A 144,179-nucleotide genomic window follows, 5' to 3' on the forward strand; every position below is an offset into this window, starting at 1 on the left:
AGTTTAGTAAATGTGGCACAGGTCCCTAGGATCAGTAAATTAAATCCTGTGATCCATTCTAAGCTATAAAGGGTCTTGTCTTCTCCTTGTTCAAGTCTCACCTCTTTCTGGGGTGTCTCTCCCCTCATGATGTCTTTGATACAAAGGGTCACATCCCCTCTCTCTACTACTGTGGAGGGGGAAGGGTTCCTGTGGCCTGTGGGGCAGAGGCTGGAGAATCTGGATGCCCGATAACAGGAGGAAGGACCCTGACTGGCCCCTCTGCATTCAGACAGGAAAGTCAGGGAATGACTCCAGGGCTCACCAAAGGAATATGGGAAAGAGGGAGAGGGAGGGGAAGGAGAGGGAGGGGGAGAAAGGCAGATGTTTGCAGAGAGAGGAGGCAGAGAGATGTAGAAAGGAAAAATGGAGGGAAGAGATAAAAACGATGGTGGGGGAAGTCACTGACTATAGAAGATGGTCACATTGGGTCAACAAAACATAATGAAGTCAAAGTAAACTCAGCGCTTCCTAAAAGGCTTGGTGAGCAAAGATCTGAAATCATTAAAACTTTAAAGGGATGTCTGAAAATTATTTTTGGCTCACAGAAGAACTTAAAACATTGCCAGAATGTGCTGTAAAAATATTTTAATTCCTATTTTAAGTTGAAGAGCACACACTTCTCAAAATCTTTTTATGCTCCTGTAACAACGTGTAAAAAGAACCCTAGAAAGTGGGATCAGACATCTCCTTATATATAAAAATTTCCTATGTTAATGAAGACAAGTTCCACTTTATGGCCTTTTAGGATATTACCACCAAGGCCAAAGTCATGTCTCCTCTGTTTTGTTGATGGCCCCCCTCCCCCCTAGTCAGGGGCACTTTTCTTTCCATCTCTCACTTTGCTCAGAAGGACCTACCTTCTGACAGCAGATGCTCCCCCAGTTTTGTGGTTCTGATTCCAGAACCTTCTGAGAGGGAGAAGGACGACAGGGCAGTGGTAATGGCAGCAGCCAAGTGAGCCGCAGGCTGCACAATCTGCCCTCTGATGGTGGAGGCTCCTGTGCTCCCCCGCACCCCCCAAAGGAGAAGATGGGAGGGGGAGATGGAGGAGGACCCCCAAGGGAGCCCCTCTGACTTCCCCCAGGATCAGCAGCAGAGTTGAGAAGGCTCAGGTGTTAGGACGTGCCTGCAGCCCCCGGGGCCCCCTTACCTGCCATCCCTCCTCACCTTCAGGAGAATCCCTGGGGTGGGTGCCCCAAGCTTTGCCCAACCTCTGCTATTATTTTCTTCTGGCAACAGACCCATGATGCTTTCCATGAACTGACTTTATCATGTCCTCCCTCCCTCATCAGCTCTCCCCCCACCAAGAAGAAAGCACCAGAGAGAGGCAAATGCAATATATGTGACTGTATTTCAAAGTTGCTGACTGTAAACAACCTCTGTTGAAGAAATAAAAACCACATATCTAAATTAAATCATAATTTTGGCCATTCTTTACATTTTAGAACTCAGAATTTAGCTCATGGTATACAAAATTTGTAAAAATTTATTGCAAACATCTTAGTGTAAAATCAAAATCTCGACAAAAGGCTATGCTTTATCTTCACGCAAGTGGTGGGGACGTAGCTGTGCCAGGTTCCCCAGGGGCACATACGTGCAGCTCCTGATAAGATTAAAAATGTTCTCCTGAAGATACTTAACTAAAAATTGTAAGAAAAAACCATACAATGTAATGGTGGCAAAGACATTTTCAAATGAAACAGCAGTCTTTCCAGATTCTTTGACACAGATCTCCTGGTCACCGATGGCTGCTATCCCTGACCTCGAGTAAGTGGGAACCACCATTTGAGGAAGAGGAAGAAGGTGAGCGGCTGGGAGGCGGGGGCATTCTCTGAAGAGAGGCAGTCGTCTTCATAATTCAGTTCCTTCTCATCTGCCCAGGAGCCCAGGAGTCAGGGCTTTGCTTCGTGGCTATTTTCTGCTCCTCCTTGGTTAAGATCCGAGCTGCCAGCAGGGGTGTCCCTGCCCAAGCCCACAGCCTGGAGTTAGGGCCACCTCCTGCCAGCGTGAACACCCGCTGGGACCTTCCTATGTGGGAAGTCGCCTCTGGTGGAAGACATTTAGAAATAGGCAGAGTGTTCTCTGCTTTCGGAGGCATCCTGTTCCGACGTTGGGCAGCTCTAAGTAGTGGAAACTGCTTTCCCCAGAGCTGGAGGCTGCCTCCTGGCTATGTGCACCACATCAAAAGGGGACTGATCCAGAGATGAATGCCATGCTCCCTTCTGAGTCCACCAAGTTAATCACCCCCAGTTTTCCCACCTGCCCCTCCTATCATTTGGTTTCTACGTGGACCCACTATCCTAGCCTTCTGGATCCACTGGCTGGCCGGTGTCTCTTGCTGTAGCCTGCGGGCCAGGACAGGGCACATGGGCTTGACTGTTACAGGATCTAGCAGAGCCTTTGCCCTATTTTGGACACTGTACTCCTGTTGATAAGTACTGATAAGTATTGATAAGGGGACAAACTTTTAAAAGTCACATTATACCAGGGGATTATGTTGAAACAGATGAAAGTGACCCAAAAATGCCTCAATCAAAAATTCCACAATCCCACAACCCCAGATCTTAAATTTACACCTAAAAAATGTATACAATTGTTCTGGGTCCATCTTTCTAATCTATTCAAGTAATAGAAACTCCATTCCCTCCTTCTTCTCCTGTTCATTCCTTCTGCATTCTACTTGCTGGGAGGGATCTCTCAAGTGTGGAGCTGGATGCATTTTAATAAAGACAGCCAAGTCTACAGGAAGAGCGAAAAAAGCTAAAATCTCATCTGCCCAATTAATCATTTTTTTCTACTAGTACTTTTGCCAAAGTTGTGGCCCTTTCTTCGTGGAGGAAGGTGGGACACTAGCCGTTAACTGGGGACAAGCAAACCCTCACATCAGCTGTCAGGCTGGAGAAAGAAGTCAGTACCATATTTCCTTGGAGAAAATAGAACCAAGTATAAGCCAGCGGGGGAATGAAGGGAATAAAAGTGCTGTGACTGCATATTAGTATTTAGGAGAGAAGAAACCTTCTTCTTGCTTGGCTATGACCTCTTGAGTGGCTGGGACCACTTTTTGCCTTGTTGCTCACATGCAACGCCATGCTTTCCAAAAACGTACATATCACTGGCCACAGGACAAATGGGCCAGCCCTGGTCAGTCCAGTTCCCACCTTCTGAGGAGGCCTAGATTCCATGCTTTTGGGAATACGCTAAGCTGGGTGTGCCTGATGCCTGCCAAGGTGAAGCGCCCCAAATTTCAGAGGGGGTGTGTGCTGCTGGATGGGGCAGCAATGCTGACCACCACCTTGACCACGGGGTGGGTCTCACCCCCTCACTGAAACCTTCTCTTCGAGTGGATTATCTGCCCTGCCCATGTGCCCCACCTACCTGCACTGCAGCCCCCTCAAGGGCACAGACTAGGCTCGTTGGTTGGCCTGCACCCAGCTCCCAGCACAACGCCTGCCAGTAGCAGTTCACCAACAGCCGCGAGGGCTGAGAGCCAGCAGCGGAGGGACTGCGGCTCAGCCCAACTCAACCCTGTAGGGATGCCCCCCTCCCTCAGGCTCTCGAAGCATCACTTTCTCCAGCCACAAAAGGGGGATACTGACAGTTCCCAGCTCAGAGGGCCACCCTGAGGATCAAATGAAATAACCAGGCAGAGAGCCTACAACCGAGCCTGGACCGTGAATACTCCACACACATTAACTAGTGTTTTTTATTCCAGTTAGGCTTTGATGAAGATTTGTCAATGGAATGAATAAGAGAATGAAAAAGATTAATGAGAAATATCAAAAAGGGAGGTACAAAAGCTAGCTGGTGCTCCTCGGCAAAGGCGGAGAGAAGCCGCGATCTCTCGGGAGCGCCCAGCCGGTCCCTTTCATTCCTGCTGCACTTCCTTGGCCACAAGACGCCCCCCTCCTTAGGGAGCATGGGCTCCCTCACCTGAACATAAGCCGCGCACACCCCCCTCTCCTCTCCTGCAGATCTTTTACAGAAGACAGGATCCCTCTCCTCTTCCTCAGTCTTCAGCTCCCAACAGGGACACAAAAGGTCAAGCTTCCAAGTAACTTAGAAAAAAAATGTCTCTGTTTGTGCAGTAGCTAGTAGAAGATGAGAATGTACACCTGGCGCAACTGATACAGCCTCCCTTCCTGCTGATATTTCATAGTGCTACTTCTGTACCTGAAACCCTCTTTTATTTCTTATTAGGAGACAATGACATACTTAGACACAAAGAAGTTTTAGAAATACTTTCAAAGATGAGACACTCAGAGAAGCCGCACAGAATAAAAGATTAAACAATGGAGTCTAAACTGGGAAGTCTCAGCAACATGCCCAATAAGGATAGAGAGCATCTGGGGGAGACAGCCAAGGCTACAGGGATACAGGGGCCACAGAAGTAGAGGATCCTTCACAGACTGATCCCTTCTCCAAAGCAGCGTGCAGAGCCCTGGGGGAGGGGCTGGGCCACTTTCCCAGGTAACCACATCGTGATCTTTTTGGGGGTTCTCTTTCCTTTGGTACCCTATGTAAGGCTATGCTTTCTACACCCAAGACTGTTGACGAGCCCTTGCTTAACCTGGGGGGACAGAACCAGAAACAAGCCGGCAAGTGTGTACAGACCTGAGGAAGAGTCCGGTTCTGGTACTTTGGGGAACAGTCACTCTGGTCCGTTACCCACAGCTGGCAGGTGCCAAGGCACTATGAGGAGATTCTAGGGCCGGCCCTCCCACCTGCCCCTCCTCTAGTGCCGTGTGACTGGCTCAGGGCCTGCAGCAGCCCAGAACTGGTCTCGTCCAAATGCCCTCCCAGACTGCAGCTCACTCTCAGCTCAACTTGGGCTCCATCAGTGATTAAGTCCCAAAACACCCACTTCAGTGGAGGACAAGAAAAGAACACATGTGAATGAGAGTGTACAGTGTCATCTGTGATATTTGGGATTGGAAGAGAGATCTGGGTTCTCATTCTATACAGGCTACAGAAAGGAGAAAATACGCTACAGAAAATAAATCGGGATAAAACTCTTAACTCTCTTGATGACTCTGGGGAGCCAGTGTGCACGACGGTTCAAACTCAGCCTCTGGTGTCACGCCAGCCTGAGCGTGAGACTGTGTCCCCCAAATTACCCAGCTTACCTGGGCAAGCCACTGAACCTCTCCCCTCACCATTTCTCCACCTGTGAACTGGGGACGACGACAGTCTGTGCCTGCCTCATGGGTTCCTGCGAAGAGAAAAGAGCTGGCGCACAGGAAGCACTCTGGGCCACACGATAATGGCCTCTTCTGCAGCCTTTCTCAGCCTGCCTTTCAAACCATTACCTGTGGGTCGGTGCAGTGAGCCCCACAGGTGGAGAGCACCCAGTCCCCTTTCTCCCTCCCATCGGTGTATCGTTGAGTTGTTCTCACCTGTGGGGAAATGTTTCTGCCATTAAACGCAGACTGGAGGAGAACGAACGAAGCTTGTGATTTCTCCTGTTACTCACTGATAATGTGTGTCTGTCCAACTTCCCCCCAGCAGCTGTAGAGCCCCCTCACTGCCTGACGCTGAGGCTGGTTCCTGTGGATGATAGCAGTGCCTGGCCACACATGGTGATCCAGAGCCTTCCAGTCCCTGGAATCTGCAATCTTCTTGCCTCTGGCGCAACTGCAGAGTTCATTTGATTTTGGTGGCCAGGGCTTGCCTAACGTAGTCAATAAAGTGGATATCTTTGCCCAGAATAATCCAGCCACCAAGATTTTCCTATGTCACTTGCCTGAGTGTTGAAACATGGCCCTAGTATAATGTTCCACTGACCACAGTAAGACCTTGTTCAAAACTGAGGCTTTTTGGGAAATGGAGTGTGGGGAGACAACAGATATGAAACATAGACCCTGATAAGGCAGGCAGCAGATACAAACAGAAATCTATTCAACCTAAATTCTCCTAAGAATTACCTTACCTAATTGTGAATACAGCTGCAATCATGGGCCTGCATCGTAAACCATGTGAAGCTCAGAGCAGGTTTCAGTGGCATTTGGTCAAGAGAGATCTTCTTTGGAGAAGCTTAGAAGCTTTGTTGATGTTTTGTTCTTTCTCTGTACGGGCTGGGAAGCTCAATGTTCCGTTTTTCTTTTCTAGACCCTGTAGCACAGACGTCCCCCAGGGGACTCATTTGCCATGGAGGCAGGACCCAGGTGGAAAGGGGTCTCAGTGGCCACGAGATGCAGCAGTGCCCACCTGCTGCACAGCCTTTGCTGGGACCATGCTGGCTCCCCCTCTTATGAGAACCACTCACCAGCCCTTTCTTGGTCACCAGGAATGGCCAGCTACTAAATGAGCCAATCCAGTGTCAGCCTAAGGGCCCTTGAACCCAAGGAGACAGGAGCCAGGTGAACTTTAACGAGAGCAATTCCTACAGTCACATCTGTAAGGGAGGTCAGGTCTCTGCAGGTTCTCCTAGCAGCATTACACATCACTTTGTCCCTCTTCCAGAAGGAGGAGAGAGACTCTTCCCAACCTCCTGAGGGCTGGAGCGGTCACCACAACCTCCACTGGAAACCCAGCTCAATTCCTGTCTTTTTCAATCATTTCTCAGAAAACAGTGGCTACCATTTTAGAAACAGAGCTCTAAAATGGTATAATTACTCTCTAATTACTTGGTAAGGCGATGTTACCCACCACCTGTCACCACAGCGCTTCTCTGTGCTAATGTGGAATGACACACACACACAGACTAGAAGGAAGGAGGAAGAACCACCTATTTGGAGGCAGACACGGTATTTTCTTCAATGGCACAGGCTCGTAACATACAACTATCCTCACAGGACTAGGGTGTCAATGTATATTTCTATTAGTCAATCTTCACTGAATTTCTTTTTTAAACTACTCAGTGGTTCATGATACTAGGAACAGTTAAGGTCATATACACCAGATTACATAACAAGAAATCAAGTCTTAAAAGACCAGCCTGTATTTTTGTCCCTGACTTTTTAAACAAATTCACATATCGACAAAGAATCAACATCTAAATAGACTTTTATTTTTTCTTTTACTTATTTGGACAGAAAAGAAAATTCATCAGCTTTCATTAGAGTCTCCTTAAGTGTTGGAAACACATTAAACTCAGAAATAGTGGAACTTGTAGAAAAGCATCACAAATTAAAAATATATTTCTCCATGTGGTAAAAGTGCTCTCAATCCAGTTAAAGGACACGGCAAAGGTATTTTGAAACACAATTTAGAATTTGGCCTACAATCCGTGGCATCGAATTAAAACCACAGGGGAAGGTGATGGTCATGAACCCTGGGTACAGGAATGACACGGATTCGGGAGCATGCTGCCAGCAACACTTCCAATTAACTGAGTGTGAACAAGGAAAAAAGTCCCCAAGCCTGAGTAGAACAGATCTGCATTTGTAAAAATGAGGGGCTACGCAACTTGGGTTGAAGGGAGATCGTGGAACTCCAGAAATTACTCGTTTCTTGTCTGTGGGCACAGCCAGACCAGTCGACCACTCTGGTGAGGGCGCCCATGGAGACACATGAACCTTGGTTGGGAAAGAGCCCAGATGTTCTGGGAAATAAGTGGAGCCCTCACTGCCAGCTGCTTGTCGAGTGGTCCGCTCAGCCCCACGGTGAGCAAGCCCCAGCCCCACAGGAAACCACACTCAACCAAGCCGGCAGCCTGGGCCCACGGCAGGGTTTGCCAATGCCAGCCACACCGGTGCAAGGATATGGCCTGAGCCTGGCAAATGCTGTGCAGGAGGGAAAGAGAATTAGTGAGTGGTCATCTCTGGAGACACTGTGCTGTCTGTTTCAGCAATGCTACATATTTTTTAAAACAAGTAATTCTGCCAATGGTAATGTCTGTGACAGAGCTGAAGGCCAGCAGGCCCCCTGTGGTCCCCGATGGAGTACAACCACGTTTGTTCTGGAAGCAAGCTGCCCCTTCTGGCCCTGGCACTGGGCACAGAACACAGAATCGTGATCATGCAAGGAGCCATGACTGGGGTGAGGCAAGGGGGTGAGGGGACAACAAAGAAGGGGACCTTTTCCTTTTACAGAAGATCTTAAGCAACAGTAAGAAAATAACCTGAAGATATATTTAAAAATAAAAAATAGCATCACACTTCACTGGGATCCTTTCCCTTTCTCCCGTCCACCAGCCAAACAGATAAACCGAGCAGGAATGCCTCATTTATCAATCAGAATGGGCAACCACGCCCCCACTCCATCACCGTGTTTTAATGGCACCCAGCTTGTGTTTCTTCTTCTCTGAGACCTGCTCTACGCCGCTTGCACCAGGCAAATGCTAGCAAAGCCTCTGGTCTCCTATACACACTTGAACAATCTTAGCAATACAGAGCCCATCCCTGCTTGCTTCCTGTCACCTTTGGACACGGCATGAAATCAAACCATGTCACAAATGTCTTCACCTCTTTACAAAGCAGGCATTTCCAGCAGAACATGCTATGCCTCATCCTATCCCTGGTGATTTCAGTGGCAACAGCCCTCCCAGATCCCCTGTGCTGAGAGTTGAGCTCTCTTCCAGGCTCCACGGGTGTCGTGAGGATGGAGCACCCTGCTGAGCAAAACACGACTGAGAGCAGCACTGGCCGCATGTAGAGTCTAGATTGGGTACCCCACTCCTGCAGAGCGCTGAGGTGGGTGGCTGCTTCCCAGAAGGAGGACGTGCTTTTCTCTGAATAGAAACTGGGACAGCAGCCATCCTCCGACCAGGTCCATCCTGGTCCCTGCAGAGGCCTTGAGCACCCTTCCCAGGCTGGGGCCACGCACCAGGGCGTCTCTGGTTGGGCAGGTCAGAATGGCAGGCTCTCTCCCTCCTCTTGCCCCTCCCTCGACCTGGTCCTTACCTAAGCCTGGGGCCCGCGCCCATGGCATCAGTGGGTCGGAGAGGTGTCCTCCAGGCCCAGCAGCTCTCTCACAAGTCTCTCGCCAAACTGCGCCCGGCTGTACCTCTTCACGTGGTAGGCGTCTGACATTTTGTACAGGATGTAGGCGTTATTGATAGCGATGCTGATGGTAAACCAGAATACCTGTTGCCAGGTCTTGTTTGGTTTATGAGAAATGAAATACCTATGAAGACAGAGAGAATAAGAGAGGCTGACCCAGACGGTTCCCGGGCACCCAGTTCAGGAGAGATATCCCCAAAAGGTCTCAGCGTGGTCAGCAAGATGCTGCAGGGGAGCTGTGGGGGTAGGAATCAGGCTGAGGGGTTGGCTCTAGCTGAGGCTTTGTCACAATGAACTTGACTGAAGACAAGATGATGAAGACAACTCCTACCAAAGGATCAGGTGGAAGAGGTGGGTCACTGGAAGAGACAGATGCTGAACCAGGAGCCAGGCCTTTCTGTGGCGCAGCTCACAAGCTCCAAGTCCTCAGGGCCCCATCAGCCCCTCGGGCTTCCCTGCTCGCTAAGGACCGTTCTCAAATGCTGTGTTCTGTGCATACTGAACTGCTTCCACTTGCCGAAGGTCAGGCTCGCCCTCAGCTCCAGGCCTCTGCAATGCGCTCCCTTCCTCCTGAGCACGTCTCTTTGCCACCCCCACCTTCCCTTCAGCTCAAGGACAGATGTCACCTCAGGGAGGCCTTCTCTGCCCCTGAGACTGAGGACAGTACTCCTCCTGGGCCCACCTAACCTAGGATTCATCCCTGTATTCTGTCTTCCTTGACTGCAAAGTGGTTGAGGGTCAGTATCCTCAGTACCACCAAAATGCCTGGCACAGAGCAGGCACCCCACAGATATCCACTAAATAAACGTAGTTTTCTTTGTAATAACCACATGGAACTCAGCAGGTGCTGAGCATGCAGCAGGCAGTCAATAAAGACTTGTTCAATGACTCCGTAAGGAGTGGGGCTCCCTTTCACACCTAAGCCGAGTTTTCCAGGGAAGACTAGGTCCTTGGTTTTCCCTCACTGCCATGAAAATGCCCAGAAGATGTCAATTACCCTCAAAGACGGCTGAGTAACATCCAATTGGCTTTTAGGTTAGTCTTACCCTATTCAAGGTTGTGAGGCTCAGTCCTAGTAACGTAATAGTCACACTGAGGTTCAATAGCAATCATTTCTTGAGTTCCTGTTATGGACATCATGACACTCAGCCAGAAGATGGCATTGTGGGTGTGTGCATGTACATACACTGTGTTTACTGTCTATACTACGTGTACACTTAAGACGAGACCATACCTGATGCAGGTGTCCATATTTAAAAGAATTAAGTAACCACTGCTGGAAAACACTCAGCGTGACAACGCCTGGGGCTGGTGCTCAGTGGTCTGCGGGTGTGGAGAAGGAGGGCAGACTGAGCTAGAGGGACACAGAGGGTGCAGGGTCTGGGCCAACTATTGAGAGAAGGCAGGAACTGAGTAAGCAGAAGGAAGGACAGCTTTGGGCAAGGGGAAGGGAGATGGAGAGGGTGGTGAAGGAGGCAGGGTGCCCCAGGTGATGAGGGCTGCACGGGCTGAGCCTGGGAGGCCAAGATGAAGACTCAGGATTTATCTCACGGGGTCTTCATTTTTCACTTGTCAAACTGCAGAAACTAGTGATCACCACCAATTTCTCCATTCTGCGACGGTGAGCCTGCAAGAGCCCTCCTGTGGGCGGGAGGCGGCCTGTTCACTTACTTGCTGTACTTGTCATCGTATCTGCAGATATAGCTAAGGTGAGCGGCAAACGCCTCCACGGCCAAGGGGCAGGGGATCTCCCCGCTCTTCCTCTTGATGATCACTCCTGCGGAGAAGAGAGAAGACAAAGTCCCTTCTGAACTGCCTCCTCCAAACTCAGACTCACAAATGTGCCTGTCTCCACCCTCCTGGGGTGTCCTGAGCTCAACAGAGAGCAGAGGAGGAGATGATGAACAACAATTCACACCTGTCACTACCAGCTTCAGAGGAGGTGAGAGAAATATCCAAGTTAGGCGAGTGCGAAGGCATCTGCCAGCCAAGACATGACACTGGAGGCACGGGGGCATCGCTGGGCACGCAGGGTGATGATGGGCCCAAAGCGGCTTTAAGTGGCACTGGGGAGGGTGCTGCACCCAACTGGGCCTTGAAAGAGCAGTAAGGGAGATGCAGACTCACTCTCCCCTCCTTCTCCCTCCCCCCACGGGCTCTAGGTGGGGTGAGAGGAGGAGCAGGGGCTGAGGTTAGGGTGCACCAGGGTCATTCCTGCCTGCTCTGCCTGCCTCCATCATGGTAGAGGGGGGAATGAGAGGCTCAGAACAAGGAGCTGCCCCGGGCCCAGGGCTCTGTCCTGTCACGCCTCCCAGGACTCTGGGGCCCCGTGGACAGAGGGATGGAAAGCACCCTTTGCACCCAACCACTCCTGAAACTCCGCCCACACACTTGTGCCTTCAAATGCCCTTGCCTCTACCAAATACAAACGGGATCACAGCCCAGGGGCACCGGCAATTTGCAGCAAGGTTCATTACGTCCCATGGACAGGGTGTGAGAAGCAAAAAGTGATTGATTAGCCCTCTTCACCCTGCTGCCCGAATTGCTGCAGGATACCCTGCTTTCCAAGACCGGCCCCGCATGGCTGTCCACCGCACTCCAGAGATGACACAGAAGACCTGGAAGGATGCGTTCTTCCAACGCGCCGTGCACCTTCATGTGTGGTTGGGATTTACACACAATTCCTCTGACCAGCCTTCTACCGCAGCATGACGAGATTAGAACAGTGCCATTTTTGGGGTGTTTTTTAAGGGATTAGTTCAAAGAATTGTGAAACTTCAGCACTACTTAAAGGGACAGTTAAGTAAAAAAAACCGGTATGTTCCCTGCAGCACAAGGGGCTTTACCTGGGGCGCCCCCCGACCCCACTCTCCCTGAGGGTATGCAGGAGACAAGTGTCACATAGATCCATTTGTATACACTGAGCCCTGAGCAGGAATCTTTCTTTTTCTTGTTGTCCCTCTTCCCCTCAATACTGGTTTTTCACCCTAAAGAAATACCTGGAGAGCTTGTGAGAAATTGATGGCAGGGCCCTGCCCCTCGAGATGTGGTCTTGGGAGGCCTGGGGCAGGGCTCTGGCAATGCATTTCCCAAAGCTCTCTGAAGGTCAGAGGACCACAGTGCCCAGACTGGGGGCCTTCTCTTGTCCAGGGGGTCCTGGACTCTACTTCTTACGGACCCGCTCTCCACTCAGAAAGATGGTCTATCGTCAGGGGATCTAGCTGCACAGGTGCTCTCAGCCCTGGGCTCTCCAGCCTCCCCGGGGCAGACATGTCCTGCAGCCTCCAAGGAGGGCTGTCTCCCTCCAACCCCCTTCCTGAGGACACCTATTCCCTGATCCTTATCTCAGCCACTCCACCCCTCCCAAGACCCAGTGGGAGAACATCCCAGCTTCATGCTCGAGGCCCAGACCTTGGCAGGGTTCCCTCTTCAGCTCCATTTTAACTTGCCCAACTTGCAACTATGGCCTCCTCTGGTCTAAAGAGACTCTGGCTCCGTTAGTGCCCCACGGAGACCACATGGACATGAGCAGGTCAGCCTATGCCTATAAAAAAGCAAAATCCCCTCCATTCTTTTCCAAGAAGTGGAGGATGACTTGCTCTGAGTCACCAGGGTTCTCAGTGAGTCACGATCACTCACCAAGGATGGACGGTGGAGTTGGTCACGTCCCTGGAGCTCCCAGTCTGCAGATTTCAGCACAACCAGGGCAAGAGCTCTTGGACTGCTACTGTCCCAGTACAGTCACGTGCCTTATAATGAGGTTTCAGTCGACGATGGGCCACACATCCAATGGTGGTCACATAAGATTGGTACCATACAGCCTAGGTGTGTAGGAGGCTATACCATCTAGGTTTGTGTAAGTACACTCTATGATGTTCAAACAATGATGAAATCGCCTAACAACGCATTTCTCAGAATTTATCTCTGTCGTTAAGCGATAGAGGACTATATATCCAGCCACAGGAGACCTGCTTTAACTCTTCATTTCCTTCCCATCCTGTACATACCTTTTAACTTAACATGAGGATTTCAGCATGGAATCTCAGTAGAGTGGCTTCAAAACCCGGGTCTGCGTCAGTCTCCTTGAGCATTTCTTCCAGTTTATAAACCAGATTATCTTCCTCCCTGGTGACATTTCAGATTCTGAGATACCATTCCAGCTGGAAAGGGCAAGGTTGCTGTCCTATAGTAGCCTTTTCTGAGGGCTGAAAAGCTTTGCCAGTGGGAACGTTGACAGGCGCTTATCTGGTATTCACCGTCTCTGCTGACTTCCTAACCAGGAATGACACGTATGTAGCCCACAGGTTCCCTGGCTGGATCCTGTACATTGGCAGCTATTTGAGAATCTCTGTGCAGAGCTATACTCTTACGTGTCTGCCTCTGTGACACTATGTGAATCAAGGGAAACATGTGTCTTCACATTCCAGTGGCAGTTCCGTCTACCATCTTCCACGGGCTTTTCATCGCTTGGCTGACAGTCTTTCTGTAAGTCTGAACGAATGATCAAGACCCGACTCATTGTCCTATGTAGACACCCTGCATTCACATTAGTCTCATGGACTCTGAACCCCAGGTGGGCAAAGACTCTGGTAGGGAGATGACAGACTCAACATGGATTTCAGAATAAAAGCAAAGGATCTGGGCCTCGATGGGGATGTCCCTCGACATGTGACAGCAGTAACTTTTAAAAGCCTGTACATATGCTTATACTCTCTGCAAGAAGGTTCATTTTTCCTTAGAATCCAGAGTAAAGAATAATAAACCAATTCCCAAAATGTTCGTAACTAGTTATGTATTTTCCAAAACGGAAATTCTGCTCAACTTTTAGAAGAGCGTATATATGGTCACAGTAGAAGAGAGAATAAAGCTGAGAAGCAGTCTAGAATGTATGAGACTTTATCATCTGGGTGACATTTAAAATAAGAGGGAAAGGAGGAATTATTTGGTAAATGGCTCAGGTACAGAGGTGGGCTGCTTGGTCAACCAACCCTTGCCACTCAACTAAAGAAAAAATAGTAGAAGCCCAACTAGTGCCGCGCGCCAAAATGAATATGAACTGGATTACGTAAAGAGCACAAATCACGCTGTAGAACCACCACAGGCACTTAACACTTGTCTGGCTTCGGACAGAGCAGGGACTTTTAAAGCACCAGAGCAAAGAACACGGTCAACAGATTTGCCCATGCAGAAATGAAAAACTTTTTTATGTTAAAAAATACTAACCAAAAAAAAGCAAAAGGAAAACAAATGCAGAAGAATATTTGTACAAAATTTGCTGTCAAGTTAATAAGAAAAAGCCAAATACCTAGAAAGAAAAATTGAGATGCACACAAAGAAATCACTCAAAATTAGCCAGTAAACACGTGGAGAGATGCTCAACCTCATTAATAGTCATGGCAATTCCTACTTAAAATTTTGCAGCATTTTCACCCAATAGATTGACAAATTTAGAAAACAAAAAGTGTTGGTAAACCAGGAGGAATCTCAGCCCTCACGGAACCCATCACAATGGTAAATAAGTACAGCCTTTTGGCGACACATCAGCAAAATCCTTAAAAACGTGCCTACCCTTCGGCCCAGCAATTCCACTTTTGGATTTACCTTGAGGAAATGATCAGAGATGTACTCAAAGATTTATATATGAAGATATTCACTATATCACTATTCTATTGTGAAAAAATCGATCATTAATAGGGGGAGAGATAAAGAGATTATGACACATCTAAAAGGATGGAATACTAAGTGCTTTCTAAAAATCATGTTTTTGAAGTACACGGAAAGGAAAACTATCTCCCTTCACTTAAAAAAAAAAAAAAGACTCTAAGATGTGAACCAGGAGAAGGAGTTCCAGTGAGGAGAACAGCTGGCCACCCAGCCTCAGCCACCTTAAACCTCCCTTCCCCCACGTGGGCTCCTCCCTCCCTCTGGCTGCAAGCAGGGCTCTCCTCTCACTGACTGTGGCCTGGTTCACGGGTTCCCACAGACTCCACCTTGGGTGCTGTCGAGGGGCACTGTGGGAGGGACCAGGGGTCCTGGAGGTGAGGGTGAGTCTCCAGTGATGCTGTGGGCATACTCCTTGGGATTTTTAAGGAAGTGCAGGATTTAGGACTTTATGATTTATAATAGAGTGCTTTAGAAATGGAAACTATAACTGAATTAAAACACAAAGTTTCGGCATATTTAAAAATCAACCCTACCAATTTTCTCTTTTCCCCCCATCAATAACCTCCTTACTTGTTCCTGACTGAAGGGTCCCAACCCTTGAGATTGCGAGTTTAAGATTTGTCATCTTCAGAGACGAAGTCAAGATGGCGGCATAGGCAGACTCTGAACTCACCTCCTCCCGCGGACACAGCCAATTTACAACTACTTGTGGAAAAATTACCCCTGAGACAGAACTGAAAACTGGATAAGAGGAACTCCTGCAACAAAGGACAATCCTAACTGAGGTAGAAGAGGCAGAAACTCCCTTCTGGAGAGGAAAAATGCCGCCTTCACAAGCCGCAGCACCTCACGGCCACCCGGGAGCAGCCCACAGGTACGCAGCCTCCCTGGAGGGTGGGGCCCTGAGCCGGGGAGCGCCCCCGCTGTGGGCATTTTGTGGACCCAGCACAATCGAGACGAGTGGCATAATATCTGACTTTGCCTGCTACTAAAACATTGGGGAGTACCCCCAGAAAAGCTGGTTCACAAAGAAAACCGGCTCTTAAAGGGCCCACACGCACACTCACCCGTTTCAGAAAGCAATCTAAAATCACCAGAAAGAAAGGTGCACAGTGCTTTGGTGAAAAGAGACTCACCTAATAGGACCTGAGTGCATCTCGGTGAGAGATGAGACCTCTCCAGGGACTGGGACATTGGCAGCGGTCATTGTTGTGGCCTGGTGTGGGCGTGCTAACACAGACGCCGTTGGAGTTCTCCCTGGGGCCTGCTAGCCCAGGTCTGCCCCACCCACTAGAGCACTGATTTGGTCCAGCTCGGCCAGGGCAGGCAGCCCACCCTAGAGATTGGCCCCACCCAACAACAAGCCCTCAGGCAACTTGTGGGCCTGCATAGATTGGTGACTGGATTCTCTGCAGCCTGGCAACTGAGCCGACTTTGGTGGGGCGAGGCGTGCACGGGGAGCCGGTGGAGAGTGTGGGGCAGTGGTGGAGTGTGTGGGGCTCCCGCTGTGGAGAGACTGGGTCCGCTTCTGGGGGTCGGGGTGCGCACACGGGGCAGGACTGTGTTGACTGTGTGTGTGGACCTGTGGGCAGCAGGGCTTGTCAGCTGCAGAAGACTTGTGCTTCTCAAAGACCCACATAAGGGGTTTGCCCTACCTTCCAAAGCCTGAAACAATTGGGTGCTCCCGTGCCTGAGGCCAGCCCCACACAGCTGCAATCCTCAGAGAGCTGACAAGAGATCTAAAGGCTGGAGGCTTATAGCAATTTTAAGCCCCTGAGCCTAACAACCTGCCACGCTGGGGGCCTACTCACTCAAAAGAAATACTGCAACACAAATGTGGTATTAGAAGTTGCAGCCAACTGTGCTGGGGCTCCCCACACCTGATAAAGAGACTGAAGGGCCCACAACAACTACAAGCAGCTGAGCATTACAACAGCTGGCCAGGAGCATAACTTGGCCTCCCTGGGCGCCTACAGGGAGAGCAAACAGGCCACAACAGAAGGACACACGTAGCCCACATAGGGGTCACCCCTGGAACATTGAGAACTGAGGGAAGCACACTGCAGGCCTCCTAAGCCATCACTTACATAAGGTCACCTATCCAAGAGCAGGAGACGTAGCTGACCTACCTAATACGTAGACACAAGCACAGGGAAAGAGGCAAAATGAGGAGGCAAAGGAATACATTCCAAGTAAGGGAACAGGACAAAACCCCAGAAAAGGAACTAAGTGAAACAGAAATGAGCAACCTACCTGACAGAGAGTTCAAACAAAGAGTGTTAAGGATGCTCACTGATCTGGGAGAAGAATAGATGAACTCAGTGAGAATGTCAACAAAGAAATGGAAGATATAAAAAAGAACCAATCAGAAATGAAGAATACAATACTTGAAATGAGAAATTCACTAGAGGGACTCAAAAGCAGAGTAGAGGATACAGAAGAACGGATCTGCGAGCTGGACGAAGGACTAGAGGAAATGACCCAAGCTGAACAGGTAAAAGAGAAAAGAATTAAAAAGAGTGAGGACAGTCTAAGGGACCTCTGGGACAACATCAAGTGCACTAACATCTGTGTTATAGGTGTCCCGGAAGGAGAAGAGCGAGACAAAGGGGCAGAGAATCTATTTCAAGAAATAATAGATGAAAACTTCCCTAACCTAAGGAAGGAAACAGACATCCAGGTACAGGAAGCATAGAGAGCCCCAAACAAGATAAACCCAAAGAGGCCCACACCAAGACACATCATAATCAAAATGTCCAGAATTAAAGATAAAGAGAGAATCCTAAAAGCTGCAATAGAAAGTCAAGTTACATACAAAGGAAACCCCATAAGGCTATCAGCTGACTTCTCAGCAGAAACCTTACAGGCTAGAAGAGAATGGCATGATATATTTAAAGTGCTAAAAGGAAAAAACTTACAGCCAAGAATACTCTACCCAGCAAGGTTATCATTCAAAATGGAAGGAGAGATCAAAAATTTCCCAGACAAGCAAAAATTAAAGGGGTTTGTCACCAAGAAACCAGTGCTACAAGAAATGTTAAAGGGACTGATTTAAGGGGAAAAGAGAAGACCACAATTAGGAAAAATTATCTATTTCCATGATAAGAGGGTAATGGATACAAATGCACAAAAAAGAGGTTAGATATGATATCAAAAACATAAAAGGAGGGAGGAGGGGAGTTAAAGAGTACAGCTTTCAGACAGAGGTCAAACTAAAGAGACCATCAATTCTGTACAGAAGAAGAAAAGAACAGAGAAGGACTACTAAAACACTGAGAAAAAAAAAAGTTAAAAAATGGTAGTAAGTACATACTTATCAATAGCTACTTTAAACGTCAATGGACTAAATGCTCCAATTAAAAGGCATGGGGTGCCTGACTGGATAAAAAAACAAGACCCATATATATGCTGCATACAAGAGACACACTTCAGACCTTAAGACACTCACAAACTGAAAGTGAAGGGATGGAAAAAGATACTCCACGAAAATGGCAATGAAAAGAAAGCTGGGGTAGCAGTACTCATATCAGACAAAATAGACTTTAAAACAAAAACTGTAAGAAGAGACAAAGAAGGGCATTACATAATGATCAAGGGAACAATCCAACAAGACAATATAACACTTGTAAATATCTACGCACCCAATGTAGGTGCACCTAAATATATAAAGCAATTATTAACAGACATAAAAAGAGAAATAGACAGTAACACAATAATAGTAGGGGACTTTAACACTCCACTTAAACCAATGGATAGATCATCCAAACAGAAGATCAATAAGGAAACATTGGCCTTAAATGACACACTAGAACACATGGACCTAGTAGATATATACAGAGCATTCCATCCAAAAACCGAAGAATACATGTTCTTTTCAAATGCACATGGAACATTCTCCAGGATTGACCACATATTAGGCCACAAAACAAATCTCCATAAATTTAAGAAGACTGAAATAATACCAAGCATCTTTTCTGACCACAACGGTATAAAACTAGAAATCAACTACAGGAAGAAAATCAGAAAAGCCACAAATATGTGGAGATTAAACAAAATGCTACTGAACAACGACTGGGTCAATGAAGAAATCAAAGAAGAAATCAAAAAATACCTGGAGACAAATGAAAATGAAAATACGACATGCCAGAATTTATGGGATACAGCAAAAGTGGTTCTAAGAGGGAAGTTTATAGCAATACAGGCCTATCTCAACAAACAAGAAAAATATCAAATAATCTAACAATGCACCTAAAGGAACTGGAAAAAGAAGAACAGACAAAGCCCAAAATCAGTAGAAGAAGGGAAATAATAAAAATCAGAGCAGAAATAAATGAAATAGAGACCAAAAAAAAATAGAAAAAATTAATAAAACCAAGAGCTGGTTCTTTGAAAAGATAAACAAAATCGACAAGCCTTTAGCTAGACTCACTAAGAAAAAAAGAGAGAAGGCACAAATAAGTAAAATCAGAAATGAAAGAGGAGAAATTACAACAGACACCTCAGAAATACAAAAGATTATAAGAGAATACTATGAAAAGCTATATGCCAACCAATTCGACAATCTGGAAGAAATGGATAAATTCTTAGAATCATATAACCTTCCAAAACTGGATCAAGAAGAAGTAGAGAATTTGAATAGACTAATCACCAGCAAAGAGATGAAAACAGTAATCAAAAACCTCCCCAAAAATAAAAGTCCAGGACCAGACGGCTTCCCTGGTGAATTCTACCAAACATTCAAAGAAGACTTAATACCTATCCTTCTCAAACTCTTCCAAAAAATTGAGGTGGGGGGAAGCTCCCTAACTCATTCTACGAAGCCAACATTACCCTGATACCAAAACCAGAGAAGGACAACACAAAAAAAGAAAATTACAGGCCAATATCACTGATGAACATCGATGCAAAAATCCTCAACAAAATACTAGCAAATCTCATACAACAATACGTTAAAAAGATTATACACCATGATTGAGTGGGATTTATTCCAGGTACGCGGGGATGGTTCAACATTCGCAAATCAATCAACGTAATACACCACATTAATAAAATGAAGAATAAGTAGTAGATAATAACAACAATAAACAAACACATAGGGACAGAGATTGGATTGGTGGTTACCAGAGGGGAAGGGGGGAGGGAGGAGGGTGAAAGGGATAATTCGGTACATGTGTGTGGTGATGGGTTGTAATTAGTATTTTGGTGGTGAACATGATGTAGTCCATGCAGAAATAGAAGTACAATGTTATAAACCAATGTTACTGCAATAAACAAAAAAAAAAAAAAAAATAAATAAAGAATATACAATCAATAAAAAAAAAAATAAATAAATAAAATGAAGAATAAAAATCACACGATCATCTCAATAGATGCAGAGAAAACATTTGACAAGATACATCATCCATTTATGATAAAAACTCTGAATAAAATGGGTATAGAAGGAAAGTACCTCAACATAATAAAGGCCATATATGAGAAACCCACAGCTAATATCATCCTCAACAGTGAAAAACTGAAACCTATCCCTCAAGAACAGGAACCAGACAAGGATGCCCACTCTCACCACTCCTATTTAACATAGTACTGGAAGTCCTAGCCAGAGGATTCAGGCAAGAGAAAGAAATAAAAGGGATCCAAACTGGAAAGGAAGAAGCGAAACTGTCACTATTTGCAGATGACATGATTTTATATATAGAAAATCCTAAAGAATCCACCAGAAAACTTTTAGAAGTAATAAACGAATATGGTAAAGTTGCAGTATACAAAATCAACATACAAAAATCAGTTGCATTTCTATACACTAACAAAGAAGTAGCAGCAAGAGAAATTAAGAATACCATCCCATTTACAATTGCAACAAAAAGAATAAAATACCTAGGAATGAACTTAACCAAAGAGGTGAAAGAGCTGTACAAGGAAAACTATAAAACATTGCTGAAAGAAATTGAAATGGAAAGATATTCTGTGCTCTTGGATTGGAAGAATTAACATAGTTAAGATGTCCATACTTCCTAAAGCAATCTATAGATTCAACGCAGTCCCTATCAAAGTTCCAACAACATTTTTCAAGAAATAGAACAAAGAATCCTAAAATTTATATGGAACAACAAAAGACCCCGAATAGCTAAGGGAATCCTGAGAAAAAAGAACAAAGCTGGATGTATCACACTCCCTGATTTCAAAATATACTACAAAGCTATAGTAACCAAAACAGCATGGTACTGGCACAAAAACAGACACACAGATCAATGGAATAGAATCGAAAGCCCAGAAATAAACCCACACATCTATGGACAGCTAATCTTTGACAAAGGAGCCAAGAACATACAATGGAGAAAAGAAAGTCTCTTCAACAAACGGTGTTGGGAAAACTGGATAGCCACATGCAAAAAAATGAAAATAGACCCTTACCTTACACCATACACAAAAATTAACTCCAAATGGATTAAAGACTTGAATGTAAGACCTGAAACTATGAAACTTCTAGAAGAAAACATAGGCAGTACGCTCTTCGACATCGGTCTTAGCAACATATTTTCAAGCACCATGTCTGACCGGGCAAGAGAAACAATAGAAAAAATAAACAAATGGGACTACATCAAACTAAAAAGCTTCTGCACAGCAAAGGAAACCATCAACAAAACGAAAAGACAACCTAACAATTGGGAGAAGATATTTGCAAACCATACATCTGATAAGGGCTTAATCTCCAAAATATATAAAGAACTCATGCATCTCAACAACAAAAAAACTAACAACCCAATTAAAAAATGGGCAAAAGACCTGAACAGACATTTCTCCAAAGAAGATATACAGATGGCCAACAGACACGTGAAAAGATGTTCAAAATCATTAACTATCAGGGAAATGCAAATCAAAACTACAATGAGATATCACCTCACGCCCGTCAGAATGGCTATAATTAACAAGACAGGAAACAACATATGTTGGAGAGGATGTGGAGAGAAGGGAACTCTCATACACTGCTGATGGGAGTGCAAACTGGTGCAGCCACTATGGAAAAGAGTACGGAGATTCCTCAAAAAATCAAGGATAGAACTATCATATGATCCAGCTATTCCACTGCTGGGTATTTATCCAAAGAACTTGAAAACACCAATACGTAAAGATACATGCACCCCTGTGTTCACTGCAGCGTTATTCACAATAGCCAAGACTTGGAAGCAACCTAAGTGCCCATCAAGGGACGAATGGACAAAGAAGCTGTGGTATATATACACAATGGAATACTACTCAGCCATAAGAAATGATGAAATCCAGCCATTTGTGACAACATGGATGGACATTGAGGGTATTATGCGAAGTGAAATAAGTCAGAGGGAGAAGGTCAAATACCGTATGATTTCCTTCATTAAGTAGTAAATAATAACAACAATAAACAAACACAAGACAGAGATTGCATTGGTTGTTACCAGAGGGGAAGGGGGGAGGGAGGAGGGTGAAAGGGATAATTCGGCACGTGTGTGGTGATGGGTTGTAATTAGTATTTGGGTGGTGAACATGAACTAATCTATGCAGAAATAGAAGTATAATCATGTACACCTGAAATTTATACAATGTTATAAACCAATGTTACTGCAATAAACAAAAAATTAAAAAAAAAAAAAGATTTGTCATCTTCAATCCTATTACATGCTTCTTCTCTCTAACCTCTGTGGGGGATCAGAATTGGCCACCCCAAAATGTGTCTCTTTGACATGAGGATTATTACTTTTAAAAACTGCAGACATGGGAGAAGCTCTGAAAAGTAAAATTTACCCTTTATAAGAGACATTTACATTTGTAAAGGAAATCTCCATCTGTAAAGGTATCTTCCTCTCCATACCAGGAAGAAGAGGGGATGACTTCACCTCTAGAAACTCTTATCAATGCAGAAGGCAAGGACTTAAATCTGCATAATAACCTTACTCTTGTTTACTGTGCTTTTCTGGTAATCTCCCATAGCTCACTCCCCCCACCCTCAACATCCCCCTTTGTCTTTACCTGAAAATGCTACTTAAGATGAAAACCTCCACCACTCTGGCGAGTTACTCAGTTTTTCCTGGGTCTCTCCCATGTATGCACGTTATAAAGCTTTGTTTGATTTTCTCCTGTTATTCTGTCTCGTGTCAATTTAATTCGTACCTCAGCCAGAAGGATCCAAAGAGGGTAAAGGATAGTCTTCCTCCCCTACACCTCCCCAGATGTATTCTTTCCTCTTTGTTACCTCATTTCACCCAGCTCAGACAAGTACAATGTCCTGCTTTTGGACATCTTTTTTTTCAGAGGCTATCACTTAAAATAATTTGGTGGGAAGCAGCTCTTGCACCCTACTCCCAAACGTGTTCCCCAGAAACATGCTTGCCCTGCACCAAGGCCCCAACCACTGATGCAGAGAAGTCCAATTCAAACACCCGCCTTCAGCTTCAGGGTCGATTCCAAACCCTTACTCTAAGTGCCCCTGACATAGCAGCTTTCTACATCTCTAAACCTAAATGGGGTGATGACACCCCTATTATTGAGTCCCTTAATTGTAATCTCCACTGAAATGTAATACACTTTAGGTGTGTGTAGGGGTGAGGGATGGGAATAAAGAACAGACATTAAACACACACACACACCACCACATGCACACACCACACACCTGATCTCCTCAGCAAAGTACCTTCAAAAGTGAAGAGGAAAGATGTCTTAATATAAAAGAACACAAGGAACTTTTCAAATACACTATACAACTGTAAATATTTTTTGTAATGTACCCCTTTGTCATTTCAATTTCCTTTTCAGCAGTTTAATAATTTTTTAGTTGTAGTTACTTTAAATACAGACTCCTTACTAAATAAATCCCTTTGTTATGAATGGATTTTAAATCCCAAGGAAAATTAATGATGAAATCACCTGAATACCCCAAAACCCAAAGCAAGTGTTAACTTCTAAGGGAGACACTGAAAATGTAAGAATGGTTGATTTTTTTTTCCCCTCCCATTAGGACAGCTTTTTCACAGAATCTTAGACGATGAAGTGACCATGTAAACGCCATTCAAATATAGGCAATTGTCACACCATATACAACCTGGGAAACAAAGGGAGGCCGCTGAAGTCACCTGCAAATCCCACCATCACTGTTTCTCCTGACAGCTGACCAGTCATGGGAACTGAGAACCCGCGGGCCCAGGAAGCTCTTGCCTCCCAGCCAGATGCAGCAGCGGTTTCTATATGGCCCAGGGGTCAGCCTGACACCAGAGCTGCACAGCCCAGCGAGGACGCAAACTCACTCCACCACATGTCCTGCTCAAGCTCATCAGCATCCCCTCTGCCACCCTGCGCGCCCACAGCGGTCTGCCCCACCTTGCTGCACGGGCGAGTAGGCGTTGGTCAAGAAGCGGAAGTGTCCCTTGTTGTACCAGCAGATCAGAGACATGTTCCCCTTCATCCTGATCTGGTGCTGGCCCCGGGCCGGGGGCGTGGTGGGGTTGGTCAGCATGGACGGTGGCAGGCCGGTGCAGTCACTCTTCCTGGCGCTGAGCAGGCCGCAGCAGTAAATCTCTGGTGGGCAGAGGGACACAAGACCACACATTCTCAGAGAGGCCAGCGTTCCCCGCCCTGGGCATGTGCAGGAAAGGACGGGACCGCCCTGTTCTGTGGCCAACGCTTGGGAACGAACCCTCTAGAAGTCCCTCTAGAAGAGACTGCTGAAATCTGGGCACTTTTATCCCAGATCTGCTGCCTCTCCTGGTACTTCCACAAGTATATTTATGATTACACATAAGACCATGATATAAGCAGTGAATCAACAGTAACGATAGGAGCACTCATTCTTAGAGAACTCACTATGTGCCAGGCACGGTGCTAGGCACATGTAACTATCATCACACCTGCTTCCAGAAATTTCTGCACTCAGTAGGTTACTGAACCCACGTTAGAGAAGAGGAACCGTGGCTCAGAGCTGGGAGGGCAAAGATGTCTGTCTGACGTCCAAACCTGACCAGTTATGTCACCCTACCACCTTCACTAAGACTTGACTGGTCGAGGGCTCAGGCCTGTGCCCTTCTGCACAGCACTCAAATGCAGCCGTGCGAGAGGAGCCCCTGTTCCCCAGGGGAGCTCAGTTACATGCAGAAAAAAGAACCATCAAACTACAGGCACTGAACAGCGTCCTGCCTGTGAAGATACTGTGCAGTGTGAGTGGGTGAAAGAGCTTCCTGAGGGAGAAGGAGCTTGAATGCAGCCTCTAAGACCTTGAAGATTCCATGGGGGTGGGAGGAACTGTGAGCAGCGACCAGTATGAACAAGGAGGCCTCTCTCAATCCCACCCGGGCTCAAGGCCTTACCCAGTCCTTCCTCCTCATGGGCTCACCCCTCTCAGCCGGGCCAGGCGGCCACAGGGAGCCCGTCTCCTCAGTCTGAACGCCTAGAGGTGACAAGCAGCAGCACTTTTGACTGAAGATCTTGGGAACGGTCTCATCCTTTGTTGTCTTCTCAGTTCATTAAAGACTGATACAGTATCATCGGTAACTTGAAACATTCTATATTCCACCCAGACACTCTCCTCATCACTGCACCTCCACCCAAGCTGGAAGGATGATCTTATGAATCAGCCTGGCCAGGACCAGGCCTCCCTGAGCCACCTGGTCCCCACTGGAGCAGCAGCAGGTGAGGAATAAGACCCACTGGGTGGCATGTGTGAGTCTCCCTGCCCAAAAGGTGAGGGCTCCCTGCTGCTCACACCTCTACAGATGGAGCCACTCAAACTACTCAAGTCTTGAAATTTAAAATGAAGAACCTGTCGTTAAAACAGAGAGGTGGATTAGATGGAGGACAACGATGTGTCAAATCACCCGTCTGGGGCTCGGTGTACACAGCCAGCCAAAGAGTAGCTGCATTTTTATCAGAGGGGAAGAAGAAAATCCAAACAGCACCCATGTTTTCATGAATCTGCCCCTTGATGAAAGTAGCGATGATTATATGAACATTTTTTCTGGCTGTTAATTCTATAGAGTTGTCTTTGTGCACCCCAGGCAGGGCAGCTAGGCTCTCAGCTCTGACTCCTTTCTTCAACCTTCGCTGCAAATTAGAATCCCAAGGGGGCATCAGAGTCCCTAGGAGAGGAGGGGTGCAGCCATCAGTGTCAGCACGACAGAGAACCACCACCCTAAATGTTAGTTGTCACAGGTGAAGCCCATGAGGCCCTAGGTGAAGAACTCAATAGCTTTAGATGCTTCTAGAAACTAGGCAATGAAATCTCTGCCCACTCTTGGAAAAACTCAAATCCATGTCTAATTATTTTCTTCCTTCTAGAATATTCTCCTCCATCTTCTCCCTAATTCCCTGAGCTGGGGAGTGTCCCCTTCCTCCCAGAATCACAGGCGAGCATGCCCGGCTCTTGGGGAAGCAGCACTGATGGTCTGTGATAGTCCTGTGGCATCCTCCTCAATCTGCACCACACCAGCCCCACCCTGACACACTTGCTACGAGCTCCCCTGACTACACCACCTGACCCTCAGTCCAAGCAATGGCAGCACACATGGTGTGAGGCAGGGAGCAGCCCATAAGGCACACAGACGCTATCAGGGCAGTTCTAGGAACCCCAGAGACTTCATCACCATGCACATGGCACTCACCCTCAGACTTGCACGAGCAGGTGAGTGGGGATGGCTCTCATCACATGCTCTAATATGAGACCCCACCATTCTTCCATTGTGGCTGATTAATGTGCATTAGGGCCAATTTTCTCCAATTAGACTTCCACGGCCCCTCTTCACTTAGTCTGATCCTCCACACTTTAGCCTCTCAACAATTAAACACTGAATCCTGTTGGACACTGGACTTTGTAGATGAGTAAGATGCAGCCCAGGACGGCAGGAGCACAGAGTCCAGGGGCTCATCACAGCTGCTGAGGTCAAAGGTCAGAAGCTATCGGCTCCCCATTGCTTGAGAAGGTTTCATTGTAAGGCGAGACATCTAATCTGTTGCTAAGCAATAGGTCTGCAAATCTACTGGCTGCTGTCGTGAGTGGCGGCTTTTGGTGTTTCTCCTGAGAGGACTAGATATAAATCCAAATGCAGAACAAAGCCAAAACAAATGCAGCTACCACGGGCGCCCTGACTTGGTCCAGGTCTTCTTCTATGGCCCTGATTTCCACCAGAGCCAGAGAGGACTGCCTACTCTTGGCAACAAATGAACCAAGCATCTCAGCACCAAGGGAAACTAAGACCTTTCCCAGGCCCCTTGTACTGCTGCCTCTATTATGCACACAATTCTCTGCAGCATCTACACGATCCTCATCTGCCAGCTGGAAGGGGCCACATTATAGATGGGGTGAGTTCAGGAAACTCCCTATGAGCCTTACTTCATAGGAGCTGTGCCTAGGTGCTACAGACTGAATGTCTATGTCCCCCTCCCAAATTCATATGTTAAAAGCTAATGCCCAAGGTGATGGTTTAGGAGGTGGAGCCTTTAGGAGATGCTTAGGTCATGAGGGTGGAGCCCTCACGCATGGGATTAGTGCCCTTATAAAAGAGACCCCACAGAGCTCCCTTGCCCCTTTCATCATATGAGGACACAGCAGGAAGTCTACCACCCTGCAGAGGCCCCTCACCTAACCATGCTGGCACCCTGACCTCAGACTTCCAGCTTGCAGAACTGTGAGAAATAAATTTCTCTGTGGTATTTCATTCCAGCAGCCTGAACAGACTGAGACATTAAGAGAACTCCTTCCTTAACCATGGCCTTACAACAAAGGACATAAGGAAATGTGCCCTGAAGTCTGGGAAGAGCTTTGTGCCGACATGTCCCCCAGACCATGAGACTGTGACTGGTACCTCTTCAGATCTGTGGCGCCCAGCAGGGTCCAGACACGCAGCAGGCAGAAACCACCTATTCCCTCAGGGAAGGGCCTCCTCACCTAGCATGCTGTGGTCTGTGCTGGCCACTGCACACCTGCACCCCCAGACCTCCCCCACCTCTTCTCCAGGGGAGGGGGGCCGTGCTCAGACTGCTCGCCACTTGACTAACCTTGCTTTTCAAACTCTTCAAACAGGGTCAGGCTGGTGATGCTGGGCCCCGTGAAGATGATATAGTTCTTGCCTGCCGCGTTCCGGCACAGGCTTCTGGCCACCATGCTGTGGAGTTGGGGCTTATTCTTCAGTGCGTCCAGCCCATCTGGGCCCCCGCCTTCCTTCAGGTGGACGTAAATCTTTAACAGAAATACACAGGGGTCAGTGAGCTCACAGCACATCAGGCTGGGAGCACAGCCTCTGTCATTGGGCCGGGAACGTGCAGGAGAGCCACCCCTCCTTGGGACACAGGTTCCATAGTCCCTGCCACCTCGATCATGTCTTCAGCCCCCAGAGGCCCCCAGGCCACTCCCAAGGCCACCCCACAGCCTGGGAAGCTGGTGGCTCAGCCCAGGACTCTTCAGTTGGGAAATGTCAAGCTAGAGAAGCAAAGGACAAACAGTTACAAGTAGTGAATGTGGCCGCTGAGTTCAATGCAAACACAGCCCCCAGTTCTGAAGCACGGGAATGACTAAAGTTTACCATAAATAAAAGTAAAGGCTACCTCACCTGTGAGGAATAACTTATCCTGCACTTTCCATTTGAACACAGCTTTTTAATTCACAAAGCACATCCACAATAATGGTTTCCCTTATTCTTTACAGTACCACCATGCAGACAGAAGAGGTAGAATTCACCTCATATTGCAGAGGAGGAAACAGGATGGAGGCTTAAAGACTCGCCTGAGTCCTAGGACCAGCAGAGAGGATGTGCTGGTCCTAGGACCAGCAGAGAGGATGTGCTGGAACGAGTAAGCAATTTTTAAACTCTTTGTCCCATGAACATCTTCCAGGAACATCATCAAAGGGGCAGGCGCAGGAAACAGGAACAGATTCAAGCAGAGTGTGGTCCTCCCAATGGTTGACTGCGCCATGAAGAATTATCATTTGAGTATTAACTACTGTTCTCCTTTAGGGAGAATGTTCTGGATGCCCTGGCTAGCAGCAGCTCACAAGCTAATGGTGCTCACCTGTGCCTGTCACAATGCTCAGGGACCACAACTGACACTTGGTGGGCAATGAAATTGACCCTGACTGCCCTTCAAGGCACAGAACTGCTGAGCGCAGGACTGTCCACACAGACTGCCAATGACACTTGGCTGAGAAAACTGAGATGGACCACAGGGAGGACCTGGGCATGGCCACAACAGTGGTGCTCGGTCAAATGACTTCAGACAATCACTCGCAAAATACAGCGTCTGATGTTCTTGAGGCAGATGAAGAGCAGGTGAATATAGGTCTAATTCTAAAAGCAGCTCATCTTCTGAGGGCTAATCCTGTCCCAAACACCGCCTGAGCCGTCCTCAGGGAGGACCCTACTTTCCTGCAGCCTGGCAGGCAATGGCTTGATGATGTGGCATGTTTTTGCAGGACTCCAAAGTTTCATTTTGGGGTCTCTCTGCTTTTACCACCTCGATTCCCAGAAGGAATCTCTTTGATACAGATTAAAACACTGAGACAGAGGGGCCAGCCTGGTTGTGTAGTGGTTAAGTTTGCATGCTGCACTTTGGCGGCCCAGGGTTCGCAGGTTTGGATCCCGGGGGTGGACCTACCCACCACTTATCAAGCCATGCTGTGGCAGGCGTCCCACATATAAAGTAGAGGAAGATGGGCATGGAGTTAGCCCAGGGCCAATCTTCCTGAGCAAAAAGAGGAGGATTAGCAACGGATGTTAGCTCAAGGCTAATCTTCCTCATCAAAAACAAAAAAAATACGCACACAAAAAACAGTGAGATAGAGAAGCCAATCATCTCTGCCATGTGTCACATGTATCCTGGCTGAACAATGACATTTTCTCAGAACCTGTCTTCTCTCCTCAGCAAAGCCCAATTCATGTGGCCACTACCCTGGGTTTCTGTATCTGAGGCCAGCTCTGACTCACATCTCTCCCAGATATCCTACCTGAACTCCCATCACAACCACACTCAGCACTGTGCATCCCGAACTCCACCTTAGGGGCAGTTAGTTCTGTCCCATGTGTCACTGGAAAGGAACTCTCCCATATAAACCCAGGATTCTCACTCAGGACAGGAGGTGTGTTATTGGAGCCTCTCAGGCCCAAGACTGATGATCCTCACGTGGTTTCCAAAGGCCTCTCCAAGAGATGGGGGCAGTCACTGGCACGCTCAGCCCCAGGCAGGCAAAATTGAACAGGATTAAATGTAAAATCCTGCAACCAAGTTCAAAAACTTAACTACACCTAATATAGGATGCAAGAAACGTGACTTAGCAAGAATACTTTTAGAAAATAAACAAAAATTAAAACCTTGGAGATGGATGACTGTAAGTCATCAGATGCTGAGACTGGCCAAGAAGGTCCTCAGACCTCAGGCTGCATTAATAACAAGGGTGGTGACCATCTCATTCTGCTCCAGTCAAACCACGATCAGTTCTTCTGGGTGCCACACTTTACGAGGCGTAGAGAGAAGTGTGGTGAGTTGGTGTTTCAGTTTGCTTGAGCTGTCATAACTAAGTACCAGAGACTAGGTGGCTTCAACAACAGACATGTATTTTCTCACAGCTCTGGAGGCTGGAAGTCCAATGTCAAAGTGTTAGCAGGGCTAGTTTCTTCTGAGGTCTCTCTCCTTGGCTTGTAGATGGCATTTTCTCCCTGTCTTCACATGGTCTTCCCTCTCTGTGAGTCTCTGTCCTGATCCCCTCTTCTTACAAGGACACCAGTCAGATTGGATTGGGGCCCACTCTAACAACCTCATTTTACCTTGATTACCTCATTAAAGACCTTATCTCCAAATAGGTCACACTCTGAGGTACTGGGCATTAGGACCTCAACATACAAATTTGGGGGGGGGGCGGGCGGGGGCACAGTTCAGCCATAACCGATGGGGTGGTGCTAAACCTGGAGGAGCACAGATGGATCCATGACGCCTTCTTTCGGCTACAGAGCTGTACTGTAGAACGACAATTAAGATCTTTCAAAGACAGAACCAGGATGAATATATACAAGTGGGTAGAAAACAGATCTGCTCAGCATCAGAGCCCTTACTAACATTCAGAGCTACTCAAACACTGAATGGGTGGCCTCAGAGAGGCTCCGGGACAAGCCAGATGGTCACTCAGAAGGTCTGAACACCGAAAGAGGGCTGGGCTGGCCAGCTGTTGAGGTCTCTCCCAACCCTGAGATTTTGAGATTTCCTTCATACTCTTTAGTGTTTATCTGGGTCTGAGCTTCAGATGTAGGGACTATATGTCCATGTCAGAGGGTAGTACAGAGCCACACACATGCCAACTTCAGATGCATCAACACAGATACACAGGAGACAATGCCCCTCCTAATGATGTGCAGCCCCCGACTCACAAGAGGATGGAAGACTGAGTGAGCAGGTCTAAACGTGGTCATCTTGGGTGGCCGACATTAGCAGAATGACACAGTTCTCCTGAAGTCCTAACAGCAAAGGGTCCCAGTGTCTAAATTCAGAGAACTGAATCTCTCCTGGATCTGACAGTAACCTAGAGTGCTTGAAGCACATCTTTCTAATGGTTTCTTGCCAACAGCTTTCCCAGCTGAGACACTGGACGAGCCAGAGCCTTATAAACTCGCTTCAGCATTAAAGTAAGTTTTTTGGAAGGTGGGTTATCCAGGTTCCCAGATAACTTCGGCTTCAAGTCATGGTGTACCTTCAAAGTGTCACCCCTCTGACTCCCAGACTAGACCCAGCTGCACAGACCAGTGTCCTCTCTGTCCCTCTCTGTTCTCTTTGGAAGTGTGGACATCCTTGGGGTTGGGGTGGGGATGGCAAGTAGGGGCTGCATGGACCTGCTACAGCCCCTGTAGGGTGATGCTCAGAACAGAACCAGAGCACCAGACCAGGGAACAGTGAATCCTTCACACATTCCTGAGGAAATAGCCACTTCTGCTCATCGCAAGACAGGTATCTTTTTTTTGTGTGTGTGAGGAAGATCAGCCCTGAGCTAACATCCATGCCCATCCTCTTCTTTTCTTTGCTGAGGAAGACCGGCCCTGGGCTAACACGTGTGCCCATCTTCCTCCACTTTATATGGGACGCCGCCACAGCATGGCCTGACAAGCGGTGTATCAGTGCACGCCCGGGATTCGAACCCGGGCCGCCAGCAGCGGAGCGCCTGCACTTAACCGCTACACCACGGGGCCAGCCCCGCAAGACAGGTATCAAAGTATGTAAAGAACTTCCTGCTTCCAACTCCCCTGCCTGGGTAGAGGAGAGCCCAAGGCAGCAGCTCCCAAATCACCAGCAATGTGCAGCCCTCCCAGTGACCAGAGCTGGACGACATCCACTGAGACCATGTCAAAGCATCTTCCCCACATCCCGGGCCACAGGTAAGGCAGTGCACGCCACCATCCACAAACGTCCCCTGCTCTAGAAACAAGAGGGTGTCAGGACTGCGGTGTGACTTTTGTGGGCCCGGGGCACTTTTGCTTCCATGGGCCTCTTCCTCCATAAAAAGTATTTAACACTGTATTTTACAACTGCCTTGGCATAAAGACAAATATATTAACATTATATATTAAAGTACTTCCTTCAACTTAGAAGTTTGGTTTTGTCTCCCTCTCATATTAAGAGAAAGGGAAACATTTTCATCGGCCCCTAAAAGTGTTATGGCCCTCGGCACTGCTCCTGCTCAGCTAATGGAGAAGTTGGCCCCGGGCAGTAAGAGCGAGGAACGGATTCTAATCTGGAGAGAGGAACGTAACAACATAGGGAGTGGTGGTAGTGGTGGCCGGTGGTGTGGGCACGACGTCTGAGTCCAGTTGTGATCATGTGGGGTCTGACGTGCCTGAGAGACATCCCAGCAGAAGCCACAGTCTGAGAAAGACACAAACCAAGAAGGTCAGGGATGAAGATACAGGGGTAAGAGTCACTGGCGTGCAGGTGCAGTGAAATCCTGAGAGCGGCTGAGCCAGACTCCTGGGGACAAACAGCATTCGGGGGACGGGCCCTAGAGGAGGAGCACCCAGAAAAACATGGAAAGGATGGGTCAGGGTGGAGGGAGGAGAACCCGAAGAGAGAGGTAAAAGGGTAAAACGTGTGCAGGAGGAAGAAATGATCAAGAAGGTCCAACAACCTGAAGGAAAAATAGGGACTGGATTTGGATGTCTGGAGGACACTGGCAACTTCTTCAAATTGAGGCAGAACTGGAACAGGAATTCTGTTTCTAATTACAACATTATTTAAAATCCAGTATTACAAGTCATTTCTACATTAACACACACAGCTGTCCTCTCCCCACACAACTGGTGGCACTGTTCAGTGCGATGTTTCCGTGCAGATACTCACACTCAAATTTACAAACACTGGGTATTAGCTTTTGGTGTTTTTTTTTTTGCTGCCAAATGAATCACCACAAGCTTGATGGTTTAAACAATACCCATTCATTAGCTCACAGATCTGTAGGTCACAAGCATGGGCATGGCATGTTGGGTTTTCAGCTCAGGGTATCAAAAGGCTGAAATCAAAGTGTCGCTGGTTGTGTTCTCATCTGGCGCTCAGGATCCCCTTCCAGGCTCACTCAGGTTGTTCCCTATTGGCTGAAGGACTAAGGTCCCCTGTTTCGTTGCTGGCTGTGAGCCAGGGACTGCTCTCAGCTCCCAGAGGCCACCTGTGTTCCTTACCATCTGGCCCCTCCATCTTCAAGCCAGCAGTGGAGACTCTCCCTTGGGTTGAATCCCTCCCTTCAACTCTCTTTGCCAGGAAGAGCCCTTTTCCTTTTAAAGGCTCACCTGATTAGGTCAAGCCCATCCAAGATAATTTCTTCTTTAAGATAACTGATTGAAGAGCATAAATATACCCACAAAATCAAAAATCCTTTATAGCAACACCTAGACTAGTGTTTGAGTGAATAACTGGGAGAAGGTGTGCACACACCAGGAATCTTTTGAACATCTTAGAGTTCTGCCTACCACCCACCCATACTGCTTCACTGGCAGTATTTCTGTGGATGTGAAGAACTCAAACACCATAGCAGATAAATGGACTGCTCCCCCATCTTATTAAAATTCACAGAGTGGTGATGATGTCCACTCTATTCCCTGGGAAACAGACTGATTTCAACATACAATGTATGTAGACCAACAACAACATCATCTTTCCTACCCAAACACTCGTGTCGGTGAGGACTCGGGAGCACTCGTCACTGCGGGGAACAGCAATTCAGTACAATATTTCTTAGGGAAATTTTGCATAATGAATGAAAAACCTTAAAAATACTCCTGCTATTTTACTCATGAGCTCCACTGTTAGGAATTGAACTCAAGGTAACAATCAGAAATGCACCAAAGGATTTACCACATATATCTCAGAGTTTTCTATAACGGCAAAAAAAGTAGCAACAACTTAATTATCTCACATGAAGGGGAGATTGGTTAAAATTATATGCAGGTATAATGGAATATGGTATAATTTAAAAAAATCACGATATAGAAAAATTTCTTAAGAACATAGAAAATGTTCACAATATCCTTGTAAGTGAAGTAGACAGATTATAAAATGTTTTGTGTGCATGTATGTTTATATAAATATGTTGACTATATCCTCAAGTGGCTATTTCTTGAGTGACTATTCCCCAGTGACACGTAGTCCTGTTACAGGACCATCTTGGAATTACTTAGCTTAGTTTGTCCACACAGGCACGTCTGAACACTGAAATTTTACTAGATTCCAGCCAGTCTCTTCCCAAGGGGTAGATACTCAGCTGCTCTGTCACAGGAGAATGGAGATGGACGGAATCAAAGGTCCTCCCGTTCCTATTCAGAGATCTGTAAGAAGCCTGAGGCCAAAGAGTGGCAGCAGTGAGAGTCCAAGGAGGGTCCCAAATTTGAAGCACTCATTACTATAAAATAATGAGTTTATTTTTAAAGTGAATATAACATAGGATATACATTTAAATAAGTAACATAAAAAGACAATAACCTCAAAAGTCCCAGCCAGGAGTACGATTTAGATAGAACTGTTATGAAGGCAGTAAAAGCCTGGCCAAGAAAGGGTTCAGTTTGACCACCGGTCTGATGGCGACTCTGGTCCAGTATCCCACTGGTCTGGGTTTCCTTTGACTGAATAACTTCAGCTTGTCTAAGATGTCAACTTGTACCCCTTAGCTGGATGAATAAACCTATAAATCTATGAAAACAATCATACCCGCCAGGAATCTTATCCCAACCATGCGCCACTGCTGTAACTGCTGAAGACATACAGACTCGTGTCCAGACCTGAAGCTTGCCCCAGAGAACCCCATCAGGGATCTGAGAAAGGCAGCACCACTGATATCACAGACATTCATACACTGTCTGGTGCTTTCTCTAAGAGCTCCCAGAAAACAGTGCTGAAGGAAACACCCTTCACTAGAAGTGTAATTGCTGGCTGGTGTGCTTTTCAGAAAGTTCTCTCTCCTCCTGCACACATCTAGAGAGAGTACCATCATACTCAAACAGTTCTACCAGCCTATAGAGGCATAGGTCATCTTCCATTACTGAGAAATGGAATTTGCTGAAGATAATTTTACTATCTGAGCTATGAGCTTGTTTGACAAGTGTCTCATAAGTTTTGTTTTGTTTTTTTGAGGAAGATTGGCCCTGCACTAACATCTGTTGCCAATCTTCCTTTTTTTCTTTTTTTTCCCCAAAGCCCCAGTATAGTCGTGTATCACAGTTGTAGAGTTGTAGCTCTTTTGTGTAGAACACTGCCTCAGCACGGCTTGATGAGTGGTGAGTAGGTCTGCACCCAGGATCCAAACCAGCGAACCCTGGGCCACCGAAGCAGAATGCACGAACTTAACCGCTACGACACCAGCTGGCCCTGACCAGTGTCGTTAGAAAAGAAAAATGTATCTTTCAGTTGCCAAGCTTTTCCCTTTTCCTAAAAAAAGTGTTTCTTGGAGTGACCTCAGCAACACAGCGGAGTGACCTGTTCCCTTTGTCTCTCTCCCTTCCAACTACAGCTAAATGAACATTCATTGATTAGCAGAGGATACCCACACAGCACATCAGGATGCCTAAGAGACCCATGCAGCTATACATCTGAAGGTGGATGGACTACCCCCGGGGAGGTGGTGGAGATAGTTCTCTCCGGCCCCCAGACAGCCCAGTGCACACGTGCAACTGCTCTCCTGGCTGCAGCACTCATAGCACCGCTGCAGCCCTGAGGGTGGGAGCACGCCTCGGTGCAACTGCAGAAACAGGTGACGGCAGCCCTGAGCCCCCACGTGATCACTTCCTCATCCCGTGGGAGAGTCCACAGGGTCACGCAGTCCATGGGGAGTGGCTCAGGCTCCAACCCAGTGGGGAGGCCCTGCCCATCAAGCACAAGGGCTGGTGCGACCTAGGAGCAGACGGCAGTGAAGATGCGAGCCCATGCGAATGAGCTCCTGGCTGCCTCGATCGCCAATAGTACTGCTGCAGCCCGAAGTGGGGGATCGCAACTTGGCGGGACTGTGGGAGGAGGCAGCAGCAGCCCTGAGCCCCCGTGTGATCACTCTCTCATCCGGTGGGAGAGTCCACAGTCCCACCGCAGTCCCAGGGAGTGGCTCTGGCTCGGACCAGGTGGGGAGGCCCTGCCTACAAAGCACAATGGCTGGTATGACATAGGAGCAAACAGCGGTGGAGCTGCGAGTCCAGGCGAAAGGGCTCCTGGCTGCTGCGAATGCCCATAGTACTGCCACAACCCCAAAGTGGGGAGCGCATCTCAGCGGGACTGTGGGAGCAGGTGGCTGCAGCAGCTCTGAGCCCCTGTGTGATTGCTTTCCCATTCGGTGGGAGACCCCCACAGGGCCACTGCAATCCCAAGGAGTGGCCCAGGCTCGGACAGGCACAGCTGACAGGGATCGTGGCAGGGGGCTCAGATTACACAGCTCCTGCCCACCCCACACTCACAGTGGCGGGAGGTGGAACCTGCAACAAGACACTATCACTATGTGCCGGCACAAATCCACGCCATCAAACAGTATGAAGAAATATATTAATATTCCAGACCAGAAAGAAAAAGACCAACACCCAGAAATCAATCCCAAAGGAACAAGAATCTACAATCTAAATGACAGAAAATTCAAAACAGCCACCATAAAAAAACTCGAGTTACAAGAGAATTCAGAAACAGTTCAATGAAATCAGGAATAAAATTAATGAACAGAGGGAATTCTTCACAAAAGAGATTGAAACTATAAAGAAAAACCAATCAGAAATGTTGGAGATGAAAAACACAATGGAGGAGATAAAGAAAAATCTGGAGTAAATAACAGAGCTGGAGGATAGAATTAGCAATCTAGAGGATAGGAATATAGATGTGCTTCAGATGCAGGACAAGAGGGAACTAAGACTAAAAAGAAATGAGGAAATTCTCTGAGAAATATCCAACTCAATTAGGAAATGCAACATAAGGATTATAGGTATTCCAGAGGTAGAAGAGATGGAGAAAGGAGCAGAGAGCTTGTTCAAAGAAATAATAGCTGAGAACTCCCCAAACCTGGGGAAGGAGCTGGAATTACACGTAAATGAAGCTAATAGAACTGCTAATTACATCACTGTAAAAAGTCCTTCTCCAAGGCATACATTAGTAAAGCTGGCAAAAGTCAATGACAAAGAAAAAACATTAAAGGCAGCAAGGCAGAAGAAAATAACCTACAAAGGAACCCCTACCAGGCTTTCAGCAAATTTCTCAGCAGAAACCTTACAGGCTAGGAGAGAGTGAAATGATATATTCAAAATTCTGAAAGACAAAAACTTTCAGCCAAGAATACTCTATCCAGCAAAAATATCCTTCAGATATGATGGAGAGATAAAAACTTTCCCAGATAAAAGCTGAGGGAGTTCATCACCACAAGACCTCCCCTACAAGATTTGATCAAGAAGGCCCTCACATCTGAAAAAAAAAGAAAGGGTTTACAAAGCCTTGAGCAAGGAGATAAATAAACAGACAAAATCAGAAAATTGCAAATCTCTATCAGAAGAGATTAGCAAACACTTAATTATAACTCTAAAGATAAAGGGAAGGAAAACATCAAAAATAAATATAATCACTTCATTTTTACCACAAATTCACAACACATAACAGAATAAGTTGTGACAACAACAACATAGAAGGGGAAGAGGAAAGAGATTAAACCTGCTTAGACCAGAAAGAGATGAAACCTGCTTAGACCAGGAGAGTAACATGCTATCTGAGAATGCACCGTCTCATCTATGAGATCTTGTATACAAACCTTAGATAACCACTAAACAAAAAATCAGAATAGAGATGCAAATAATAAATAAAGAGAAAACCATCATAGAAAGCCACCAAACTGAATTGGCAGTCCAAACTACACAGGACAAGAAACAAGGGACATACAGAACAATCGTAAAACAAGCAATAAAATGGCAGCATTAAGCCCTCATACATCATAATCACTCTAAATGTAAATGGACTGAATTCTCCAATCAAAAGACACAGAGTGGCCAGATGGATTAAAAAACAAGACCCAACAATATGCCGCCTCCAGGAAACACATCTCAGCTCTAGAGACAAACACAGGCTGAAAGTAAAGGGATGGAAGATGATACTCCAAGCTAATGGCAAGCAAAAGAAAGCAGGTGTTGCCATACTTATGCCAGACAAAGTAGACTTCAAGATAAAAAAAGACAATGAGAGACAAAGAGGGGCAGTATATGATAAAAGGGACACTGTACCAAGAGGTCATGACACTTATAAATATATATGCACCTGATATAGGAACACCAAAGTACATAAAGCAACTATTAACTGACCTAAAAGGAGACATTAACAGCAACACAATAATAGTAGGAAAACTTAACACCCCACTTTCATCAATGGATAGATCAACTAGACAGAAAATCAACAAGGAAACAGAGGAACTAAACGAAAAACTAGACCAGATGGACTTAATAGATATATATAGAACACTCCATCCAAAATCAGCAGAATACACGTTCTTCTCAAGTACACGTGAAACATTCTCAAAGATACACCATATGTTGGGAAACAAGGCAAGCCTCAATACATTTAAGAAGACTGAAATCATATCAAGCATCTTTTCCAACCATAATGCTATGAAACTAGAAATCAACTACAAGAAAAAAGCTGGGAAAGTGACAAAACATGTGGAGACTAAACAACATGCTATTGAACAACCAATGGATCGCTGAAGAAACTAAAGGAGAAATCAAAGAATACCTGGAGACAAATGAAAATTTAAAATACATCATACCAATTCATATGGGATGCAACAAAAGCGGTCCTAAGAGAGAAATTCATAGCAATGCAGACCCACTTTAACAAACAAGAAAAATCTCAAATAAGCAATCTTAAAATACACCTAACAGAACTAGAAAAAGAAGAATAAACAAAGCCCAAAGTCAGCAGAAGAAGGGAAATAATAAATATTAGAGCAGAAATAAATGAAATTGAAACCAAAAACACAGTAGAAAGGATCAATGAAACTAAGAGCTGGTTCTTTGAGAAGATAAACAAAATAGACAAACCCTTAGCCAGACTCATTAAAAGAAAAAGAGAGAAAGTTCAAATAAACAAAATTAGAAATGAAAGAGGAGAAATATTGTATAACAAATACCACAGAAATATAAAGGATTATAAGAGAATACTATGAAAAACTACAGGCCAACAAATTGGACAATCTAGAAGAAATGGATAAATTCTTAGACTCATACAACCTCCCAAAATTGAACCAAGAAGAGAGAGAGAATCTGAATAGACCAATCACAAGTAAAGAGATTGAAACAGAAATCAAAAACCTCCCAAAATATAGAATTCCTGGACCAGATGGCTTCTCTGGATAATTCTACCAAACATTCAAGATTTAGTACCTATTCTCCTCAAACTACTCCAAAAAATTGAAGACAGAATGCTTCCTAACACATTTTATGAGGCCAACATCACTCTGATCCCAAAGCCAGACAAGGACAACACAAAGAAGGAAAACTACAGGCCAATATCACTGATGAACATAGATGCAAAAATCCCCAACAAAATATTCGCAAACTGAATACAGCAATACGTCAAAAGGATCATACACCATGATCAAGTAGGATTTATACCAGGGACACAGGGATGGTTCAACATCCATAAATCAATCAATGTGATACACCACATTAACAAAATGAGGGATAAAAACCACATGATCATCTCAATAGATGCCGAGAAAGCATCTGACAAGATCCCACATCTATATATGATAAAAACTCTCAAGAAAATGGGTATAGAAGGAAACTACCTCAACATAATAAAGGCCATATATGACACACTAACAGCCAACATCGTAGTCAATGGGGAAATACTGACAGCCATCCTTCTGAGAACAGGAACGAGACAAGAGTGCCCACTCTAGCTAATCTTATTCAACATAGTACTGGAGGTTCTGGCCAGAGCAATTAGGCAAGAAAAAGAAATAAAAGGTATCCAAATTGGCAAGGAAGAAGTGAAACTCTAACTGTTTGCAGATGACATGATTCTATATATAGAAAACCCTAAAGAACCTATCAGAAAACTATTAGAAATAATCAACAACTACAGCAAATTTGCAGGGTACAAAATCAACTTACAAAGATCAGTTGCATTTCTATACGCTTATAATTAACTAAAAGGAAGAGCAGTTGAATACAATCCCATTTACAATCACAAGAAAAAGAATAAAATACCTAGAAATAAATTTAACCAAGGAGGTGAAATACCTATACAATAAAAACTATGAGACATTATTGAAAGAAATCAATGATGACCTAAAGAAATGGAAAGATATTCCATGCATATGGATCGGAAGAATAAACATAGTTAAAATCTCCATACTACCTAAAGCAATCTACAGATTCAATGCAATCCCAATCAGAATTCCAATGACATTCTTCACGGAAACAGAACGGAAAAAGAATCCTAAAATTCCTATGGGGCAACAAAAGATCCCAAATAGCTAAGGCAATCCTAAGGAAAAAAGCACAACCCCTGACTTCAAAATATACTACAAAGCTACAGTAATCAAAACAGCATGGTACTGGCACAAAAACAGACACATAGATCAATGGAATACAACTGAAAGCTCAGAAATAAAACCACACATATATGGACAGCTAATCTTTGACAAAGCAGCTAAGAATATACAATGGAGAAAGGAAAGTCTCTTCAATAAATGGTTCTGGGAAAACTGGACAGCCACATGCAAAAGAACAAAGGTAGACCGTTATCCTTCGCCATACACAAAAATTAACTCAAAATGGATTAAAGACTTGAAGGTAAGACGTAAAACCATAAAACTCCTAGAAGAAAATATAGGCAGTACACTCTTTGACATCGGTCTTAGAAAGATCTTTTTGAATACCCTATCTACCCAGGCAAGGGAAACAAAAGGAAAAATAAACAAATAGGACTTCATCCAACTAAAGAGCCTCTGCAAGGCAAAGGAAACCATGAATAAAATGAAACCAACTGGGACACAATATCTGCAAATTCATTCCTTTTCTCACCAACTGGGAGAAAATATCTGCAAATCATATATCCGACAACGAGTTAATCCCCAAAATATATAAAGAACTCATACAACTCAACAACAAAAAAAACAAACACAAAAAATGGGCAGAGGATATGAACAGATATTTTTCCAAAGAAGATATACAGATGGCTAACAGGCACCTGAAAAGATGTTCAACCTCTCTAATCATTAGGGACACGCAAATCAAAATCACAATGAGATATCACCTTACACCTGTTAGAATGGCTATAATTACCAAGACAAAAAATAACAAGTGTTGGAGAGGATGTGGAGAAAAGGGAACTCTCATACACTGCTGGTAGGAATGCAAACTGGTGCAGCCACTATGGAAAACAGTAAGGAGATTTCCCAAAAATTAAAAATAGAAATACCATACGACCCAGCTACCCTACTACTGGGTATTTATCGGAGGACTTGAAATCAACAGTTCAAAGAGACTTATGCACTCCTATGTTCACTGCAGCATTATTCACAATAGCGAAGATGTGGAAGCAACCCAAGTGCCCACTGACTGATGAAGGGATAAAGAAGATGTGGTGTATATATACAATGGACTACTACTCAGCCATAAAAAAGACAAAATCATCCCATTTGCAACAACATGGATGGAACTTGAGAGTATTATGTTAAGTGAGATAAGCCAGACAGAGAAAGACAAACACCATGTGATTTCACTCATATGTGGAAGATAAACAAATAAGTGGACAAAGAGAAGACATTAGTGGTTACCAGAGCAGAAGGGGGTTGGGAGGGTGGGCATAAGGGGTAAAGGGGCAATTATATATGGTGACTGATAAACAATAATGTACAACTGAAATTTCACAATGTTATAAAATATTACGACTGCAATAAAAAAAAAGTTTTTCTTGCTCCTATGACTTATTAACTTTTAGATATAATAGATTTAGAAAGGGAGGGAAGAAAATTTAATATGTGGCATTATACTTTGCCCCAGGATGTTATTACTAATGTTGAGTACTTTACATTGACATCATAACAGAAAGAATCTTAGGAAATATGGATTGTAGTAGTAACACCTTCGGGGATTCATGTAACACGTGACTATTTGTCTAAGCCTTCCTTCTGAAATGATCCAAGACCATGAGAGGTGGAATCTAGTTCACCTCCCCCACCCCATCCTATCTTCTCAAAACAACACTGGTGACAGCTGCAATAAGGGATGGGTCAAAAGTCATTAAGATGTACCAGCTTATGCTCCCACTAAACTATCACTGGGGCTTTGGCATCCTGTCTCTGAGGAAAACCTGGTTCAGCCATGCCGATCCTGAGCACTGGCCCTCCTCCTCTTTCAGAACAAAAGAGAATCAGGTTCCTCCACATTGGTGCAGGGCATATCTGGGGACAGGGAAAGTCCCTCATTAGGGACTGTGATCCTTTGCTTGAACCTTTCACTCACTAGCTGTGCAAGGAGCAGGTGGAGGGTACGATCCCAGCGGTGGGGAGACAGCACAAGAGTGCACGGTCTCACTCACTGAAACAACGCAGAAGGAGCGCATGGAGATGTGTGAGCTCATCCCCTGGGACACGTGTGGGGATGGCCACTTGTGAGAGCCTTAAATTTACACGCTGCTCACTCACAAGAGCAGGTGAGCCTGCCACAGGAAGACAGGGAGGGTGTCAACGCTGGATTCGAGGGGCACAGGCGCCATCATTTACTGGCTTGTGTGATTCAGGGCAAGTTACTTAATTGCTCCGAGCCTTGGTCTCCTCGTTTGTGAGGATAATACTCCACATACCTCACAACACTGTGTGTCTATAAGTGAAAGCTGTGTACATAGAAGTGATTTTTTCAATAGCAAAGCTCTATACACACACTGTTGCCTCTAGACACATGTAGCTGTTTTAATTAACTAAAATTAACTAAAATAAAAAATTCAATTCCTCAGTCACACTAGTCACGTTTCCAGTACTCAAAAGTCACATGTGGCTAAGTTGCTGCCATCATGGAAAGCACAGAGAGAGAACACTTCCATCATCACGGGCAGTTCTGCCAGTCAGTGCTGCTGCATGCTGCCCTTGTTCATGAGACCAGTTTCCCAGCAAAGTCTCCGAGCCAGCACCGTATTGATGACTCTCATCATTTTCTCTCGCATTGCCTCTTATCATGACCAAGGCCAAGAAGGCTCGTGCGCTGAGACTTCTCTGCCCCTCTCTTCTCTGGCTGTACCTTCAGCACTACTGACTCTTTCAAGAACCTTGCTTTTGTTTTATCCCAAAGCTCAAATCCTGGTGAGGCTTTCTTCGAAAATGGATTCAAGGAGGGACAGGTGCTAGGATTCTGTGGGTTGTTTGCACCCACTCACCTCTGTGCAGTCATATATTCTAAGTTCCTTGGAGAGAGGGCCAGGGTTTAATCTGATCTGGTCAGTGCCTGATTCACTTCTAGGGGCAATTAAAAAACACTTGATTGTCGTCTCTGAATCCTTGTATGGTAGGGAGGGCTGGGCAAATTAACCCCTTCAAAAGACAAAGGAAGAAATTAGTTCTCAGCTACTTGCTGAAGGACACTCAGAGAGGTCTGTGACAGATGTCTTATACCCTGGCCAATTCCGTCCTGTGAACAACCACATCCAACATGGACAGGATCGAAGGCTGCATCCTCCCCATCAGACAATTAAACAGATGGACGAATGCCCTGCCCAGTTACTGACTGCACAAGCAAAATTCACTCTAGTTAATTAATCCCACTCTGATTCTCACTTTTGGGGCTAATCCAGTTAGTTATAGGTCAGGAGCAAAAGATTTCATTCACTCAGTGTATAAAAAAGACTAAAAGTCAAATAAGAAAAAAAAACTTTAGTGCAAATTTCTCGAGTTCAACATAAAAAGTACATCTCAAAATAAGGGAGATCAGCGACAACGGGCACTAGAACATCAATCAAACAGAATCAAGTTGGATACGAAACAGATACTTAGTTTTTGTCTAAAGTGAGAAAACTGCTCTCCTTGGGGAGAGAACACAGCCTCGCGGCTAAGAGGGTGTGGGTCAGAAAAGCTGGGCTTAATTCCAGGCCTACCACTCAACGGCTGAGACGATGGGCAAGGTAGCTCATCTCTCTATGCCTCAGTTTCCTCACTGTGAACGGGGAAAGTAACACTGTCTACCTCATAAGGTTGTTGTGCAGAGAAAATGAATAATGCATGTGAAGTGCTCAGGCACGGAACCTGGCACGTAGCAAGCACTCCATCGATGCAAAGCATCCTTTTTGGAACCCCAGAAGAAGCTGTAGTAAATCCAGAGATTAGACTGAAGGGAGGCGAGGTGCTTCCAGATCAGCTGGTCCAGCAGCACAGGGTGCAGGGACGTTGTTTAGAGCACGCCTCACAGACGTCCCTCTGGGCTCTGCCTGGAGACACTGGGCAATGGGCACGGGGTAGGAAGCACAGGCCCTTTTGCTTGAGTTTCCATCTCGAATTCTGGCTTCTGAAGCCCAACCACCTCCACAGCACGTCAGTTTGCCGAGCAAGAATCCACGGCTTGTCATTTAGAATGGTTCTGCCCCTGCTCAACGCGATGCCTTCAACTCTCTGCAGACTGTCCAGCCTGCTTTTTTCAGGCAGAGCACGCTCACGTCCCTTAAAGCGCCCACACGGGGCACTCGCCAGGTATCTGCTCCTCTGCCTCCTGCCAACATCCCTCCCTGGGAACCCTGGGTCTCACTCTGGAGGCAGGTGGCCTAGTTCAACACATTCAAACAGGAGAAATGTGCTCTTTTTGACTACACCAGTTTGTTATCATTTTTTAAATTAGTGGACCTTTTTTTCCCCAAAGAATCTCCAGGCTGCAAGTAATCACCACGGGTCAACATGACATTAACTAAACCGTTGGCCAATTTTTTTCCCACAGGATTCTCAATCTTTTTGACATAGTAGAGACAGAACAACAGTCTCTACAGAGACAGTCTCCTTCTGACCCAGCAGAGAGGTCACAGGCTTCCAGGATGAGCAACTTTCACATCTCAGACTAAGGAATTCCAACCTCTCACTGACACTGTTTTCCCCCAGACTGGGAGTTCCATCTTCTGTAGAAATCTCTCCTTTAACTCCTCCTCAGCTCACAGGGGAGGCTGCAGGTGAGAACTTTGGCTGGCTCCCCTCTTGGGCAGCCTCTGCAAATGGCACGGACTGGAGGTATGCTGAGGTTGAGGACAGTTCTCAACAGGCCTGGGACACAGAACAAGTACATTCTCTTGAGGGCACCATAGCATTTAATCTGGAAATGGCAGTGGTTGTGCCAGAAGAGAAACCATTAGTTGTGGTCTCGTAGAGGACAAAGAGTTTTGAACCCAAGGAGCAAGTCTGTTTCAGGATTCTCAGAACCTCAGTTTATAAATGACTCCCTACCGCTTATTCTGCTGCTATTAAAACCTGGAGTCAAAGGCCTCAAGATCCTCCACGAGATCGCAGAAGTGCATGCCTGGTGTGGGCACGCAGGAGAAAAAAAAGGTGCCTCCGTCAGCCTTGATGATTTTCCACCATGGAACGGACACTTCAAAGGTCAGTCACAGAAATCAGATAATGTCTGAAATAAGACGGTGCACTCAAATGCACCGAGCCCTGCGCTGGGTTGTTGTCTCTCTCCTTTCCTGAGGGGCCTGGGAGCAGGGAGCAGCTGAGCAGAGACTGCAGAGCAGGGAGCCAGCCAGCTCTTTGGCTCCCATTTCTGCTCAGCCCTGAGTTTTAGAGTAAATGACTTGATCTCTGGGAACTCCGGTTTCCCCCTGTATAAAGTAAGGACAGCAAGACACCTCTCAAAGGGCCGGATGATGCTCAGCGGACGTGCCTCCATGCCCAGCCTGTGGGGAGTGACACTGGCTCTTGTCCCGTCCCTTCAAGTCCCTGCAGCCACATTCCACCTTCTTCACAGGCACATCACACGCCCTGTCTGTGATGTGGGCATGATGTGTTACCTTGGGGGACTTTCTTTGCTCCATAGGAGCCCTACTATACCCCATAACATTCCACACACACTTCTAGTGTTGCACCTGTTATGCTCTATTTACGAATATTTTTAATATGTCCGTCTCTCCTATGAGAGAGGCAGTGAGGGCTCCATTTACCTCCGGGTAAGCCAGGTGGACTAAAGGAAATCCTTCTGCAGTACAGTCAATAGGAGGAGGATATAGAGAGAGACATGGATCTATCTATGGGGGGCTGGGGGCGGGGAGGGAGAGGGAGGGAGGGAGAGAGAGAGAGACATAAAGATTTATTTTAAGGAACTGGCTCGCATGATTACGGAGGCTCAGTAAGTCCAAAATCATCAGGACAGGCCGGCAGGCTGCAGACTCAGGGAAGAGTTGCAGTTCAAATCCCAAAGGTGACCTGCTGGCAGAATTCCCTCTTCTTCCAGGGAGGTCAGTCTCTGTTCTCTTAAGGCCTTCAACGGACTGGATGAGGCTCACCCACATTATGGAGGGTAATCTGCTTTACTCAAAGTCAACTGATTTACATGTTAATCTCATCTAAAGAATACCTTCACAGCAACATCCAGAATAGTGTTTGACCAAACATCTGGGGACCATGGCCCAGCCAAATTGACACATAACATTAATCCTCACCCCCTCCAAGCCCTGCTGAAGTCAGGGGTAAAGTCAGAAAGGTCGGGTCAGGGAGGAAGTGAGTAGATGGGCATCCATGAGCACCCTAAGCCCCACAGAGCTGCCTGATGACAGATCCCACCCCCACCCCGGGAACGCTATGAGTGACCAAAAGCATGCTCTTGCATGGAATGCAGAGACAGTGACAGGACTCAGGACTGAGGCACATGCACTGTCCTGGCCACTCATCTATCCATCACTGGGAGTCCCACGGGCACAGCACATAGAGAGCTGAGACCAAGGCAAATCTGACCAGGGAGAGTATGAGGAGCTCAGGGAGACACGGTGCCGGACGTTCAATCAGACCAAGGCACCAGCTGACCCAGCCTCTGAGTTCTTGCAGTGCCCACAGTGTATCTCGAAGGTGCCTCTGCTCGTGGGGATTCACTAGTCCTACTGACAGTGATTGTCCACCAGCTAAGAGATGTGCTCCCAGCTGTTTGGGATGATGAGAAAGTTCTGGAAATGGATAGTGGTAATGGCTTCACAACATTGTGAATGTACTTAATGCCACTGAACTGGACACTTAAGATGGTTAAAATGGTAAATTTTATATTATGTACATTTTACCACAATAAAAACCAAAAGTACGCTCCTTGAGGACAGGCTCACACCTTTCCTTTCAGCCCCCACAATACACAATACATATTTCATTCCTCACCTCATGTTACAGTTTACCAGATTACCAAGGCCCCAAGGCCCAAAGGCCCCGGCCCTAAAGGCTTCACAAAGCAGTGTGAATGGCCTAATTTGATTGTTCCTCAGGCCATGAGCACTGCAGGTTGGCATCTTCACATATTGATTCCTTTTCAAGTGTTTGGTGCACAGCAAAACACCAAGATAGACATTTTGGATCCAAGGACTTTTAAGGTAAACGGTCCTGCAGGACAGCTCTATGAATGCCGAGTGGGAGACCAGGCCCACCAAGCTGAGCCAGTGCCTCCTGTAAGAGGTTGCTGGAAGGAGGACTGAAGCGAGATCTGAAGACAGACGAGGCAGCACCACGTTACAGAGCGGGAGGGCATTTACACGGGGGTCTGACTCACTCTGCAGTGACCAAAGCTCATCTGATGCTTCCTCCTCCTGCAAACTTTTTACTCTCTCCCTCTTGTGCTCTCAGAAACGAAGGATATTAACCCCTTAATTTTCAGAACAATACAGTTACTTTAATGTCTTCTCCTATTCCCATCCTACCACACCCCTCTTTATACTCTCTTCACATAGGACTCTCATAGGACTGTCATCCACTTTCATCTGATTCTAAGATTTCCCTTCAAATGAATTCAAGAGCATTAAACCTGTGAAAATACCGAAAAACACTTAAGTTCTTCTAAACTCCATCACCGTTAGTATTATTATTTTTGTGTAGCTGCTGGCCTTCCCTCCTCAACCAGACGCCCTTGTGGGGACAATCTCGCCCCCTCTGAGGCACAGACAAAGCAGGCTGGCTGCACTGAGCTCCTGATCAGCTTTTCCACTCACCTTTTCTGGGACCACTTAAGAAATCACTAACCAATTTGGAATTTTTTTCTCACTTATTTCTTCATCTAGACTCTTTCAAGTGGAGCTAATCCTTATCTGGTCCTACTTCAGAAGGATGCACTCTGGCCAGCAAAGCCGAAGCAAGACCTTGGTCTCTCCGGGAAACACACCTGTGAATCCACTGTCCCTTCAAGATATCACCTTAGCTCACGACGGAATAACTGGAAGAAAGTCATCTGGCCAGCTCTGCAGACCCTAACCGGTAGGCCCCCAGACCAATTCTGTCAACGCGTAAGGAACAACCACAAAAGCTCTGTGGCACGCGCTGTTACTAGCTCGTGGGTTTTCAGGCCTCAGTGATCTGGGCTGGACATATTCAAGAAGAACCAGGCATACGCCCTTCCGATCTCTTCATGCATCACATCTGCCTGCACCCCACTGGCCACAGCAAAACGAAAGGCCAACCTCAGAACTGGGAGGGGTGCGCAGACTCTGCCGCCAGGGAGAGAACAGCAGAATGGCCAAGGGCCATGCAGGCAGCAGGCCGGCCAGTCTCTTCAAGGCTTAGCAACTGGGCTTCTCCGGTGAAAAGTCATTTAGAAGAACAATGGATCGGAGAAACTAAAACTAAGAAAAAGTTCTTGTGTACACAACCCCACATGTGATGTTTACAAAAAGGAGAATCATAGAATCTTGCAGTAGAAGGGACCTCACTGATTAATTTACCCCATCCCCTCGCTCTGTAGACAAAGACACCAAGATCACACAGAGCTGGGACTGTTGCTGCCCCTCAGGACTGAGGAGGGAAGGGGTGGCCTAGGGTCACAGGACAGAAGCCACAGTCGGTGCTGGGTCTGTGCTGACCAGCAGGAACCCCTGAGTGCCCAAGGTACCTCATCTGGAAAACAGGGATAAATGCCGCCGATCCTCACACCTCACAGGCTGATGTGAGAACCCAGGAGATGCAGAAGTGAGTGCTCTTCGGGTGTAAGGTGCTGCTCTGCTCTGTGCCTCTCGCCCCATGGACCTGCCCAGGCTGCTCCCTTTCAAAAGCTGTCAAAACAAGATTAGGACCTGGAGAACCAAGAACAGGGACATGACACTAAAAAGACCATCGTCCCCAGGTTGTGTGGCTCCTTTGCAGTGCCTCCTGGCTACTCCCAGACAGAGGTGTCCCCTCCCTGCTTTGCTGCCCACCACAGGCACCTTCAACTGGACCTAGGAACAAAGATGAACTGCAGAGAAAAGAAAGTTCTTGCTCCACCCCAGCCCAGGACAGCCTGCAGCTGGACGGTGACTGCTCCCTCCGCACTTGTGTGCACAGGTGTTTTAGAGGTCGCCCTTGGAAAGCTAGATTGCTTTTGACTGGGAGCTGCCAGCTTCAATTCTGGCTTCTAAATACAAACCTGCATGCTATTGCAAAGCCTCTTAGAATCACAGCGTTCTAGAAACAAAGTGGGAGCTGACTCAGTGGTGTAGTGGTTAAGCTCGTTTGTTCCTCCTCAGCAGCCCAGGGTTCGCAGGTTCAAATCCCCAGGATGGACCTACACACTACTTGTCAAGCCATGTGTAGGGGCATCTTACACACAAAAAGTAGAGGAAGATGGGCACAGATGGTAGCTCACAGCCAATCTTCCTCACCAAAAAAAAAAAAAAATATATATATATATATAAATATATATATAAATAAAGGAAACTTCAAGGTACCAATCCAAACTTTTCATTTTATAGATGAGGATTTTATAGGTACCTTGAGAGAGAGAGAGAGATCCGTGATAATGGACATGATTCCTAGCTACTCATCAAGTTTACAGTAAAAAGGAAACGGTGCTAGATGCACATGCGAACGGTTACTCAAAAGTTACACAGGCAGATCCCCAAGAAGGCAGGACCATGCCTTCATATTGCAGTGCCTGGCACAATGCTGCAGATAACAGGTATTCAATAAGTATTTATTCAAAGAATGAATGACTGTTCTTCGGGAGGAGTTAGATAAAGTGAACCTGACTCCCCTGTCTCCATGGTAGTGTCACTGCAAAGGACACTACAGAGGTGGCAGGGGCCACTGGAGGCTGTGCAGGGACAGAGGCCCCAGGCACATGCAGACTGAATCCTGCTCTGGGATAGGTCCACTCTGGCAATGGCCTGAAGCCTGTACACGAGCAGACTCAAGCTCAGGGTCCAGCTGGAAATCCTGGTCCCAGCCCAACCTGAAGGTCCCCCGGTCCTGCAGTGAGAGAGTAGGACGGCGCTTCTGAGCAGAGACATTTACCTGGAGCATGTGCACTTTCCTTGCTCTTGCTCTGAGCAGACGTGGTGAGGAGATGCTCAGCTGAATCTTCCTCTGAATCCTTCTCTAGCTCAGGGGGAGAAGGGAGTGCAAAAACCCTGTGCCTTGAGCCTGGGGCTGCAGCCAGGCAAGGGCAGTGAGGTGGGGTCAGCTGTGACCACAGGGCTGGCACACCTGACTAATGGGAGAAGGTGTCCCGAGCAGCAGGGCAGGAGAAGCCAGCCCAGGAGAGGAGCTGTCACTTAGGTGCCACATTCTGGTTTCCGCCAGCCCCACCTTCTCCTGTTGAGCCCTCTGTACCCTGGCTGCTCCTGACAGCTCAACATCTGACACTTTTCTTGGAGCAGAGCTCGCTGCCTCTTCTGAAATATGCGCCTGTGTCTGCCTGACAGAGCAGAGCCAGTGAGCAGGTGGCCACTCTGGCTCAAAGGGCCATGCTCCCGACAAAGGCTAATTTAACCAGCTGGCTGCTGGTGGCCTGTGAAGAGGGTGTTCTCAGGACTGGAAGGTAGGACAGATACCTGGCAGGCACGGGGCCTTTTGAGACCACCACATAGCGTGCTCGCAAGAGAGATGGTAGTCACCTCTTGTGACTCACTGTTTCTGTGAAGCCCCTGGCTGACACTGCGAGGGCCTGAGCCTTGATCAGTGTTTACCACTGGTATTTAACCAGAGGGGCTGGAGTGGGCAGGAAGAACACAGAGGGGCAGTGCTGGCCACCCTCTGCCCCAGTGAGGACGGGCACAGCCCAGCCCCAGCGTCAGCTGGAACATTTGGGTGAGGCACAGTGAAAAGGTAAGTGAGCAAGTTCACCGGATACCAATTGAGCCAAGGTCCCTGGACTGTCTTCCCTTGGCCTCCCTGGACCCAGCCCAGGGCTCACCTGTATGATGAAGCCAGTGGAAGAACACTGCCTGACCCAGAGGCTGAATTTCCGCTTTTTCCTCTTTCGCAGTTCCCGCTCTGTGCATGTGGCAATGAACACAGGGTCCTCGTCAATCAGGGGTTCATGTAGCACCTGCCAGGAACAAAAAAGCAGAGAATCTCATGGAAGGCAGTGTGAGCTCAGGGCGTCATCAGTTTCGGGATTAAATCTAGTCTCTGCCTTTGATTAGCCATGTGACTTTGACTAAATTACTTTACCTCTCTGGTCCTGAGTCTCCTCATCTATAAAAGGGTATATCGATATCTACACCAGTGTTTCAGGGAGGATTAAGTAAGAAACCTGGATGCAAAGCACTTAGCACAAGCCCCAACACAGAGTAGGTATTTAGTGAATGGAAATTATTATTTATTATTATTATTATTATTGGCATAAGGTCCCCAGTCCAAATTCTCAGTTGGTAGAGGGATCTCCAGCAGGGGTCCTGACCTCCAGTTGGACATGTCCGGTAGTGGGCACCTACTTCTTGTCAAGGAAGACCTTTCCATTGATGGTTCCAACTGCTGAAAAGCTCTTTCCCTCACTGACTCAACACTGACCTACACTTAACCTAAACCTATTGGTCTGACTGCTGCCCCTATGAGAAACAAAGAAAAACACACTATTTCTTTAGGTATTCAAGACAGCTCTCACGTTGGCCCACAACCTTCTTTTTCCTAGGCTGAACATTCTCTTTGTAAAAACCATTCCTGAAATGACCCAGGTCCCTTGTTGCCGTGGCCCGGCCTCGGGCTCTCATCCAGGTTCTCAGGTTCCTTCTGACGTGGGAGTCCCAAGGTAATTTTACACTTATTTCGCCTATTTTAACTTCTTGATAACATGGTTACAGGACTTTTTAATGACAAGACAATAAAGTAAAAAGAAATCGCATAACAAAAATAGGCTCCAGGGGTGGTCAAAGTTTTATTTCTTTAAGCTAAAGCTTTTTTGCGGAGACTTTTAGGTAAATTTTAGGAATCTGCTACACTTCCCTCCCCAATCCTATCTCAAGCTTAATTACGAAACAGTGTGTATGTCTGCAGTGCACTGAAATGAAGAATGTAGGAAATAATATGATTCCGAGAACCCTGCACAATGCTCTAGATCAGGGGCCAGCAAACTACGGTCTAGTCTAGCCCACTGCCTGTTGTAAATAAAGTTTTATTGGAACCTGCCATGCTCATTCACTTATGTATTGTTAATGGTTGCTTTCTGGCTATAATGGCAGAACCAACAATCTGTAACAGAGACCATATGGCCCACATAGTCTAAAATATTTACTATCTGGTCATTGACAGAAAAAGTATACCAACCCCTGCTCTCCATCAGTGCTTCTCAAGCTTTAACGAACAAACTAGTCACCAGGGATCTTACTAAATGCACTTTCTGATTCACAGATTTGGGGCAGGGCCCGAGTTTCTGCATTTCCAACAAGCTCCCAGGTGATGTCAGAACATGGTCTGACAAGGGCAGAATGGAGGATAATACTTACCAACCGCGATTTGGATAGTATCCCTCCATTCTTCCATTAATGCTACCTTGAATTCCATTTAAAAAAAAATAACAGCCTTGCAGTGTTCAGTCTTAGCTGTATATACTGGCCCCTCAGTTTTTTGTTGTTGGAAGCAAGGGGACATTAAGCCTGGCCTCCCCAGTCTTGAGCCCATGAAGAGGGGGGGCTGAGAAGCTGCCTGGTGACAGCCCACCCCAGGCCCTCATGCCTGCTTCTAGTGCTCGCTGGCTCTGTGTGGCTCATAAAACATTCAAAGCCCCATTTGGAACCACTCTAGCAAAATGGACAAGTCTCATACACGGTGGGGAAGAGAGCACAGGGGAAAGGGAAAGACAGTGTAAAGAAGTGCTTTTGCTGCCTGCCTGAGGCTGCCCGATTACCCCTGCTAAAGACTGTGCTCCACTCACTCCGGAGCCACAGTAAAGGAAGCTGCCCTCTTGCTTGCATCTTCAGAAAGCCAACGTACCTCCACTCCACTTGTATTTAACATATAATCAGTTGCAAATTTATATTTAATCATATGCCTCACCAAAGCAAAAGGGCCAGCAGGAATTTCTGGCCCTAAAATGTTTTTTCGTCTTTTCCATCATCAAGTGAATTTTGAACGGGTTATTACCAAACTCAACACAGAGTGCTGTGTTCTCCAGAGCTCTATGCCTGCCTGAAAACCACTTCCTTCTCCTCCAGCTGCAGACTGGGCAGTGTTTCCCTGTTACCCAGCTGTATTTCCTGAGTCCCCTTCTGTGCGTGACAAGCTCATTTTGGGGTGTGGAGGTGGTTATGGTAGGGGAGAGAGAAAGCATCCACTTATTTACTTGCATAATCCCTCCTCGAAAATACTCCTCTAATTAATCTGGCCCCAGTTTTGAGGAAGTGCAGGGTCTCCTCATTTTGTATTTGTGAATAAACACACAGACGTATGCACACATGGTTGCTTGGGTTACTGTTAGATTCTGGGAGCCCCCTTAAGACCCTGTAAAAATTCTAAACTCATTCCAAAGGGTCACGTTTGCTAGAATAAAAGGCTCCAGAGATTGCAGGGCAGAGGGCGTGGGTATGAGCTGGCGAGGCGAGTGTGCTGTGTGTGTTGACAGTGAGTATGTGCAGGAAGCAGGGTGCAGAGTAACTCCTGGGAGTCTGGAGCAAATCCATCCACACATCTGATGGAGAGGTAGAATGAGAATTGTTCCAACTGGTCTCAACAGGCAGAAATGAAGACCCTTCAAAGGAGCCCTGAGGCTTCAGGGCAGCAGAGGGCAACTTGTAAACAAACTCACTGCTCAGTCCCTGTCTCCTTGAATGAAATGTTCCAGAACCCAAACAGGGACTCTTGTGGAGAGGCAAAGCTGGAAAACCAGGAAACCTTCAGAGCTTCCAGCTTCTCCAATCAAGGATCAGAACAGGGGCCCTCTTCCTTCTCTAAGAGGCAGACACATCTTTCAGGAGAGAACAAATGCAGGAAGTAAGCATGATGTGGCTGCTGCTGGAGGCCAAAGGGAAAAGCCCCCCATGCAGGCCCCTGGGAAGTTTAGGTCCTTCTCCACACAGAAGAGCAAGCGCTTTCCAGTGCACAAGTCAAGCTGCTTATCTGCGAAGACAGGGGCACAATGGCCTCCAGGAACCCCCAGCTACCACGAAGGCCTAATCATGCTAGAAATCAGTCCCACGCTGCAGCTTATGACTCCATCTCCTGTGGCCGACCCTGCTCCTGACCACTGACACAGCGTCACTCAACAGAGCGCAGAGTCAGGAGGAAGAGGGAAGATGAAAGAATAGCAAATTCCACCTGATCACCAGCCAAATGGACACTGGTCCAAGGGACCTTTGACTTCCCCTTTGCCTCCTGTTCCTCTCTGTCAGGTGGAGTGTAGTGGGTATTGTTTGCCCCCCAGACCCACTTTCCACCCTTCCTACCCTGTGCTGTGGCCTGGAGGCCAACCTTGATAAACTGCACCATCCAGGCCCGCAGTCTAGCCTGCTTGGCCAAGTGGGAGGCATGAGCAAGAGATGGGAGAGCCTCACCTGCCCGTGTTGTCAGCCTCCCCCGGGCTGTGGCCTTCACTACTCCTACGCACGCTCCCTCTCCTCGGCCCAGGACTGATATCCGGGTCCCACTCTTGTTAGCCCGGGGTGCTGCACCACTCCGGTAATTTCCCCGAACCCAGATCACTCCCGTCCACAGCCCCCCACATTGAATTCTCTCCACCTGCCCTGCCAGAGCACAGCATTCGTTTCCCGCTGGCATCCGGACCACCACATAAAGCAGCGGGGGGAAACGGCAGCAAAAAGAAAACATAACTTCACAAACACAAAGGCAAAAATAAACATTAAATACAAAGTAAAAAAAAAAAAGGGAAAAAGGAAAGAGACATAAAACCCCAACATGACCAGGGAGCCCTTCCTCAAACTGAGCCTCATCTCAGGCTCCTTCCCCTCAGCCTAATCAGCTGGAAGCAAAGAAAAGATGTCAGAGCAGGAATGAAGGGACCTTCTCTCCAGGGTCTCCCTGGCTCTGCCCTTGCCTCCCACCATCTAAGCCATACACAGAGAAGGGTAGAGCTGCCCCCTCGGACACCTGCCCACCCACGGACGCTGCTGGGTCCCCTCAGGGCACCCCTGCCCGGGGGAGCCCACAAACCTCAGAATTTGCTAGTGGGCGCTGCAATGTGCCCGTGAGCCACCCCAGACCCCAGGGACACACAGGGGGACGATGACCATCCCGGATTTCAGTCTCAGGTATCTGACACTGAAGCTCCAAAAGGCAGACGGCAAGGGGCTGGCACACGGCAGGCACACGGCAAATGTGAGTGTAATCACGGACACGGCTTGCCCAGTCTGGGGGTGGGAGGGAACCTCAGCAACCTGATCTCTAGGCTGTTCAACATCAATCATGCAAATAGCTGGTAGTTTGATTCTTGAGAGACACTGAGGCATAGCGAGACCACAGCCTTGTCCAGCAGCTCTTCAGAGGTCTGACTCCAAGGATGGTCAGAATATTGCTTTTTTTCCTTGCAGTCAGCCAACATGTCTCTGGTTTGAATCATTTTCAACCAAGCAAATATTCAGTGAAACAAAAAATAATGCACTCAGCCCTGTACTTGGTCCTGCAGGGCCTGGGATAAGGTGGGCTTGTGTCCCCAAAAGACCTCACCTCCTGGTCAGAAGCCCACTGGAACAACTAGGAGACAAGACAAAATGGCATGCAGCTGCCGGATGAGCAGTGGGGGAACTCAGGAAACGGGAATGCAGGCCCAACACCGGGCCCTGAAGACTGGGCACACTGGCTGGAGCACAGAGAAGAGGGAACAGCTTCCCAGGAGTCAGAAAGCGCATCACAGACACCTGGAAGTCATGACGAGCCCAGCAGGTTCACAGAGCAGCGGGGAGCACGCTTCAGAGGTCACTTTAAGGCTCCCACAGACCTGAAATAGAGTGACACCCTCCCCACAAAAACCCTGTGGTTTTCAGCTGTGCAAAGTAGGCAAGATGCAGAGTTAGAGAGGATCTGGAGGAGAGCGTCAAAAAGAATGTGAGGTTTATTAGGAAGCCCTTAAAGGAAAGGCACAGAGAGAGGAGGTAGATCGATGGGTCTTTTCACGAATAAGTAAAAGTGAAGTAAAATTCTGTCTCCACACAGAACAGGTCAACGGAAACTGGGCTCACGTGGGCCAAGAACTTCCTGAAGTTTAGGTTAGAGAAACTCCTCAGTTTACCAGACCAGTAGGGCAATTTTGAGGATGATTCTGACTCTCTCACCATAGCCAAATGCAATGGCCACAGGTGGACAGCAGACGGCCGGGCCTCAGGAGCTGTGAGCAAACAGAGCCTTTTAGAACCAGTCAGGGAAGTTGGGAAGGTGTGAGGGGCTCTATCTGTGAGGTCTGGGGCTCTATCAAGCCTCCCCCTCCTCCACGTGTGCCTGGTGGAGCTCAGCACGAGTGACTCCAATGGCCTGAGGAGGCTTTAAATTCCAGGCCATGCCCCCTGCCCCTGGGAGACTTCTAGCCCCTTTCACCACCAATGTAGGTACTCAGAGAACACAAGAAAATTAACATGAGCTTGAGTAAACAGTAGTTTGGAAAGAAAGTGTAATCAAAGGAGAGGGAGGATGAGGAGAAAAGAGGAAGGAAACAGCCTTTCAGAGCAAAACACTGAATTCTGACTTCTCTGAGGTTTGGAGCTGTTATCCACCATCTCCCTGTGATCTGAGGTGGGTGTGTGGAATGAAGAATGCAGGGATAACCTGCAAGTGACCTCAGAGTCAAGGAGGAACAGGAGGACGCACAAGGTCACTGCTGCTCCCCTGGCTCCTGCTGCCACCGAGCCAGGCAAAGGGAGCGCTCGGAGTTCTGTCCCCTGCACGCTGGCCTCACCTGGGTTTGGGAAGGTCTGAAGGCGGAGTCGAAGCCGTTCTGCAGGGAGTCGAGGAAGGGCTGGACCTTGTAGAGGCCGTGCGTGGTCTGGCTGGAGCGGAAGGCCACGACGTGGAAGTACTTGAGGATCTTCTCGAAGCGGGCCTGGCTCATGACGAGGGCGAGGCTCCGGTTGCTGTAGAAGCCACCGCTCCAGATGCTGAGGACCGACTCGCAGTGGGAAATGCTGGTGGAGATCATGTAGCCCAGGAACGCCTTCATCTCCGTCAGCGTCACCTCCACCCAGGCGCTGTCGCTCCCAAACCGCTCCTGGAACTTCTTGGCATACATGTTTGTCTGCACCACCATGTTCTTGAGGATGTTGTCTGGGACAAAGAGCTGGAAGAAGTCCATGGCACTGGCGCTGGGGGGCATCCTTCGGGTTGGACCTAAAACAAAGACAGGCCAAGCACTTATTGCTACAACCCCACACCTGGGTCCAGCAGGGACGCACCTCCCATTGCTGGGCCCCTGCTGGAGTGCCACCCCACGTGCCACCCTTCCAGGAGGAGCTCACTCCCCCCAGACAGAGGCACGGGGCCCTCCTGTGTGTTTCCAGTCACCTGTGTCCTAGCACCCCACCCAGGGGGTCCTCTCTTCACTCTGCACAGACCAGTCTTATGAATCTGACAAATTCAGAAATACTGATCCAGAGAGAAGGGGACACCCAAACGTCGGGGAGGAGACGCAAAGACACACTGAGTTCTTAACACAGGAGCTTGGCCATGGCTTCCTGGCTTTCATTTCCCTGTACATTAAGACGGCTTCACAAATAAGAACGCTTTCACCACTTGAGCCCTGAAAGATTCTATCCAGGCGAGACTGCAGGTTTTATTAGGCATTCTCTACGTGGTAACTTTAAATTTATTAGCGAATAAACCTGAAGGGGCTTGTTTAGATAACTTCACCAATGCAATAAAAACCTCACAATTTTTGACTAATGCAGAAACAGCTTATTGAAATATACATATACACACACACAAACATACATATATATGTAGGTAGATATCCTTAAGCAATATGGCTTTCAATTCCACGCAGTGACTTCAGCCAGGCTAACAATACGTAGAGATTTGTAGGAGACAAGCTTCGCTTCCATTCCATCAACAAAGTGATTTCTAATAAAAGCTGTGTGTTCTTCAGAATTTTAAACCCCTCTTCCCAACAACCTCCCTCTACTAGTGATTTGGGCAGTATCTGAAAAACAAATTTTCTACATCAAAATTAAGACTGACAATGTACATAAGACAGCCCAGGTTTTAGATTCAGAAAGACAGATCTGGGAGCGGAAACTCTCAGTTTACTTTTAGCTAACTGCACAGTCTTAGATAAATTTCGTCATCTCTTCTATTCATCAAATGGGCACAGTATCACTTGTTTCCCAAGGCTGTTGTGTCAGGTAGAATGGGGGTAGGGGGCGGGTGATGCAAGGCACGCGCCCAGCAAAATCCTGGCCCTGGAGAGGTTCCCAAACCTTGGTAACATGAGACACTGTCAACAGAAATCCACTGACGGCAGGCTGAGGGCTTTAGAATGCTCTAATTACCCTCAGTTTACAGAAGAAACTGAGGCCCGGAGAGTGAAGTGGCCACCATATTCACTTGCACCAACCATTTTTGGAAGGGCGCCAGGTGGTCCTGGCACCACCAGCGCCAAACTGGTCTTGGAGGCAGCGGCCCTGGCTGGCGTGACAACGAGACCAGGAAAACAGGAGGGCCTTGGTTAGCGAGAACGGCCTGAAGCTCCACACCCACCTTTAATGAAAATCATTTTATTTCCGCTAAACCTTGTAGCCTCTGGTGGGTGAAGCCATAAATTATTCAGGGGGAGCTCTCAAAGAGGAAAACCAGCATTTTAATTGCTACTATCATGCCGAGTAAGCAGAATGAAATTTTCTCTTCCAAAAGTTATGTATAAAGTAATTTTGCCTCCCAGGCCACTTCAAAATGAATTCGCGCAGCAAACTCTGGCCTGGCCAACTGCTCAATGAAGAAACTGGGAGGCAGCGGCTCCCTCTTATCTGTTTGGTTTTGATTTACAAGCATTCACCACAGCCTTTTAGTTGTGATTCCTAGTATTTGAAAAGTGTTGGCACAGGCCAGTCATTGGGAAGGAATGGAGAGAGGGAGAGAAGGCGGAAGGAAGGGAGGGAGAAACCGCTGTTCAGGAGATTCAATTCCTATCATCAACTTAATAATATGGCCATTTAATAATATGGCCCTGGGGAGTGGGCAGCATTCCCAGCGAAGGCAAGACTCCCTTACATTGGATTCACTTACAGCGAGCTTTTCCAGATATTACCCGATGTGATCCTCACAACATCCTTGTGAAGCATCACCCATTCCGCAGGTGAGGAAATAGGAACTCAGAAGGGTAAGGACACAGCTCAAGGTCACCCACTTCTAAGCGCCTTACATTGGAGTGATCTTTGTCCCACCTCGCCTAGAGCCAGTACCAGTGCGCCTGCTGCCCGCTATAACTGTTAACACGCCCCTTCCACTCTCACAAGCATCCCATCTGGACAAGAAGGGATGTGGCTCTCCTGCACACTGTGCGTACATGGCACTTAAGCCAGGTGCATGGTCTTCAAACCACACAACTTCGCTCCACCTCCCCGATGCACACATTTCACGGTGGGCAAAGTAGGATTACAATGCACAGCCAGAAGTAACTCTGAAGGTAAAAGGAGAACCTACACTGCAAAAAATGCAAAGACAGCATGGAACTGGAGGTGCGGATGGAGGCAGGGTGGTAGGGAGGACCTGGAGGAGGAAGAGCAGGTGCCCACCCAGGTTTATCTTGGTGTCCGGGCTGGAGGTGGAGGGCTCTGTTGAGTGCATTGCCAGGTAATACACTCATACATCATCTCCCTTCCCTCCCCTCCTCACTCCCCACCCCTCCCCCCATGTCACCATGTCTCTCCTTCAAAGCCCCATCGCCAGCACCAACCTGGTTCCCTCAGTGTCCAGGGATCACCCACTCGCTCAAACCCAGGATGCCACAGCACACCCAAAGACCCAGGGCAGCACTGACAGTGGTTCAGTAATGCCCAAATTCCCCAAAGAGATTCTCCCACACCCACCCCCACCTAGGAAACTGACCCCCTCTCTTCAACAGTAACTAGAGAAGCAGATGTTCTGTGTAGAAAGGGACGGTAACACAAAGGCAGCTAGGGAAACTACTCATTCAATGTACATTTGAGTGTCGTACTGATCCTGGAAATAGAAAGGAATGAAGATCCGACATCCTCGCCCCAGGAGTTCTCATGTAGTGAGAGGAGCAAGCAACACACAGTGACCAGTAATGCCAGGCTCAGAGGAGGGCTGTGCCCACAAGAGGGACCCTGAATCCAGATTTGGGGGGCTGGGTCTGGGAAGCTCCCTGAGGGGGCCATGTGAGATGGGCTTTAAAGGGTGAGGAGTGAAAAGTCACCAGCCCCCGTGGGGTAGGGGTCGGTAGTGGGGTTACAGAGTATTTCAGGCAGTGAGAACTTGTGCAAAGGCTCCATGACCAGAGAAAATGCCCTCCGTCTAGTGGAGTGTGCAGGAGAGAGTGGCTAGAGGCATCGTGGGGCACAGGGCCAGTGGAGGACTGTAAGCACAATGGATCATGCTCATGCTTCAGGAGGGTCTCTCTAGTGTCAGGGGACGGTCTGGGGCTCTTCTTGAAGGCAGGGAGACCTGGCAAGGACCTCACTAAGGGGTGGCCACAGCAGATTCCTCTGCTGGCTCCCTCACCTCTGCGCACTGCACTCGGCTTCCCTACAGGTGTGTTCGGCATGGGGAATGGACTACAGGTGAGCAGAGATACTGAACATGGCCTGAACCCTGGGCGACAGTGGCCTCCATCCAACAGTGGCCTCACACATTTATCATTTCCATTTGTACCAGGACATGAAAATGGTTGATATTTTAAACTAAATGTGTCCAGACTGAAACTCCAGATTCCCCAGTGTCCCCTTCCCCTTTGATCCCCCACCAGCCCCCTCAGTTACTTCAGCCAGAAACCTGAACTGTGGGGATTCCAGGACCAGACTCATCATGGGCCACACAACCTCTCTGCACCGCAGTTTCCTTATCTATCAGATGGGAGGAAGAACCACCACAAAGTCACATGACCTCACACACAGGTGATGGCCTGTCCTGTAGGAACGGCTCCTGCCCAATCCTTTCACTCCACTCACTTCACCACCACAGACCTGGAGGCAGCTGGGCACCCTGCATGTTACTGATCCCCACCTTCAGGCCCCTCTGGAAGAAAAGGGGGGCTCTGTGTGCCTTCTAAAGTACACCCTTTTGGAGCCAGCCCAGTGGCATAGGGGTTAAGTTCGTACACTCCACTTTGGCGGCCTAGGGTTTGCGGGTTCAGATCCCAGGTGCAAACCTACACACTGCTTGTCAAGCCACGCTGTGGAAGTGTCTCGTATACAAAAAAAGAAGACAAAGATTGGCAACAGATGTTAGCTCAGGGCTAATATTCCTCACCAAAATAAATAAATAAATAAATAAAGTGCACCCTTTTAGAGACAGAAGCACTCACCTGGAGATGAGAAAGGCACTTAGAAACTAGTATTTTTGGGTACAAATCATTAGCAGCTTTGTGACAAAGACAAGAATCACTTAATATTGTGAATTAAGGATTTAAAATAATGAAATAATTTATCTCCAGTTATAAATAAATCAAAGTTATAAAAATATAACAGGAATGTCTTGCATCATCACAAAAATATTTCTCTCATTTGAGGCACTGAAAATTACATTCCATAAAAGGATAACGTAGAAAATAGCCGAACCATTGTTCTCAGTGCCAGCTGCAGCCGGTCTTCCTCTCTGGCTAAACTAATCATTTCTCTTGCATTCTATCTTCCTTCCTCCAGTGGCTGACACACAGGACAAGCCGTCTGTCTGACAAACACCTGAGGTGGAGTCTCAATTGTAGAATTCAGCCCCTCGGCCACTCGAGAGCACCAAGGCTTCTTCCCTTGACTAACCCTTGTGTTCACAGTGGAGTGACCAGTAACAAATTTGATTTGCAGCTGGATCAAGGCATCTGCACAAGGGTAGGAGCCATGGGCGTGAGGTCCTGGCCGTGCTCCTGACATCCCTGGGGCTCGGCCCCCATGTGGCCGGATGGGATAACTCATCCCCATCTCACTGGGCAGCTGTGAGCAGCGTCAAGGTTGCCCTTCTGTTTATCAGGTCTGATCTGCAATGCTTACCAAGATACCAAAGTCAGGTTCAGCTTAGTGTTAGTCCTCTAAATGGAACCTTCCAACAGAAGGCACGTGAAGCCACTAACTATTCCCCAGAGCCCTCAGAAAACACGCAGAAACGTGGCCAGGAAACCCCAGGTGCAGTGTCAGTTCCATAATGTATCAGCTGCAGGGATTCCTTGTTAGGAATACGCAGCAGTGAAGTCTTGTGTACACACGAGTTGTGTGTGTGTGTGTGTGTGTGTGTGTGTGGTCTTCCTCAAGCTAATGCAACACAGTGGTTGACAAAGAAGTTGCCAATACAAAGAAACAATTTTGGAATTGGGCACCTGAGCTGAGGCTGTTCATAGGAAACATGGATCACAGAAGAGTTGCATGTAGTCCCTACAGAAAGAGGCTAATTCATTGGCTAACATAGAGTTTAAATTTATAACCTTGACTAGACATCATGTGACAAAGAGCTGGTGTACAGAGAAGGGGAGACATGCACCCAAGCCTGACGTATCAAAACTTTTTAAGACAGCTTACTTTCAAAAATGTTCACTAGGGGGCCGGCCCGTGGCGTAGCAGTTAAGTTTGTGTGCTCTGCTTCAGTGGCCAGGGGTTCGCAGGTTCGGATCCCAGGCGCGGACCAATGCACCGCTTGTCAAGCCATGCTGTGGCGGCGTCCCATACAAAGTAGAGGAAGATGGGCACGGATGTCAGCCCAGGGCCGAACTTCCTCACAAAAAATAAACGAATAAATAAAATAAAAAGCAAAAAAAAAAAAAAGTTCACTATGTGAGGCACATACACACATATTAAAAAATAGCCTATTTCACACAAAACTAAGATTTCATTTGTGTGTGACTGCCAACTCAAGCAACTGCCACCTGCCCCTGACCTGCTCTAAATGTGTCCTGGGAGTGCTGTGCTGGGCAGAGATGGCCCTGACCACCTCCATGTACACCGAGCTAATGGGGAGCAGCTGGAAAAGAAGGGACGGCAGAGTCTGCTCCACTATGAGCCCTTGTGACCCCACCCCTGGGCCTGAGGCCCCCCAGCATCATCTCTGTCTGCAGCAGTAGTCTTCTACACTCGAGGTCCTGTGCACAGATCAGTCTTTGGACTCTGTTAGTGAACAGATCAGGTCACACATGTTTTCACACATAGAACAAGGAACGTTTACTCCTCCGACCAGAGCTGGGTCTCGAGTAAGCAGCAAGGTGACACACAGGAAAGGGTGGAAGCAGTGTGTCTAGCACAGGGGTGGCTACAGCACAGACTCAAATGTCAAAGAAGGAATGGACACTGGCAGGCACCGAGCTTCACTGTGACTCTGACTCCCTTAGTGGCAGTTGCCTCAAGGCCAGGAGGTGACAGGGCTATTCTGTGAGTTTGTGAGCCCTCCCACGCCTACGTGTGCTGTGGCTTCTTCAGTTCATGCTGCCCGTGAGAGCACCCTGGACCAGGCTCCTCCACTAAGACACTCTCCCACCAAAACCACAGATTTCACTCTTCCTTAGTCCTGAGCTAAACCGTAGTACGGGAGGTGTCTGTATGAACAGGTGTGGGGTTTACCCGCACTTGGGTTGGGGGAGGGCGGGAGCTGGTTCCGTCCCTGGTTTTTTCACTAACTGAACCTCTGTGAAGCTGTAGTCTCTCCAGGTCTGTTTTTCACTGGTAACTTGCCTCATCTCCCTTCCAAGACTAATAAAACAGTAAGACAACGATGTAAGTATTTTGAGAGATGTAAATAACTATATAAAAGTCTCCTATTATGATTCCGGAATAGCTGCTGTCCAGCAAAGTTGACAACCTGGACTGGGCTCCAGCGCCAAGACTCATATGCGAGGCGTGACCTTGAGCAAGTTACTTAACCTCTTTGCCCACAGGCTGGGCAGCTTCAACAGCAGAAATTTATTTCTCACTGTTGTGGAGGCCAGAAGTCCAAGATTAAGATGTGGGCAAACTCGGTGTCCAGTGAGGACTGCTCCCTGGTTCATAGAAGGCCATCTTCTCACTGGGTTCCCATATGGTGCAGGGGTCCAGGGAGCTGTCTAGGGTCTCTAATATAAGGCACTAATTCCATCATGAGGCTCTACCCTCATAACCTAATCACCCCCTGAAGGCCCAACCTTCTAATACCATCACATTGGGGGTTAGGTTTCAGCATATGGATTTTGGGGGGACACATTCAGTCTATAGTGCTCTTTGGGCCGTGGTCTCCTTGTAGGTCAAGTAAAGATAACAAAAGTATGAAATTTGGAGTTGGGGTGAGGCTGAAGCGGGATGAAGTACAGCAAGAGCCAACGGGCCTTGCATGGTGCCTGATTTTGGGGGGAGTACTCAATACCGGTATCTAGTCACGTGCTTGACAGCATCCGCTAATCCCTATCCCAGGCTTCTGTGCCTCCTCCTGGGAGCTGACTTACCAGATGGCAGTTACAAAACAGCAGCCTCAGTGACTGCAGTTTTATTTCATTTAGACACTGTCTATTTTTCCCACGAGGCTGCACTTGTAAAGCCTCTGCCTGGGTAAAGAAAGGACAGCAGAAGTGGTTTTCCCACTTTGGTAGAACCTGATGGGGAGGGGACGTGGTGGGGAGGAGCTGCTGGGCGCCAACTGAGGCCTGCCCACCTCAAGAGGCCCCATTTATGCAGTGACCAGTTTGGATGGGCCACCCGGACACTTTGCTAATTTCCTCTATGACTTCACAGCCTTTCCTGCCCCCCTCGTACTGCTCCAACCCGCTGCAGTTCCTCACGCCCAATCAAATCAGGTTTGTGTCTGATTTCCACCTACCTCGGATGCTGTTTCTTCCTCAGGTTCCTTCCCCAGACCTACTTCCTCCTGCTCACTTGGCCTCAGCTGAGACCACTGATGTCCCCAACTAGCTGCCAGCCCTGGCCAGTTCCACATAGCATGGTATAGGTCTCCCAGAACCACCCTATCCTTCCTCCAAGAAAGGCAAGAGAGAAAGGGGCCGTGTCACCAAGTGCTCGGGGAGAATGAGCAGTGAAAAGAATGTGCAGTCATCCTCGGCATCAGAAAGTGTATTCCAAGTATGCACCTGACGGAACAGAAAACTATGCAGTACCTGGTGGAGAGTCGTCTTCACATCAAGCACCACAATGACCATTTAACTGACCAGATTTAATTCTCGCAGTGGCCAACCAAAGTACCTAGACCCCACTTTGCAGCCGTGGAAGTGCAGGCTCATTGGGGACTTGCTCAGGTCACATCAGCTGGTGAATGAAGGAGGTGGACATTCTCTTCCCTCCAGCAGGCTGCACCCCACATGTGTGGGCAAGAAGACTCCCCAGGTGGCTGGGTCTTTCTAGATTTGTGGCTGCTTCTGGTTTTCTATGTAAGTGATGAAGGCTGACCATTAGGACAGCAGTGAGGAGGAAGTTGAGGAGAAGGCACAGGAAGGAGAAAAGGGAGACAGAAAAAAAGCTGAAAGCTGACTACTGAAACATATATGGTTGGGGTTTTTTTCTTGACTAAAATGAATGAAATTGTGCTGAGGTGAAACGGCCCCTCCCTGAAAGCAAGTGGGGATGGTGGGGGCCCAGTGGGTCTGGCTGCTGACGTGCAAACGTGAAATCTTGGATAATTTTAGGGGCTGTCAGCAGGGATTGTGTCATTTACGGTGAATCCCTGGGGAGACGCTGACAGAGGGGTGCAAGTAAGGTCCACATGGGCAGGGATTTTTGTCTGTTCTGTTCCCTGTTGTTTCTTCACTGCCTAGAACAGCATCTGGCCCACAGGAGGCACTCAACAGATATCTGTTAAGTGAGTGAGTAAATGAGTAAGTGAGTGAATGAATGAAAAGTATTCAAAGGGTAATGAGTCTTCAGCATTTGAGGGCTGTTGGCAGCGTCCCTGCAGCTCAGAGGAGGACTAAGGCAGTGAGGTGTTCACTGGATGATGAGGGACAGAGGAAAGACAAAGGGACAGGTCGTGAATCTCTGGGCTGGATCTGAGGCTAGGACCCCTTCTGGGCAGCCCGAGGAACAGGCAGGATCACACCAGGGTGCGTGCATGTGTGTGCACACACACGTGTGTCTGAAGAAGTGGGGCTGGGTAGGACCCAGGCCTCACATATCTCAAGACCCTGGATTTAGACCTTTGTGCTTATCTACAAATGAGATGAACATCTAGTCACAGGGACACACAGACTGGCCTGGGCCTCTGAAATGTGCCATTTTTGTAATCCTGTCTCAGTATTTAAAGAATACTGGGAGCCTAAAGAAGCAAACAAACAGAAAGCAAGTGGCACAGGCCTGGTCTGACCTCTGGAAGGCTTGGCCTCAGGCCATAGAGAATGCGAGTCTGTGGAGAAGCCAGCAGGCTCTGTAAGGACCCAAAGGCAAAGGTCTGGCTCTTTCCAGCCCAAAAGAGAAGGTAAAGGTCACGTGGCAACGTGAACCCAGACAGTGGACATTGGAAGGGCAGACCTGGGCCTGCACTCCAGGGCCAGAGCCCTGCCTGAGAAGCAGCTCCTCTGCAGCTATATCAAGGGTATGTGTTGAGATGACAGTCGTTAGGTCAATGATGAAACTGACACCCAAGAAAATTGGAATCTGGCCAGTGGGGCAGGTGTGGGTGGGTACTGCTTGCCCTCTGCTCACCCCTGCAATCCAGGCATGGGTGGCTCCTGGGCCTCCCCTGCCCAGCGCAAGGCAGCCGGCTCTGCCTGGTGTGTGCATGGGGGGGCGGTACATGGACAATACTGGACTCCCTCCCCAGGAGGACCTATTAGGACATGGTGGTAGCCCTCTCCAGCTGATTCTCTTAGGCAACACCGCCCCCACCCCTGGTTTAGAATCACTGGTGCAATCTGTTACCTCCTTTTACAGACCCGCCAGTCACTTGCTAAATTGACACAGCCCAGGTATGCGGACCCCCATGCCCTGCTCCTTCTCTTCCATCACCAGATCCTCTGTATTTACTCTGAGTGTCTGTGTATCCTGGGAGCAGGGCACGTGGTGGGGGGCGGTGAGGAGGGAGTAGGAAGAGCACAGGAGTGTGGTTTCTGGTGGGGTCCTCATCCCCCTTTCTACCACCCCTGGGACACCCATGGCACCCCACAGACAGATGCACTGGCCCCTGTCAGCACAGCTGGGTCAAGAAAAACGGAGGTGAGCTGAAGTTCCTTTATTACTAATTATCTCCCTCTAATTCCCTGCATGCCCACCCACACCCTGATGGGACAGAGAAAGCAGAATGATAGAAAACGAAGAGATAAGAAAAAGGGGAGCTAAGATGGAGAAGGAGATCCCAGGATGAGGGGAAGGAAGCAGAAAAGCACCCTGAAAACTGTTTGCCCCAGGCAGGTAAGTGAGATGCACAGGCCTTGTCTCCTCATCTCAAAATGCAGGTCAGGCTGATGACAGACAGGGCCCTCTGCAGGACAGATGCAGGAGCGCAGAGCACAAGGACAGAGGTGGCAGGCGAGCATTCACACTGACCTGTGAGTCAAGCTGGTGGCGGGAGCACTGCTTGCCTCCACATTTAGGGCACTGTGGGCAAAGGCTGACCCCTGTCCCCCTGGTTACCCTGTGGCCTCCAGGACAGGTGACACCATCAGCCTCATTTTCTCAAGAGGAAACAAGGACCAGAGAAGGTCAATGTGACAGTTAAGGAGTTAGGGCGATTCTGGCCTCCAGGTTCCCACTATCCACTTTTTCCTGGGAAGCCTTTCCTTCCTCACATCACTTCCGGAATCCAGCTGCACAAGTGTTGCCAAGGGGAATATCTTATTTATCTATCAGTAAATACAAACAAATCATGTTTATTTACTTTAACGAACATGTATATAGGACTTACATTTCTATACATAGGCACATGTTCTGTCTGCTTTGTAAATGATAATTCGATTCACTTATTCCTTGATGACAACTCTGAGAGATCTGTACTATTATTAACCCCATTTATCCAATTTGGAAACTGAGTCATAGAGAGATTAAGGGACTTGCTTGAGGTCATACAACTAGTAAGGGGCGAAACCAGAATCCATCCCCGATGGCCCAGCTTGAGTCCATGCCTCTGATCACCACATCATGGTGCATCTTACTGGAAGATTCTCCCAGTCCCCCACACATGCAACACGACCTCACAGTCCCACACACACCGCTAAGAATTCATGGAGGCCTCTACGGAAACAAGGCAGAGAGAGCCGAGAGCCCCTGCTTGCATATGCCTTGCATGCACAAAGACAAAGTTGCCCATCTGCGATCTGGTCCTGTATACCAGCTGGAATGTAAGCCCCACAGGAACAGGCATGTGTCTATTTTCATACAGTAGGTGCTCAGTAAATGCTGGCTGGCCGAATAACGTTTCCCAGTGTGTCATCAGGACCTCCTTTTCCCTTCTGAGTTTCAAGGGGCCAGGACACTCATAGACCCTGTGCAGAGTCAGAGCCCCTGCTCACTCCAAATGAGAGATTTCTTTTTGTCTGTCTACACCCACTTCAGATCACCATGACTTTTGGCTGTTTGCAGTAGCACACACTCTGAAAGCTGTCTGTGCATTTTTAAAACTGCAGTTTATGCTTTCTAACACAAAAGCCGTTCTATTTGCCCTATCTCAAGGCAATGTTATTTCTTCCTAAGCTTTACATCACGCAGTTTCAAGATGAGTTTCTTACAAAAACGCAGGCATCAATAGGACAAAATACCCTTGGAGGAGCCAGGGCAGGAGGGGCAGCTTTCATTTGGGACATTCAGGCCAGGCCACTGAGCCAGTCCTGGGAGCCAGATTCTGCCCAGTGGAAGGACAACCAGCTGGGACCCGAACTCTAAATAATTCAGGGAGGTTTAACAAACCCCCACTCTTTGAGGAACTGAAGACACAAAGGTGACAGCCACCTGGCCCATGGCCACTGCTTCAAAGAACTTAAAAGTGAAACCCAGAGCGAGTTGTTTTGTGCCCAACACATCCGTTCGAGTTGGACAACAGTTAGATTACTCCCTCAGGAAGGAGCCTCTGAGGTACGTTCTTTAATCCCACAAGGTTCTTAAGTTCGAGGTGACCAGTGTGGGTAGGCGACACTAACCTTAATTTTGAGCTGATGATGTGCCTGGAGCTCCACTAGGGATTTATGGATGTTAGCACCACATTTCTAATGGAAGTTTTACACACGAGGAAACAGATGCACAGAGCTTGGACCAACCGTCCAAGGTCAGAGCCTGAGGATGACCCCAAGTTGCTTCCCTCTCCCACGCTGCTGCCCTACTGTGGAAGCACACCACACAATGCAGTGCCCCAAGTGCCAATCAAAGCTGTGCATCAGCTACCTGAGCACCAAGAATGAGGAGGGGAGGAGAGGACGCGTAAACGGTTCCCATTGTGAGGCAGCCCTGGGCACAGGGACCAAGGCGCAGTGACCTCGATCATCTAAATGTCTCCTAACAGAGTAAGCGACTATAGGCAGCGCCCAGGAGAACTGCCCACGATGCACAGGCAAATGCATTTCTAACGCTGTAAGCCCGGGAAAGAGCAAGCTGAGCGTTAATGACCTAAAAATCTGGGTGCTCTGCAGCCCGGCACTCATCTTCTGACAAATAAATTACCTGGGTTAGACTGCACTGTGACCGCATTTAGACAGCAGTTTCATAGCCATTGGGTTTTTCTAGATTTCCTTCCTGTGAAAGGTGACCCCCCTGCTAGATAGGTCTATTACAAAACACATACACAGCCATTCTTAATCTTCATGCATTAAAAAAAACAAAAAAAACTAGAGTGAAGAATCAAAAGTGGAAGTTTAGAAGTCACAGAACACTATAAACCACACCTAGCAAATGCAAGATAAATGTCTTCCCCACTCTCACCCACTAATGTTCTCTTATTTGCGCAAGAGCCTGCTCCTGGAGAATACCCCACAAAAACGCTAAGAACACCGACCGCACCTCTGCAACTAAAGCCCTTCAAATCAGAGTGGATGCAGAAAGAAAGGCTGTCATGCTCCTATATCAACCCTAATTATTTCACATCATCCTGAGGGAGAGAGGTTTTCTGCAACAGACTCCGTTGGCTCAATGCGGATGGAGATGGAAGTTACTGCTCCACTCACCCCCGTTGCACCAGTGGACTCATTTGCTGGATGGAAGCCCATCAGCATACATGATGCATGAGTCTCTTCTGGAGATCCTCACTGTGGACAATGGAGGTAGCCAACCAAGGTGCCAGCCAAGGATCTCTCCAGGCACTGCAGCAGGTGGCCTGACCCTGCTACCAGCCCAGCCTTTTTCCGTGGTGCATCCCCCACCCCCCATCCCCCATCCCCCATTTGCCTCTATTACTCAAACTCTGCAGCACACCAGGATCTTGACTGGGAATTGAAGTACCAGTGGATAACACCTTCAGGTAGGACTCTTCCCAAGGGAGTTTTCATTTTAATAAAGGCTCCAATGAATATCAAAGGTTTCAACTTCCTAAATCACCCCAGTGGTAGAGTGAGAACAGAGAGGCTACTAAGTATGGAGGATGACAAGGGATGGGGCTAAGATTTGTAGATTTTGCTTTTCCTCAGATGCCTACAGAAATATCACCCAGGGGTTTCCAAAACCAATCTGAGCAGGTGCTAACCCACCCCCAGCCCATACACACACATTACCTCTCCAAGAAGACATAAAACAGGACTTTGCACACCACCTCAGAATAGGTGTCAATCCTTGATCCAGAAATGACAAATAGGCTTTGGCTCTTGTGTCAATTCTAATAGTTAGGTGCTGCTGAAGGAAGTAAATTATATTAAAAATTTAAAAGTTACTACCTTAGAGACAGGCACCTCCACGCCCTAAGGATTCCTGGTATAGGAGGGAACGTTTATCAATCCTGACTGACTCTATTCATGAAAGACCCACCCTAAACTGTTCTGTTCGGGGAAGAATTGAGAACAAGAGAGTGCTCCAGAGGGATAAGTTTGGGAGGGTCGGGGTGGAGGGGGTCCAGATGGGGACGCGTGTGTGTAACCTGATAATAGCTTCGCGCCATAGCAATTCGCGCCATAAAATGTAACTGTTTAAATGTTTTAAATTAGCCAATCATGTAAGACCGCGCCAACCTTTTCCCACTTTATGCTTCCGAATCCTATAAAAGAGCTTGCCCTTTAAGGTTCGGGGTCGACTCCTCTGTCTCCCAAGTAGAGATACGTGTCGACCCGGAGCTCCGCTTAATAAACCTCTTACCTCTTGCGTTTGCATCAAGCTCGGTCTTCTGTGTCTGTGGGTCCGCGCCTTCCCGAGGCTGGAGTTGGGGTTCCCTTTTTGGGATCCTACACTGCCTGTACATATATTAAGGAGGATTCTGAAGCCCTGTCTGAGGCCAGAGGAAGGGTGTTGCTGTGACTGATGAGCAATGCTTGCTGTGGGTGAAGGTGGCCGGGGTGCAAGGGGTCATGTATTTGCCATGCTTAGTGGCGAAAGGCAAAACAGGAAGACATCATTTCTCCCTAAACATCTGAGCGTACTTAAAAGCTGGAGCTCAAAGAAATATATTCTCTATTTGTGGGTGTGTAAACGGATATAAAATTTCTAAGGGGAAATTTGACTTTCCAAAGTGTTCATAAACTGTGAAGTTATTCTAAGGAAATATTCAGAGATGCACATGTTTTGTAACCAAAAAAACAGTGCAAAAAACCTAAATGCCCCCAAATAGCGAACATCTATGATATGGAACTCTCTATACATTAAAAAGGAATGTTCTTGAAGAATATTTAAGAGTGTAAGAAAACTTTCATGAGAACATCTTTAAAAAGATTACAAAGCAATATGAACAGTATGATCCAAACAAAAAAAAGTGTGTCTGTGAACTCAGAATGACTGAAAGGACACAAGGCAAAGGCTCAGCCATGACCATCTTTAAGTAGCAGGATTATAGGTGATTTCCATTATTTTCTTTACACTTTTCTGAACATGGTTTCTGAAAATAATGGCTATAATCAAATATCTGGCCTTCAGAAGTAGAAAAAGAACAGCCGATGATATTTCAAAGAATGGGTACTTGAGGTCCTGATGTTCTTCTAATCTTTCTTCAGGGTAAAGGGCTGGTTTCATTTGCAAAACCAGAGAGTGGGATTAGGGCATTTCTAGAATCCTTTCCGGCATTGATATCCTGTGCATTGTGGCCTGTCTGCCTCAAGCATCAACTTGTATTCCTTAAACAGGAGGCCACAGGAGCCCACGAGGAGGAGGAGGAGTGAAGCGGAGTCCCAGGCCCTCCTTCTAGAGCCTGCAGTCCCCAAGCCCAAAAAGCTCCCTGCTGAACCCCACAGGTGAGGGCCAGCAATCTGAAGAGATTTACAGAGGCTTCCAGCCCATTGTCTTCTTTAGGACCTCCCCTTCCCCCTGAACTAAGCTGCTAAGAAGCAATAAGAGAGCAGACAAGCAAAAATACCTAAACTTATGGAGACTGAAGGCACAGACCTCAGGGGAAGAATTTTTAATGAGGCTGGAGAAAATAAAGGAATTCCAAAAATGTTAACACGTAGTCAAATACTTGTTTGTGCTTTCCATTGGTTATGAATATTCCTCTTTGTAACCCAGGGTATTGTTTGTCAAGACTCCAGGAAGGAAAAGCCGTCTTTAGCAGATGCTGGCAAAATGCAAGAGCTCGGGGTGGGGGGTGGGGGGGATTGTACTGAGAGCCGGCGGAAGGGAGGGCAGGGACGCTCCCCCCATACTCTTGTGTTCCAATTACCTGAGTTGGTCCTAAACCCAGTAAGCAGGTTGGCAGGTTGAAATTTCCACACTGGATGCTTTAGATGTACCAAGGAAAATAACTCTCCATTCCCCCATCCCTTACATGCAACAAACATGAACGGCCAGGCTACACTTCGAGGTTTCAAAGACACAAGCTCATCTGAGCTTTCCCTTCCTGTTTGTCTTGTTGTTTTCTTTCTTATAGATGGAAGAGCCTTACAATGAAATAGCAAAATATGCAGGAGGATGTGGGCAGACAGTAAGAAAGAGCTTCTCTCTTCCCTGTCCCAAACATGTACCAGTGTCAGGAGCTATCGTGGGTCTTCTACATTTTTTTTTTTTTCCAGTCCTTCCATCTTCCCACAACAACTAATGGTTGAGAGTGCAGACCCTAGCCCCAACAGCCTGGCTGTGAATGTGCCACTTGTTGGCTATGTGACCTTGGGCGAGACGCTCCCTCTGTGTGCCTCAGGCTACCTACCTCTTGGAGCTATTGTGAGGATAAACAAGTTAGGACACATCTGGATGCACTTGGGAACTCTGGGCTATTCCTACTGTTGTTGCTGTTATTATTTTCACTGTCATCCCACAGCAGCCTCTTCATTTGACATGGAATCAACAGAGAGCAGAGCGTGGGCAGAGCGCTATGGGCTGTCCAGGCTGGAATGCACAGATTCCTTCCTTTCCACGTAGGCACATTTCCAAATGAATACTTTAGAGAGGACAAGCTTTGTGTAATATTTTTTTGTGTGTGTGGGAGGAAGATTAGCCCTGAACTAACATCTGTTGCCAATCCGCCTCTTTTTGCTGAGGAAGATTGGCCCTGGGCTAACACCCGTGCCCATCTTCCTCTACTTTACATGGGATGCCACCACAGGATGGCTTGACAAGCGGTGCGTTGGTCTGCACCCAGGATCCGAACCGGAGAACACCGGGCCGCCAAAGCAGAGCGCGCGCACTTAACCGCTACGCCACTGGGCCGGTCCTCAGCTTTGTGTAATTTTATTAGCACACTTTGCTAAGGAAGAGAATTCCAAGCTGCCCAGGAGGCTGCTCCCCACCTCCCAGCAAACCTGGAGCTTGTCTACAGTGCCTGTGAGTAGTCCCAGCCTCCTAGACCCACCTGTTCAATCCACGCTCTAGGATTCTTCCAGAGATCATCCAAGCCAGCAGCCCCATTTACAAGTGGACAAACTCAGGCCCTGGCCCTTGGTTTCCCCTTGGGTGGCCCCTGCCCTCTGCAGAGCTGCCCCGGGACTGTCAGTGTCATCATTTAATGGTCTACTCATATCACTGTTGCCCAGAATTCTCACTCTAACTCCAAGGGTCACTTTAAATATACACTGCAGAACCAGGGCCTGGTACTGCGCCTGCTGCCTGCTGGCCGGGGTGGGCGCCAGAGGTATGTGCTCAGACACCAAGGGGCAGAGCAGAGAGAAGGGCAGCAGCAGATGGAGACAGACAGGCTCTAGACCGGCTTTACCCCTGATGAGCAGCCAGACGCCGGCAAATGACTCCGTTTCCTTGTCTGCAGAATAAAGAGGTTTGACCAACACTGTCTAAGGTTCTTTCTGGCTCTTTAAAAAACAACTTGTCCACAGTCAAGAAGCAGGCCCTAAATTCACAGCCACTCCTCCAGTGAGGAAGGGGATAATCCCCCTCACTCTCGGACTGTCAGGAGGCCTTCGACGGTATTTGTTAAGTTCCTGGCACAGTGCCTGGCACAGCCTAAGTGCTCAAGAAACAGCATCGACAATTACCATCAGCTAGTAAGGGAGAGCCCTCATTTGAGGGGAGTCTCATGAGAAGTGAGGTGAAGAGCTGTCCTGCCTTTGATGCGAGGTCAGTCCTCCTGGGCCAGGAAAAGCCCCTTCCTAACTTAAGCGCATACAGCCCCCTGCAGGGGGATGAGATCCTAAATGCACAGGTGCAAGGTGCTGGTTTTGATCCCCTTGAAGCAAACTCCTTGAGATAAGGGGGAATGGTGGTTTATCTCCAACAGCGGTGAGGGACAAAAGTGCCACAGATGACTCAATCTTGAGTCTAGTACCATGTGCTGCTGGGGTCTGCAGAATCAGAGGGGTGAATGGTGACTGCGATAGGCACAGAGAAGAAACGGCAATCTGTGTGAAATGCTGGCACCATTGGTGCCAGACTATGATAAGAAGAAGTTATGATGATGATGATGCCAATAACACAATGAAGGCAACCTGGTTCCCAGAGGTCTAAGGGACTTGCTGAGACAGCTCTGCCCGGGAACGGATCACTTGACAGCAGAGCCTGGACAAGCTGAGCAACTGCACCCCTGGCCCCGCAAAGTCTCCAAGAATGCTCTGCACCAAGAGAGCACTGGTGCTGAGGTCAGGCAGATCCGGCCCATCAAACAGTGCCTTGGACAAGCTAACCCCACAAAGCCTTAGTTTCCCCATCTGTAAAATGGGGATGATTAGAGAACGTACCTCAAAGAGTAATGGTGAGAGTAAAATGAAATACTGTGCACAAAGCATAGCATCTACTGGTTATTGCTGGTATTAATGCCATCTGCCAAATGCTAACACTGGGCATGTGTCTCTCAACACAGACACGGTGACCAGGCTGAAGGCTCTCCCCGAAAGACCAGTGAGGCGACATGAGGATGCACCTCTCGCTTGAGTCGGGGTCTGAGGAGGAGGGTGCAACATTTAGAGAAACGAATAATGAAAAATGGTGACTCCTCATTGAGATCTTTCTGGCTACTCTTCCCAAGTCCAAGTTCAGGGAGCAGGGAGCTCAGCAAGAGAACACACCACAGGTCAACAGACAAACACCAAACACACCTTCACTTTTGGACTCCACAGCAACAGAAGTTATCTTGGGGACATGTTGTTCATGCCCCTCCCTCCTGTCTCTGATTATGATTTTAAACCACCACATGGGAAATGCTATTTGACTGCTTCTGCTCCCACCTTCCATTGCCTCTCTGTAGAGACAGGATCTGACACAGCACTAAGGAATCACATAATCTCCTTTGCAGGGATTATAATAAAAGGGTCAACGAGTAGCTCTTTCATTGATAAGATTTGCTGTCAAGTTGATGCTGAGTGCAAAGGAGATAAAAAAAGTGTCACCCCATCGCCCACCCCTATGGACATACCAGCCATCCCTTTCCTCTCCGCATTAAAAATCTCGCAGCCACCCGGAGCCACGTGGCTAGTTCATATATGCTCACCTCCACACCCCCACACATGCCTTAAGGCAGGGAAGGAACAGCATGGGGGTACGGCCTGGAGTCAAGAGAGCTGGTATATCTCCTGATTGTGTGTGGTTCTCCACATGAAGGTGCTGCTTCTCTCTTCGGCTCCCTTTGAACCACCCACCTCTCCTCGTTTGCTCTACATAAACCTTGCAGAGACAAATGTCCCTATAAAAGCTCTTTGAGCTGCCACACAGTCTGAACACGGAAGGTTCTTCTGAAGCCCACCAGCTCTTGGCCTGGCCAACACATCCTGAAATTGGCAAAGACCATAATGTCCATGTAAAATGAGGAGCCCTCTCCCAGGCCCTCCTTCCTTCCATCTTCTCAGTAACCCTGTGAGTAGTGCCAATTTTAACCTCTTTTACAGATAAAGACACTGACGAGAGTCAACACAAAGAGAGAGCCATTGTCCAAGATTCCAAGATGACACACGCACAAGATGGGATGGATCTGACTGCCAAGCCACTGGAGGGGGGTCTTTTTCTAGTCCACAAAGCCACCTCAAGGACTAGCGGGGCCCTGAGGGAACTCAGGTGGCACCTCACCACCAACCACAGTCTACACTCCATGACCTGTGACTCTTACCCCCCGCTCCGGCCACCTTTCTGCACTGACCCCCTACATGTCCACCTCTGGGGGAGCACCTCATACTCAAAGTGCTCACCCCACTCTCCTCCTTGCCCCATCGGTGACTAGCACCTCACTCATTCAGTCAGTCAAGCCATACCCCAGAGCCCTCCTTTCAACTCCTGCCTCTCCCCCAGCCTCCACATCCGGTCTGTCAGCAGGCCCTTCAGTTCCACACCCTAAAGGGCTCTCTCCACGTCCCATCTGCCCCTCCCAAAACATCTGCTCCCACCAGGACCCCTCCTCAGGCCAAGGCTCAGAGCCCGCTAATCAGTCATCCCCGCCCTACCCCGTCTCCACCCTCACCATCACCAGAGTTAATTTTTTGTGTGTGCGTGAGGAAGACTGGCCCTGAGCTAACATCTGTGCCAACTTCCTCTACTTTGCATGTGGGTCACTGCTACAGGATGGCTTGATGACTGAGTGGTGGTGGTCTGCGCCCGGGATCCAAACCCATGAACCCAGGCTGCCGAAGCGGAGCACTGGGAACTTTAACCACTATGCCACCAGGCCAGCCTCAGAGTTAACTTTTTAAATGTGACCCTCATCATGCCACAGCCCTATCTGAAACACCCCTTGGCTCCAAACTGCCTACAGTGTAGAGGTCAAAACCCTTCACATAGAAGGCTCTGCAGGACTGTTCTGCTACCTCACAAACACGTCTCCTATCGTCACTTTATACAACTATTATTCCAAGGACTCACCACGCTAACTGCTTACATTCAACAACATGCCACGTGCTTCATCCTCCTTGCTTTTGCACTGCTGACTTCGCATCTTCCACACATTCCTACTTGTCCTCAACACCCAGCCCAACTAGCCCCTTGGCACCACAGGGTGGTTACACTTTCCTCTGCGTTCCATGGCAACTGACTGACTTCTCTCACGTGATAAAAGAGCTAGCAGTTACACAGCATGTCCTGTATAGTGCCAGGTACTGTTCTAAGCACTGAACATATCTGCTCATTTAATCTTCATCCTACCCTATAAGATCTTATTACTGTCCCCATTTTATAGATGAAGGAAACTGAAGCATGAGATTCAGTGACTTGCCCAAGTGGCTGGATCTGAACCCAGGAAGTCTGGCTCCCACGCATCAGTTCCTAACTACTGTCTTTATTACACTTGATTGTAATTACCAATTTCATGTTCATCTGCTGTGCCAGGCAGTCCTGCAAGGCAGGGGGCACATGTTACTTATGTTGCAGACCAGAGCCCAGCAAATGTCACTCAAGGAGCGTCTGTCCCAGGTCAGACAGGAGGCACATGCTTGGATGGTGGGTGTGCTTGACGCTTTCCGCATTAATTAAACCAAGCGGCCTTCCCTGTAATTGCGGGATGGAAAACTCAGCCCTGTGTGGGAACACGCCGTGTGGAAGAGACAAACAGTACTTTCATGCCACTTTCCTTTACTTAATTACATGGAGAAATTAACCCTGCTGTGAGTTCCTAATTCGGATTCCAAATCAGTGTCATCAGCAGCAGCCAGGAGCTCTGCCTCCTGTGCTGGGCCCTCAGGACAGCTGAGGGCAGGGCACACCCAGGGCAGGCTGGTACCGTGCAGCACCTGCCCAAGAGCCCACCCTGAAGGCTGGCCACTCACGGAGGAAACTGATGCCCACCACCCACCCTTCACAGACAGAACTCCACCCAGCGCCCTTCCCCTCCCCACCCTCCAGGTCAACACACGCAAGAGCCTACTGTCGCTGCCAAGAACGTGCAGCAGCAGAAAGGAGAAAGGAGAGGCGATTTGCTGCCTGCGCTGAGCTCGGGAGTGGCTTCAGGATGGCTCAAGACAACTGAGGGGGCGGGGAGGCCGTGCAGGTCAGCACCTACATCTGCACCAAGACCAGGGGCACAACCTCTGCTGTGCAAAAGGCGTAGCTGTTAAGAGGAAGAGAGAGCTTACTTAGGTGGAATAAAGGGAGGAGCATTTGAAGTGAAAGAGAACAATGGGTCGAGTCAGCCCAGGAACGGGAGAGGGAAAAGTAAGAAAGAGCAACAGGCCGTGGACACTGACTGCTCAGCACAGAGCTGCAGGCGGGTGGTTCAGGAGCAGATGGGCATCTGCTGCCCGAACAGCCTCTGTGGTGTTCTCGTAGAGGCGTGACAATGAGGAAAACACCTTCGGTGTGCACAGTGCTCTACAGTTTTAAATCGCTGTCACACACACTGTCTCCTGCCGTTCTCACAATGAACCTCTGAAATACCTATTACTTTGTCCACATTAGAGATAAGGAAACTGCAGGCTGAACAAGGTTGAGGAATTTGCCTGAACTAAGAGCCAGAAGTAATCCCAAGTTTTCTGTCTTCAAGCCCAGGGCACTTTCTCTCTCAACTTGTCCCCCTGTCAGGTTGTGAACACACTGAGCCATACTGTAATCCTGCTACTCACAAGTGCTCACAGTACACGTGCGGGCCAGCAGACTGGGCTCCCAGGCAGACGCCACCAGCCACCGCTCTGGCCGTCCCTGGGGAAAGGGCACAGGCTGCTCCGGTCTGGACCATGGAGTGATTCCAATCCCTGCCACCTCTTCTGGCGCTGGTGAGGTCACTGCCACCTTCCTGGATGGCCACTGCAGCAGGGTGGCACTTCTTCGGCACACACAGTCTCAGCATCTTTGCCAGGGGGCAGGCGCTGGACTCATGCTACAGTGGGTGGGCTGTGCACCCCCAACCTCAGCAGAGGCTGGACCCTCAGGCAGCCTGGGCTCGCCCATCTCCACCTGACACACTGCCTGGCCGTCCTGGATGGAGCCTGCTGTAAAGCACTTAGCAGAATGTGGCGAGAGCCTCAACCACCACCTCCTCCAGCACCAGCAGTATCCTGACTGCTAACCTGGGGGAATCCCTGGCTCTGTGAGCAGGAGAGCCCTGCTGTGTCAGTCCAAATTCCAGCCACCCTCTAAGCCCAGGACCCCCAGAGCACTCCCCACCTCCACAGAGCCCGGCACCCAGGATGGAGTGCCAGTCGCCCCTACTCACCTCGCCCATCTCATTTCCCCAGCCCACCCCATGCCGTGCCCTCAGGCTGGAGCGCCTATTCCTGCCCTTCTCCCACCCCACACATCTGTCCTCTTCAGGGCTTCAGTCTAACTCAGCTATGACTTTCTTCTTGAAACTTTTCCTATTGTCTTTATCTTAAAGAAAAAAAAAAAAAAAAAAAGACTCTGGACTCTCAAGCACTTTATATCTTTCTTGTATAAATTTTAGCTTTTCACTGTGGCCTACTGTTATTTTGATAGTGTCAGCTTCTACTTGCGCCCAATTCTTCCTGTGAGCCCTTAGCATGTCACCAGGAAATGCTCAGTCAGTCCTGTATGTTTCAGTGCAGAATTCCCCTCCGGTTGTTCAAGAAGGTGCTGGGAGCACATCCTGTTCACAGCCTCTCTGTGTCCCTAAACAGGCAGGAAATACTACTGGGAAGACCTGGCACAGGGCTCCTTTCCTGCCAAGAAGAAGGTGAGCCTCCTCCTCCCCACCAGCCCCGCTTCAGCCCCCTGACCTGAGCGCCCAGCTGAGCACCGGCACAGCCTCCTAGCTGCTGTGTACCCACACAGCCAGTGCAGTCAGCCCACTGAGGCTCAGCGAAGTTCGAGGTCTTCCTCGAGTCCATCGCCATTCGGGGCCATCTGGCATTCTGCCTGTTTTGTCTTTTATTCTAATTCTGAATCTAAACCACACTGGCTCCTTAATAAGAAACTGAATCAGGGTCAAGAGAGAAAGGTACTTTCAGAAGGCTAATTTATTGCTGGCTCAGAAATAATGAATCCTGGAAATGAGGTTATAAGTAAGGTCATTTTGAAACAGGAACATCTTTAAAGCACATTTTTTGTCCATGTCTCCACCTGTTCTCCTTTGAGAAATTTTAAAATTTTATATAAATGATACTCTATTCACATATATATATATACTATTCCCTGTCTGCTAGACTATGAAGTTTATTTAAAAAATTAAAAGTTCAGGGGCCAGCCCCACAGCCTAGTGGTTACGTTTTGCACATGCTGCTTCAACGGCCTGGATTCAGATCCTGGGTGCGGACCTACACCACTTGTTGGCGGCCATGCTGTGGTGGTGACCCACATACAAAATAGAGGAAGATCGGCACAGATGTTAGCTTAAGGCGACTCTTCCTCAGGCAAAAAGGGGAAGATTGGCAACAGATGTTAGCTCAGGGCGAATCTTCCTCAGCAACAACAGAAAAAGAAAATTAAAAGTTCTTCTAGCTCCATGTTCTAAAAAAATCCAGCACCAAAAATAGAATAAAATGGGAAATCTTTCCAATGTTCAGTGAGGTTCTTCTGGGCCCCTAAGGTAGCAGGAACAGGCCATCTTGGCTTAGAGTTGTTCAGTCAGCACCTTGAACTCACTACTACAAGCAATGATTTTTATGTAGGTTTAAGGAGGAAAGGCTCTATAGTTTCGCTGAACATATTCTTCCAGTTTAGGCTTCTTTTCACAAAATCTCTCCCTGCATTTGGAATATAATCCAACGATGGGATAAAACACCATGTTGGAAACTGGAAATATATTTGCAACATATTTCAAGGAAATAGTATCTAAATATATAAAGAGTTCTTACCAAATCAAGAAGAAAAATGATAACCACTTCAAAGGAAAAACAAAGGACCTGAATAATTTACATAATTAAAAGAACAATGTGTAAGTGAACTTATGTTTAACCACATAAGTAATCAAATTAACTGTCAGTGATGAGGTACTATTTACTTTTACCAAACTATCAAAGATTTTTAAAAAAGATAACTGCCAGAATTGACATGGGAAAATGGACACACCTTTCTAACAGGAGTGAAATTCGGCAACTTTCATCAAAGAGCTTAAGAGGGTCATCCTCTTTTAACATATCTCAGGCAGATAACCAGACAGGCAGACAAAGACATTTGGTTTAAAGATGGTATAAAGACATTTGGTATAAAGACCACAGTACTGATTGTAAGAGTGAAAATTTGTATAAAACCTACATGTTCAGATAATAAGAGACTGGTTATCTAAATTACAGTACACTTATAAAATGGAATATTAGGCAGCCATTTAAAATTCAGTATTCCTTAAACTCTAAAGCACATAAAAAAATCACTGGGGATCTTGTGAAAATGCTGATTCTGGGGCCTGAGAATCTGCATTTCCAACAAGCTCCCAGGTGATGCTGATGCTGCCGGTCCAAGGACCACACTTTGACTGTTAAGGATGTAGATGTACATATACTGAGAAACACTTGTTAACTATATCATGTTAAATGTGGGGGAGGGGATCAGATTTTAAAAAATAGAGCATAAGCTCGTCTTTAAATTTAAATACACACATACACATCCAGGTATCTGGAAAGATACTTACCAAAATGCAAACAGTCTTTAGCTCAGAGGGGTGGGAATCTGGGGTATTTTTCTTTTTGCTTATTTGAATTTTCCAACTTTCCTATAATAAATGAGCCTTTTTTGTGCACTCTAAAAGAAGTGGAGGCAGAACTCAGCTCTGACTCGGCACACCTGCGACACATGGGGTCCATTCAAGCCAGCCTTGACCACAGCTCCAGCCTTTCTCATCCTGCCATCACTTCAACGCAACCTCAGCCAAGGTTCCTTTTCCAAAACCCCTTTACATCAGGAAGGGAGGTAGAAGTACAGTATTTCAAGGATTCATTTCATTTTTCCTATCATGTAAAAGCTGTGGGTCCGGCTCTTTAAAATACTGCTTAAAATTCTCCCTTAAAAAACAAGGCAATTACTTGCCAATCCCCTGCTGTAGGAAGGAAACCTTGTAATTACCAAGCATCTGTCTCTCAATTCAAAGTCAAGGCCCCAGAGCCAGAGGACACTGTGATTCAGCAAACAAAGAGGACAGAGGGAGCTATGGGGGGATCTAGATTCAAATCCTGAAACACCATGTGTGGAGACTGAAATCTCAAGCCCAAGGCAGGGCACCAATACATCATAACAGAAAAAAGGAAAGAAAGCAAGCCTCTTTCATTTGGCACGCTAGGCTGACGGGCAAAATAAAAGGCAGCAATTTTAACCGTCACCTTTGCAAAGAGCAAAGTTGAGTTCAGTGACTAAAAACATATTTGCTCAACAATATTCCTTTAACAGGGTCCTTGCTACAGCTCAGGGAAGAGCGCTTAAGCCATGACACAGAAAGTCAGCAGGCTCTGGACCAACACTGCTATTTCTGGAAACAGCTTTTTAGAGCAATGATTAAGCACTTAAAAGGAGGAAGGGCACTAATATTTAACCAAGCACATCTGTGTACAGAGAATTACATTAAGGACTTGAAAACACCATTTCCTATAATCACAAGAACACCCATTTAACAGATGAGGAAATGAGGTGAAGAGGCAGCTGGCATAACGGGGGAGTCCAGCAGACCTGAGAGGCGGGATCTGCCCTTACCACCTGCGTAACCTTGGACAAGGCACTTCTATCCTCTAAGTTTCCATTTCTTCCTCCGTAAAATGTAGATAATAAAACCACCGCCCATACTTGTGAAGCTGAATTGACAGCACATATAGCAGTTTCCTAGCAGAGTGCCCAGCACGTGGTGGGTGTTCAGCAGATGGAAAGCACTACGGGGAGGGATTATATTTTGCCCAAGTGTTACCAGGTGGGCTGACTGGGTTTTCCAGGTTCTTGTTCAGCATCGCAAAAGAATTTGTGAGCAAACACACGAAGTACAGTTCAAAGCAAGAAGGGATTTATTTGCAAAGCAAAAGTACACTCCAAGAGAGGGAGTGGGCAGGCTCCAGGTGAGCGACTGCCCCGGGGCTTGAGTAAGTTTAAGGTTACATAGGCTGTGGAGGGGTCTAGTAGGGGATTGAAGGGGGTCTGTCCAACTGGCTTGTTACCCCCTCCCTCACGTCAGGACGGGAAGTTTTTTCCCTTAGATGGTCACTGGTGGAACTGTCATGGCTTCTATCCCTCGCAACAGGGGTCAAAACCGCAATGTAAATTTATCATGATTTTAGTATAATGAGGGTGAGGTCAGGGCACAGCAGGTAGACACTAGCTCTGTGCAGGAGCGAGCTGCAAACAGGACGCTATGGGTGTTGAAGGGGGGCCCTCCAAGGAGGCTGCCTCTATTGTAGTTTGTCAGCTTTTATCCCTTCCCCTGCTCATGTCTGACTTACTACCTGCCTACAACACAAGGACCCAGCCCTGCATGCCAGAGGCAGGATTTGAACCTGAGTCTGTCTCTCTCCAGAGTCCCTGCCCACAGTCTCACTGCTCCATGCTGGACTCACCTGGCCAAGCTTCCAAAACACATCCCTCAGAACCCCCTCCCTCCCCCATCTCCACCTACATGTCATCAAACTATCCAAAGTCAAAACATCAAAAGTACTAACATACATTCCCTCTTTCGATTGCTTTGGTTTCTTGTTTTAATTAACATGACATTCAATAATAATCTCAAATTGAATCTAAACAGTTGACATATGTGATCCAATACTTCTTCAATTGTCATTTCCATTTTCCTGACCCTCTTTCCAAAAAGTATTCCCCAAAGAAATTAAGAATCTTCCTGGCGATACAACAAACTGGCTTCTTTTAAGTCAAGAAGCTTTTCTCAATTGCTTGACTGGACATAAAGGTATTTTCACCGGCAGTGGACAAGCACGCGGCCATTTCCCCAAGCTCCATCACCACTGACGTTTATCCCTGAAATCACAGGGGCGCTGAGCCTGATCCGCCCGTCTTCGTCTTGGCTTCTCAGCCCTGGGCTTCTGCTCCCATCCCCGCTCACGTTGCCAGCCCAGGAAGCCTTCTGTCCCCAAGGCAGGAGCACACAGAGTGCCTTCCACACGAACGTGTTTTGTCTGGGAAGCCAGAAATGGAGGCAAAAGCTAGCTGATGGCCAAGTGCCTGCACGTTTGCCAGGCTCTGACCAGAGGAGCTCTCAAACACCCAGAGAGCCCAGACCCCTTCAAAGGCTCACTGGCACCTGCTGCCATCTCTGTGTTGCTCTCAAACTCAGGCATCGTGAGTCTCTCAAGAGACAGTGAGACGGCACAGAACCATTGGCCAAATGGCTCCCTACCAAACTCCAACTGGAGAAAGTTTAAATAGAGGGCCAGGAGCCTTGCAGTGAAGTAGTAACATCTGACATTTTAAAGCCTGAACACCTTGCACATGCTTTCATAACAGACTCCTCTCCACTCACCCTCAGGTGACCAACTGTCCCAGTTTGCCCAGGAGTGTCCTAGTTTTGGCGCTGAACATCCTGGGTCCCAGGAAACCCCTCAGTCTCATGCAAATCTGGAGGGCTGGTCACCCTATCACCCTCAAGGCAGTGAAAGAACAAACCAACTTCATGAGATCAAGGGCGCCTGGATTACGACAGCCTGCGCCTCCCCTGCCATCACCAGCACGGCCTGTCCAGTCCAGTTCAAGCGCTCCCAGATGGCAAACTGCAGGCCTGGCACTCACAGCTCTTCTCTTCACATTACCATGGAAAATTTCCCACTAGTGGAAATTCTTGAAATTTCATCATTAGGACTTCACTCCTTTGGGTCAAAACCCTTGTGTCCAGTTAAAAATTAAAATACCTCAAGATGCTCAGGAAGAGAAACAGTCATTAACATTAACACCTAGGCATAACGACTTTATTAGATCTTTCTTAAGTGTCAAGAGAAGTTTTAGTAGGGAGTAAGGAGGAGAGAGAAGAAACACCTTGTACAAGTCTTGAGGCCGGTCTGGGACCTGGGCCTCCAACACAAATTCTACTTATCTTACCACATTTCAGTTTACTTACCACCAGCTCTAAGTGCAATGGCTGAGAGACATTCTCCACTTATATTATATATGCTCTCATCTTGAAGCGGCACCAAGAGAACTTTAGGAGAGACAGTGCCTATTGCCCAACACTACTACTGTTCCTCAGATACATTCACTTCATTGAATACATAAACGTGAAGAGCAATGCTACTTAGAACTCCTATGTAATGCGGAGGGTGAAGAAAGTAATCCGTCTGCAATAATCTGGGACGGGACCTGAGAGAATATTACCCATCCCAAAGCGAGAATGCCTAGGGCAGGGAAGGCATCACCCCACACCCGTTCAGAGAGAGGGAAACGGGTCCAGAGGGGGCGGGAGGGTGAGAACAGAAAGCTCAGCCCTGGAGTTAGTACCTGACAGCCAGGCTGGGATGTTCCTGCACGAACATAAACGATGCCTGGGAATATAACGGTCATCAGACGAGGCCACTGGGTGACATGGGGGGACACAGAGAGGGGGGCGCTCTGCAACCTAAGAATTAACTAAACCTCCCTCGCTCCACCCACAAGGGGCCACGCTGCTCTACTGCCGCCAATCCAGCTCCACATTAATCCTCCACCTTCTAGATCAAAGTGACCTAGACGTTCCATCACTGCTGGGTCTGGACATGCCCCAATCCAGAACTCGCCTTGGCTTTCTCAACCTGCCTTAGAATCACCCAGCAGAGCCCAAACCCTGTACTGAGCTCCCCCCAAGGCATCACAGTTGTGGTGTGCGCTCTCCCTTGCTGCAGCACACTATGTCACCCACATTTCTCTGACAACAGTTGTGCTCCTGGCTACCTCTGCAGGCGGGTTTCCACAAGGGTGAGGGCAAACCAAGTCTAAGGTGTGGTATCTCACCCAGAGCGGGGATGCAGTATGGGAATTGCCAGAGCATTTCCAAAATCCACCCACCCCGACCAGCCCACTCCAGGGAGCCTGCTCGTTCCCGCAGTTCAGAATCTGAGGGGCTTACTCTCAGGCGGTGGGTTTCAGCGGGGGCTCAGCACCAGCTTCTCCACTTCCCACTGCCTGGTCACAGTGATTGGGCTAGCTCATGAGGAAAGCACCGGGGTGCATCGCCAAGGACAGAGTTTGCCTGAGTGTGTGTGTGTTTCGGGCCGGATGGGGAGCTGCTGCCAGCCTGTCAAAGTCACTGACAGCAGACATCTGGAGCAAAGCAGACGGGGGTTAATTACAACAGCTCAAAGTGAGGGTCCAAGACAGGGTCCTGACTCACTCTCTTATTGAGTCATCAGAACAGTTAGGAAGGATTCAGAAAGTGCATATGGTACTACAGTTGAGCAAATTTCCAATTCTGCCCCCTTATTTTCTCCCCTAGGAAAAAAATGTTTGTTCTCTCCTTCCCCACAGAGATGTAACAGAGGTTTTACAGACAGAACCTCTCAAATGGCATCATTATAAAATGGTATATACTAAGGTGCAAGTCATGTGTGACGCTGGTATCAGCAAAAAGTATAACACGCTATACAAATGTAACGTCAGACCCTCTCCTCCTCCCCATCAACACCTTATGGGCTTTTCTCCTTGCACTAGAACGGTTTCCAGGACCAAACTGTGTGGCACTGTGAGGACAAAGAGCGGTATCTCGTCATCCAAAAAACACAGCTCCTGCAGTATTTTTGGTGCAATTAAGAGAACGTGCTATTTCCAAGACAAACCTCATCCTTGCCGTTTCTAATAGCCAATAAATAGAAGGAGCTTTATGATTATTAAGCAGCCCCAAATGCCTGGCACTGATCTTCATTATACCACTAGACAAAAATGAAGCCATAAGCTGTACACCTTTCTTCTGTGCTCAGCAGCAGCCTGAGGCCTGCCCCAGAGAAGGGACCACAGGGAGTCAGACAGAGGTGTCTTGCTGAGTATTTGCTCATTTAATGATGTGGTTAGAAAGAGCAGAAGATGAAATGAACTTTTTACAGGAAGAGGCAGGATTGATGCTTACCAGGACTATGAAGCTTCACTACCCAGATCTCAAACCCAAATGAAAATCTTACTTCCTCTGAATTTTTTCTTTTAAAGCGCCTTGGTGAGCTTCTGCAGAGCTGATCCCAAACAGCTGGCTGTCCCCAGGCCTCAGAGCAGCCCCTGTGTGGAACCGAGTCAGGGGGCACGGGGCCGACGGGAGCTGGTGAGCCAAGTGAGGACCCTTCCTGATCAGCGGGAGGAAGCGGGTTTCTAAAGGCATCGTTTTCACAGGCTTTTCAATTTCACACATGAATAATAATTTTAAAAACAGAAGGGAACTCCTAGGGTTCCAAAGTTTATTTTGCCATAAGCCCCCTCCCTCCAAAAAAAGCCTCACCATGATTTTAGTCATTTTAACACCAAAAAAAGTAGAAAGGATGGAACCTCAATCAAGAACACATTCAGCTTCAAGAAACTATCACCCAGGGTTCCTTATTTTTTTCCTCTTTTCACTGTGGGCCAACAGTAACCTCACCAGCAGAGGTTTACAAGCCGACAGTTGGGAATCCCCAGAGTAAGCAACAGACCCCCATTCCTGCTACCTTGAGTGGCCTTCTGGGCGGTGCAGGAACACCCACACACCAGCCCTGCAGGGAGCGGTGGAGGCAGACCTAGCTCTCCCCCTAAAACTTAACCTCCCTGAGCCTCCACTCTCTCTGTAAAACGAAGGGCTTCCACCTATCTCTAATACAATGAATGCTGAACACCCGACTCCAGGCCCAGTCACGAGCCCCTCCCCCTGGTTGTACCCAAATCAGGTGCATTCCCCACTTGCTCCTCTCCCTGGGAGTGCAGGGTAAGACTCTCACTGGGGTCAATCAACAAATGACTATTTTAGGCACAGAAGATCCATATCTGCATCAGCATCAACAAACACTGTTTCTGCGTCTGCATCCTGCCTGCCCTCACACGTCCTGGGTCCTGAAAGCTCCAGCAGAGAGAAGGCAATTGCCACTTACATTTCTATCAGGACCTTCTGTCCAAGAGCTCAAGGCACCACTGAGAAAAATCTACCCCTGTGGTGCCTGCTGACTGCAGCCAGATGCAAAGAGAACTCAGACAGGAGAGAAGATAAACCTGGGACTTGGTGTTGGACACCTGCTCTAGCTGGCCTCAGCACCTCCTGCCCCCATTCCACACAGGGGCTGCAATGAGAGATGTGCGGAGGGCCAGGCGTCACGGGGGCATCAGCCCGAGGAGGAAGCCCTCCAGGATATCAGGACACCTGTGGCCCACCTCTGCCCCACACCAGGGTCTCTGGATGGGACTACTTTGCAGTTGTCCCACTAGGTGGGAGCAGGTGTCTGGGGAAGGCCAAAGCCTGAAGCCAGGCTGATGAGGCAGAAGGTTCTGACGAGAGACCACCATCTGAGCCTGTTTTAAGTTAAAGCTTCAAATGTCATTTAATTCCAGGCAGTGTTTTCCCCCTCCAAAGTTCAGCTGAAAAGCATCCAGAGCTTTGTCATTTCTTGTCTCACTCACAGGCACCCTGGAGGGCAGGCCACGGTACAGAGCCCCCACGGTACAGTTCCACCTTTGGAACATACTTCAAGTCTGTTCCACCCTTTCATTTTCTTGTCCATCCTCCTTTCAGAGCACCTTGGAAACTCGTCCTTTGCCAGAGTACTGTCTAGATTTCCTATCACCAAAACCTTTGCTCCACAGCCCCCGAGGCCCTCAGCTCCCACTGGGTCCACACAGCTCACGTGTCCGGACATGACCTGTGTGTCCCTGGTGCCTAACTAGTTCCTCAGCAGCTTCTGTCTCTTGACCATACTCCTCCTTGGGCTCAGGATCTCATCCACGGAAAGCCACAAAGCCCTGATCGTCCACTCAGTGATGTGAGCCCCATGGTGGGGCAGACATGGGGCCTGGCTAACAATGCACCAGACCCCAGGATGCTTAGCCAAAGAGCCTGGAGCAGCAAGCAAGAGACAGCTGGGCAGAGGGGGAGGTGGAGGGAAATGCAGGCAGAGGAGGAGGAATGGGGGGGATGTGTGTGCTCTGGGACACGTGAGAGGCCAAGGCTGGGCCAGGGGACACCAGGAACTTAGGAGACCGCAGGGTGGTGAGAGGGAAGGGAGGAAGGCGAGGAGATGCACACACACTGAGGTGGTCTCTGGGGCATCCCACCACCAACGTTTAGGAAGCAGCCAGGAGGCGGCGGCTTGCAGGCTTCTCATGGGACACAGGAAGGTCCGTCAGTCCTAGGGCACAGACTGTCTCTGCTCCCAGGGGCTCCAGCCCAATCCCAGCATCTGCTACAGATTGGGAATGGAGCTCAGAAAAGAGGAGCTATCCCCAGCAGTCCACTGGGCCCCACCCAGTCCACACTCTGCTTAGAAACCCACGTGGCTTTTAAAGGCTTTGCTCTGTGCCCCACAGGCTCCTGTCTGTAAAGTCCATCACTCAGGCCCCCAGAGCCCGCCCTTGGCCGCCCAGCACCCAGAGTCCTCTGGCTTCCACCCCTCTCCTTTCTCTCTTGCTCATTCAGTCTCCTTGGCTGGGCTGTGGATCTTCCACAATTCCAGACCTCTCTTACTCATATCCTACCTACGGCTCCTCAAAAGAACCAGCACCATATCCTTTACCCAGGTTTCTAACAAAACATGCTGTTATCTTTTTTTTATCTCCCTGGAGACCACTCACCCCTTGGTCAGCATTATTTCCACAGCACAACAGTAAAGAGGCCTCTCCCATCTCACACCTGTGAACCGAGGCAGCATGCTCAATGAACTCTGCCAACTGCCCTCACCAACCTCCCTATAGTTTCCCTTAAAACTTCCACTGGGACCAAGCCTGACCCCTGCCCTTCCACTGCATTCAGTGGCGGGGCTTCTGAGTACCAGGAGGGGGGGAGGCTCCATCCTCAGCTCCCTTTGCCCCTCTCCCTTCTGCCCCCTTGCCCCCTCCCCTTCTCTTCTCCTCAAGCTCCTCCCCCACTCCCCGAGCTCCCACTCCTCCTAGGGGCTTGTAGGCCTATTTTGCAATAGGTGCTGGTGAGCCTTCACAGCTAAGGCATATTTGGGACACCACAGGAGGACATACAATTACCATCCCCCCTCATTCGTCTTGAGTTGGTAACCTTCCACATGTACTCCAAGAAGCTCCACAGATAAGGAGAGCAGCATACATGAAGGGCATCATAGGAAGACCCTGGACTTCAGAGTTGCAAAGCCCAGGGTGCACCTGACTTGCCCACGGAATACATGAGCCTCCATCACGTAAACCGGGAGAGCCGACCCGTGGGACAGTTGTGAGGATCAGACAGATTAGTGTAACAAGCCTGTTTACAAGGTACTATGCAAAACAATCACTTGGGTTTTAGAATCAGGAAATCAGAAGGGTGCCTTGAAACTTCATGCATCTAGGGGTCTGGAGTCACACTCCGGGTCCTTTCTTTTTTCTTTTTTTTTCTTTGTGAGGAAGATCAGCCCTGAGCTAACATCCGTGATAATCCTCCTCTTTTTGCTGAGGAAGACCGGCTCTGAGCTAACATCTATTGCCAATCCTCCTCCTTTTTTTTTTCCCCAAGGCCCCAGTAGATAGTTGTATGTCGTAGCTGCACATCCTTCTAGTTGCTGTATGTGGGACGCCGTCTCAGCATGGTCAGAGAAGCGGTGCGTCGGTGCGCGCCCGCGATCCGAACCCAGGCCACCAGGAGCGGAGCACGCGCACTTAACCGCTAAGCCATAGGGCCGGCCCCCACTTCGGGTCCATTCTAAGATGACAGTTGGGAGGCACACTGGTACCACTGGAGAGGGAGTTCCATTTTGGTTTATGCCAAATCCTCAGCTCTCCGTGGAGCTGGGAATCGACACTCTACTGGGGCCTACAGCCACCCACCCAACCACATACCCGCATGCACACACACATGCACATCTGTATGCTCACACAAAACCTTCACCCCAGCCGCTGTCCCCTCCCGTTGTCCCAGCTCAGGAACTATAAGGGTGGGAAGTCCAGGTTTCAGGCTGCACTGGTTTGCTGAGTGGAACCACCATCTGGCTTTGCTAACCTCACCAGTTAACTTCTCCAATTTAAGTTCAGGAGACTGTTTCCCTAACTATGGAATCTAAAGCAAAAACTCCCCAACAGCATTCAGATACAAAAAGTAAAAATTTTATAACTGGAAGTTCGAAAGCATAACAAAGCCAATAATCTACTCCCTCAAATTAACCCAGTCTTCAAATTCCTAGTTTTTGACACGGAGGTGACATTTTTATGAAGACTAATCTTTAAATGGCAAACTAATCCAAGCAACAGAGGGGATTTAAGAATATTTATCTAATTCATTCCTAAGAACAATGATATAAAAATAATTCTAATTACCCAAAGCTGTCACTGCCATAAAAATAGCTCTAGGATAATACTTTTTTTTTTTCAAAATCTTCTCCAGCAACACACGGCTATATGCATATGCAAAAATCCATCGGGCTGTGACTTAAGATTGTGCACCCTTCTGCAGGTATGCTACACATAAAGAAGTTAGACCTCCTCAGGGAAGATCAATAGTCTCACAGCTCCGAGCTGGATGACATTTTCCTGACGTGACTTGCCTTCTGCAGAGCTTAACTGCAAGACACTGCGGGGAAGAGTCCAGCTCTAAAGCCGTGAGCGCATGAAAATGCAGAGCGGGCTCTGGAGGCAGTGTCCCCTGCACGGGCACCAGGCTCCTCTGGTCGAGAACCATCACCGCCCAAAGGCCTTCCCAGGCCAGGAGCTGCACACTGGGGAGAGAGTCCTTTGCCTCCCACGATCACCTTCACATCTGACATGGCACATCTGGTCCTGGGGACTCCCACAGGCCCCTGACTCAGTTCCAGCTGACGAAGGGCTGGGTGACACACACAGCTGAAACTGCCTCATCTCAACCCTTGGAGTCCAGCCTCCCTGCCTTGCTTTCTCGTCTGTCTTTCACGTGTCCTTGTGGGATGGTCTATTAGTCTGATGAAGCTACTGTGACAAAGTACCAGAGACCAGGTGGCTTAAACAGGAATTTATTGTCTCTCTGTTCTGGAAGCTAGCAGTCCAAGATCAAGATGCAGGCAGCGGTAGTGTCTCCTGAGGCCTCGCTCCTTGACTTAGCGATGGCCATCTTCTCCCTGTGTCTTCATGTGGTCTCCCCTCTGTGCGTGTCTGCGTCCTGGACTCTTCTTATAAGGACACCAGTCATGTTGGATTAGGGCCCACCCTAATGACCTCATTTTAACTTAATCATCTCTTTAAAGACCCGATCTCCAAATACAGTCACATTCTGAGGTACTAGATCTTAGGATTCTGATATACAAATTCTGGGGGGACAGAATCAGCTCACAACAGATGGGAGGTGATATCTAGCAGAGCAGATGCTCAAGACAGGACTGGAAGCAGAGGTCTCCCTTAGAGGGAGAGCCAGCCCAAGGTCTCTGCGGTCCTGGCACCCGACTCCACCCCTGCAGCTCCCAGTCCTGGGTTTCCAGGGGCCGAAGACCTTGAGCCTCAGTCCTCAGCACGGCCTCCCTCGGGGCCTGCGCTGCCACATCCAGTAGGACTTGAAATCCAGTAGGACCTGAAACCCAGTAATGGGCCAGCATTTAGTCCCTGGAGCAACTCATCTGGGAGAAACAGAAAAGGAAGGGCCAGATGCAAAGGGTGCTCAATTAGAGCTCAGGACGAGGCCCTGAGTCTCAGCTCAGCCAATGGGAATGGACAGACCCAGGAGCAGGCAGAACTTTTTCCCCACAAAATTAAACGGCTCTTTCAAAGTCAAGTCCTGTTACTTGGCAACCCTGACAGGATACAAAGGCGGCAGGCTAAGTCTCAGGTGCAGCTCATCATTTAGTAAGAACACAGCAAGAGTAGCCAGATTTAGCAAATTAAAATACAGCCGCCTAGTTCAATTTGAATTTCAGATAAGCAACGAATAATTTTTTTGTATAAGTATGCCCCATGCAGTATTTGGGACAAACTTATTCTACAAAATTATTCGTTGTTTATCTGAAATTCAAACTGAACTAGTGTCCTATATTCTATCTGGCAACCCTACTCCAAAAGAGCAGCGTTCCCGGCTCTGCTGACACCCACTTAGCATCTTCTCAGGGAGTCGACTACTCCATGAGGGCTCTGCCCAGGGATACCCAGGGGAGCTGATCTTCTCAGGTAGGGGTCCCTCCCATTGGTGCCATGACCCAGCATATACCCGTCTTATAGGGGAGAGTGGTTAAGCCACCTCCTTGATGCTATGAACTTAGACATAATGGACAACGTACAGCAGGCCTTCCAGTCTGGCCCTCAGACGGTTGTTAATGTTGCTACCATCATCACCAGTAATAATAATCATCTGTGGTAGGCAGATGATAAGATGACTGAAGGATGTCAGGAACGTGCTGCTGATGGCATCTTCACTTGACACTAAATCAAGTGTTTGGCAAATGATGCATACTTCTTCTTTCAACACTGTTAGAAATCTCTCCAACACTCAGTGCCCCAGGTTGAATCCCTCAATTCGTCAGGATACCCGGCTGTTTCTAGTTTTAAAACACATCTAGAATCTGACCACCTCAGAGCCTCCACTCCTCCACCACCCCTTGTCAAATTATGGCAGTAGCCAGATCCTACGCTTGCCCTCCCATGGTCTGTTCTCAACTCAGTGCCCAGGGCATCTCCTTAAAAGTTACACTGGGCCATGTTATCTCTTCCTAAAAACACTCCAAAGGCTCCCATCTCACTCAAAGTAAAGTAAAAGCCAAGTCCAGGATCCGCCTCCATCCCTTACCTCTGTGACCTTCCCTCTCCTCTCCCCTTCGTCTGTGCCTCAGCAACTTGGCCTCCTTGCCCCTCCTGGCACCCACCCCCCAGGCACACTTCTACCTTGGGCCTTACGCTGGCCGTTCCTACGCCTGGATGGGAAGAACATCCACTTCCCAGAAACTCAGTCGGCCACGCCCTCGCCTCCTGTAAGCCTTTGGTCAGATCTTACCCTCTCAATGAGGCCTATCTTGTCCACCCTATTCAATTCTGCAGTTGATCCCCTCTTCCCCTGCTCCATCCCACCCAAGCCCCTGAACCTGTCTACTGTTTCTGTCTTCCATATGCTTCCATTCTGACATGCCACCTGTTTGTCCTGATAGTGCTAATTGTCTGCTTCCCCTTCTAGAATGCACACCTCGTGCAGGCAGGAATCTGTTTTGTTCAGTGATGTATTCCACAGATTAAGTGCTCAATAAACACTTGTTTACTTCCTGTCCACTGTGTGGACACAGAAGACCAATGAGAGGAAAAGTGCCAACGCTTACTGAGTACCTTGTATGAGGCCAGGCACTATGAAAGGGGTTTTATAAACGTCATACAAGTTAATGCTCCCAACCATCCCATAAGGTAGGTTGAGGTTTCTCCACTTTATACATGAGAAAACTGACTCAGAGAGGTCACTGAGCTCCAAAGGAACAGGGTCGGGATTCTGACCCAGATATTAAAGCCCAGGCAATTCTACCATCACCCCGAGACACGTATGTATTGTCTACAGTCACCCAGGAAGCACCACTGTCCCCTTCAGCACTCACTCTTCAGCACATTCCCCATCGGGAGGCTGTATGGTGTGAGGAAAGCACGCTGGCCTTGGCCCCCGGGTCACAGGCGCACCACGTCAGGAGCATCCTCAGATTGTGGGCACCTCTGGGTCACAAGCACCCGGGGGTCATGGATGACCCTAGGTTGTGGGCAGCCCCAGGTCACAGGCGACCCTGAGTCATGGGTACATGTCAGCTCCACCCCTCACCCACTGTGGGGTGCAGACAATGCATATTAGCCACGGACAACACTCATAGCCCGTGGAGGTATGTGAACATGTTTAACAGTCCTTAGCATGCAGTAAGTGCTCAATGATTGCTGTTAACTTTGAGATGGCTCTTCTCACTGGGAACTCCTGATCTGTCACATGGAGGAAGGACCTCAGGACCAATTGCCCACTGCTTGCAGCAAGAGAGAAATGTGAGCAGCAGAGGGCACTGAGGAGAGCTTAGAGGAAACACCAAGAGCAGACCCTTGTCACACGCCAAGTTCAAAGGGCAGAGAGGAGCCATGCCGGAAGAGGCTCACTCAGAGCCAGCGGGCCCTGCCACCGTCAGGCTGGGGAGCTGCCAGGGTGTCAGGATCAACGAGTCCACGGCTCCGGCAGAAGGTATTTTCCTTCTGAAGATGTAGGTGGCAGCCAGACCCAGGAGGAAAAAAACTTTGTATGAAATTTTCTCTCTCCTCTGACTTCCAGAGGGTTAAAAAAAACATTGAAAACATGTCAACATTAGTACATAATCAGTTTTCACACCTCCTCATCTTCTAATTTGGGATTTCTGCTGCCTCGGCATCTCCCAAACTAGAGGCCGCTGGCCACATTCTTTGCCCTCTAGTCACCAGCATTTCATCCCTGCACTGGGTTTCACCTACATGTGGGCTTGTCTGCATAGAGCCCACTGGTCCAGTGTGCAGGGCTCTGCTTACTTTGCCCCCCTGCACACCCGGTGGTGCCCAGGCAGCAAATGGTGCTAACACCTACTGACCCCAGACAAGACAAGACGGGAGAGGCAACCTGGACAGGAACGTGATGTAGAGGGAGCTGGGGCAGGGGTGACTAAGGGCTCCCAAACTGCCTGACACTGTAAGACAACAGGACCCCAGCCACTGAAGCCCCTGCCTGGGAGTGACGGCTGATGGGGTGGGGAGGTGGTCTGCCTTTGGGTCCAGCCAAAACCTTTGAAGTCTCAGATTTTCCCAGTCTTTCCCCAAAAAAGAAAGGGTTGTGCTAAACATTACTAACATAGTCTATAATCAAACTTCTCATGAGCAACAGATGCCATGTGGATTGATTCTAAATGACACAACATCCACGTGCAATCGCCTCAGCCCCATTTAAACTGTCCACATGACCCAACATCTCTCCTTTCTATCCTTAAGAAAGGTCCAGGAACAGTTCAAGGGACAGACAGAGGGGAGGGAAAGGGGCTAACATTTATGGACAATGCTACAGGTTAGACATCATAAATGTTTCACAAACATGTGATCCTTCCCAGCAAGGCTGTGAGGTATCTATTATTTCCCCATTTTACAGATTAGAAAACTGAGGCCCAGGTCAAGTAACTTTGCCAAGTGAATCAGTAGAGGCTGGGAAGTCTGATAATTCAAAGACTTGGCTGGACTCAAAGCAGACTTGGGAATCTGGACTCAGAAGTCTATTCCTTTACACTCTCAAACTTAACCCAACATTAAGTCAGAAACTGCCTAGGCTCCCTCGGATCTGGCACCTACTAAGCTATTCAGCAGATGCCGACACCATGCTGGGTGAAGGTCACGGACCCTAGCTAGCTGAGCCATGACTTTAGAAAACCGTGGCCACCTCCTCTTGGCTCTGAGGATCTAGTCTTTTAATCTCCAGGTAGAAAGGGAAGAAAATAGGTCAAAACAATTTTAAGCTAGCCTAAAAGATCAAAACTAAAAGCCTTTTAAGATAGCAATAGCAACATTTTAAGATGTCTCAATTACGTAATAGTTAGGCTAGCTGAATGCATGTAACCCCCTGCCAATGGCAGCTTCAAGCAACTGCCTGTATGATCACTGAATCTGGTATTCCAGAATGAGGTTCTTCAGGGAAACTTCTGCCCTTAATGGCTTCTTGTCTTCATCCAAGCAGCTACCAGACCAAGTCCTCGTTAGAAAGTTCGAAGAATAGAAGCTGTGAACATAAGTCCCACAGGGAAGCAACTCATCACTCCATCATTTTCTCCAAAGCACCCACAGATTTGTAACTGTAAGGATGGCAGACTAGTAACAGCTAACATTAAAGTGCTTACCGCATGCCAGGTATGCCGCCAGGCCTCTTCTCTCAGACAGAGACATGGGCAGCTTTTGAAAGCATACCAGAGCTGGCCAGCTGGTCCAAGTCTTGGTTCTACCACTACTACTTACTGGGTAAATCACTTAATCTCCCAAAGTCTGTTTCATTTGTATAATGGGGAAAACAATACTTATCTAAGTGTGAAATAAAATAATTTACGTAAAATGCCACCCAATAAATCTTTATTCTTTTCCTTGAGATACAGTCATTCACATTTCTCTTTGAAAGAAGATGGTGACTCCAACCTTGTCGTTCCCCCCACTCCGCCTCCCCCACGATGAGAACCACAGGTGGCTGTGTGCACATGCTGCGGCTCCCAGAGGAGAGAACTGGTGCAGGCTTCCTCTGCCTCAAGCTGGGGGGACTGGTCCTGGAGCCCCAGGACCAGGAGGCCTGAAGACACCTGTGGACGTGGGAGCAACGTCAGCAGTGCCCTTGCACTCTGCCTCGATTCCCGGGCTCCAGAGACAGTGAAGCAGTTGAAACAAGAGGTGATACTCCCCGTCCCTGAGCCTGCAAGAATGAGCAGGGGGCACTAGGAGGGTTCTGCAGGCATCAGCAATGGACACATGGAGGGCTGCTTTCTCTCCCACCATACAGGCCTGCAACCCCTCGGGTGCTCCACCAGGCCCAGATCCCATGAGCCTACAAACCCCGCTTCCAAGGGTCTCACAGCAGAGAGAATAGGATGGCTCCGAACAAACAGAACACACACCCAGGAAGAGAGAGCTACTGAAAGATACAAACGACAACTTGAATTTTAATTAAAATAATATAAATAGCACTCACACAGATTTAATTGCAACATACACAGAGAAAAAAAATTTTCCTGTAACTAAAAAACATGATTTCCCAACTAAACAACTCTTCAGACAGAAAAAGAAAAAGTGGTCACATGATTCCTGAACCACTGACTCAAAAGATCAACTCCAAGAATAACAAAGCAGAGAGTACAAGTATGAAGAGATGGAAATCATAAAAAACAAGACAGGAGACTCTGGCTCCTAGAGAGACCAAGAGAGAAAAGGGACAGATGAGGGAGGGGCAATAAAGGGCACCCAGCTCCACACGTAAGTGATAAGAAAAGACACACACAGGCATATGCTAGTAAAGTTTCTGAATCCAAGAATAAAGAAAAAAAAAAAAAAGAGACTCTTTCAGGCAGAATGAATTTGTACCTAAAAACGAAATGGACGCAGATGGGCCATGGACAACGCAGTAACACTGTCAGACGAGTGCCCGATGGTAAGACAGCTGTGCACCTCAGGAACTTGAGAATGGCTTCCCCAGGCGAGCTATCCTTCGGCTATCAAGAAAAAAGAAGCCGGAAGAAAAGAATTCAGAGTATATACTACCAGGCACCATGCAAAATAGCAGAGAAAAACAAGAAAGGAAAGGCTCTAACAACAAATGGACCAGAATCAAGACTCCATGGAGAGAGAACTGATGACCAATGAGCCCAACAGTCTTGACCTTGGCAAGGTTGAAGGGTTGATGTCTACTTCAACGTCATTTCTGACACCCTTGAATTGATGAGTGACAAATGTCATTTAATCATATAGATTCCCACCATACCTAAGCAGTATAACCATCTCAGTGATATGCACAAGACATGTCATTCAGATTTGTTATTAATTTCTGAGTATTCACTTTCAGATACAATTAAGAATTCTAGATGTAACTAAGATTGAAAATATAAACTTATGTGTTTTCTTTGTTGAAACTCTATAAGTATAAATGTGTAATTATTATTATAAGAGTAAAATGTTTTTAATAATTAAAGAATGGAATAGCCCATAATTTTAATTAATTTCAAATACTTAAATTGAGAATCAGAATGACAGTTAATATAAATATTACAAATATTAAAAGTATGTTGTCCAGATAACTTTAGAAAGAATATTTATCCTTTTAGAACAGTCATAAAATTTAAGTAATGATACAAGGCAGAATTATAGAGCTCAGATTATATCATAATTATAATCTTTGTAGAATTATTTCATGTATTAGCTCTCATAATACTAAACCAAATAGCCCTTAAGAATTTAATGTAATTTTACAGTCATTTAATTTCATTCAGGCTATGAGTATTTCAAGAAAAAGTTCTATTGGGGAATTCTTCATCTACTGAAGATGAATTAAAATTGGAAAGCTAACTCTGCCTCTTTAAAAATTCAGAACAGGAAAAAATTTCACAATCATGCATGACAACATCCATGATAAATCACTTTCAATCTAGACCTGAAAAATAATGTATGAAGTATGAACTAAGATGAAAAAAAAGTGTTACAGAGAAATTTAGTTTCATTAATCAAGATTTAAAATAACAGACCTTACAATAATGCCCTTTAAGACAATTTCTTGTAGTTTTAAGTCAATGCTACCGACTTAATGCTAATGTTACACTCAAAATGCATGTTGAAATGATTACTGTGGACTAACTATCATTTTCAGTAGTTAGAAGATGAAGAATTTTCCAGAGTCACCCCAACCATGAATCCTAGTTACAAAGTTCCTCCTGGAAAACATGTTACTGACGACCTTTTCCCCTGACTTAATGTGCTCCTTCTGTATCTCGTACAGCAGACATTTGGATGTGCAAACACATCCAGAAGGCTTTGAGGGCTGACAGCCTGCTGGAGTAATGAGGTATTCATCCATGTTTCTGCCTTTCTGGCTGGCTCGGAGAATTCTGGGTAACCAAACTGATGTGTCAAGAGAGGACAAGTGTTCCTTACATGATGTGTATCGTCTCCTCAGGGAAGACACCAAAATCCATGTTCATATACCAAACTATGAGGTGCAGACAGAAATTAAGAAATGATTTTGTTATCTTGAAAGAAAAACATACTGTTCCTTTGACACATTCCTAGTTTTTCCTCAAGCGATTGCAGACAGTAGCAATTGCAGTCACAAATATTAGAAGTAAAATTATAAGTGAGGGCAACATCTGAAGTTTACTCCTGAAAATATTGAAAGACCTTTAAGCGTTTGTAAACCAAGGTTTAAGTTCACGGGATTGTGTCAATGAAACTGCATCATCCCATGGACTGACCCAATCCTCAAGTCTAGGAGATGAAAAGAAGGTGAGTCTCTACCTTCAAGAGCTACTATTAAGGAGGAAGGTGGGGACATCACTGGCAGAAGTCCCTACACTGGCAGACATCCCCCAAAACACCTTGCCCTTTCCCTAATCCCAATTGAAAGTGAACATCTCCTCATTTCACAAGGTGCAGTAGAGTGACTACAGGTAAAGCCACTGACAGCATGAGAAATTATTATTCCTGTACTATACTGCCAATCTTTTGACTTGGGACACCTAAAATTTTTAATAAAATATAAATGCTTTTTTAAAAAAAACAAAACTTCAAACTGTATCTTTATCCTAGAAGTTCATTCTACAATTGGCTTCAGTCTTGTCTTAGGCAAACATTTATCCCATTGGGACAAAATGTATATCTGATTCATCTTGTGCGTGTATATATGCATGTGTGTGTGTGTGTGCGTGTGTGCAAAACAAGGATAGTAATAAACCTCCAGAACTGTGTATGATAAAGTTAAATAAAGATTCTTGATACAGAAAGTCTTACTCTGAGAAAAACAGTTTTAGTGAGGAAATGGTTATGTTGTTTTCAAATGACAGTAGAGAAATATACATTTAATTATAAGGGAAGGAAGTAGAAAGGGACAAAAATATTATTAAAATGGAAAATAAATTACAGTCAATTGATTTTCGACAAGGATGCCAAAACAATTCAATGAGGAAAGAATAGTATTTTCAACAAATGGTGCTGAAACAATTGAATATCCACATGTAAAAGAATGCAATTGGAACCTCACCACACACTACATACAAAAAAAAACTCAAAATGGATCAAAGACATAAATGTAAGAGATAAAATGATAAAGTTCTTAGAAGAAAACATAGGTGTAAGTGTTAGTGATCTTGAACTCGTCAATGGTTACTTAGCTACGACACCAAAGCATAAGCAATCAAAGAAAAAATAAATAAATGGGACTCCATCAAAATGTAAAACGTTTGTGTTTCCAAAGACACCATCAAGCAAGTCAAAAGACAACCCATCAAATAGAAGAAAATACTTGCAAGTCATATATCTGATAAGCGACATGTATCCAGACCATATAAATAACTCTTACAACTCAATAATAAAAAGACAACTCAATTAAAAAATGGGCAATGAACTTGAATACACATATCTCCAATATATAAATATACAAATGGCCAATAAGCACATGAAAAGATGCTCAATATCATAAATAGGGAAATGCAAATCAAAACTACAATGGGATACCACTTTCCACTGATTAGGATGGCTACTACCAAAAAAACAGAAAACAAGTGTTGGTGAGGACGTGGAGAAATTGGAACCCTTATACAGTGCTAGTAGGATTATAAAATGGTGCAGCCACTTTAGTAGTTCCTCAAAATGTTGAACACAGAGTTATCATATGACCCACCAATTCTACTCCTAGGTATATATCCAAGAAAAACGAAAACTACGTCCACACAAAAACTTGTATATGAAGATTTGGCTTTATTCATAATAGCAAAAAAGTGAAAACAACTCAAATGTTCATCAACTGATGAACAGATAAATAAAATGTGATGTATCAATTCAGAGGAATACTATTCAGCCTTAAAAAGCAATGAAATCTCAACACATGCAACAACATGGATGAACCTTGAAAACACTATGCTAATTGAAAGAAACCAATCACAAAAGACCACATATTATATGATTTCATTTATATGAAATTTCCAGAATAGGCAAATCTATAGAGACAGAAAGTAGATTAGTGGTTGCCTAGGGCTTGGGGTGATGACTATAAGTTTCCTTTGGGGATGATGAAAATGTTCTAAAACTGATTGTGCTGATGGTTGCACAAACTGTGAATATACTAAAAGCCACTAAACTGTACACATTAAATGGGTGAATTGTATGACATGCGAATTATGTCTCAATATAGCTGTTACCCAAAAAACGGAAAGAACTTCCTATTTATCACATAGAAAAAGAATAAACAACTTGATCAAAGCATCAAAAACGGGGAAAAGAGAAAGAAAAAAAAGCAAAATAAAATAAGACGGAAGGAATAAAATCATGCCTGTTTGTCATTACTTTAAATGTGTACAGACTGATTTCTCCAACTAAATTAAAAAGCCTTTCAGGTTGTGTTAAAAATATATATCCATCCATATGCCGTTCAAGAAACATACTTCAAAAGATAAATAGGGGTTGAAAAGAACATGCCAGGCAAGGAGACACCAGGCACACGCAGAAAAGGAAAAAGCAGGAACAGCAAATAATAGCAGACACGCTGGATTTCAGGCTAAAGGTACCAAACAAGATGAAGAGGGACATTATTGAAGGCACAGTGTTGGGTGAAGATATAAAAGGTCTAAGTATGTATGCCCCAAACAATATGGCATCTAAAGCCTCTTAAAAATGCAAGAACACAGTAAAAATTTAGCTCTTCAAATGGGAATATCTACTAGAGAGAAAAAAATATATAGACACGCAGAAGATAGAGACAGACATCCTTACTTCCCTCAAATAAAAAATCTACCTTTTTTCTTACGCCTATGTATGCCACATTTGTAAAGATTAATTGCATATTTGGCAACAAAGAGAACCTTTACAAACCTTTCAAATTAAAGGACAGTTCTTTGATCACAGTCCAATAAAATTAGAATTAAATAATCAGGTTACTAAAAATTTTAACTACTTAGAAATTAAGAAATATACTCTTAGATCAAAGAAGAAATCAAAAGGAGGATTGAAGAAAATCTTGAAAGCAATGGAAAGGAGAACACTTCATACCAAAACTTACAGAATACAGCAGAAGTTATACTCTAAGAGGATTTTAGTGTCAAGTGCCTTCAATACTAAAAATTTTTTTTAAATACAAAGAAACTTTATACTCATCTTAACCAATTAGAAAAGGACAGCTCAATAAATGAAAAGAAAGAAGTCATAACAAAGATAAAATTTTGGGGCCAGCCCAGTGGTGTAGTGGTTGGGTTCATGCATTCCTCTTTGGCAGCCTGGGGTTCACCGGTTCAGATCCTGGGCATGAACCTACCCACCGCTCATCAAGCCATGCTGGGGCAGTGGCCCATATAGAAGAACTAAAAGTACCTACAACTAGGATATGCAACTATACAGGGGCTTTGGGGAGAAAAAAAGAAAAAGAGGAAGATTGGCAACAGATGTTGGCTCAGGGCCAATCTTCCTCAAAAAAAAAAAATTTTAAACTAATAAAAAATATAAGAGGGACAAATAAACTCAAAGCTGTTTCTTTGAAAAGACTAACAAAATAGAAAAACACTTCAGATGCCCAACTAAGGAGGAGAGACAGAGAAGGTGGCTGGTGGGGGCAGAGGGAGAAAGGCGGGGAAAGAGAGGGGGGTGAAGGGAGAGAGAAAAAATGCACAAAAACAGACAAGATGAGGAGAACAGAGACATAAAACCAAGTGCAGGATATAAAAGCAATAAAGGAATCATTAAAAACGACTGCATGGAATCTTGCATTAACAAACTTTAAAACCCAGGAAAAAAAATGCATGATTTCCCAGGAAAACATAAATCATCAAAATGATTCAAGAAGTGGAAAAATCAGAAAAAATGCCAAGACCAGACAGGTTCGCAGCTGAAATGTATCTCACCAGCAATTCTCCCATTAAATGGCAACAGGCAATTAAAAAATAATAAGCCACTGGGGCCAGCCTGGTGGTGCAAGTGGTTAAGTACGCGCGCTCCGCTGCGCCGGCCCAGCGTTCGCCGGTTCGGATCCCGGGCGCGCAACGGCGCACTGCTTGGTGAGCCATGCTGTGGCGGCGTCCCATATAAAGTGGAGGAAGATGGGCACGGATGTTAGCCCAGGGCCAGTCTTCCTCAGCAAAAAAAGAGAAAGATTGGCAGATGTTAGCACAGGGCTGATCTCCTCACACAAAATAATAATAATAATAATAATAATAATAATAATAATAATAATAATAATAATAATAAGCCAATTCACTCACAAAGCATAATATTAATACCCAAACCCGAGACAGATGAGGGGAAAACTATGAATAAACCTGGCTTATGATGGATTCTCTGAACCAATACTAGCAACAACAGAATTCAGCCATCTATCAAAAGGACATATGCTGAGACCAACCTGGATCTATTCCAGGAATGTACGGAGGCTCAACACCAGGAAATCAATGAAATTTACTTCATCAATAAATTAAATGTGAAAGAACTATAGGACCATAGCAATAAATGCATTTTGATAAAAATAAAGGCATTTGATAAAAGTTTAACAGCCATTCTTTATAAAAGACAAGAATAGAAAGAAGTTATTCGTGAAGTATTATTGAATGAGAAGAGCTTGATAGAAAGGTATATAAAATGAGCCCATATTTGTGAAACAATGACAAACCCCTGATACATGTGTGTGTATGTGCAGTGTGTGTGTGGACACGCACCAAGTTGTCCATGTGGGTCATACGGACAGAGCCAGGCGGCGAGGAGAGATGGAGGAGAATTCACAAAACAGGGAAGAGGCTAAAACAAGGATTGCAGTTAACCATGTATGATATTAATGCATGTAAATAAAATTAGATATTTTTACATGTTTAATTTTCAAAAGACGGCACACAGTATTAAAACTACCAAGAAAAAAAGTAGTCCTTTCGTTTTTAACTCCGCAACCATCACTAGCTTTCCCAGTAACAAGTTTCAGGGTAAGATACTCTGTTGTCAATATTACCATTAGCTGTACTCCTTAATGGAAACATGAATCAGAGCACTGGTTGCAGGTCAGAACTTAGGGACAGTCATGCACACTCCCATCCAGAGCCAAACTTCCGGCTTGGCAAGCTGCAGATTCTGTCTCTCAGGGAGACAACCCTGGAGCTGCTGAGGAGCAGGGATTTGCAAGCCCTTGGTTTCTCTTGGTGCCATCTGCATCTACCACATTTCCTATGGCTCTAAAGAAGCGTTGGTGCTGGCTCCCTCTGGGTGTTCCCTTAGCACCTAGGACATCCTTCCTATGAAAACACCTCTTACATGGCATCACAATGAGTTGAGGGCAAGTGTCTCCATCACTAGGCTCTGTGCCCAATGAGGGCTGGAATCTTTTCTTATTAATTCCTCAAGTCCTAATTTCTAACACAGTGCCTGGCACATCATAGGCACTCTATCAATCTTTGCCAAATGAACGAAATGAATTCAAAAGACGATATGAAGTCTCTACTCAAAAACTTTTCTTTCTGGAGCTGTTTTGCTTTAGTTTTCCCAGGCAATTTATTTTTTATTTATTTTATTTTATTTATTTATTTTTTCCCCCAAAGCCCCAGTAGATAGTTGTATGTCATAGCTGCACATCCTTCTAGTTGCTGTACATGGGACGCGGCCTCAGCATGGCCGGAGAAGCGGTGTGTTGGTGCACGCCCGGGATCCGAACCCGGGCCGCCAGTAGCGGAGCGCCGGCACTTAACTGCTAAGCCACAGGGCCGGCCCTTCCCAGGCAATTTAATTTTAAAAATTTCCAACCTTGCTAATAAGCCAATATGACCTCAATTAAAAAAAAAAAAATTCCAACCATGCTGCCAACAGCTTGAGGGGGTAAAAGAATGTTGGCATACCCCGTGGGGCACATGACTTTGGTTGGTCCTTTGGCAGCAGGGACATTCCTACTGCTCATAGGAGCCCAGCAAGATGGAGGAAAGGGTACCTTGCTGAGGGCCTCCCATATCAGACCCTTTCTGATCTCATCTGGTGCCTGGAGCTGTGCCCCACCACCCTCACCGTCCCCACCACGGGAGGTGTCGCTTCAGAGGCAGAGCTGGGATGGGCACCCAGGACGAGCTGTTTCCAAAGCCCTGTGCACACACCACAGTGCCTTTCTGAGAAGCAGAATCGAGGACAGCCGCAGATCCTCATTCCTTCCCACCCACCTATTTCCCACGGCGTTGTCGGAAGTGTGGGCCACTCTTTCAGCTATTCCAGTTTCCCCGACGGAATCTGCCATCTCCCTGAATTTACCTACATCCTTCTCAAAACCTTTCTATTTCTTCTCTGCCATACTTCTTAAAGATCATGAGTCTAAAAATTTACGATACACAGTGTGATTTTACACTTGCTAATATTTGCAAAAAAACCTCACCTCTTTCACTCGTAAAGAAAAGCCTTCTGACTGCAGCTGTCTCCATTTCCCATTAGGTTCTGCTCCAGAACTGCACTGGAATTCTGAATGTATGTCCCCTAAGATGCCATAAATTGTGGCCCAGTTTCCCAGCTGCCAAGGAAAACAGATTGGAAATTCTGCTGAAATACTAGCAATTACGAGCAAACCAAACGGAACATTTTTATTTACCTCAAACGCTAGGACCTGAGGAAAGCAAGTTCCACTACAGGCAGATGAGGAATGGGGTGCACATTGTTTTTTATGTGAATTCTGAAGTAAAGATGTACTCACTCAGAGAACCTCAGAATCTTATGTAGTATTCCTCCACTTACCCAGCTCTGGAACTCCCAGGAAAACTTAAGATGTTATTGATTCTCCACCTTCCCCAAATGTGGAAGGAACTCAAATAAGCAAGACTGTCACTAACCACTCTCTAGACAATTCTACTTGTTTACATTTCTTCTTCTCAGAAAATCATCCTTTATCCTGATCCCTTATATTCTCTTTGTAACTCTGCTTCCGAAACTTGAGAAAACAGGTCTCCTCCCCATCGGTTACTTCTAAAGTAATTCAGTTTTTAATTACTTTTGCCATGGAAGCCTTTTGGAGGCTTTGAAATGTCAGAATTGCATTCACCTATCAGTTTCCTCTTCACCTTCTCAGAGAGGACAGGACCAGGCAGGGGCAAGGGCAGTAACCACTTCTCACTGAGGTCTCAGTCACCTGCCTGTGGGGTCTCTCTCCCCTTCTCACCTGGGTCCCAGCTGAAGGTCCCTGACAGATGGGAGTGAGGTGGATTCTCAAACTGCGTCCTGTGGTGCCTCACAGGATGCCTCAGGAACTGAGGGCTGCTAGCGAGGGGGAGGGAGGCCACATAGGTGGGCTCTGAGGGCCTCCCACCCCAGCTTCAAAGAGAGCCACCTGGTTTCCACTGGTTCTATATAGGGGTTTCCACTGGGTTCATCCCCTCTAAGGTTCCTGGTTGCTAAAAAGTTCTGAAAACCTTTTAAATAGCACAACATCCATCATGTACATTTTGGCCACATAGAAAAAAAGTAGTTTAAAGTAATAAAACTAAAGCTACCTGTAATGAAGCACCAGTTCTGTGCTTTCCCACATGTCTTTACTGATTCTCACAACTCTGCGAAGGGGCTCACTGCACAGATGATGGGCTCCACCAGGCCACCTGCCCAAGATCATATGGCGATCCCATGGCAAACACTGGGCAGAGCCCCAGCCCTGTACCCTGGGCCCGCTCACTCTCCAGCCACAAACTGACCACTAAGCCCCTTTAAAACCATCTAAGCTTCAGATCACTGATGTGCAATTAAACACCTTTGTCTAGAACATCCTGTGCACACTGCTTACCTGCATTATCTCACCTGTCTGCTTCCAAAGTTACACGGAGAGTTTCAAATAATTCCTTTTTATTCTTTAGGCTTTTTTTTTTGTTTCCCCTCATGAATCCTTGCACAGTGATTCAGCAAGTGTCCCTACCGATTTAAATTCACTTTGCCCCATGGATCCTTTTTCCTTCAGCATCTACACCAGCTAAGATTATGCTGGCTGCTCTAACAACCCCCACAAGGTGTATGATGGATCAAACAGGAGAGAAGCTTACTTTTTGCCCACATAAATTTAGCCCATAACAAATATGCCCAATCCATGAGTGGCTTTTCTTCAAATGGTGATTCAGATACAAGGTTCTTTCATCTGGTGGCCCCAGCATCTCCAACATGTGGCTGAGAGGAGCTTCTTACATGGCAGGCCTGAGAGTAGGATCCACACAGCTCATCTGCCACTGTCCAGAACCCAGGAGGTGGCCCCATCTCACTGCAAGGGGGGCTGGGAAATGAGCTGCAGCCATTGCCTGGGATGAGAGGCAACGGGTGAAATGGATTTGGAGAATGACAAGGGTCTTCATCTCAGAGCCCCTTGCAAGGAACTTATTATTAATTAATTTGACCAGCATATACCATATTCTACACTCACACCCTAAGCATGATCCCTCCTTGTCCCCTAATCAAAGGGACCCATCTATCCTATGTCACTTAACCTCTCTCTGACTCAGTTTCCTCACATTAAAAATCAGGATAATAATAGTACTTACCTCACAGGATTGTCATGAGGATTACGTAGGTTAGAAGGTGCTTAGAACCCTAGCCAGCACACAGTACGTGATATACAAACACTTGTTAAACAAATAAAGGGTACAAGGAGCTGGCGCTCTGCAAATTCCTAACAGATTCCTGTCTTGGGGGTCTCTATCAGGAAGCAGATAGTTGTAGAAGCCCTAGGGTTGGAGAGTTCCTCAGAAGCCAACAAGTTCAGTCTTCCATCCAGGATAGAAATCTCTGCAAAACACACCCCAGATCCGCTTCAGTGCCTTCCTGCTAAGGAATTCGTTCCCTCATGAGCTACTCTATCCACTCTTCGACTATTTTTGGATATTAAAAATGCTCAGCTCCTTGTAAACATTTCTTCATTGTTGCCAATTCCCATTTTAAAAATCTACTTCTGCATCTATCTATTCTTTTGTTCATTCATCCAGTCAACAAAAATTGAGGACTTACCATGTTCTAACTGTGACCAAAACATCCAAGATCCAAGCCCACAAGGGAAATGAATTAACTTATATGGGTGGTGATTGTAGGTTCTTGGAAACAGTGACATTCCAACCAAGACCAGACCAACAACAAGCAAGGGCTGCCATTTGAGTCTGGGGAGGAAGAACATTCCAGGTGAAGGCCCCACAGGCACAAAGGCTCTGAGATGGATAGATCACCTGGCTAGAGAGTGTTGATGGCAGAGCAGGTGACCAAAGGTGACAATGGAGAGGAGGAGCAGGGAGGACCTGTGGGCCTTGGAGGTCTTATGGAGGATTCTGGAATTCCCTTTGTCTTGAACTGGAAGAAGCCACTGGAAGGTTTTAAGCAGAGAAGTGAGTGAGCTTATATTTGTAAAAGATCACTCTTCTTCCACAGCCAACAGACAGAGAAACAGGGGTGGGGGGAGGGAGCATCAACTAGACTGGAAGCTGGGACTCCAAGCAGATGAAGGTTCCAATATCCTGGCCAACGAGTGATGCTGTCTTGGTTAAAGGTGGTAGCAATCACAATGATATTAGAGTGGAACGATTTGTGGTTCTAAAGTTTTTAGTGAAGTGATTTATTAAATATGCACCTAAATATGGCCAGATGTTCATACTTTTGTAATAATTCTTCCTAGGATTCACAAAGGGGAAGACAGCTCTTTAGACTATGTGCCAATCTAGGCAGAGCATCATCTTTACATTATAGGATATTTTAGCTGTTCTATTATTCTTTAAGCATGACATTCCCCACCCCCGCCACCAAAGATGATACTGTACTTCCTCTAGCCAATAAAGGTTTTACCACATTACCTTTTATTGTCATTTTCTCTTTTCCTTCCTTAAAGGAAAGACCCCAGTGCTTCTCCACAAATTCCACCCTCTCTAAGCACTTATTTCTCACCAAACCTGCCAAATTCCTCTCCCCGTGGGACCCAGCATTTGCTAGGTAAATCTATACCCATGCCTGAATTTGGAGTTCCAATTCCAACTACTGTTGCAATGGTAACAATTACAAATGTCGAATTTCAAGATATTTTCACTAAGAAGGCCTCAAGTAAGGATGCTCAATTCAGGGGAGTGGGGCTACCCGCTAGCAAATATGGCACACCTTTTCTCCTCTCGGCCTTTGACCGAGTTGCTGGCTTGTTTGAGATGTCCTTTTCCTTCCTCATCACATGGCTAATTTTTATTTGTTCTTCAAGATGCAGCTTATGGGTCTCTTCTGCCAGAGGCTCATCCTCTTCCCCAACCCAGCTAGCCTGAGTGATACACCTCTGGAATCCCATACAAATCCATGTTTACCTTGATCACAGCATTCACCGGAGACTCTTTATCGCTTTTTCCTCACTCTGTCTCTCCTACTGGACCCCAAGAGACGTGTCTAATTTATCGTTTTATCCCAGCAGGGTTGAATACACTCGCTGAATTAAAACATGGCACATCTCACACACTGCTGATGGGTGTATGAACTGAAAAACTGTTTGGCTGTATCTACTGAAGGAGTGGTTTTCAACTGCAGGTGAATTAGCTCCACAGGGGACATGTGGCAATGCCTGGAGAGATGCTTGGTTGCCAGAACCAGAGGAAGGGGTGCTACTGACATACAGTGGGTAGTGGGCAGGAGCACTGCTAAACATCCTACAAAGCACAAGACAGCCCTCCTCAACAAAGAATTATCCAGCCCATAATGTCCACAGTGCCAAGGCTGAAACATACATCAATGATCCAGAAATCCTACCCCTAAGTATATATGCCCAAGGGAAATGATGTATATATCCATCAAAAACACGTACAAGAATGTCTGTAGCATTCTTGTTCTGTTCAAAACCCCCAAAATGGAAACAATCCAAAAGTCCACTGACAGGAGAGGTGATAACAAACTGTAGTACTTACACAACGGAATACTACACAGCAGCATAAAAATAAAGACTGCTACATGCAATAATATGTATGAATCTCACAGATATAACAATGAACTAAAGAACCAGACCAAAATAACAGGCAAAATTAATTGATGGTGCTGGAAACCAGAATAATGGTTACCCCTGGAGGCAGGGAGGTACTAACTGGGAAGGGGCAGGAGGGACTCTCTGGGGAGCTGGCCATGTTCTTTATCTTGATCTGGGGGGTATTACGTACCCTGTGCTGTGCACTATGACTCATGCACTGTTTGTGTGTTACACCAAAGTAAGCTTTATCAAGTGGAACACTCCTCTAAGAGCCACCCTACCAGCAGGCATCACGCATTGGTTTGCTGCTTTATAAGCAAGATCTTCTAATGGACTTTCTGGTATACTGCTGGCAGGAGTGCAAGGAGGTGCATTTCTGAAAGGCTGTTTTACAACAGATATCAAAAACTTCAAAATGTACAAAATCCTTAATTCAATTCTGTTTTGATCATTTTATGCTAAGGAATATATTAAGGATGTGCACACAACTTAAGCTTCAAGAATATTCATCATAGCATAATAATATAAATAAATACATGTAAATACAAGAGGGAGGGGGCAGTAAACTCAATGCCCACCCAATGGGAACTGTATAACATTATGGAGTCATTAAAATGACATTTTAAAATTTAAATGCAAAATATTTACAATATATTAGAATTAAAAAGCAGGTCACTGAACAATATGTAATCTAAGAGATATGAAGGAGGCATTTGACATGTTAACTGTGATTATCTCTGGGTAATGGGAGATTATGGGATTTCTTAACATTTTTATCATTTTTCTTTTTGTTTTTTACTAAAATGAACATATATTACTTCTTAATAAGAAAATAACATACAATCACAGTTCTTAAAAAGAAAGGTGAGTTCTCACACAAACTCCCAGGTTACCTCTGTATTCCAAGCTCTGCTCCCTGCCAAAATCTCTAGACTCCCATGACAATGGCTCAGGGGGGACCAGGGATTCAGTAAGGAGCTAGAGAAAATCCTAGGTCTTCTGTGCCATGTCCTGACTATAGGGCTGGTTACACAAACCCATACATACGTTAAACCTCACAGAACTGTAGGTCCTCTGAAAAAAGTTTTAAGCAATTCCATGTATAAATATGAAAATAAATATTTTTGACTGAAAAAAGTTATAGGTGCTATTAAAAAAAAAAAAAAAAAGGCACTACCTTTCCTGAATTATCAAGTCTGACTAGTTAGATGGTGATCATTTAGCCAGGTAATCTCATCACCCCCAGACTCAGTGAAAAGACCCGTCTGTCTTTCTCTGTAAAGTGGAGATAACTTCTCTCTTACAGAGTACTCGCGAAGATTCAGTGCGATAATACATGAAAAACATGTTACAAACAGGAACTGTGGGTTATCATCAACATGAGCTCGTCTCACCTACCACATGAACAGACTCCTGGGAAAAGAGCAAAACATCTCTCCTAGGAAGCTGCCATCTCTGAATTCTGTGTGGCTGGGGCACATGCTCGATTATTATGTAGCACTGCATACGATTTACCTTGTAACTCACCAAGATTCAGAGTTCCTCCTGGAGCCACAGAACGTGGTAGGGAGCTAACGGTAGGAGCAGCTGCTTATACCGACACCACAGAGAGGGGTACAGATGCCTTAGCTCACAATCCCATTACAGTAGAGGGTCTTGGTTAATTCTGGTTTTAAGAGAAAGATTTCTCTTCTTGTTAGTCAAAGACTTTAAACCAAGTAAATCAACAACAAACTCTAAGGATAAAGCATTTAACAATGCTTTTCATTTTCAAAGCCACACATTCCTCTCCAGTTTCTCAGGGTCATACCTCCCTACTGAATGATTACAGAGGGTTGCTGATATGGTACACGGAAAAAAACTCCTATGAAGTCCAATCTCTAATAGAAAAAGCAAACAGCTCAGATCCCAGCCAGCCACGACAAAGGAGCAACAAAGCCAAACAGACAGGAGCCCTCCGAGCATCTGTGAATCTGCCTGTTCCTTTGCCTCCTCAGAACGAATCACAGGACTACTCAGAATAAGAAACCAAAAGGGCAGAAGCCCAAAAAGCAGATGGGTCTGAATTTCATGCTGTTTCCCAAAAGTGAGCTTGCATGCTGTGTTAGTTATTTGCACAGTGGGCAGATGAGGCTGACAGCTTGAGGGGGCTATTTTCGGGGGATACACTGCAAGTCTGGTTAAGAGAAGATTCTGGGCCCCGCTCTCCCAGGAAGCATTTTCAGCTCCCAGGCTGACCCTCCATCCATACAGGGGTTAAGAGCCTGTCAGCTAGCCCAGCAAGCACAGTCTTTGTATTTAAATCATCCCAAGAGGACTCACATCTCCCGGCACAGCCAGCCAGAACCTGGGGGAGGAGAGAGAAGAGCAAGAGGCGGGTGTGGGAGTGGACCTCCTCCACCTGTAATTGCTGCCTGATCCAGGAAGCTAAATACACTGGAAAAAAAAAAAAGAAGGAAGAGGCTGGGAAGACTGAAGAGCCGGAAGAGCAGTTAGGAGTCTCAACCTAACTACCGAAATGCTTCCATCCCTGACCCTGTCCCCATCCCCTCCTCCTCTCAGCTGGTCACCAAGTGTCTCCCTACTGGGAGCACTCTCCCCACGGGGCCAAAGGCAGCTGCGAATGCAGATCAAAGGCACAATGGTGTCCAGTGTCTACACCTCCCTCATGCACGGGGACTCGACTGAAAAGGGTTCTAGGTGATCAAAGGGCTCCCAGACAACAGTTATAATCTCTTTCTGCGGCCAAGTGCTCTGCCCCTGGGCTATACCCCCAGTTATAGTCTCTGTCTGATAAAAAGAAACCCTACTAAGTCCAAAGCAGTACAAGTAATTACACTTACATATAAGACACAGTTATACACATATACATTTACATACATATCTATTTACATACGTACATGTACACATTTTTACAGCAGAAGGCAGGCAGGAAGCCTGTTCCATAAGTCTAGAATCCTTTGCTTTCTTCATCTGATTCTAGCAGCAACAGCAATGTCTATTAGAAATTCTCTATTATGAAGGCTGATTACAGGTCAAAATACCATCCTCTTGCTTGCCTCTCCATCCCACCCCGCTCACCCAATGAGATTTGCTAATAAACTGGGAACAAAGATGCGAGAGAGATCTAGGTTGCATTCCTTGCAAGTGGGGAGCACACTCTTGCTGGAGCGTCTTAGATGGTGTACTCTGATAAACCTAGCAGGCTGAACCTCTCCGTCTCAGGCGGCCAGGGGGCCCCTCTCAGCCTCCTAACCAACAGACCCATCTCTCTCCACACCAAGAGGCACAAGGATTTTCTGACCAACAATGTGCTTCTACATCCCTTTTCAGCCCCCATAAATCATATTCCACTGTGTCAGGGAATCTGAATTCATGCTTAATAAGCCATCAACCTCATCCTTCAACCTCCACCCCAAATTTCCCTCAGACGTTGCAAGGAGGAAAGGAAATACTTAATCAGAGCTGGATTTTAAAAGCAAGCTCCCACACAAAACGGGACAACAAAATTGGGTACAAATAGCATCAAATAACCACTAACGTCTTTGGTTAAAGTGCTCGACTGCGATTCTCAGGTCCAGGTGTGAACTAGGTGGACATCCAAAGGAAGCAGAATTTGAACCTAACGCCAAATGACACATGATATTGCTCCTCGTGCCCGTTTAAGTGCTGCAGTGGCGAGATTAAATTGCTCTGCTGCAGAATTTCTCCCGTTTATAGGTTACTAAGAAACATAATATTGCTTTAAGATTTATTTTAGTGTGTCCCTCCTCACATCAGCACACTCATGAATCTTATTCATAACCAGGCTTAACCAAACCTACTTCCCCTATTTCCCCTGAGACGTAGGGAAACTTGCTGCGTTCTTCCAGGCAGACATGTATCTCAGTGTTCCAAGATCAAAAACTGATCACAGACACTCATAGCATACACCTGCCAAACGTAGGCATAATTCTTAAAAAGCCAATATGCAAAACAGCTGTCCGGGGCTGGAAGACCTTAAGACATTCTGGAAAATGTAGGGGGTCTAAAAGGATTATACAGAGTGACATGACTTTGAAAATTTCCAAACTCTTAACCAAAGCCCAAATGAGACGATGCTTTTAAATTTACCCTCCTGGAAACACTGCACAGCTAATTTGGACTTTGTATGCCCAGCTGTAGCTCAGCGCATCCACATTGCAGCCTGCCTGCTGGAGGTCTGCAGACCACTCCCTACTGAGAGAGTCCAGCCAACCCTACCAGTCTACCATCAGACTGCAGCATGATGTCCAGATCCACATCCAGGCACTAGCCGGGGGGCCCTTGGGCCTGTCCTCCTACACGCTGTATTCCTGACTGGTTGAACAATAACCAGGAAGACCCACAGGAAGAGCCACATCATGCCAGTGCTGCCACTCCCTGGTTCTCAACAACACTGGTTGCCCACACTTCCACCCATGAAAATGGTGTTCAGATACAAGGGCCTGCCACAGAAGGCCACGGAACAAGGAACAAAAGCGCTGGAGGACTGCTGGAATCAGCTGGTCTCCATCTCTCAGAGAGGGCAAGGGCTGCTGAGCTTCCACAGGGTAAGCAGAGATATTTTAAAACGAACTCCCAAAAAAAGAGGCAGTAAAGGTGACCTCAAGCAGCCACAGCTGCCATCACTCCTGCGACCTTCTCCAGTATCAGGGGCTTGTCTATGATACACCAGTCAACACTCGTGAAAGTGTCTCCTGACGCAAGAGCATACACCTTAACGCTGCTAAACCAGTCCTTTCACTCGTCCCTGTTCTTAACAGGAGATCCCGAATAGCAAAGACAGGGCAAGTTTCTCAGATAAACCGTAGAAAACTAAAGGCCAGTGAGGACGCTGGGTGGACGCCAGCTCTCCCCGGGCCTGGCTCCAACTGCTACCTGCCCCACCCCAGCACCTGGGTGAGGCCTGCTCTGGGGCCATCAGTACAAAATGACTTTCCACCCCCAGCCATGTCAGGCTTTCAGAATCCCTCCAACTAAGAAGGCCTAACTCTGACCCACCCCTAAGGGGCGACCCCACAGGTGTGACTGGCTTCAGGTACAGGACCTGGGACACTCCCAGCATGTGAGGGAAGGCTCCCTCCACGTCCGTGCCATCGGCTAAGTGCTGGCCAAGTGCTGGCCCCGGGCCTCCGCCTCATCCTCTCCACCCACGAGGAAGTCGCAGCCCCCACACGCAGTCAGACTGATTCTCGCACTTTACGACCCCGCTCCCGCAGCCTCATTTGTTTCCTAAAACGCACAGCGGCCACCGACACCCGGCCCACGGAGCCTCTGGAATTCTCCCACCCCAACACTCGTGCCTCCCCCGGGCCGGGGTACCGGGCCGCGCCTTACCGCCGGTGTCCTCGAAGCGCGGGGGCGGGCGGTCCCGCAGCGTGGCGCTCCAGCCCGCGCGGGCCTCATCCTCCTCCGGCTCCTGCGCGTCGGGGGAGCGGGGCGGTGGTGGGGCGCCAGGGCCCCGCGGGGGGCCGGGGCGCTCGGCTTCGTCGTCCGAGGAGGCGGCCGAGGAGGAGCGCGAGGCGGCCGACGTGCTGTAGAATGGGTTCCCGCCGCTGTCCGGGCCCGACTCGCCGAACACGTCGTCCGAGATGTGCAGGCTCTCGTAGCGCGCGCGGGCCGCCTCCAGCAGCGCCGGCGCCCTCCTCCGCGCGCCCCCGCCGCCCTCGGCCATGGCCCCGGCCGCCGCCCGCGCGCCCGACCCCCACAGCGCCTCCCAGCCGCACGCGCCGGGCCCCGGGCCCGCGCCGCCGCCCGCCGCCCCCACCAGCGCAGCCCGCAGCACAGCGCCCGCCGCCCCGCGCCCGGCCGGCCCGCCGTCTTGGCCGCCTCGGGCCCAGCGCCCGGGGATGCGCCCTCGGAGCTCGGGCGCCGCAGGCTGCCGGCCGCGGCGGGAGGCAGGCGGGGGTTGCGGCCGGGACCCGGCGCCACGTTCCTGCCGTCCTGCGTCTCCTCAGCGCCCACCGCGTCCCCGCGAGCCCGCCCCGCACACCCCGCGCTCCCTGGCCGACCTTCCCGGGCGCGAGCCGCCCAGGCGGGCCCCGCCTCCTCGCACCTCCAGCCCGCCGGCCAATGGGAAGCCGGGCCCGGGCGCGCGGGCGGGGCGGGGCGGGCCCTGCGCCGGGGACGCCCCGCCTTCTCACTGGGCGGGGCGAGGCGAGCGGCCGCCGGCGGAAGGAGGAGGGGTGCCGTGGCTCCGGTCAGTCCTTTCGCCCGCACGAACGTGCCGCCCGGAACGGCTCTCGCAGGCCTCGCGCTGCCCCGCAGGGGGAAGGGAAAAACCGGATGGGTGTGCGGGACGCAGCAGGCTCTCCCTGCGCCGGAGCCCCCGGACCGAGCGCGGACTCCGCAGTCTGCGTCCGGGCCGGGGAGCTGTCCGCCCGGTGGTTCTGAACCAGGCGCTGCGGCGGGCCCGAGGGTCGCAGTTCCCGTGGTCACAGCCGCCGCGCCGCATGCTTCTATAAACACAAGGGCTGTCTGGCTTCCGGGAGTCTTGCTGTAATTAGGGGCTGGCCTCGCAGGTCCATTTCTGGGGTCAGTTGCTAAGTCAGTCTCGTTTCAATACCACTGTAATTTGAAGGTGGCAGCATCTGGAGTTAGGTGGATAGTCATTCCTCATCGTCTTGGACCTTTGACATCTTTTATATTCAAAATGTTTATTACCTCCCATACATTGATTACTCTAACACCATTCTTTCAACATCTTCACTCATACATTTGACACACTCGTCTATTAAAATACAGCACAATCACCCGGGCTTCAGTGCTCCAATAAACAATAGAACAGAAAGGTTCCATCTGCCCCTCTTCCTTGGTCTGGAGTGTGTGGCGGTCATCCTGTGGATGGCGATGCGTATGATCAATCTGTCTTGTCTTCTTACTCCCCTCTCCCTCCCACAAATTGTACAAGTCACATTGATGGGAATTGGGCCATAAAATCATTTTCACTCTGAGATAAAATAAATCCACGGAGATGTAAAGGGCTTACGAATCCTACTCAGTATTAACTAAATAATAATTACACAAAACCGAAAGGCATGTTGCTATTTCTAAGCTTGCATAAAAAGATGTTGGGACCATTCTGCCACCAATTGAGGTCAATTCTGTCAGTAGGCAGGCAGCTTCTGCTCCTGCCTTCTCCTCACCAGCCCTTGTGTTTCCTCCTCCTAAACCAGGGCCACTGTACAGGCATGAATTCATGATAATCACTGAAAGACAATATATAAAAAGGAAGGGATTCACATAACATTGCTTGCTATGTGAATTGGCTGATAAGTGAGAAGTTGTTGGCAAAGCATTTCAACTCCCTTGGAAGGACTATGCCAAAGAAAAGAACTGGTTTCCAGCATATCTATATAATATGCTAACCAGCCAAAGATTTTGAAATCTGATACAGATCATCAGACTTACCACAAACGGTCATAGTGAAGCACAGATTGAGGATTCAAGGAGCAAAATAAGACTCCAGAGCTCAAGTACAAATTCTGCAGTTAGGAATTGTGTAAGACTCCTGTAAGATTTCAAGTTATCTATTAAAAATAATTGAATGGGATCCAGAGGAGTAGAATTTATAGGAAAGAATTCCTTCTTCTCTTCTCCAGGTAGCAAATGAAAAAGTAAGCAGCTAAGGCGAGTGTGTGTTTTAAAAACAATGGATTCTTTGCTACCCATAGAAGTACAAAATAGAGCAATAACAGTTACAAGGATGGACACAGTCTTCCATTGTCCATAATTTGCATTTGTACGGGGCTAATCTGAAGGAAAAGTGGGGCCTTTGTGCTTCCTAGGCTCACAAGTGCTTGGAGCTCACACAGCATGCCACATTGGGAAGAGGATTATATGGTCACAAAAGAAACAGACTGGGTAATCAAATTATTACCCCAAAGCCTGTCAAATAAAAATTAGATGACTGTTTCAGGTTAGAATCAAACGTTCAGCATGTTACTTTGTTTAAGCAAGTGTTTTCCACCAAGACAAGTAAAAATATTCCAACCTTTAGAGACAGGTGGCTGCCTCTTACAGTGGAGAGAGGGGAAAAGGAAGAAAACAATTGGAAAACAAAACCAAAAAATCTCCTATCTGCCTGGCAACCCCCTACTTGATGCTGCCATTGTGATTCTACGTCATCAAATTTTATAAGTAACGTTATCTGTGAGGATAATTATGGAACCAATATTACACTGAGATCTTTTAATTTTTAGTCATTTAAAGATAGCTCCCAAATAATATAACTTTGTAATATAATTAAATAATTTTATATTAATGTTGAGCTTTTTTTTATAGTCTTCCCAAAGAGCTCTAGGTGGTAAAAGCAATCCATTGGCATAGTAGATTCCTTAGGTTTTGTTAAACCAGGGGTTCGTGCTTTTCTGTAACTGGGACTAATAGCTCTATTTCATTGAGTCTGGGCCTCCTTCCATGGTACAGTACGCCATTGTTTTATGTATCACTAAGAAGGAAAAAATGCTACCATTTAAACTATGTACATCGTTTTCACTAAGAATGTTAATTTAAACGTTTTGAAAAAGCTCTTTGATAATTACTTAGACAGATTTTTATCATATATCATTCTAATGCATACATAAAAATATAAGTTAAAATAATTGGTTAACATTTTCCTAAAACTTCACATTCAGAATCTCACTATTGTTATTTACTTTCTAACAGAGTTTTCAATGCCCAGGTTTTTCCCTCAACATGTTCCTCAGAGCCTCTGTCATGCAAGTGCTCTGAGGTCATCCAAGTTGGTGACCATCCACTCAGCATGGCTTGATGCTGGTGGGTTTTTTTGTGTTTGTGTTACCTTATCCAGAGTTTGCACACAATAACCAGATTTATTTTCCTTCTTCAGACGGTCATCAAAAGGCCTGTGGCCTGAAGTGCTGAGGGGTATAGATGGCCAGGCATGCCCTAGGAATAGTAACCAAGTTGGCATAGCCTTATGCTACGGTAACTTCGTAGGGACTCCCACCTGCTCAGCACCAACTATAAGATGGTCCTGGGGCCAGCCCCATGGCTTAGCAGTTAAGTGCGCACGCTCCGCTGCTGGTGGCCCGGGTTCGGATCCCGGGCGCGTACCGACTCACTGCTTCTCCGGCCATGCTGAGGCCGCGTCCCACATATAGCAACTAGAAAGACGTGCAGCTATGACATACAACTATCTACTAGGGCTTTGGGGGGAAAAATAAATAAATAAATAAATAAATAATTTTAAAAAATTAAAAAAAAATAAAGGATGGTCCTGGTGCTGGAGATGTGAAATGTGAAAGAAAAAAAACCAGGTATCTTAGAATCAATAAAGATGGTATGTTTTTTCCTTTTGGAACTTTTACAATTTTTGATTTTGCAAATGGCCAAGCTGCTGCAGGGAACAAAAATGAATGAAAGTTCTCAGGTGGTAGAGACCGCCCTAGCCAGCCCTTGACTACACAGGCCAAGTCAGGCTTGGGGAGTCTATGTGTTTCTGGGTCACTACGGATGGAGGAGACAGAGGTGGAGTCAGGGCAGCTGCTGATTCTCCCCACATTGCCTTCCTCACCCAAAAGGAGGGGGCTGGAGCCAAGGATAAGCTCCTGGAACTGAGAGGGGGAGGAGAGAAGAAAGAGCCACAGCCGCTGAACCCTGGCCAACATGTGGGGAAGGGGGTTGGAGGCAAATGTGCATCGCACAGTGTGACGTTTGGGGTCATATCTGACATAGGGACTTAAGGATCCAACTTGGCTCAAAATGATTTTATGTGATGAATTTATCTAGGACCCAACCCATAGAGACAGAGAGAAAATGAAATAGGGCAATGATATAGGAAACTCCTGGGGAAAATCCCTCTTTTGGGGATTGAGATACCCTGACATTTCCATTGATTGATTGATTCATTCTTTCATTCACTAATTCAACAAATATGTATTGAGTTCCTATTATGTGCCAAGCCTTCTTCTAGGCACTGAGAGTAAATCAGAAAAAAACAAACATCCTGTTTTTATAGCACTTAGATTCAAGTAGAGGAGAAGAGATAAAATAAACAAATACATATGTAATATGCCAGTTGACAAGGGGTAAAAAGTAGATGGACAGAGATTATGGTGGTCGTGATCGTGGTGGTTGTGATGGTAGTGGTGACAGTGGTGGTGTTGGTGGGGTATGTGTGTGTGTCTGTGGCCGGAAGAAGTTACTCTAATAAGATGACATTTCGGCAGATCCGTGAATGGATTGAGGGAGGAAGCCAAGGGCATTGAAGAAGAGGAAACAAGTGAAAGCCCCCTGAGGCAGGCACACAGGAGCTGTCCTCAATAAACACTAAGGGGGCTGGTGCAGCTGAGGCAGAGAGAGCTGAGTGAAGTGGTAGGAGATGGAATTGGAGAGGAAGTTGGGTGTTAAATCTTATAAGACTGGATTTTATTTTGAGTGAAACGGGGAGCCACGGGAGAGCTTAGAGCAGAGAAGTCACAAGATCTGACTTGTATTTTAAACAGATCTCTAGCTCCCGAGTGGAAAATAAACTGGAGCAGAGCAAAGATGGAATCAGGAAGACCGCTTAGGATACTATTGCAATAGTCCAGGCCATAGAAGAGGGTGTTTTGGACCAGAGTAGTAGTGAGGGAGATGATGAGAACTGGTCAGATTTAGAATGTATTTTGAAGGTAGAACCCACAGCTTTTAGAGAAGAATTAAATGTGGGCAGTGAGAGAAAGAGATGAGTCAAGAATGACTCCATAGCTTTTTGCTGGAGCTACCGCAAGAGCAGCAGGATTATAGGGGAAGAATAATTGCTTGGTTTTGAACATGTTGGGTTTAACACATCTAATGGATCTGGAATGCAGGCAGTCGAAGAGAGGAATCTGGAGTTCAAGGACCAGGTCCGGACTGCAGGTAGAAATGTGAGAGTCAGAGCAGATACATGGTAGATAATGAATGAGATCACCCAAGGACTGAGCATAGACAGGGAGGAGGTCTGAAGATGAGTCCTGGAATGCACTCACATTTAGAGATCAGGGAAATGAGAAGAAACCACCGAAGGAGACTGAGAAGGTCGAAGAACTGAGACAAAGTAGAGTTTTAGAGGCTAAGAAAGTATTTCAAGGAGGGAGTAACTGTCCAATGCTGCTGAGGGATCTAGTAAGATGAGGGCTGAGAATTAACCACTGGGTTTGGCAATGAGGGGATGAAACTATGATTGGAGTGGATTTCAGAGAATGGGAGAAGAAATGAGGGTATTGAGTAAAGACAAATTTTGAGGAGTTTTGCTGCAAAGGGAGGACAGAAAAGGGAGGTGCCAGAGGTGGATTTGGGGATGGGGAAGAGGTTTCCTAAGGTCAGGAGATGTTTGAATGGTTGCAGGAATGGTAGAAAGGATACAGGAGAGATGCTGGAGAGAGAGGGAACAATTACTAAAACCAGGTCCTTGCTTGCTTGAATGGTGAGGGGCTGGATGCACAAGTGGAGGGGTTGGTCTTTTGCTCAGAAGGGAGTGGAGTAAAGGCCCCACGCAGGGAGATTTAGTGGGAGTCTGTGGGTGTTCTTTCCTTACTGATTCGATTTTCTTAGTGAGGTCATCAGAAAGGTCATCAGCTGTACTTGAGGAAGGTGTTCAATTCTCAATCCTGGCTCTACATTAGAATCACGTGGAGAATTTTAAAAGCACACTCATATCCAGGCCCTATTCCACACCAATTTAATCAATTAACCAATTTAATTCTCTGGAGGTGGGGCCTGGCGATTGGTGATTTTTAAAGGTTTCCAGGTTATTCAAAGGTGTGGCCAGAGTTGAGAAACCCTGTGTTAGGGGTTGGAGGAAAGATGTGAAAGAGTCAGAATAGTTCTCTAGGAGAGTACAGACTCAGTCAACTAAAGAAACATATTTGGATTTGTGGTTGAGCATTTAAGGTGAAACCTGCCAGCATGGTTGTGTTTTCCTCCAACTATGTTCAGCTGCCTGGGGCAGACACGGGGTCAACAGAGGGTTGGTTTTACCAAAGCGGGATTCTGCCAGGTATGTCTGATGGAGGTTGAATACAAGAGAGATTATAATGATGGACCTGGAATCTGTGCCAGCTAAAGAGGAAAGTGAGAAAGTGGGAGAAGGATAAAGGGACATTAAAAAGGGGATAGGTACATGAATTCCTATCACAGGAATTTTTTCTCTTTTGAGTGGTTTAGATAATTAATATTTCCATGAAATAATTTAGTGCAGCTAGACCCCTGCAAAGCAGCACAAACAACTCTGATTAGTGTTTCAACCTACCTTTTATTCCCAGGGTTTGAGATCAATTTTTTTCAACAAGTGAACATGTAAGACATTTAGAGTGAAGAAAAAAATACATATTGCAAGTTAGCTTTTCATATTCTTAGAAAATGGTATAGTTTATGAAGTCAGCCCTTCCCATAATTTTGTATGTTTGTCTTGTGTCCTTTCCCCATTGGTGACATTTTCCCTCTTTAAGCACAGCCAACCCCCACTCCGCTTGTTATCCAACAAAAGAAAGAGATCTGATTGAGTACCATCCCTAAAGTTCATTTGCCTTTAAAGGAGAAACTGCAGTGGGAAGTTGGTGTTTTACATAAATTAATGATTGCTTAGTGGTAGAAACAGCTATTCTAAGAAACAAGGAGAGATTCTCTTTGCTAGAGGGGAGACCTTCTCAACGTTCCTAAATTCACAAATTTGTAGTTGGCACTAATACAACTTAAAGTATAAATTGGAATTTTAGGGTCAAATTCTCAATTATTGAACTGATACATTAGTGTAGAGTTGGAGTCAAAGCCACATCTGTCTGTCCAGTTTCTTACAGTGGGAATGACCAGAGGATGGTTCTTTCAAGGTTCTCACGCACTCCACTTCGGTGGCCAGGGGTTCGCAGGTTCAGATCCCTGGCGCGAACCTATGCACAACTTATCAAGCCATGCTGTGGCAGGCATGCCACATATAAAGTAGAGGAAGATGGGCATGGATGTTAGCCCAAGGCCAATCTTCCTCAGCAAAAAGAGGAGGATTGGCAACAGATGTTAGCTCCGTCCGGGCTAATCTTCCTCACCACCCCCCCGCTCCCCCCCAAAAAGCTAGGCACCTGCAAACCCATGTAGCAAACCTGAATTGTCACCTAAGTAGAATGTAAACTGCACTCTAATTGTAGGAGAAAGAGAAGAGAATCATAAGAAGAAACACTCTTGTGGGGCTTTCATCAAATTTAGTGCAACCTCTGACCATCTGTCTTCAAATTATCTTGCAGTAATTTTTTATAGACGTTAATGTCAGGATTAATAACGCCTTTGGTTACAATGAGCAACTCAGTTATCAGAAAAACATTGCTCTACAACATTTGTTCTAATTACTAAAGCAGAAGAGCTAACAGAGGTTAGAAAATTTTCAGTAAGTTTTTAAAAAAGGATTTTCCATTTCATTCTAATTAGGTCACCACAGCTATCACTTTCCCATAACATTCCAAGTAGTTGATATTTTTCAGAGATACATTTGGTTCTTTATAGAAGGCTGAAAAATGGAGGACCACAAAAATGGACCTTTTATGTATGCCTTTGGTATGCCAGGAACTGTGCTAAATGGTTTACCTGAAGAATCTAATTTAATCCTCACAACAAACCCTATGAGATCAATATTCTCATTGTTCTCATTTTATGGATGACAAAACTGATGCTTAGAGAGGTGAGGTCAATTTTCCAAGGTCATACAACTAACACATAATAGAGTCAGAATTAGAACTCAGGCGGTCCCATTCCAGGCTAAACTCTTGATGGTGGCTACCTGTAGTTTTTCGACTGTCACCTGTTCCCCACCCCACTCCCCTTAAGGGACAATCAGCAATACCTAACCACAGTTGCTGTGCATGAGGGGTGGCTGCTGGCTTTAGCTATGTATATCCAAGGTGGAAGTGCTGCTTTTTATGTTCTGCTTCAGCTCTTTCCCCTACCCAGGACAGTATCTATCCTTCAAAACATCAGTGTTAATGTTGTTCAGGGATGAATCAGCTGCGGGGGTCACACACAGTTTACTACATCATTCATATTTCTTTCAGGAGTATTCGCTAAATAGCATTCACTTGGAGATAGGAAGGAATGATGGGGGGATGTTAATAGGGACTCCCAGAAACATTTCTGGACCTATAATGATCACCAGCCCTTATGTTACTTTTGGAGTCATTTTGCTGGTTCTTGACGTGTTAATTTTCCCTAAGATTACCTGGCCCCTCATAATAATCAAAAGCTCCCAGGATCGGTCAACACATTGCCCCATTTGTTGTAATTCTGCAGTTTGAGTGTATTTATCAGGCCTTTCTTGAGAATGTCATTATAAGAGGAAGAGTGACTAGTGTGCAGAAAAACATCAGGTGGAAGGGATTGTATGACATTTGTAGGAAGGAGAAGCCAGTGCTCCCAGTTGACCGAGCATTTCCCAGGAGTGCCCATACCCCTCCACAGCTTGGGGACTTCTGCTCTCAGACTCCTGCCCAGCCAGGACCAACCAGGAGCCTCTTCCTTTGGGCTACAGGACTCTTTCTAAGGGTCCTCTGTTTAGCCCAAGAAAAAAGACCAATCAAGACTTTCCTTCCCTCTTCTGGTTTTGTCTTCCTGGTGAAACAGACTCAGCCTAACCCCGCTTGGGCTGCTAGATGAAGGCAAGAGACTATATACTGGGTGTGTAACCATAAGCAAGTGATTGGACTTTGCTGGACCTTAATTGGAACATCTGAAAAGTGGGGCTATTGTAAGGATCAACTAAGAGAATGTTTAACTGTTATCAAAGAGTTGAGGAAAATCTCTTGAATGCCATGCATTCCATCTTATCAAAATAGTGGGCAAATCAGTATTTTAAGTAATATTCATATTTTATATTTATATGTGTAAATATATAAATAAATGTATACATGTAAATAGAACATAGAAAAACATTTAATATACATTTATGTTTATCTCAAGATGCACCACTACCTTCTGGAACAGTGAAAGAGGGGTGGGTTTTTGCAGAGACTCCACAAACAGTCTGACCCAATTGAAAGGCCAGCCTTGCACTGCTTTATAACGGAAAGACTGGGGATGGGAAGGAGGTTGAAAAATACTGAGAAAAAACAGTCAATTAATATTGAAAAAACACCATCCCACCACAGCTATAAAGCAATTGGACATATTCCTTTAGTTTTGACTCTAGTCTTCAAAGTCCAAAGTCCCTGGGTAGAAGGAATGGAGGGCAAGGTCTGCTTCATGGTGGACAACTCTTGCAGTCGCACACCCCCAGAAGGGCCTCAGCTGGATTTAATGCTCTGCTGTCACTGTCTTGAAATTCTTAGTAATCTTATTTTTAACTTGTGTTTTGTGAGTGAAGTGGATGGGACAATGGAGCACGTGCACGAGCAGAGGAGATAGCCCAATATGGTGTCCACCATTCCTGGCCTCCTCATTTGCGTATAGTGCTCACCCTGCCTGGTGAGCACAGTGTTAAAGTGGACACACTATGCGTGGGGTTCAGCGAGACTCAAAGTGAGTACAAGGTGAGCACGTTATGTCGATGACTGTGTAAACAAGAGCACATTTTCCCTGCAAACCAGAACTTGCTTTGAACACAGCAAGGAGGTAATGGCCTTTCTCTAACAGCCAAGAACCGTCTCATATCCTTTTTCACTCATGTACTTCCTTGCATTAGCCAATCGCTTACGTGGATGTGAGATGACATTAAAGCAAAGTCCCATTGCCTGCACGTCCAAGATTATCCTTTTTTAGGATGAATTCTGCTCTACTGTGAAGAACGATTCAGCGAGCTGCCAGTGGTTTCTTCTGAATTTTTTCCGAACTTTTTAAGATCCACTCTGGAGACAAGTTCTCAAGGAAGAAAAAGTGGAGAAATACTCTCTTGAAAGTATGTGGGGGAAATGTTTAATTGTGCCAATTAATAGTGCCTTGGACATAGAAGATGTTCAGTGAAGACTGCCGTAGACTGAATGTTTGTGTCCTCCCAAAATTCCCATGTTGAAACCTAATGCTTGATGGTATTAGGAGGTGGGGCCTTTAGGAGGTGATTAGGCCATGAGGGGGGCACCCTCACGAATGGGATTAGTGCCTTCACAAAAAAGACCCCAAAGAGCTCCCTCACCCGTTCCACCGCATGAGGTTACAGAGTGAAGATGGCCATCTATGAACAAGCCAGTGGGCCATCAAACAGACACGGTATCTGCCAGTGCCTTGATCTTAGACTTCCCAGCTTCCAGAACTGTGAGAAATAAGTTTGTTGTTTAAACCACCCAGTCGCTGGTATTCTTGTAGCAGCCTAAGCTAAGACAAAGCTTGTCTCTTATATCTAAAAATGACACAAATAGTAACAATAATAAAAAAGGCACATCGTGACCAATGACATGTAATTAACATCATCCCTCCTCTGTGAAGCCAAGAGCTTAATTAGGTTTGGAAGACTGAGTAGAGTATGATTTAAAAAAACAAACACCAGCAAGATGTCTCAGTGCTCAATTCCTCTTCCTGTTAGTTTTCTGCTACAGGTTTTTGTTGCCACTGAACATAAGATGGCCAAATCCCAAATAAGGAAGCCTTGGGGTTTGTTTTGGCTATGGATGTATGGAATTATATAGAAGCTCTGTTTGTTCACTCCAAAGGATGTTTCACTGTAAGGTTACAAATACATCTCAGTCTATCAACTAAGGCGCACAAAAAATACAATTTTAATTTTTTTAAAACGTGTGTAAATTTTTGTTTCAAATCCAATTTGGCCTATTGTTATGAGCTCAGTTGTGTCCCCCAAATTTGTATGTTGATGTCCTAACCCCTGGTACTTCAGAATGTGACAGTATTTGGAGACAGGGTCCTTAAAGAGGTAATAAAGTTAAAAGGAGGTCATTAGGGTGGGTCCTAATCTAATATGACTGAGGTGCTTATAAGAAGAGATTGGGACACAGACACACACATACAGAGGACCATGTGAGGACACAGGGAGAAGATGGCCATCTGCAAGCCAAGGAGAGAGGCCTCAGGAGAAACCAACCCTACTGACCTTGATCTTGGACTTCCAACCTCCGGAACTGTGAGAAAATAAATTTCTGTTGCCTAAGCCACAGTCTGCGGTACTTTGTTATGACAGCCCCAGCAGACTAAGACATCTATGTTTCAGAAATGATCTCTTGCAATTTAAGGATCTGCGTCCTTTATCCTAAAGTCTCATTTCCATTTGGGGGGCTTGTGTGATGCTACTGTGTCAGGGCAGGAGGCTCATGGCATTTACCCAACTGGGCCACTGAGATACTGCATAGCTGTTCCCAGGGCTGGCTACATAATTTGCAAGCCTAGTGCAAAATGAAAATGTAGGGCCCTTTGTTCAAAAGCATGAATAAAGCATTGTTAAAGGTGCTAAAATAGAAAGCTCCTTTCCTCCATGGTCTCTCTCTTGACTTGTCATGGATGGCACGTTCTATTTGCTATTTAACGCCACTCTAAGTAAATAAAAATTTAATTATTAGCATGAATTTTACATTCATCTTTATATTGTACAATGCCAGTTTTAAATAATTCATATGTCGACTCACCAAAATTACACAGCTCATATTTCACAGCTGATACATGGTATCTTGTTCTTATCAGAACAGTGGAAACCCTGCAGAAAACTAGCTCAACTGTTTTATTTCACTTCTTGATACTGTTAACCTGAAAATAAAGAGCCAAAATGAGAGGCAGAGAGGCATTTATTTTGGAATCAAAGAATTGCAATTCAGGGTACATGGATTTGGGTAGCAACCCAAATAGTGTCCTGCTGGGGAGTAAAAGTCAGGGGCTTTTAAAGGCAAAGAAGGGAGGTTGTATTACAAAGAATTTTGATTGGAGTTGGAGACAGAGAGCTAGTCTTGGCTAAGCATTGATTGACTGTTGATTCTATCTTCAGACAGGCCATAATCCTCAGTCTTTGTGATCAGGGTGTCCATTCTCCTGCTGACTTCTCAAACAATTGCTGGTAAAACAATTGCCTTTTGGCCCAGTCCAAGGTTCAAGACAGCAAGGCAGTTGTTCTGGAAAAGCAGCTCCAACTCCAGTGTAAATGGCTCCACTATGGTCAGTTTTGACAATACACACATATTCTTCCAACCCTCCTACCTGCGGCCTACTGATGAATAAGGAAGGGCTGAAAGGACAAGCAACGATGGGCTGCCCTGTGTTTCCCTTTCCTTCCACGTCACAGTTTTTATAATAATAACTATAACATTGTTACCAATTTCACCTCACTCTGGTGGGACTCCAACCCACATTGGGCAGAGCTCTGAGGAGGGGCCCACGGGTAGGCCTCATACCCACAATCTGTCCCTTCCCCAGAGGGTTCTTTTCTGTTTGGTGTGGCAGATTTGAAATGAAACTGAAGGCTGACTGTTCAATGGCACAAGCTTTTATTCAATGGCCAAAGAATGGAGAAGTGGGAACCATGTTCACAAATGAACTTCTCAGCTCTTGGGGCAAGTAAGCAGCTGTTATAAGGGGTCTAGGTAATGAAGGGGAGGAATATTCATAGTATTTGGGAAACAGGGCAGGCTTTTCGGGGCAACAAGGGTGCCACCTCTTTTCTTTCCTTATTTAGTCATATCCTGCCATTGCCATGGCAGTTATAAACTGTCATGGCGCTGGTGGGTGTGTTATGTAGCATAGTAATCTATTACAATGAGCGTATAATGAGCTGCAGGGTCTATGTCAGGTCAAGTCAGATTGCCACATTGCCTTCACCGTTTTTAACTGGTTTCAACTATATGTCTCAGCCATCTCCTCCTTCCTCTGGTTGTGGTTTCCTGTAAGCTAAAAGAACGTGTTAGGCTTGTTCTGAGCAGGGTTGTGATTAATGTCTTATAGGGCCAGGGGCTGGGGTAACAATATCAATAGAACAACTTTATTTATTGAGGGCCTACTGTGTGCCAGGTACTGCTGAGCACCTGAGCCACATTATCTTATGATCCTCACAATAGCCCCCTGGGTGTCGCACTGTCTTCATCTCCATATTAGGATGAACGCTGAGTCTTGGTGAGAAGCCACACACCTTTCCCAAGGCCACATGGCTACTGAGGGGCCAGCTGGGATCTACACCCACTTTGATGCTAGAGCCTGCGCCTGCAAACGCGGGCTCCACCAGCTGTTCAGTATGCGGACCGCTGATGGAGGCAGAGGTGAGAGAGCAAACCTGCAAGGCCCACCTCTTCCCTTAAGGTAATCTCAGCACAGCCTGCAGTTATGGGTGAGATCTGGATGCTGCACAGGGCGTATTTCAGGGCACAAGTGTGGTAGTAAGGGGGTTCTAATGACTCACAGAATGGACAGAACGAAATGAGACTTGGGGAAATATCTGGGTCCATAGGGCAGTGACCTCCAAGCATTTGTTATTGTGCTCTTCTCTTTCTCAAAAAAAAAAGTTTTGAGAATATACTACCAACGTAAGCATATTAATTTATATATACATGTTTATTTATAAATTATAGACTCGTACTATTGCTCTAACTTATTATGTGCCTTATAAATGATATATAAAAGATAAACATTTAAAAGGATGACATGAAAATTAAATAGAAATAAAACTTCTGATATTTTCTTCCTGGACTATCTTTCAAACTTCACTTTGGAGAACACTTTTTTTGTTGTTTTTCTTTTGGTGAGGAAGATCAGCCCTGAGCTAATATCTGATGCCAATCCTCCTCTTTTTGCTGAGGGAGATTGGCCTTGGGCTAACATCCGTGCCTATCTTCCTCTACTTTGTACGTGGGATGCCTGCCACAGCATGGCTTGATAAGTGGTACATAGGTCCACACCCAGGATCTGAACCCATGAACCCTGGGCCTCCGAAGCAGAGTGTGTGAACTTAACCACTGCACCACCGGGCCGGCCTCTGGAGAACACTATTTAAAAAAGAGATAGGGCACTTTGATTTTGCTGTGAAATCTCAGGATTAATTTCTAAAGTGCAAAAATAGAGATGTTTTTAAAAAAATCCACTCTGACGATTAGAGAAGACATAACCAGCCAGTTCTGGTCTGCTGATCCATGATGTGTCATCCACTGGAATCTTGAAGCTACAGCTCTATGACCAGACCTCTCATCCTAGACTCACCAGCTCAAAACTTTACAAACATATTTCACTTAAAATCAATATCATCACAAAATTCTTTTAGCCATTAGCACTCCAAAAATCAAAGTAAATGTTTGCAGGCTCCTTCCAGGTTAACAAAACAAAACTGATAAACCAACATTTAGGGAAAACACATTACTTTATTGGGAGGAAGAAGCAGAATTACAGCAGATGACAACAGGATTACGTTTAGAGAGCTGTTCATCACCCAGGATTTAAGGTAGAGAGAAAAACAAAGAATTGTATGACCAAAAATTGACCGAGGTTTAGCATTTGACCCAGCAACCTCCGAGCGGAGGGAGGACGGTCGCGTCGGGCGTGGAGTAGGTGGGAATGGGAAGCCCACACACGTGGGTGAGTACCTGCTCTCCCTCTCTCCTGTGGGCGAGGAAGAGAATGGATTTACTCTCCAGTAAGCATGGCAATGAGTTGATGAGGTAGTTTAGGTAGATGTCTGGACACCTGAAAAAGGCAGCAAAGGGGATTTTCATGTCACTGTCCTGCCATCTCGTCAGCATCTTATGTGCAAGGCTCTCTTTTAATGGGATGCCAAATGAATTGATGTAGGAATCTGACTACTGTTTGCCACGTGAAATTAAGTTGTGCATGCCACAGGGCCCCACAACCAAGGGATGCCCTTAACATTGCAGATATATTTATTATTTTGAAAATTAAAAAAATATATGTTCTTTTTAATTTGTTGACTCCAAAGATGGGCAATTTATTGCTTATTATGACAATTTTTTGGTAGACGGCATCAGTCTTCTTTTTCTTTTATTAAAATCAGTGTGTTGTAACAATTTTCTGAAAAATGGAAATAAAGCGCCTCCTTCCAACAGTGTCTATACACAGACATACCCAACGTATTGGTTTTGCAATAGAGCCCAACGTTTGTAGAGATACAAAGATTTTTTGCTGATGTTCATATGGAAAACATTCCCAAACCTAGTCCAGGCTGCAGATGAAACCTTCACTACCATTGACAAGGCATAACAAAGAGTTTTTCTACAAACAATATGTGGTTACAGAAGAAATTAACCCTGCAATTTGTGGCTGATCTCAAAGGCTCTAAAGAGGTGGTGAACAACCAGTTGAGGTATGGCATTTGCAGAGGCAGCAGGCTGGGAAGAGATAGTGAGAAAGATATCGGAGAGCTCATAAAAATCTCCTGCTATGGAATTTTTGACCACTCAGCTTGAGAAAGTCTATGATGAAGACCTGGAAGAGATCAGATCAAACCCCCGGACACTGCCAGTTTATTCTTTTTTTTTTTTTTTTTTGTGAGGAAGATCAGCCCTGAGCTAACATCCATGCTAATCCTCCTCTTTTTGCTGAGGAAGACCGGCTCTGAGCTAACATCTATTGCCAATCCTCCTCCTTTTTTTCCCCAAAGCCCCAGTAGATAGTTGTATGTCGTAGCTGCACATCCTTCTAGTTGCTGTATGTGGGACGTGGCCGCAGCATGGCGAAGCGGTGCGTTGGTGCGCGCCTGGGATCCGAACCCAGGCCGCCAGTAGCGGAGCGCGAGCACTTAACCGCTAAGCCACGGGGCTGGCCTGACACTGCCAGTTTAGAATTATGTACAGCATTGGGGCCGGCCCGGTGGCGGAAGTGGCTGGGTGTGTGCGCTCTGCTTCGGCGGCCCAGGGTTCGCAGGTTCGGATCCCGGGCACGCACAGACACACCGCTTGGTAAGCCGTGCTGTGGCGGCGTCCCATATAAAGTAGAGGAAGATGGGCATGGATGTTAGCTCAGGGCCACTCTTCCTCAAGATAAAACGGGAGGATTGTCATCAGATGTTAGCTCAGGGCTAGTCCTCCTCACACACACACAAAAAAATAGAATTATGTACAGCGCTATCCCTGTTCTTGACATGAGGCCATAGGATAGAGATAGCCTTGCTTTTAAAAATGGCCTCGTGCCTCTATAGCACCCTACAAAGAAATGCTGAGAGTGTAAGCAGAGCTCCCCTTGGCAGTTTTTTCATCCTGTGCACCTCCTCTGAGGATTTGTCAGGATCTAGGAGTGTCTATAGCAGCAGCTTCTCAAGTTTTATCAGCTGCAAGTGTCTACCTCGCTTGGTGAGTTGCATTGCAGAAAATTATCCTAATTTATTGTAGACGTCTGTCTGCATTTTCTCTAGTAGATTCATTTATTGCTGTTTGTTACTTGCTGTGCTATATTGCAAATGTAACATTGCATGCAGAGAAGCCACACGGTCGCAGAAAGACTCCCACAGAATGTCCCAACTCTAGGTGTCCTAAAGTTACCTTAACTCATTAGCATCTTAAATTCTCCTCCTCTGGGAGGGTCCAAAAGCCATTTTTAGATCACATGATGTATGTAATAACATGTATACATGCTACACGTGCACCTTAAAGGAACACAGTTGTTACAAATAAACCCCAATCTTTTGTATAAAGTCTCCACCGGCACTGAGCTTGGGGAGACACTGCTTTGGGAGCTATCTCTGGGGTTCTCAATTGCTTGTGCGAGCAGTAAACCTTTTCTTCACCCACGTCTGCCTTGGTCGTGCTTTTTGGCTCTGCACTCACCAAGAGATGAACCCACTAAGTTTGGGTACATTAGGATTTACTCTCTTAATAACTTTCCTACATATCTTACAGCAGTGTTAGCTATAGTCATCATGTTGTACATTACATCTCTAGTATTTCTTTATCTTATAACTGGAAGTTTGTACCTTTTTTTGTTTGTTTATTGTGGTAATATTGGTTTATAACATTGTATAAATTTCAGGTGTTTGAAAGTTTATACCTTTTGACTACCATCCTCCAATTCCCCCCTCCCCACCCAAATCTACTTTTTGTTGTTGTTATTCAGAACATCTGACTTGCAAGAATGGATTAACTAATGTTAAGTGGCAGATGTCTGTGTATTATTCTGCTTTGATTATGAAATAAAAACAAATTGGATAAAGAAGTTTTTCCCTAAACAGTTTCTAAAATAAACTGCTCCTAGGCAGCTGCTTTTCTGACTCATGTACTGACTAAGTACGCATCTTAAAATTAAAAATAATAAACTATTGATATTAGTTGTTGTTGTTAGTGCCATGGAGTAGATTCCAACTCCTAGCAACCTGTGTCAGCAGAGCTAAACCCTGCCCAGTCTTTTTGCGCCGTCCTCTCACCTTCTAGTGCCATATCAGACAATGCTCTGCTGCTATTCACAGATTTTCATGGCCAATTTTTTTGGAAGTGGGTGGCCAGGTCCTTCTTCCTAGTCTGTCTTAGTCTAGAAGCGCCACTGAAACCTGTCCACCATGAGTGACCCTGCTGGTATTTGAAATACCGGTGGCAGAGCTTTCAGCATCATAGCAACACGCAGCTGCCACAGTCAGGTGGTGTGGTTCCCTGACTGGGAAATAAACCCAGGCAGCTGTGGTGAGAGGGCCGAATTGATATTAGACACCGGCTAAATTTGATCTTTTGAAGTTCATTTGTTGTTCATATCTTGAGATTTGTTTGCTAAAAGCAAATCTATTTTGAATTCCCAATTTAAATCTGTATTTTCATTGTGACACAAATTATTTTTAATAGCTTATATTCATTTATCCTTAATAAGCCACAAAATATTACATAGAACTGAGTTAGAAATTACTACAAAATGGTCCACTTATTGTATTATAGCAGTTATTTTCAATGATATGGAAATTTTGTTGGTATATAAATTACCTACTAGTCACATATATATTACTTTAAATTATATTTACTTATTATACTAAAATTTTATTATATATTACTTCAAATTTTATAAATTCTGGGTTCAAATACTACAAAACACAAAGACCGAATCTAGTAAAAAATAATTTGAGCCAGGAATACAACTATGTTGCAGATGTGAATGGAAAACACAGTCAATTAAAGGAAGTTACTTAAAACATATTATGGGACATTCTATAATTTTTCTGTACATTATTAATTTTTTATTTTGAAATAATCAAAAACTCAGATAATGAGGAGCTTTTGTTCTTAAGAAATTTGGGAGTTCACTGGTAACCTGGGTGCTCCATCACTCCTGAATACTTAGTGTGGCTTTCCTACAAACAAGATATTCTCCCATATAACCACAACACAAGCATCAAAATCAGGAAATTTACATGGTTACATTACCACCATTTCATTCACAGCCCCCATTCACCTTCCTGCCAATTGTCCCAATAACCCATGATGGGATGCTTGTAGTTGTTGGTCTCTTAGTTTCCTTCAGTCTGGAGCAGTTCCTCAGTCACTCCTTGACTTCCATGACCTTGACACTTTTGAAGAGTGCAAACCAGTTATGTTCTAGAATGTTCCTCAGTTTGGGTTTGTCTGATGTTCCCTCATGATTAGATACAGGTTATTTGTCTTTGGCAGGAATAACACAGAAGTGCTACTATGTTCTCACTGCCTCCCAGGAGGTGGCATAGGATTTTGATTTGTCCCATTACTGATGATGGTAACTTTGATTACTTGGTTAAGGAAGTGGGTGCCAATCTTCTCCACCGTGAAGTTATACTTTTCCCTTCTAAAATTCAGAAGTGTTTGTGGGGTGGTATTTTAACACTTTGTAATTATCCCGTTCCTCATCAAACGTTTTATTTATTTATTTATTATTTGATTTATTATTTATTTTTTATATTTGCATGGACGTACATTTTCCTAGTTTTTAATGGATTATAATCTGTTACCATCATTATTTATTACGATGCTCGTGTTGTCCCCAGTCTGACCAGTAGGGGCAGGCCCTTCAAGCTGACTTCTGTGTCCTTTTGACAAGTCCCCATCATTCTTTAAGCACTTTGGCACAAAAAGATGTTCCAAGTTTATCTTGTACTTTCCCTGCCCAGCCCTAGAATCAGTTAACTTCTCCTGGTTTCTTTAAGTGGAGAATGGAATTTAGAAGCCAAGATTTGTGCCCTAGGTATGCTCATTGCTACTGAGTTGTCACTGTTTCCAAGCAATTTAGTGAAGAGTGCTAAATATACACATGCACGTATATATGTATATGTACATATACACGTGTGTGCTTGAGAGCATACACACACACATTTCCTTATACATTTCCATCTTCTATATATCTATATATTTTGAACTAGAGGTCATTCAATTACTTTCAATCCCAATCCAATATACAGGTTTAATTCTAGTTCTTTTCCACTTTCCATATTTGTAACTACCTTCTCCAAATGTGAGAAACTTGGTTCCCATGATCCTTAATATACTGACATGATTTGATCAGTCCCCCTGTATGTTACCAATCTTGCATCTTCCCTGCCAGATGCCCTCCTTGCCTCGCACTGGCTCAGATTCTCCATGCTGTGCAGCCCGCACCCATGTGGGCACCCTCCTCAGCCTTCTCAGACTTGTTGCCCGGCAGGGCTTCCCCTCTGTGGGGACTCTCTCTTTTCCCTCTGCAGGCTCTGGCTCCCAGCACTGAGCTGCTGCCCCAACCCCACCCCGTGTGGGTACCCTCCTCACCTCTTGAGGGTCAGAGGCCCCATGCCAGGCTGCCCCAACAGAGGACACTCTCTTCACTCTATTTGGGCTCTGACACCTCATGTCAGGTTCTGCACATTCTTTAAACTTGGTAAGAAACGATGTAGAAAAAAAAATACATCTTTTGATACTACTGGCATTTTTATACTATCCCAAAATTATATAACTATTTTCAACTTTAATGAAATGTTGGAGTGTATCAAAAACACATTTACCAAACATAAATTTGAAATATTGTTCGATACACGGTGAGAAAGTTGAGTTGATGCCTTCATGCCATGAAAAGTCAATTAGGGGCTATACGCACTTTTGTTTTAGAAATTCTTAATGTTCAATAAAGACATAAATTCTAGATTTTAGCCAAAAGTATACTTAAAAAAATCACTTTTAAGTTTATTTGCTCGAGACTAATTTGGCACAGTGTTTTAAGTAAAATTAATATCATTAGCAAAGAGTTACAGGAACCACACAATTCAATGTACATAATGATCCTGAAAGCATTGAAAGGATTCAGAAATGTTTTGAAGAAAAACAAAGAGGCAATATTTATAAAATATACATTATTGATGCTAAACAAATTGCAAAATCTCTTACATTGATGCCAATTTCTCCAATGTAGGAAATATTAGAAAAGGGATAATGAAAACCCATTTAATCTCCAAATTCTATGATCAACCCAACTATAATCTAAAATTAATTTGAAAGTAAATGTCTTTTTTCTATATTTGTAACAACAACATCATGTTTCAAAGACAGGTTTATGATACTGAGCATCATGACCTCCTCAGTGATTAAGACGCCATGTATTTGAGGTTTATAATGAACATTCAGGACTCTACCATAGAACTTATGACAGAGATAGACTGGACATATGTAAGCATGTGCTACTGATGTGATGTCAACATATGAGGAGTTAACAGCCTCAGGTTACTTTCTAAATTCTAGTACGTCATCTGTTAGTGTATTTTAACATATTTGCAGCAATAGCTTATCAGATGCCTTTCTGCATACTTCTGTAACTCTCAGGATATATTTAACTTTGCCAATATAGTTTCTCAGAATTAAAATTTACTTTGAAAGACTGAAGGCCTAAAATGTCACAAGAAAAGTAGTCAAATCAAGCAATGATTTCTATAGGAAACAAGATATTGGGACAAGGAAGCAATTAAACTATTGTGGCAATGTTGCCATGAAAGCAAGATGTTGAATGTAATTATTTTATAGTCTGGGGACCTTGAGTTTCTAATTATTTGTGATTAAATTTTCTATTTTCTATAATTTTATATTCAATAAATGAATTTGCAAAATCTATAAAGATTGACTTCATTTTGGTAATTATTATTATTGAGAAACAAATAATTTAGTAATTACAGGTTTATGCTAGTAGAAGAGGCATTCTTTTAATTCATCATGGGAGCCCACAGCAGCCTTGTGTCCTGCCAGCTCCTGGATATTGTCACCTTCAATATCTCTTACTGCCTTTAGATAAGGAGGGGACTGTATTTTGACCCCCTAGTTTCAGTTTTCCTCAGCTTAGAAAGGTTTCCCTCACTCCCTTTAGCCCAGAAAATTACTACTTACTGCATGAGTCCTGGATTTATGTGCTTCTCCTGGGGTCCTCCATGTCTTGTAGACCAAGCTGGGGGCCCTGGCCTCTGATCCCAGAAGACCCTGTTCTTGGTTAGCAATCACACAAGAACATTCCTTAAATGTGCTACAGGTCAGGGCTGTGGCCTATTTGGCTTTGTTGTCTCCACAGAGGGTTGCCCCATTAAATGTGGGTTTCAGATATGAGACATACTTACACTAAAAAATTATTCATTGTTTATGTAGAAATCTGAGTTAACCGGGCATCCTTTTGTTGTTGTTTTGTCGTTGGTTTGTTGTTTACTAAATCTGGCAACCCTGTCTCTGTGGCAGAGTGCAGCGTATGAGGGGCAGGGAGGCTTTGGAAATTCATGGTAAGCGTGCTGGATTCTGAAAGAGCTTGCCTGAAAGATGGACTGGAAAGATATAGGGAAACAGTAAGGCAGTTGCCCCCCAACTCCACGTAACAGCAGGTCTCCTTTAGATATAGCCCCATTTAAACTAGTTTGGAAAAATCCCACTAGTTCTCTTCAGGCCTTAGCTTCTTCATGTGTAAAATCAGGAGGCTGGGACACTAAATACTTGAGAATCTATGAAAGCTGCGGAACTCCCTCCAAAAACATGCATACACATACAAAATTAGGTACAGCTGAGAGGGTCACAGCCCCTACTTGAAGGCCTTCCTTGGATCTCAGTCAAGGCGCGACCGACTAGATGATCTCCATAGGCCCTTCCAGCAATAAGAAGTCATGATTCTGTGGCTCTCATCCTGCTTAAGGAATAAGAAACCAATAGGAAAAGGTAGAAAACCAAGAAACACCTTGCATGTACCACCTTGGAAACATTTTTTTTTTTGATGGTTTGAATATTTTTTTTAATTGATGTTTTAATGGTTTCTAACATTGTGAAATTTTGGGTTGTACATTTTTGTTTGTCCATCACCATATATATGACTCCCTTCACCCCTTGTGGCCACCCCCCACCCCCACTGCCCCTGGTAACCACAGTCCAGTTTTCTCTGTCCATGTGTTGGTTTATATTCCACATATGAGTGAGATCATACAGTGTTTGTCTTTCTCTTTACCTTGGAAACATTTTTGTTAGATGATGTCAAAAGATTTTACTAGTGTTAACCTATTAGTTCCCGCACCTCTGCCCACCTGATAGGTCATAAGTGCTTTTCTTTTCTTTTCTTTTTTTGTGAGGAAGATCAGCCCTGAACTAACATCCATGCCAATCCTCCTCTTTTTGCTGAGGAAGACTGGCACTGGGCTAACATCTGTGCCCATCTTCCTCCATTTTATATGGGACGCCACCCCAGCATGGCCTGACAAGCGGAGCCTTGGTGCACGCCCCGGATCCAAACCCTGGGCCGCCAGCAGCAGGCCGTGTGCACTTAACTGCTACGCCACGGGGCCGGGCCCCCCATAAGTGCTTTTCTGTTTGCTAACTATATTAGGAAACTGAGTCATAAGAGGAAACAAGGACTTTTCAGAGTTATGGATGATATCTTATCAGACTCCTTTTACCCATCTCTTTTGAAGGGAGATGAGACTCAAGAAAAGGTGAGATTCTCTGATGTGGTGGGTTCAGAGTGTCTGGGCAAAATTCCCTGGGAGGACCAACACGACTGAGACATCCAACATAATAGTGAAGTGTGGAGAAAATACTACCTGGGGACTTTGAGTAGGAGAGAGCAAGGTTGTATGATGTTATTGTAAAAATAATTACATACAACCATAGCTACCGTTTGTTGAGGGCTTACTCTGAAGGCAATGTGCCAGAAACTATATTCATCTCTTCATTCAATCTTCAGGACAACCCTATGAGGTAAGGGTTATCATCCCTAGTTTATAAAAGAGGAAACTAAGGTTTAGAAAGAAAAACTTGCCCAAGGCCCCCACAGAGGCTCCATAATATTCACCTTAATCTCTAAAATACCCCTAAAATGTGGCACTGATGGGCTCTTTATTCCAACAAGATCCCATGATGCCAGACCACAAGGAAAACCAGAAGGTGGAAGGCAGATCTTGGGGATCTGGTTGGCCGAATTTCCCGGGACTGCTGATTTTAGTGGAAGGGGACACCCGTAGTCAAAACTAGGGAACGGGTGGAGTTGAGCAATAGCTGCTTCTCACTGGTCCCGGAAGCGTGCCGTCTCTTCCCAGCCTGGCTACCGTCTGATCAAGTCTAATCACGGGGGAATGTAAAGGAGACATTGTGCTGTCCCAGGTGGATAGTCACCCTCAGGGGGCTGGGCAGGGACTTCCTGGGCAGAGCTGAAGGGAGGGTCAGAATCTTGGAGGGTGGAGCTGTGTTTGTCTGTCACTCTCATATGACCTCTGAAGCCAGGTTATCAGAAAATCCTCCAGTTGGCCTGGGAGTGACTAGATTTTGAGTCGCCACAGGTCCTTCCACCTCATATCATCTCCAGGTTCTCAGATGTGGGCTTGAGGTCCTCAGATCTGCCTGCCACCCACAGCCTCCCAGAGCCCTGCGGCTGTCATTGTGGTTCCTGCGGGAGAAAGGGCTCATTCTTACCACCTGGCTTAGAGCTAACCTCCTGCTATCCTGGCTGGGTCGTGATGCCCCTTGGTGAAATGAGTTAAGGGAGGCACATCAAAGATTTAATGGTGGCACCGACTTCAGAGCAACAATCACTGTACAGGTCAATAACGCAAAATCAACCAATAATTACTTGCATTTTCTACGATGATAAAATGATAGCACCAACCAAATTATAACCTTTAGCAGACATTTACTTTGAGAATCAAAATGACAATTTTTAAAGGCTTTTGTCAATGAGCAGCTCCTATCATTCACTGCTTTAAAAAAAAGCCAGATCTGAAGTTTCGGGAACAGACTTCAAAAATGACTTTCAACCCTGCCATTATCTAAATTGATTCAATTTGACCCAGTTTTGCTTTACATCAAGGTCAAAAGCACTTGTGGTCATATGGACTGAATCTTTCAATTTCTAAAGAACAGAGGTATGCTCAGAAAATTGTCAGTGGGCATAAAAGATAGACAAAACCTTGGATTAGTTGGAGCAAAGCAATCAGGATAGAGAATTGTCTTTTATTTTTAGTAGCAAGACAGAGAATTACCATTTTTGGAACACTTATTTTGTTCCAGATACTAAGACGCTGAGCATATTATACACCTTATCTTACTTAATCCTGACAAAAAGTCTATCAGGCAAGCATTATATTCTTCCTATTATGTGTGAGTAAACAGAAGCTAAGTGGTCTTCCAGCCAGTAAATGGGATTCTATTTCACTAGATCCCACTGCTTCCCAAGAGAAAAGAACAATTCTCCAACTCTTTTTGACTAACACTTAAAAAACACGTTTTTAAAAAGTTAAGGTATAATCTATATGCCAGGAGATGCACACACGCATCTTGAGTGAGCCATTTGAAAAGTTTTGGCATTTGTTTACATTTCTGTAACCACCACCCAAAACTAGATCAAGAACAAACACTTCCATAACCAGAAACTCCCTCCAGCCCCTGCCATCAATGCTGGTGACCCCAGGTAACCACTGCTCCAATATTTATTACCAGAGATTAGCTTTGCCTGTTCTTTAAATTCATATCAAATGAAATAATACATTCCATTATCTTTTTGCGTCTGGCTTCTTTCACACAACATAAGCTTTTGAAATTCGTGCATACTGCTGTTTGTATCAGTAGTTTGTTCTTTCTCATTGCTAAGTAATAGTCCATTTAAGGGATATACCATAATTTATTTATCCTGTTAATGGACATTTGGGTTGCTTCCAGTTTTTGGCTATAAGGAATAAGTTGTTATGAACACTCTTGTGCAGGACTTTTCTTTGGGGGGGATGAATATATTTTCATTTCTTTTAGGAGCGAAATTGCTGGATCATAGGGTAGATGCTTATTTAACTTTTTAAAGAACTACTAACAGGTGTCCAAATGGTACTCTTGGTTAAATATTAAGGCTCATTCAAATTTCTATTGAGTGCTAATAAAATAGAACAAAAATTTTTGCTGTTGGGGATAGCTAGTTGGGGAAGACACAGTAGACAAAAAACAAGTTAAATATAAAATGCCAAATGGTGATGAGTGCTGCAGAGAAAACCAAAGTTCCAAGGAGGGGAAGAGGAAGCATCTGGCTTGTGCACGATTAACTTTAGCTATTGTCATTTGAAAAACAAAAGAAAACTGAGTTCTGCTTCTTTTGTGACCCAGGAGTCAGCTCATCGGATTTTGCAACGGGGAGATGGTTTGGTGACCTCGACAGGAAGAGGTTCAGTGGATTTGAAAACCTCTTAGTTAGCTATGAGTCCTTCTTGCCAAATTTGGACAGGGATGGCATTTCCCCATGATCTGGCCCTTGCCAGAAAAAGGGCCCTAAACCGTCATAGGTGAGCTTTAGGCTCCGGAGTCTGGCAGTCTGGGCTCAGATCCTGGCTGGGTTACTTACTGAGGGCCCTTGGGCAAATTATTACTTTCTCCAAGTCTCAATTTCCTTATTTTCAAATAAAGATAATGATAAGAGTCCTCCTCTCATAGGGTTATAAGGTCAAAGGAGACAATGCTTGTAATTTGCTTGACACAAAGACTAAAACATGATGAGCACTCAGTTAATGCTGATTGTCATTTTTAAAAAGGAGACTTGTGTGTTTCTTATGTGACCTAGTTAAGCATTTGTTGCTCATAGCCTACATTTTCTCCAAGATGTCTGCATGTTCCCAGTTCCCAAACTGCTGCTTTGGGGACCCTTTTGAGATCACTGTGTTTACCTCCTGCAGCGTCTTCACTTCTCCTCTCTGTGCTGACCCAGATGTAGGTCAGCTCCCTTTTCTTGATTTCCACCTTGAAATCTTGACTTCGCACAAAGCAATTAGGTCTAGCAGACATAACCGATGGAATGGGAAGATGAGGATGGGGTCAGTGTATGTGATAACACCCAAAAGACCTTGAAATGGCCCCAAACATCATGAAGTCAGATGTTTCACACTAGAGTCCAGCCCTTCTGATACCGTGCCATCCTGCTCAGTCATCCTCTGGTTTTTCTATTTCTTTTCTCCCTCTGTTCTCAGCATTCGCCACCCCAAAATTCCTGTTCATTTCTCCCAAGAGTAGTTTAATTGTCTCATTTGTTTTCTGAAACCCCTGCTCTCAGGGTCCAATCTCTACCACCAAGCGGCTTACCAACAAAGATTCTTTCCTCTCCAAGAGAATTTTTACAGCAGTAGCACTTGATAAACAACATCTGGCAAATGATCTCTGCTTTGTCCTAATTATCCTCATGTGTGACTTGAGATGTCTAATTTTGGACAGGGATGGCATTTCCCCAGGGTCTGTCTGAGTGACTGTGCTTTCTCAGAAGAGGTGATGTCTCAGATTATTGACTTGGCTTTCTGACCAGGGGAAGAGAGATCTGGGGGTTTGTGGGGCCCT

General features: G+C 46.3%; 1 protein-coding gene across 4 annotated transcripts; it reads right to left on the bottom strand.

Annotated features, from left to right (window-relative positions):
• Positions 1-3,956: 3,956 nt before the first annotated feature.
• Positions 3,957-117,534, bottom strand: PGBD5 (piggyBac transposable element derived 5). 4 transcript variants are annotated; one of them, XM_087431971.1, is made up of 8 exons: positions 116,908-117,529; positions 57,380-57,807; positions 51,455-51,589; positions 27,660-27,840; positions 23,994-24,191; positions 10,653-10,758; positions 8,883-9,105; positions 3,957-5,251 (listed from the first exon to the last, which is right to left on the bottom strand). In XM_087431971.1, the coding sequence occupies exons 1-7, from the start codon at positions 117,242-117,244 to the stop codon at positions 8,910-8,912; spliced, it is 1,581 nt and encodes a 526-aa protein (XP_087288097.1). In that variant the 5' UTR covers positions 117,245-117,529; the 3' UTR covers positions 3,957-5,251; positions 8,883-8,909. The 4 variants fall into 4 exon arrangements, with proteins under 4 accessions (XP_087288097.1, XP_087288096.1, XP_004426944.2 ...); XM_087431970.1 differs by lacking the exon at positions 3,957-5,251 and adding an exon at positions 7,027-7,763; XM_004426887.3 differs by lacking the exon at positions 3,957-5,251 and having other exon boundaries at positions 7,027-9,105.
• Positions 117,535-144,179: the final 26,645 nt, after the last annotated feature.

This window comes from Ceratotherium simum, chromosome 6, assembly GCF_057802395.1.
Source record: "Ceratotherium simum simum isolate JZ-2026a chromosome 6, ASM5780239v1, whole genome shotgun sequence".
Taxonomy (NCBI): Eukaryota; Metazoa; Chordata; class Mammalia; order Perissodactyla; family Rhinocerotidae; genus Ceratotherium; species Ceratotherium simum.

Bases quoted from the DNA above. Each gene is read 5' to 3' on its own strand.
- PGBD5 (XM_087431971.1), bottom strand. From the start codon at position 117,244: ATGGCCGAGGGCGGCGGGGGCGCGCGGAGGAGGGCGCCGGCGCTGCTG. The intron at 51,590-57,379 runs GTGAGGCCAGCG...TGTTCCTGGCAG, and splicing joins TCAGACCTTCCCAAACCCAG to GTGCTACATGAACCCCTGAT. The intron at 24,192-27,659 runs GTTAGTCAAGTG...TCTGCCCACCAG, and splicing joins TGAAGAGTTTGAAAAGCAAG to AGATTTACTGCTGCGGCCTG.